General features: G+C 37.1%; 3 protein-coding genes across 5 annotated transcripts; 2 read left to right on the top strand and 1 right to left on the bottom strand.

Annotated features, from left to right (window-relative positions):
- Nucleotides 1–5,435: 5,435 nt before the first annotated feature.
- On the bottom strand, nt 5,436–6,601 carry LOC131875058 (MFS-type transporter clz9-like). The gene is made up of 3 exons (XM_059219070.1): nt 6,560–6,601; nt 5,879–6,475; nt 5,436–5,714 (listed from the first exon to the last, which is right to left on the bottom strand). The coding sequence occupies exons 1-3, from the start codon at nt 6,599–6,601 to the stop codon at nt 5,436–5,438; spliced, it is 918 nt and encodes a 305-aa protein (XP_059075053.1).
- A 31,746-nt stretch (nt 6,602–38,347) lies between these two features.
- On the top strand, nt 38,348–130,822 carry LOC131065504 (GDSL esterase/lipase At5g62930). 3 transcript variants are annotated; one of them, XM_058000004.2, is made up of 7 exons: nt 38,348–38,647; nt 38,729–38,806; nt 120,755–120,895; nt 129,681–129,787; nt 130,093–130,257; nt 130,349–130,422; nt 130,622–130,822. In XM_058000004.2, the coding sequence occupies exons 1-7, from the start codon at nt 38,549–38,551 to the stop codon at nt 130,705–130,707; spliced, it is 750 nt and encodes a 249-aa protein (XP_057855987.2). In that variant the 5' UTR covers nt 38,348–38,548; the 3' UTR covers nt 130,708–130,822. The 3 variants fall into 3 exon arrangements, with proteins under 3 accessions (XP_057855987.2, XP_057855986.2, XP_057855989.2); XM_058000003.2 differs by having other exon boundaries at nt 38,350–38,647; nt 130,349–130,732; XM_058000006.2 differs by having other exon boundaries at nt 38,354–38,647; nt 129,681–129,757; nt 130,349–130,732.
- Nucleotides 82,821–83,846, top strand: LOC131039956 (uncharacterized). Its single transcript, XM_057972809.2, has 3 exons — nt 82,821–82,987; nt 83,100–83,315; nt 83,418–83,846. Exons 1-3 carry the CDS (start codon nt 82,861–82,863, stop codon nt 83,660–83,662), a joined length of 588 nt encoding a protein of 195 aa, XP_057828792.2. The 5' UTR covers nt 82,821–82,860; the 3' UTR covers nt 83,663–83,846.
- Nucleotides 130,823–144,179: the final 13,357 nt, after the last annotated feature.

The raw sequence follows: 144,179 nt of genomic DNA, 5'->3' as shown, positions 1-144,179 counted from the left end.
CTACCAATCCACCTGAAAATCCTCCCACCACAGGGTATGAAATTGTTCCAACCACGCAGTATGGTCAAGCCATGATCGTTGAAACCTGCAGATATTCACAAGAAGAAATTAGTCAAGTACAAAATGGGAGATTTCCTCCAGAATCGGCCAATGGACCGATGGTACCACCAGGATCTCAGTTTCCGCCAGCATCTGCAAATGGACCTGTAGAGGATTCAGAATACTATTTCCCACCATTAAACGACAGTGTCTTAGTAGAGGGAATAAAGGAAGTGTTCCACTAATCGTCAGGAGGTGCAAACCAAAAAGTTTATCACAGGAATCAGAGAAATCCTGAACCATTAACAACGTCGATTCCTCCAAACAATTTTTCAACTCCGCCGGATCCCCAAGCTAGTAACATTCCAGAGTACCCGCAAAACACCCAAGAATACAGACAAAGAAATATTTCACCTCCCGCGGGAAATGAAATGAAAAGGTTGGCCGCCTTGGTGTTAGATGAACTTAAGAAAGTCAAGGTAAGTTTACCACTCTATGAGTTGCTCAAGGTGTCAGAAATTAAAGATACAGTGATCAATAGTTTGAGTGAACCTAGTGCAACGAGGTCAAGTGTTCAAGCCACTATCAATATGACTCAAGAGGAGGCCGATTCTCAAGAACAACCCAAACAAAACGAGTGCATGGTCCAGACTATAACCTTCCCAGCTAAAAAGGAAGATATGTTAGAAGGAAAAGTATTACTCAAAAGAGGCGAGACCAAGAAAGCTCAGCCTACAGTCAAAGAGAACCACACTACTAACTTGGTTCTTCCCGAAAAGGAAGTCGCAATCAAGAAAGATGTTGTTAAGAGGGATAAATCTACAAGCAAAGCCAGTCACTCGAAAGAGGAGAGCCCAGCAAAGGAAGATCACTCAAAGATCAATCAAGTTAAACATCAAGAACCAAGTGAAGAAAATTCAGTGCCTTCTCAAGGAAAGGACGAACCGGCCCCGTTCCTGCTATCAGTCAGAATATTTGGAAAATTATTGCACAATTGCCTTTATGATTCCGGAGCCTCAAGCAACGTGATGCCCCTGGCTGTTTGTCAAAGACTTGGAATAACTCCCGCACCTACCAGGAGGAAAGTCACTCAGCTTGACAAGACAGAAGTTCCAGTCATGGGAGAATTGAACAACATTCACATGCAATTGGCCGCAGACCCAAGAGTCCAAAATTTTATAGATATATCAGTAGTGGATATTCCAGATTCATATGGAATGCTCCTGAGTCGAGATTGGTCCCGAAAATTGAATGGATATGTATCGACCGATTTCGCACACATGTGGCTACCATGGAGAGGAGTCCCGAACCAGATTAAAATTGATAGCACCCCAAGGTTGAGGTTGATGATAACTGAATATGGGGAAGACAATGAAGTCCTATTTTTAGAGTCCGACCTAGGAACATACAAGCCCAAAGTAGAGGAGATCTTGATGATACAAGATATACAAGATGAAGATACCCAGCAAGAGGTCATGGAGTCAACTGAGATCGTCATTGAAAGCGATCAAGGATCCGACCAAGAGGACGAAGGGATGTTTGAAAACTTCAGAAGGTTCGTACAAAGAAACATCCAGCAAAGTGTGCAACTTGGCAACCTAGCATCCGTCCGAGATTTGCTTCTTCCGAATTGGTGTAGAATCCACAATGCCGTCCACTCAGAATTATCTTGTGCTTTATGCCAGACCGCATTGGAACAGGTAAACAAAAGAGTCCCGCAGACACTAATTATAGAAGAAACTCAAGATTCAGAGAATGAGAGTTTTACAGAGACCGAGAGTTCTGTAGAAGATGAAGTTCCGTCCGATACACCAAATGAGAGTCACGAAAGTCCCGAAACAGACAATCAAGAAAATCAAATATGGACGTTAAGATTCGACGGATCTAAGTCCAAACAAGGATCCGGAGCTGGATATGAATTAATTAGTCCTTGTCCGGATTCTTTGTCTTTCTGCAAGTCTTTGTGTTTTTGAGCACAACACGATGTGTTCTTGAACACAATTACATGCCAAAAGGGAATCATAATCCTCTGTTCAAGCTCCGTTGTTCTTTTTTTTGCTCACTGTTGTGACAAGACGGGTTTATATTTCTTGCATCGTTGTTTGTATGGATGGCTTCTAATCGATGTCGAACTGAATTTTGTTTGAGGGTTTGAGGGTTCGAGGGTTTGAATTGATATATGTTGGAATTATTACAATGCTTTGCAGAGTTCAATGGTTTTTGGTTGGAAGGGTTTCATTGATTGAATGTTCAAGGGTTTCAAGATACTTTTGTTGTTCTTCTTTCAATGAACTCATTAATGGTCGTCATGTTTCAATATTTGTCATGTTTCAATATTTTTCATGTTTCAATAGTTTCAATGTTGTCAAGTTTCAATAGTTTCAATACTTGTCATGTTTCAGTAGTTTCAATAGTTATTATGCTTGAATAGTTTCAATGTTTTGATGTCCCCAATACTTTAAATTATTCAATGGTGCAAATAATTGAATTTTTTGAATGTTTCAATGGTGCAACTGTTTCAATTTGTCGAATGTTGGAATTTTTGAGGGTTTCTCGGTTTCAATGGTTCAAGTGAATATTTGAATATTCAAATGTTTGAGTCTTTGTGAGTTTCAGGGTTTGTGAGTTTGAGGGTTTGAATGCTCTCAATGGTTCGAAGGGTTTCATTGTCTCAATTTTTAACAAATTTCAATTCATTGCTTCAATGTGTGAATGGTTACATGTCTAAGGGTTTACACTCAAATAAATGAAGTTTATTTGGTTGATTGCGAGTTAGTTGTGAAGATAGTTTTATTGTTCTTCTTTCAATGAACTCATTTTAATGGTTGTCATGTTTCAATAGTTTCAATACTTGACATGTTTCAATAGTTTCAATGTTTTGATGTCCCCAATGCTTTAAATTAAATTTTGAATGTTCACAAATGAATTACTTTAATTGTCATGCTTCATTATAACTAGTATTGTTTCTTTCAAATAATGCATAAACAGTAAATTAGAAACCCTCAAACCCTTAGACATGAATAGTGGCATGTATGTGTAATGTATGTGCAAATGTGTACGCACATGTGTATGTATGTGCAAATGTGTATACACGTGTATGTTTACACATGTCTATGCACATGTCTATGTACATGTATGAATCTACATGACTTACAACTCAAATTTGAAGACATTCACTATATAGACATGTACATTTATGTATGTATGTACATGTATATACATATGTACATGTACATGTATATACATATTTGCATGTACATGTATATACATTGGTGTGAGGATCCAGTATGTGTGCATCCTAACTTTGGGGACAACGTGCCATGCCACATGGACTGAGAACAACTTTGACCTCTGCCCAAGTACTTCGTTGACCTGGCTACAACAAGGTCACTGCGTGCTTTGATCTCCATTCACATGTAATGCGATGATTGGGCCAATATGTCAACAATTGGAACACGAAGCCTCCAACCTTGCAGAAATTGTACAAGAACCCACAAACCTTACTCAATTTGAAATAGTTCTTAGGTGGATTGAACAATTAAGTTCAAACAACTTTGATCCTCTATGTGTTGCATTCACAAAAAACACCTTTATCTTGTTTTACACTTCTCCTACTCCCAAACAATGAGGACATGCCATTGTTTCAAAACCTTTGTACTCTTCAATTATGTTGCACCAAAACATTCATATTGAATGGTTTGTGCATCACAATTCAAAAGTATTAAGATTTTCAAACATTTGTGTGTCCTCGTTGGAGTCCCTGAATGCATGGAAGGTGAGGTGAGGCATAGTTAATGGCACTGCAAGGAAATTTTCAAAGTGGTCGGAGGGAGAGCTTGGTGGATTGGGTGGGTCATGTAGAAAAATGGCACAATTTCGACACCTCACACCAATGGCAAGATTTTTGAGGTGTTCAATTGGCAAGGCTTCGAATTGGGCACCCAACTCAATTGTGCTAAATTGATACATCAAAACTATTGCCATAAACAACATTCAATAGACGAAAACTGTAGCATGCAGTTTTTCACACCTTTTCTCAATCATCCCATTACATGTGAATTGTACCAACCTATCAAACTTCCCTTTCCAACCCGAAACCATTGGACATTGCAAACCATTCAAGCATTGAATATAAACGTAACATATGAAAGCATTTGAGACATTCAAGCATTGGAGCGCTTGAACTAAGCAAACCAATTAAGCATTGAATGTACATGTAACCATTGAAAGCATTTGAGTTATTCAAACATTGAAACCATTGAAACCCTATAACCCTCGAACAATTGAAACCATTGACACATAATAAAGTATTCAAATTGGCAGAAACAATCAATCATCCCATTACTTGTATGTCACCAATCAATTTGTCTACCAATGTCTCTATTACATCAATCCCCACACATTGTGTGTAAGTATCAATCAAAATTGAACAAGAACTATTATCCAAAATGTCTTCTTAAACTTCAATTGAAAAAACGAGGCAAAAAAATTCTTGGCCCTAACCCTGATGGCCTCGGTGCTGCAATGGGTACCATATTCTCATCAACATCAATTGACTCACTGGTACTCAATTCAAGTGGCATTGGGCTGCAATATTCGGGGCTTGCACCATATGATGGCCCCCCTGCAATATATTTCAAAGTACCAGGAAAAGTAGGCGATGAGGAAGTAGGTGAATAATTCATGTCTATTGAAAAGTTGAGCAACATTGCGTTAATTAGATTCTACATAACAGGGTGTCGATCGAGCAAAGGCATGGACAAACTTGACTCACTGTTCAGCAACTTCTTTCTTGCCAACTCATGGACCTTCTTTGATATTTCCTTGTCCTCGGCCTTGTGTTCCTTCCTTGCATTATCTCCCTGCATTTTTTCAGCCTTTTCCTTCTTCTCTAATTCCTTTAGCCTTTCCTTTATTTGTCGCAAGATCGCCTTCTCCTTTCTCAACCGTGCATTAGTTTCTTTGGCCAACAAACTTGTTGCCTTGTTTGCTTTTATCTGTTCTCTCTTTCTTTGTTTCCCCTCTTCTATTTCTCTACTCCTCATCTCTGCAAACTCGACACCCTCGACGAACTCATCAGAAGTTATCAACTGCCCTTCCCGTGCCAAATGGATGTCAGTTGAAGCCCCCCTACCACTTCTCTAGTTCACAATGTGAACCGACAGCTTTAAGAATCGTGAAAATGTATTTTGTTGTTGTGATCGAGGCATCTCACTTACTTGTGACATCAAGCTCTCCTCTTCCACATTACAATCTTGTGTTACTTCTTGCGTCAAACCTGCATAGTTTCCATTGTTAGAGTCACCACAATCTGCATAGTAATGCACCATTTCGAAATGACACCTTATGGTGGTGAAGGCAAGCTAGATGTCCCCCGTTCGTCTTCGCCTTCCAACTCAACACCGAGATTCGTCGCCCCTTCCACCACCTAGATGGTGCAATTCGCTCAAATGGAAGGCCAAGACTCTCATCCAAAGTGTCAACTGCAGCTTCATCGATGTTGGTGTCTTCCTGTTCCATGTCAACTTGTGCAGTTGAATCCGTTTGACGAATGGTTGCAATGTTTTCCGCAACCACTTCTGGGCAGATGCATCTTCCCCATCATTAATGTGGAATGTGGTGTTGGGTTGCATTTCTTGGGTGAGGGCATCGGGATTGAGGGGTATATCCCCGTCCTTTTGAATCCCACAACAATGTTTGAAACAGTCAATGCCTTGGCCAAAGACGTGCTGCTCAATTATGCTAGTTCACCCCTCCTTATTTCTAGATTGGGGAAACTTGCTATCCATGCGGCTCTTTTCGATTTGAAGTATGTTTTGAATGGAGAGAATAAACTCACATCAAGTGGCTGAAATTTGTGAGATGTGTGAGCTGGCAATGTCGGCAAGTTTATGCCCAACATCCTTGCCTCCTGGATGGTTGGCAATGCAACATGGTTGTTGTGGCTGTCAAATATCAACAAGCACCTATTCGTTGGTGATACACCCCTAGGGACAAAGCGCTCGAAGTGGTGCAACCAATTCATAAATAGTTCCTTGGTCATCCATGCATGTTGTTGTGCTGCCATGCAAGCACCAAGTTCGCATTTAGCTATGTAGTTCTGTAACTGCCTCTTGCCTTTGAACATGTAGAACCCTATAATTCTTTGTCCAGAAGCATTAACGCAACAAAGAATTGTGATCCACTCACGGCTCTTTGGAACTATATAAGACACATTCTGGCTTCCTTTCATCGCAAGCACCTTCATTGCCCCATTTATGTCGGTCATAACTCTTGTTTCATCACAGTTCCAAATGCGGGTAGGACCATATGGAATAGCAATATATGTTTTTGACAATGTCTCGTAAAAAGCAGAAACAATTGCTGGTCTAAGACACAGTGTCCAGTCTTTGTTGAGGCCTTCAGCCGTCCGCAAGCTGAGTTCATGATGTCTAGCCTTGAATCCAGACTACCATGAGTTGCCAAGCATGCCATCCTTGAAAGGGGTTGGTCTACCCTCACAAATCTAAGAGACAACTGCCTTCAAGTTTATGATTTCAAGGCCATGACCATAGCCAGCCATCTCTTAGCACCACTGCACAATCTCCTCTTCTTCTTGATACGTGAGGATGGTTGGTGGACCTTTCTTGGATGTAGTGGTTAGACCACCCAACCATTTTGACAATGCTGCAGTTGAGATGCCTCACTTCCTTGATGCACCCTGTATGGACATGTTGTTGTCCTCAACATCTTGGAGTGCACCTTCCATGTCTATTGGCGACCACAAATTCTGTTGCATTGTTACTTTTCTTGAAGTTGAAGGTGGACTAGGTTCGTCCACTATGGTCGAGATAGGACGATCATTTGGATCGTCTGTTGCCAGGGGTATAGGGTATGCCTAGGTCTGAACAGGAGGCAGGGCTTCTGCTTCAACATTGAAAGTCTCACCCCTTTTTTGTGAACGCAGCTTTGTGCATGTTGATCTCTTTGAAGCATGAGAAGGCATCTTGTCTGCACAGAACAACATGAACATGAATGTTAGCCATGGAAACAGTGTTTAAGAAATATAGGCCACCATGACTGATATGAATAAGTTAAATGTTATCCATTCAATCTTTTATGAAGATTAATATCAGCTATACTCTTTTGAATTTGAATACTCTAAGATCGAACCAACTAACCATGTCATTTTGTACATCGATGAGTGTTGATTAGTGCCAATAGTGATGCTTGAGATGGAATCAATGTTCAATTACAAATTGAATGACACAAGGTGCAACAGGTCAGTGAAGCTTGAACAATAGGACTATGGTTCCCTTTTACGAAACTCAAAATTTCAACAATTTTTTTATTGTTTTGTGTATTGGACACTTGTTTTATTGTTTTTTGTATTGGACACCTATTTCGGCATGGATTCATGGTCAAAACCTTCTGGGTCTTCTAGATGTGGGGGTGTAGCTAGACTGTGTTCTTTCCAAAGAATTACTTGATTGTATAGATGGGAAGGGGTGATTGGCTTACAATTAGGTTGGATGTGTATTTTGGTAAAAATCCACGATGGGATTTGTTCATCCACTACTGTACGAAGCAGGCATTGCCAGGATAGGTTTTGAGAGCATTCTCGGACCTGAGGACAATAGTTTTCTAAGAAAAATCTATTGATGTAGTTGGTTTGCCACGATTGGAGGCTGAGTTTGAATAATTTTGAAAAGAAACAAGATCTTGTGGGGAAGACAAGATCATCACAAGGGTATGGACAAAGAAAGAATTGGTCAACATGATGACCATGCCTGGCTAACCACTATTGTTGTGCTCAGATTCAAGGATATGGGATGTTAACAGGTCATTCTGTGGGTGCAATAGCAGAGTGTGAGGTGGGAAAGTTTTACGAAGATAGTTCAAGATTTCATAATCAACATCGTCTGGAGATAGGGTTTCAACAAGACCTTCACTTGTTAGAATCTCGTGGACCTTGAGATAGTTTTGCCTCTCATATTGATAATTTTTTACAATCTGGTAGCGTTGATCCGTGTTTGACATTTCCACGCTCTGTTGTATCCATGTGCATTGTCTAGAATGTATCATTGTCAATCTGCATCATGCTATATATTACAAACTTTGCATGTGACCTCAAAACATTATTTTAATTTGTATATACATACATGCACATTATCATATGTATAAACATACATGTAGAGTAACTAGCATGAATTTCTACATTTTCTTTGAATTCAAAGATTAGATTGGTATGGAATTGCTAAACACTTGTACATGTCTGTGAATGCAAATATTGAATTGGTCTGCAATTGCATAGTAAGTCGTATGCCATTCTACAGATTGACAGACATATATATATGTATGAATAGTGATGCATGCAGTCACACACACACACACACACAGATATATGTAAATACTCTCTCTCTCACACACACACACGCATACTCACAGACACATATATACACAAATTTGTTTCAATATATAAATCTATGCATATATATCTGACTTTATATATAATCACATATGTGTGTGTATATATATATATACTCATTTGTGTATATATAAATATGTGTAGATGTGTGTGTGTGTGTGTGTGTGTGTGTGTGTGTCTGTGTGTGTGTGTCTGTGTGTGCATATATATAAATGTGTGTGTGTGTGTTCTTAAAGGTATTAATACATAATTGGAGCCCATATATATGTGGACCCCATAGAAAGGTATTCATATGTATATACAACCATATATATGTGGACCCCATATGTTGATAGGAGGGAGCCAACTCAGCTATATACATGGCAAAGGGTGAAAGCTGGCAGCCACCTCGTATAGAATTGTGCATGTATTAATTGTATACGCATGACAATTGCAAAGGGACACAATTATTAATTGCTCAATAAATGAAACAAGATGGAGGGAGAGAATAAATCTGGAGGCAATTATTAAAAAACATGTAAGCCAAAGCAGTGAATTTTCTATTTAATGTGTTGGTAGGATATAGTTTTAGTTAGTTAAAAAAACATTCCCTGCATAAATCCATAAGGTTTCTTCATCTATGCACCCAACATGTGTAGTGTTTGCAGAAGACATGGAAGCCACCTTCACCCTCTACACAATGAAACAACAGTTGGCCTTTAGGGGCAAGATCACCGATAAAAGCTTAAAGGTTGTATTCAAGTTTAGGGATGACAAATTTCTTTGGTACTTGAAACTGTTTTTGTGTGACTGTTTCATGAACACAGATCACCAGTACCGGACGAATGTGGACATCGTGGCCATGGTGGCGGCTTGGGCTTGGCAGATTGGGAAAAGTTCAAAGAAAGTTAAATTGTTGTTGAAAGAAATTGTGGATGATGAATGGCTGCTCAATCTCAATCAACTTGTCCTAACGATTGTTCCAAGGCTTGGGTTTGAATTGTGTAAGCGAGAACTGGGTTGTGGGTGTTCTACTTTTTTCCCCTTCCTTCGATGGGAAGTGGGGACGGACCGCAAGGCAAGGTTTGCACACTCGGATGGACGATGCTGGAGATGTGGCTCATTGAGAGGAATAAGGTAGATGAAGGAACGTCGGGTGGTGTAGGTGAGGTGGGAGGTGAGGGAACTTCAGGAGGTGCAGGTGAGGTAGAAGGCGAGGGAACGTCGGGAGGTGCAAATGAGGCAACAGGAGAGGGAATGTTGGGAAGTGCAATTGAGGCGGGAGGTGCAGATGACACTGGTTATTGGTACAACATACCAAAGGTTCCTAAGGAGTCCGACGACGACGAAGACTACATCCCCTCGCCCAAGCAAAAGAAGTGAATGCGGGACTAAATGAATACATGTGTGTATGTGTGACACATTTTTGGTAAGCATTATATTTCTCAATGTTTTTAATTTAAAAGTAACATAATATGTAAATTTTAGTGGGAATGGTTTTTAGGAATGCCTGTCAATACTTAGGAATGGTTTTTGGGAATGCTTGGGAATGGTTTCTAGGAATGCTTGGGAATGCTTCGAAATGTTTCGAACTAAATGTTACAGTTTATATAGTTCGTAAAGGAGAAAATGTGAAATAACAGTGTGATGTAGAAAAATATGTATGGTAACAAGAACAATACCTGTGTGCTTTTGTTGAATCTGGTCGACTGGTGTGCGTGTTTGCCACTCCGTGTTTTTGATTTTTTTTTTCTCTTGCACTGTATTTCTTTCAAATCTTGCTCTTGCAATGAGATGAGAATTTCTATTTTATACATGGATTGCATGGTTTCCCCCTTTTTAATGTGTTGTTTCGAATTTGAAATTTGAATTTGCATTGTTTGTCCATTGAATTTGCAAAAGTAATTCATTTAAGCCTGATTTGATTGTCTTTGGCTGGAATTTGGTGACATTAAACGTTTTTTGTCGTCGTTGCAGGTGGGAGTTGGCGTGAAGAGACGACTAAACACGCTAGAAAGCGACATGAAGGATACGGGACGGGTTATACACAAGTGATAGAGTGTTGGAAACTGTGCAAGGGGAAGGAGGTGTCGCGGCGACGTGGATCCAAACCATCCAAAATTTGATGTGTGAAGGGTCGTGGTTGGGTCCACGCGTGTCATGTTGGCAATATTAATGTTTACGTTATGCTTGTTTTATTGGCGGCTGAGGCCGCATAAGAAAAACTTGGTCATGTTTAAAAAATTTACAATGACTTTAATTTTGTTAGAGGGGCCCACCCTTTGGCATGGTGGCACGTGAAAGTGCCCACGTTGACATATGTTTATTTCGTAAATGCATGTTTTAATATTTCCAAATGTTATGCAATGTTTTATGTTTTTTTGGTAATGGAAACATGTATGGCCCGAAAGATGTTATGTTTAATGTGAATATTTATGCAATTTTTTCGTTATGTTTTTGGTGCGCGGTTGCGCAAGTTTTGTTGGGTAGGGTGGTCATGTGTGGGGCCCACAGTGTGCATGTTCTATATCACCTTCTGGACCCCGCGCACATATTGGCTCCTCTCCCCTATTGATATTTAATTTTATGGAATTAAATATTTAAGCATATTTATTCCATATTGTACATTTGAATTTTACGATTTTAGAGAGATTAGATTTCCAGTCTAAATTAAATATTTAAGCAATATTTAATTCATATTGTATTTGAATATTTCATGGCATATGATTTTTCTCCTTCAACTCTCTTATCATGATGATGAATCACGAAATGTGATTCGAAACGTTGACGCAAAAAAGTTCTACATAGTTGAAAGCAAAAGCAAATGATATAAATAACAATCATTTTTTCAAATTGAACTTAATTAACCAAATATAGCACCAACTTAAATGCAATGAACACAAGGACACGATATATATGTGGAAACCCTAAAAAGGGAGAAAACCACAACAATAAAACTGTTTTACATGAACAATAGTTTCTTTATAACTTGTTGAGGCACCAACCCCTCATTCATTTTTTATCACAAGTGTTACAACTTCTTTTTGAATCTAAAACAATTCTTACTTAAGTCTACTAAAATTCTGATCACCAATCTTCTATAAAGAGATTATTATCTCTTCCTTCAAAATTTGCACATCATCTCCTTCTCAGTAATATGTTCCTCTCTTGGTGTATGCACTATACTTTCCACCCTTTTACACATGACACACACACTATTATTTCATTTCTAGTTTCTACATATACATTTCATTTTAATAGTCGTGACTTATTTAATTGACATGTCTTTTTGTTATATTTTTGTTTAATAAACAAGTTACATCAAATCGCAGCCCTTGGAGAATAATGTCATTTTAACAACTTATATTGACTTTCAAATACAATCATACCTTCTCTTAACAACCATGGTTATCTCTATTAATCTCTTTTTTTATCACTAATCGCACCTTTTTAGTATTGACTAAATCACAACCCTTTGATCACTTTTTACCTTTGTATCTTTATACATACTTAAATATGTTTTTGATTGATTCCTTGAAGGATGATCCCTTTGCCTGACATGATGATGCAATCACAATTCCTTATTCATTTTTACTTGGGTGATCTTTATGTAGGAGTATTTTGATAACTATTTGCATCCATGATACTTCATAAGAACAAATCATTGTAGATTGTGATTGATGACATATGAAAATGCAGTATATCAATCTTTCTTTCTTTGAAATGTTGTCCAATGATTAATTCAGTCACTTGACTGTTCAAACAGAAGTTTGATCACTTCCATTCATTGTTGTGTGTCGGTAATGGTTTGTTGATGCATATTACATGGATCATTGCTTATAATTTATTCCTTTTGCATACTTCAACTTCTATTCATTACCAATGTTTCTTCGTCGTTGTTATGTTTGATATATTAACCTGTCACAAAAGGATCTTTGTTTATTGTCATCCATACTCAAAACATTAATGACAATATACATTAATGACAATATCTCCCCTTGAGTTCAATGCTTTATCTTTCCTTAGTTCAATGCACTTCCTCTTGCTAGTCTTCTTCCCCTTTGGCATCTATGGAAAAGGGTGTGATAATGAAAAACTCCCCCTTACTTCTTAGAAGGATAGGGTAGTACCCCTAATTTTTGTCTAAGAAACTCAAAGGTTTCTTTGGGTAGTGGTTTTGTGAATATATTTGCTACTTGTTCTTTGGTAGTCACATATTCCATCTTCACCTGTTGTTTTGTAACTTGTTCTCTCAAGAAATGACCTATTTGATGGGAATGTGTTTTGCCCTTGAGTGCATCACAAATTTTTTTGAGACATTGATGCCACTTGTGTTATAAACAATATGGATATCAAGTGATCATATTCCAGTTTGATGTTATTCAAAGTTTGAGACATCCAAAGTACTTGAGTACAACATGAGGTTGTTGCTAATATGTACTATGCTTCGGCGATAGATAGGGAGATTGAAGCTTGTTTCTTACTCAACCATGAAAAAAGACTATTGCCTAGAAAGAATGCATTTCCACTTGTGCTTTTCTTTTCATCTACACTACCTGCCCAATCAACATTTGCATATGCTTTTAAAGTGAAGTGTTTACTTCTAGGATACCATAGGCCAAAGTCCAAAGTTACTTTCAAGTACTTGAAGATTATTTTTACTTGTCTGGACATGTGTTTCCTTGGCGACTACCTAAAATCTTGCTACAATTCCAAACGTTTGTATAATGTTTGGTCTTAAGGTTGTCAAATAAAGAAAGCTTCCTATCATTGAGCGGTGATTTGCTTCAAGAAACTCGTTGTCTTTACCTAATTTACACCATGCGACCATGGGTGTACATATAGGATTGCATTCTTCCATCCTAAACCTTTTTAACATTTCCTTGGCATATTTTGTTTGTGAAATAAAGATTCCATCATTAAGTTGAGAGACTTGTAACCCTAAGAAAAATGATAGTTCACCTAACAAGGATATTTCAAATTCTTGTTGCATTTTTTGAGTAAAAACTTGACACATCTCCTTTGTGCTTCCTCCAAAAATGATATCATCTACCGTATATCACAACAATCAATTGGTTTTCATCTTCAATCTTGAAGTAGATAGTTTTGTCCACTGTACCTCTCTTGAATCCTTGCTCTTGCAAGTACTTGTCCAATATAAAGTACCAACCTCTAGGTGCTTGTTTTAATCCATAAAGAGCCTTCTTAAGTTTGCATATGTAATCTTTGTTTTCTGACAGATTGAATCCTTCTGCTTGTTCAATATAAACTTCGTCTTCTAGATGTCCATTCAAAAATGTCGATTTAACATCCATTTGGTACACTTTGAAGTTTTTGTAGCAAACATATGCTAGGAACATTCATATAGCCTCTAGTCATGCAATTGGAGCAAACATTTCTTCAAAATCAACTCCTTCCACTTGCTCATATCCTTTGCATACCAATCTTGCTTTATTTTTTTATCAATTGACCATCTTCATTCAATTTATTTTTGAACACTCATTTGGTGCCTATCACATTCTTGTCCTTGGGTCTTGGGACAAGTTCCCAAGTTTTATTTTTTTCTATTTCGTTTAATTCTTCTTCCATGACTCTTATTCAATGTGTGTCCTAGCTAGCTTCCTTGAAATCTTTAGGTTCTTTCATGGAAAGTAAATCCATGTGATTTGGTGTGGTTGACAATCTTATCCTTGTTTGAATCTTTGTATTCATGTGACCAATAACTAGTTCTTCTAGATGATTTCTTTGAACAAATTTTGAAGGTGTCTTGGGTGCCTTCGTTGGTGTAGTAGTCTTCTCATTTTCAATTTTCTTTTTATCTTCCTCTTTGTTTCTTTTTTCCTCCTCATGATCAATCTCTTGATCTACTTCTTTATGATTAAGGTTATCATCAACATGAACATTTTTGCTTTCAATCACCTTGTGTAGTCGATTATAATAAAACACCCGAATGATCTGAAATTAAAGTTGCCCATGGAACCACCATTTTGCAGACAGATAAATTGTGCCCAAATGCCCTTCTTTCTGGTTAGCACCAGGGCCGCAGTAGTACCATCCACTTCGTCTTCTCTTTTTGGGTCGCCATTCAAAGAGGGAGAAATTTTATATTTGAAAATAACCTTAGCTAAGATAATGCGTCACCATTTATTCCACTGTTTCTCAGTGTTTGCGCTCAGACGGAGCATAAAACATGGCAGACTGGGTGGGTCACAATAATCGAATGGCCCTTAAACTAGATTTAAGTCACATTTTCTATTCGAGCTTGTCGGTTGTGTAAATTTTATATCGAGATCGACGAGAACATATTATATTGTTACAAATGATTCAAACGACTGGCAGAAAGTAAAGGGAAGAAAAATCAAGGATAGAATGGTGTAGATGAGTTTGACAGTTTTGAACGAATGTAGACCATTATTGTCCCCGTTTTACCTCTATTAGACCCATCTTCCTCAGCCGACATATATTGTACACTATAGATCTATGAAGGTGTCAATTTTTATTTTGTTAGTATTGATATTTAATTTTATATAATTAAATATTTAAGCAATATTTGATCAATATTGTATTTGAATATTACAATTTTAGAGATATTATATTTCCAGAGTCATATGGTTTCTCTCCTTCATCTCTCTCATCATGATGATAAATCACACAATGTGATTCGAAATGTTGATGCAAAAAAGTTCTACATAGTTGAAGCGAGAAGCAAAAGGACACAATATATACGTGGAAACCCTAAATATGAAGAAAACCACAACAATAAAATTGTTTTATATGAACAATAGGTTCTTTATAACTTGTAGAGGCACCAACCCCTCATTCAATTAGAGGCACCAACCCCACATTCATTTTTTATCACAAGTGTTACAACTTCCTTTTGAATCTGAAACAATTCTTACTTAAGTCTACTAAAAGTCTAACCACCAATCTACTACAAAGATATTATAATCTCCTCCTTCAAAATCTCCACATTATCTCCTTCTTAGTAATATGCTCCTCTCTTGATGTATGCACTATACTTTCTCAAGACGTATAAATCTAACCACCTAATTAAATAAATATTCAATGTTTATTTAATCCATTAAATCAATTCCTCTATTAATTAAATTATATTTAATTAATTCTCCCCCCACATTTTTCTATTGATTAAATAAATTATTCAATCTATTTAATTAAATCCAATTAACCACATTCCAACCTTTAATTAAATAAATCATTTTTATTTAATTAAATCCCCCCTTTCTTATTTAATTAAAATCTCTCCTATTTGCCAACCCGTTAATGGGTCCCTGAGGGCTAATCCCACTTTAGAAAAAGAGGAGGTTACATGAGAGCCGCCAAGCAAGGAATGGATAAAAATAAATTTCGATGGGGCATCTAGGGGAAACCTGGGAACCTCAGGAGTGGGGGTAGTTGCGAGAAATGACAAAGGGGCCATCCTCTTCAAAGGAGCTCATCGATTGCAGGATGGAACAAACAATGAAGCAGAGGTACAAGTGACACTTATGGCAACTGAGTTGGCCTTAAACATGAAAATCCAAAGGCTGCATCTGGAAGGAGACTCCCAGGTGGTCATCAACGCAATTGCTAAGGGCAATACTCCATCATGGAAATTATCTCATTGGGTGGCGATCATCCGAGAGAAACTCAACATCTTTGAGGAATTTCGGGTTTCCCACGTCAAGCGAGGTGCCAATGCAGTGGCATACCTACTTTCCAACATTGGATGTGACATGACAAGCCAAATGACCAAGTGGTGGAAGGGAGACAACAGAGTGTGGAAGTGGACTTAAATGCAGTCCTAGAAGCATGAAGCAATCAACATGCACGCAAGGAAGCCCGAAATGATAGTACATCCTTTTGAAGAACGCCACAATTAATGAGGCAGTTGCCGAGTGAAGAGTACCTGTTAGTGATGATGGTAGAGTGCAGCAAATCTGTTGTGAAATCTCTTTCCTTTTATGACATTGATCCTGCTTTTATTACCCGTCTCAAATGACGGTGGAGGAACTTAACTCCTTTGGTTTGTGAGCGGGGTATTGAGTCTGTTTTTAATTTGATTGATAAATGGTTTCATGTCATTCACATTGTAGAGTTTGGCGTTAATAACTTGTGTAGGTCCAATGGAGGCAAATTTCACTTTGCGAACTGAGAAGAAATTGGTCCCATTTCTGGGGACTATGTCAGATAAAAGAATGCAGGGGCTCTTTAGGTACAAAGAGAAGAAACTGTGGAGTGCGGTGCACCTGATGCTAGGAGAGGAGGTGTCGCACATCCACTTTTGCTATCAGACAAATATGGAGGTGTATTCCCTGATTATGGCATGGGCATGCTAGTTCGAGCCAGAGGTAGAGAAAATAAAGCTCACTTTGATAAAATTGATAGACGGGGAATACTTAATCAACCTTGACTTTATTTTGGAGTGGGTTGTCCCTTAGACAGGCATTTGCATTAGGGAGGGAGACGTCGAGGAGGAGCTATTGTTGTTTGTTCGAGGGCTAGAAAACTGCATTAAGGAACAATGTCGTGAGCGAGATCACATTGGTTAGGAAGCCATTAAGCTCCGTGTTAAGCTAATCAAAATAGATGAAGTATTGAAGGCTCTCAAGGTGGTGGCACATATGGAGGTTGGGAGAGATCTGCGAGATAGATTTGAGGAAGGGCAGGCGGTCCAACTGCTAGCGAGTCTGGAAGGTGACCCCGATTTTGGATGCTTGGAATGCATCCCGAAGATGAAGAGTGAAGTTGCAAAGGGAAAAGCACTGGCAGATATCACGGATGAGGAGAAGGTGAACCAGAGCGATAGCAAGTGAGCGGCCATGGGGCCATGGTGTTGTTTACTTTTACTCCCACTTCTATTTTTGAATATACTATTTAGGCATGTTTGTAATAATTTATTGCAGAGATGCATAGAACTGGGTTTATTTCTTTGTTTTTAGCTTCAAATTCTTTCCATAGTAGGTCAGGACTGTGAATTTTTGGGGCCGATGTTTATATCTTTGCGTGGCCTGGATGATTGTATATCCTTTTTTCTAAATCAATATACTACAAAATTACCGATCAAAAAAAAAAATCTCCTATTTAAATAAATCAAATTTATTTAAATATCCTCCCACTTTTATCCTCCTAGAAAATCCACTTGCATATCTAAATTCTTCTAAACCATCCTAATTAGCCTAATTACCTCTTAAACATTTACACATTCCTTAAGAGAATGTCACTTCTCAAAAACCCTCAAAGTCTTCATAAACCATTAAAGGCTTTATGTCTTCAACAAATTAAAAGTCTTCATAACCATTAATGGTTAATTCAAACTTGACCCTTGGTTAGAGACTTTCTCTCTAGCTCAACCCTTCTTTATTAACCCATGGGTCTCTTCAAGAATTCATTGCTTTGACCATGGTTATCCATTAACTCTTGCACAAGAGTTTATCTTTTGGACAAAAGGATTATCTAATAACTCAACCCTAACCTTACCCCCTAGGGTGACCACCATGTCTTCTCAGGCATTTAATGCCTCTTCTCTCTCCTCTCAGACCATCTCATGTTGACAATTGTCACCATTTCATTGGTGAAAATTGTAAACATGGATTGCAGATCATTCAATCTTAGCCCTTGTTAAGATTACTCAATATTAACCATCCAATTGCTCATTTCTTCTATAAATAGGCCTCATTTCTCTCATTAATGAGATCCAAGTTTCATGTATCCAAATTATAGTCTACTTTCATCAAGCATTTGCCTCTCTTTGATAATTAGCATTTTAATCATTTAGGAGCATATTAACATAGCCTTTTAATCATGAATCATGTTAGCATAGCTTGTTAGTTTCTTTATCATATAATTATCTTCATCATAGCATAACTAATCATATCTAAGTAAGCTTATCATATCATATAGATCTTAGGTGCATCTTGCATATAGATCATTTTCATCCATTATCACTCGTTCTTAGAGTTGTCATTCCAAAAGTTAGTTGCTCAATGATTTAAGAGAAACCATTGACTTGAGGAATCCTATGAGATAGAGAACTATGAGACACACTTTGGAAGATTGGCTTGTTAACTAGTTTAGCTTAGTTAGTCTTTATATCCAAAATTTTCATTAGTATGTTAGTTCCTAGTTTCAAATTGAATGACTGATTACACTAAAATATCACATACATTTTTTGCGCCCATCGTGGGGCTCGTCCCCAAATTTGAAATCATTTTCCTTGTAGGTTGAAGACAAGAATTACACTGGAATATCAAAATAGCACATCTGTGGAATTTTCTAGCGCATACACAACATTCTTCAACGCATTTGACTCACTGTTCGGTGCATACAAATTCCTAGTTTCAAATTGATTGACTGATTACACTAAAATATTGCATACATTTTTGGCGCCCACCGTGGGGCCCATCCCAAAATTTGAAATCGTTTTCCTTGTAGATTGAATACAAAAATAACACTAGAATACCAAAATAGCACATCTGTGCGATTCTCTAGCGCATACACAACATTCTTCAACGCATTTGACTCACTGTTCAGTGCATACAAAGGACACTTTAGCGCATACAAGCACCAACCTAATGCTTATTTTGTTCTAAGTTTTTAGCGCATACCAGTATCAATCTATCGCGTAAATTTTGCAGAATAGCACTTAGGTGCTATCTTTTAGCACATATATTTCTTTATTTAGCACATAATAGGGAGCTAAATCTAATTTGTAAAACAAAAAGAAAAAAAAATAGGCTTGTGAGCCCACCATATCAACTGATTTTCTGGAACAGGTTTTACAAGTTTTCACATTTGTTTTGCAGGTACTCGAGGACTTAGATTAGTTTTTTTAACTTCTTTTTGTTAAAATTTTCATTTTTGCAAAAGGATAAAAGGAACATCATTTTCATTTGGAGCCCTAAAAAGAACCTCATTTTTATTTGGAGCTTTAAAAAGAGCTTCACTTTCAATTTTGCAAAAGGTAAAAAGAACAAGCAAACAAAAATTTTATTTCGCAAACTAGATCACACTTATTTTGGTGTTGCTAAAAAGAACAAAAACAAATTTCCTTTTTGCAACAAAGGGGGTAAAAAGAACAATCCATTGTGATTTTCGCTTTAAAGATAACAAAGAACAATCCACTTCAAGGTTGAAAGTTTTCTTTCATGTTAAATCGTCGTTATCATTTTGGCGATTTTTTTTGTTGACAAGGATTTACTTTCAAAGTTCAAGATTTGTTATCTTTTCACAATTGCTATCTTGGATAAAATAAACACCATGGCTTTTGGAACAAAATTCCCAATTAGCATTTAGACAACATCGCAATATTGGTTGAAAAGAAAGAGTGTCTTTTGTGAATTGAAGGTGATAGGTATATGCTCTCGCCTTCATTGGTTGATCAAAAGGCCAAACTCACCATTTTACTTGTTTTCTTTCATTTTCACAATAAGATAAAACCTTTAGTAGGTCTGCCCTCCTGAGGAGCCTTTAGGCTTAATCCATTAAGGTCAATGAGAGGGTAACGATCTAAGTGGGGAATGACTAACACCAAATATTCCAACTCACTATAATAAAATGTGGATATGATGAAAATCATGTTCAACGGTTTTGCTCAATGATTAGCCTTCCCTCAGTATTCGTGAGATACGAAAAGCATTTGTTCTAAAGGTTGGGAAGCCTCCCAAGGGAGTTTATCATTGAAGACCGAACAAAAGCCCTGCTTAAAGCTTCAGAATTGGAAACCTCACTGAGTTCATTAGTCAAACATTTATAATATCATAAGACAAGGATGGGGAAGAATCCACCCCCAAGACACACACCATATATCTCCCAGGAAAACGATCCAATTGAGAAGTGATTCTCGTTGGTTCAACTTCTGGCAAAAGGCAAAAAAATGGGCACACCCTAGGGTGTGACAGGGTTGTTCGAGTTGATGGAGTATTAAGTGTGGGCTATGGTATTATTAATGAACCTTAAGATTAAAGATTTTGTTTGATGTATATTTCTTGTTCCAACCAGTGAAAACAAACAGGGATTCAAAAAGATCCTATTGAACATACACTCATTGTTTAGACTAAACAAACTATCCTTTTACTTGATACCATGTTTTCAAATCATTTTCAGAGGATCATCCATCAAAACAAACAAATTTTTTCATAAAAGCGCAAGTCAAAATAAAAAAAATTCAACTTCAGGGCATCTTAGCGCATAAACAGTTCAGATTAGTGCATTGAATCATCATTGTAGCACATACTATTTACTAGTTAGCGCTTGAGAAGTAAAAAGTAGCGCATCTAGAACAAACAATAGTGCACAAGTCCCAAAACAATTTTCAAAATTTCAACAATAAAAAAAAACACTAGTTAGCGCATAGGCAGCAAAACTTAGCGCTTTTGAAGGACATCTTAGTGCATTGGAAGATTAGAATAGTGCATTTAACTCATAATCTAGCGCATACCCTACATGTTTTAGCACATTGTCAGTAAATTTGTTCTAGACAGATAACATATTATCAACTTTTTTGAAAAATTGGCATCATTTTTAGATACCCTTTTAGCTCTTCTTTCAGATCCAAGTATCATAGACAATATTTTCTTCAAGAAAAATTAGAGGATATCAACTAGTGCTCTGGGTTTCAAATTTGAACCAAAATCAACATCAAATACTTAGCTAGATTATCAAGTTGGTCAAAACAATCTAGTTTCTAAATCGGGATATATCATCCTTCATTGGGAAACTTCATCACATCTTTTAACATACTTATTCATATCAATAGGGGAATACCAAGACCCTCTATTCGACTTAGTAAGCTTGGATATCAAAAGGAAGTATTTATTCTCAAACCAACCTATCCAAAAATAGGAACTTTGATCACTCGTATGACCACTCCTCAACATTTAAAGAAAAAGAATCTTCGTCAGAAAATTGATTTGAAAAGCAAAGAGCCTATTCAAAAGAATATCTTGGAGAAAAAAGAAGTTTCTCTACATAAACTGCAAAATTTTGCTGAAATATCGCACATTCCTACATCATTTTCGTATCTATCTACACGGTTAAGGAACTGAGTTTGACAAGGAATCCTGGAAAATACACGCTTTCTCATAAAGGTTGGCACTATCACAACATCTCAACAAATGAGGATAGATAAATTTGGCTTATCTACCTGAAGATCCAATCACTTATTAAAACACATTTTACAAAGATAATTTGCATGCCAATTTTAACTCGAGCTCAAAAGCGTAGAAAAAAGAACTACAATCACAACTAATCATGGGATCTAGAAGAACAAACCCCTTCTTTGATGCTAGTGAGGACGAAATAACTAAGGACCTAATTCAAGAGGCCCAAGAAAACCCTGGTTTCCAGAAACTCATGCAAAAACTTATAGAATTCAACAAGGAAAAATACTTTCTAATGAGCGGATTTTGATATGGACCAGTTAACACAACAAAACCATGAAACAAGAGAAGAGCCAAGAGCACACAACTATAATACCAACAGCAATGATGAGGAACCAAGAAACAATGATAACGAGCCTTTGGGTGCATTAACACAACAAATTCAAGCTCTTCAACAACAAATGCAAGACATGCAACAAGGAACAACAAAAATATATTCCTTGGAGAATATTTGTCACTACCATTTTGATAGAAGCTTGAATATGATACCATTTCCACCCAGTTGTGAAATTCCCAAATATGACAAGTATAATGGTACAATTGACCCCCAAGATCATGTAAGGGAATTTTGCGCCATGAGTTTGGAATTCACACATAATGACACCTATATGATGAGATTGTTTCCAAGAATTCTAGGTGGACAAACTATGGAATGACTCTCAAAACTCACACCGACTCTAAAATCATTTGAAAAGATGGTAAACAAATTTGTAGCGCAATACTCTTACAATATCCAAAATGAGATAACCATGCTTGATCTTTGCAATACCAAACAGAGAAACAATGAACCACTCATGACATTCCTACAAAGATGGAAAAGATTGATTTCTGGGTACCCCCGCACAATACCTGAAAAGGGAAGGATGGATATCTTTATGGATAATCTTAGTAGCTAAATGAGTTATCGACTCCAATTGCAATGTCCACCTAGTTTTTTAGAAATTGATCGATAATGGTATCAAAATAGAAGAAACCTTGATCAAAAGGGGGATATTGAAATTATCTAAGGAAGGTACCAATTTTTCAAACATCTAGAACAACATCAACAATAACACCAATAAAAACACAGACAAGTCCAAATTCTGGACGAGAAACAATAATATCGTCAATGACGGTGTGGTCGATGCCCATACTGTAGAACCAAAACAACCAGTGTTGAACTTATCAGGTACTACACCAACCAAAAATCAAGGAAACAATAACACAAAAGTGACTCCTACACTATATCAAAGGAAATTCACACCTTTGGGACAATCTCTTGAATCAACATTCAAAGAGATTTTGGCAAACAAACTTATCACATTGTCAAATATGAGAGATTTTGAACCACAAGTCAAACCACCATGGTGGAATGATGTGCATCATTGTGAGTATCATCAAAGCAAGGGTCATTGAACAAATGATTGCCTAATATCGAAGAATCTGGTTCAAGATCTATTAGACAAAGGTGACATAACAGTAGACGGACATAAAACCAATGATGATCATGAAGCATTCAAGAATCCCCTTCCTAATTATGACAAGGGAGAATCATCGTCCTCAAAAAACAAGGGGGACCATATAAATAATGTGTACAACAATGTCATCAATCACATATTGGTATGTAACAATCAAGTCAATGTCATTAAGATCAAAGACAAGCAAGAGAAAGTCTTGGTAAATGTGACTACACGAGCCCAATCCAAGTATGTATTGAAAGGAAACACTTCCAAAGTGTCCACTCATTTGAAAAATCAATACAACTTGGTAGATCAATTACAGAAAACACCAGCCCAAATATCAATACTAGAGCTTCTCAAAATCTTACCAGCACACAAAGATATCCTGGAGAGAGCTCTTGTAGACACTACAGTTCCAAACAATTTGGATATTGATCGATTCCAAGTCATGGTGGGGTATTTAACTGTACCTCATAATCTATCATTTTTTGAACATGATGATGTCTCTTTGAGTCATCTGCATAATACTCCGCTCCATATTGAGGTTTTGGTCTATAAGCATCGGGTAAAACGTGTACTAATAGATGGAGGAGCCGGCCTAAATATTTGTACTTTAAAACTTGTCCATGCATTGGGATTCTCAGAAAAAGCTATTGATCCAAAGAAAAAGATAACCATAAAAGTATATAATGACGAAGAAAGATCATCAAAAGGATTAGTGGTACTACCCATTCAAGTAGGACTAATTCAAAGGGACACTCTCTGTCAAGTCTTGGACATAGACTTGTCTTATGACATACTCTTGGGTCATCCTTGGATCCATGAAATGCAGGCAGTACCATCTATATACCATGAGTGCCTAAAATTCCCATACAATGGGTAGGAAATTTCCATCTTAACAAACACTAATCCTTTTCAGTACTGCAACAATCTCAAAGAAACTCAGAATGTTCTTATACCACACAACAAGGAAGCTCTCGCTTCCACACCATCAAACAGTAAAGACCAACTCAAATCTCTATCCATGTATTTTGAGAAAAATATGAAGTTAAAAGACAAAGGCAAGGGAGAATAATCTTTTGAACCATCCTCATGTCTATCAAAATTGCCACTTTCACAAAGGTCTCATGGACAAGCATCAGCATCCAAGCAAAAATCTTCACAACCCATCAAAGTCTTTGATGGTATGTTTATTCAAGTAGGAACACTTATAGATGAAACATAAGATAAGAATGTCTTCAACTGGTTATACAAGGATGAAGAGGACACAGGAGCAACAATGTTAAGTGTCACAATCCCAACAGAGAAATATGGCAACAGATTTAAAATCATGCAAAGAATGGGGTACATAAGAAATGGTGGACTATCGACAAAATAAAAGAAGGTATTATAGAACCCATACATCTTCCTCCTCAAAGTGTTAAAGAAAAATTAGGACACGGATTTGGTCAGGACATTCCAATCCGTGTGCAACACATAAATCAACAACATCAACAAAAAGAATTTGCATGTCTACATAATCAACAACAAGAATCAACGCAACGATAACAACTAAAACAATAAATGATACAACAACAAGAATAAGAAGTGACAACATGAAAGTGGAAAGAGGAGGAATATGATCAACAAAATGAGGATTTTTCTATCAAGAAAGAGGAAGCTACTCAAAACTTCTATGAACAAATCCATAAGTTGCAAGCCATGTCTGAAACAAACTCAAATGAATGGGAATGTGATTCTTGTTCTAAAGTAACCAAGGACATTGATATAGATGTAGTTCATACCTATACACCAATACTCTACGAAGGAGAAGGCTCAAGGTCAGGTTCATTTGAATTTGGACCACAACATATCTATGATGGTAGTGAGAATGAGTAGATCTAATACAAAACAGGCAATCCTGAGGAGAGTACAATCATAGGCCTTGATCTGATTAATAAATTTAACAATGTTTCTATCATTACCCTTACAAAATTAGACCTTAATCCACCTAACGATTCCTTACCCCTCGTATATCTTGAACTCATAGACTGGGAACAACCTGAACAACTCATTATACCTATCTTCCCAGATGATGACACTATTGTCCATTACCTCTATTCAGTAAACCTTGAAACATGCTCCACCTGTGGAACTCAATGATATCTTCAACCAAGAGACTGCCAAGTCTTTCAGTCGCCAAAAAAATAAAACACAAAAAGATCTAATGGTGAAAACCATCTAATGGCAATATTAGATCGTAAAAAAGTAAAAATAAAGGACGTACCCAACAGTGAAAACCTCTTTGGGACGCTGACAAATGAAAGAATTGATACTCTTCCTGAGAACTATTAGGAGAGATCACTAATATTGAGTGAGCCAACACAATCAATCAAATTGACACTATAGAAATAACAAAGACTTTACACCTGGCTGCATCCTTAACAGATCAAGATAAACCAAGATTTACAAAGTTTTTCGAAGAAAAGTAATTCAAATTTGCCTGGTCATATGCAGATATGCTGAGAGTAGATCCAAATTTAATCATGCATCATTTATCCAAAGCTCCAGGAGCTAAGCATGTCAAACAAAAGTTGAGAAAAATGAATCCACATGTGGCACTGCTAGTTAAAGCAGAACTAAAGAAACTACTGGATGCTAGTTTTATCCGGCCAATCGACTATGCAGAGTGGATCTCTAACATAGTACCTATTTCAAAACCTGACAAAAGTACCAGGATATGCACTGACTTCAGAGATCTGAACAAGGCTTGCCCTAAGGATGATTTTCCTTTACCCAACATCAACATAATTGTAGATTTAACAATAGGACATGCCACGCTATCACTTATGGACAGTTTATCAAGCTATAATAAAATCAAAATAGCACCGAAAGACCAAGATAAAACAACATTTACATGTCCATGGGGTACCTACTACTGGAATGTCGTGCCTTTTGGCTTAAAGAATGCAGGAGCAACCTATCAAAGAGAAATGACCATAATCTTTCATGATATAATGCACTTTCATGGAAAAATATGTAGATGACCTATTAGCCAAATAATTCACAAGCGAAGGACATCTGGAGATTCTTGACAAAATATTTTAGAGGCTAGAACAATTTAATGTGCGACTAAACCCAAAAAATATGTGTGTTCGATGTAACATCTAGAAAACTATTGGGATATATAGTATCAGAAAAGGGCATCGAGGTGGATCCCGCAAAAGTACAAGCAATCATGAAGGTGCCACCTCCTAGAAATATTAGTCAGTTGAGATCTCTACAGGGACGACTATAATCCATCAGAAGATTCATCGCTCAACTAGCCGACAAGTGCCTCCCTTTCACTAACCTACTCCACAAGAATATAAAAAATCACATTTCATTATTAGTTGCATTTATCAAGATTCATCATTTACATTTAGCTTGCATTTCAACAACATTCATTTACATCATATAAGTACATTTGTTAGGTAATTATCATTATATTACATTTAATTGCATTACATCGCAAAATCATAGGCATGAAACATAACGCATCATCATATAGGCATATATCACCTTCAAAACATATAGATCACATCATCAACAAATCACCTATCAAATAGAAAGCACACACCACATTAACATCATCTGCATCCATAAACATAGAATCATGTAGACATGCATATAAAACATCTAAAATCATTTATAAAATCATCATTTTCATGTATTAGCATATAGATTAGATCTTGTATATATCAGAAAGACAATGTAAGATCATCATCAAATCAGTCACAACATCATATGCATTCATGAACATGAATAATCACGCATAGACATCTATAAGCATACAAATAAAAAAAGTAGGACATCCATAAGCATCATCATCTAAAAAACACATCATCATGTATAAGCATCACATGTGGAACCAAGGAAAATCGTTGTAGCATCTCATTTAAAACTCAAATCAAGGTCAAGTACACAAATGATATCATATTTGTATATAAGATACATAAAAAGAATGATCTATATCACAAATGGTACAATTAGGCATGACTATCTCCAGATGCTAATGGTCTCGCAACATTTGTGTCACCACCAGATGTCCCTGCCCTAGGATCTCTATCGGGTGGGTCTCGTCGTAATGGCCCTATCACACCCCTGCTCTTAGTCCTAGTGTGACTCTATCTTGATCTAGTAGCGACCACATCTGCGTAGCTCGGTGCTCTCTTCTCTCAAGGGACCAGATCCTCATATAATTGCATGTAGTACTCGACCTCTTTGGTCGAGTACTAGATCTCTCTCAAAGTATCTCTGAGCGGGGCTCCTATTACTACTCTGTCTAAACTGTCGATCAAGGCCTTTACTTGACCCTGCCGCTCTAATGCTATGTCCCTCTATGTCTACAACTGGGCAATATGTCTCTGTTGGTGTGCCACCTGTGCCTATAACCACTGCACAAAGACCTGTAATGCCTTGATTTGTGCATCCTGTTGCTGCAAGGGCACCTGAACCTGAGTAGGAGCCTGAGAAAAGGTACATGTTGCCCTTGTCCATGTAACCTGTGGAGGGAAGATCTTTGATCTCCTCTTTTATACTTCTCTCCCTGTATCCCGACTAACCCTCACAACAACTGCACCACCTACAACACCACCCCCACCACCACCACACTCCTCCTCCTCCTCATCATCATCCCTATGCCTTTTCCCTCCATAACCCTGTGGTTTGTCCTCATCCTCATCCTCATCATCAAAGGTTGGCATTGGCTCAATTGCGTCAGACAACCATGGCACTATGTGTGATATCCAAAACTATGAATACTCAGCTGTCATACCAGCATCAATAACTCCCACAACATAATCCCAGTCCGAACACCCAGGATTAGATACTCAGTCACAACTGCATCACTCAAGATGGTAGGACCTCACTCCAACACATCTTGCTGGCGACGAGTGTATAAACATGATCCCTACGGTATACCCTGTTGTCGACCATACTATCGGTATACCCGACTATGTAAGAACCTCTCAATAATGAAAGGTGTCCGACCAATCAAATACTGTGACACAAAAGTATAGGGTATCTCTTATGTGTCCTCAGTCCAGGCCTCACAATCCAGATACGACCTCTAGATGACCGTATCCAAATCATCTAATACACAACACCGATACTCTAGTTTGCCTAGCTTATGCTGGACAACAACACTTGTATATCCATATACATAGGGGTGGCCGACTAGTATGTCTCTATCTACTAGTGACCGAGTAACCGCTATGTGCTCCCAGGCCCACACCTATAGCAATGTCACCCCTGTTGGTAAACTCATGTACTCTACATACACCACCTGATGGAGCTCTTTATATATATGAGCTAGCATGCATGACCCCCTGGCAAATCTTCTACCCTTTGTCACCATGTACTCCAGAACTAATCCCCATCCCACTACCAGTCCCTTTGACCTATGGTCGGGACATAAGACTCCTCCAATGAAACCTGCGAGGACAAAAGGCAATGGTGCATACCTATTAGCTATCTCTTGCCGAGCGATGTCGTACTCACTAATATGATCATCTTGGAACACTCATTTTAAAGCCTTGGTGCCTCCCTCCTCATATGCTCATACGGTAGCAAATCTCCAATAATAGGAATCCGCAAAATCTTGTACACATCCTCAGGCGTCACCGTCATCTCCCATGTCGCCAGATGGAAGATGTTGGTGTCGCTATGTCACCGCTTTGCTAACGCTATCAATAGACCTCGATTAATCATATACCGAGGCATGTTAAGAAGAGAGGATAATCCACACCTCTTGATGATATCTCAATTATCTTGTGACATCTAAGGGATCAGTCTCTGTCTTTAGGAATCGCTCTTGAGATTGAAGGACACCTAACCTCTCCTACATATTGAAACCATATCATCACATCATATCAACCATCAGTCAAAAACATTTCCAACATCTTAATCACATTAAAGCAATAAAACAACACAATATTAGAATCCAACAATCAAATCTCACTCTGATACCATATTACAATAAAAAAGCACCATATCAAGATCTAATAGACCCATATCCAAAATCGATCAAAATTCAATCATCAATTAATCAAAAATCAATCATTGATCAAATCAAATCTACCGATAACGATAATCTCAATCACATCAAAGAAATCAAAACACACAATATCAACATCAACCAATCAATTCTTAAAATTAGACCCATAACGAAAAAAGAAAACCGTATCAAAATCATATCAAGCTCCAATCCATATCAAGATCAAAGAGAACCATATCGAAATCCATCTCGAAAATCAAACTATCAAGCAATCCATATCAAAGACCCATAACAAGATCCATATCAGACCCATATCAAGAAATCAAATCAATCAGCCCCGTATTGACACCAATCAAATTAACATGAATCATATCAAAGTCAAAAATCAACCCAACGAAGCATATTTTCATATTAAAACTTGGACATGCTAAAACAAATGTCAAATGTGCCAAGCTGCCCCTTATGCGCTAATCTTCCAAGCATATGTCCTAAAGTTCAAGGCAAAAGCACTACATTACATTTATGCGCTAATCTTCAACACCAAAGCGCTAAACTGCAGATCTAATGCACTAAATCAACAACATGTGTTAATCTACTTGTCAAATGTGCTAACCTACCTTGTGTATGTGCCAATTTTTAGCCTATGCACTAACCTAGTATACATATGCGCTACCCTATCACACATATGCGCTAATCCAGTGCCCTAATATCCTATGCGTTAAAACTCGTTGCGTGTGCGCTAACCTATGAACCCTATGCACTACAATGTAGAAATTGGGGCAAAAACCGTGAAAACATGACAAAAAGCAACAAAATCATACAAAAATGCGTGGATTTTGGTCACTTACCAGTGGTCCATATTCGGCGGGTTTTTGGTACTACCTAACACGCTTGAATCAGTGAGTATGGTACTAGATCGACATCTTCTCATCAGAGCTCAAATTCACCAATCACAAGAAAACAAGTGTGCAAATGACTCTTCTTTTTCACCTTTTTACCTTTTTAAGGGGGTAAAAGGGAGGGTTAATAAGTGAGAATGTATTTTCCACTTTTTCATGATTATTAACCTAACCAATATCAAAAAAAATTTTGCGAGATGAATCAATCTGCGAATATCCAACAATTTTACATCATCAACGTCATCAACGTAATAAAAAAATTGAAAAAATAAAAAATTGACGAAAATTTCTCTAATATCGAAGAATCCCTCGATTCATCTCTTGAGGGGGCATCATCGCATTATCATCACATCAAAACAACATTTGGGGCAAAAATCACAATTTTTATCAATATCAGACGATTTTTCTTTTAACTAATGTGCGCACACACATCACTTCAAAGAGGAGCAAAATGTAGACATATAAGTTTGGCCACCTAATTAAATAAATATTCAATTTTTATTTAATCCATTAAATCAATTCCTCTATTAATTAAATTATATTTAATTAAATCTTCCCCCACATTTTTCTATTGATTAAATAAATTATTTAATTTATTTAATTAAATCCAATTAACCACATTCTAACCTTTAATTAAATAAATCATTTTTATTTTATTAAATCCCCCTTTCCCATTTAATTAAATTTACATTTAATTAAAATCTCTATCTTATTTAAATAAATCAAATTTATTTAAATATCCTCCCACTTGCATCCTGCTAACAAATCCACTTGCATATCTAAATTCTTCTAAAACATCGTAATTAGCCTGATTACCTCTTAAACATTTGCACTTTCCTGAAGAGAAGGTCGCTTCTCAAAAACCCTCAAAGTCTTCATAAACCATTTAAGGCTTTATGTCCTCAACAAGTTAACCACAAAAGTCTCCATAACCATTAATAATTAACTCAAACTTGACCCTTGGTTAGAGACTTTCTCTCTAACTTAACCCTTCCTTAACCCATGGGTCTCTTTGAGCATTCATTGCTTTGATCACGGTTATCCATTAACTCCTGCACAAGAGTTTATCCTTTGGACAAAAGGATTATCCAATAACTCAACCCTAACCTTGCACCCTAGGGTGACCACCATGTCTTCTCAGGCATTTAATGCCTCTTTATTATTATTATTATTATTATTATTATTATTATTATTATTATTATTATTATTATTATTATTATTATTATTATTATATGAAGAGATTATTTTTATCATTTTTAGAAATTGCATATGAAAAAGAGCTCATAAGAATCACATTGGACAACTCCACACCCAAAGTCACATTAATAAAATACAACATTTTCTCTCTAATTCTTTGTTCCTCTTGTGTGTTTTGCCTACCTTCCTTCCTTGCCTTATTTTCCTCTCCTCAAATGCATGAAGGAAACATCAACTGTAAATATGAGATTTTACTTCATAGTTTTTCACTCCACCTAGTGGCTTGTTAACTATCTAATGGGACTATCCACATATGACAAGCCATGCATAGGAACCATAATAATAATTTGGAGCAACTGCTTTTTCCATTTGTAAAATTGCCTACCATTTTGTAGTCCACATTTTTGTGTTACACTTGAAGCATTTGGAAATCCAGTTTTTGTTTCAAGTACATATTTATTTCAAGTATAATGCACTTTCCTTTTATGCTTCAATTTGTTAGCAAATTTTCTTCCTTTATACATATTTTTAGCATTTTATTTTATGAAATTATATAAAAAATGTGATGTTATGTCTTTTAAAAAATTTGATTGCCATTTTCAACTATTTTTTTGTCTTTTCTTTATTTATTTTTTAACAAGTGGATGTTTTAATGTCCAAAAACATGCAAAAAGTAGTTTTAACTTGAATCTATTGTTTCTTTATAGAGATTGTTACACTTATATTTATTTTTTATTTTTTTTGCTCGGTAATAATTATAATTTTATTGATATCTAAAAAAGTTCATACATCGAAACCATCCATCAGATCCCAAAAAACAGTTCCTACCAAAAAGGCAATACTGCCAAATTTACAATCTACCCAAAAACCCACCCAAAATGCCTTTTGAAAAGGCCCAAAAACCAACCATCCACTTACAACACAAACCCCGGAAAAAACATAGTCTAGATCATAAGAGCAAAAAAAACATGACATCACAAGAGAAAACAAAAAGGCTACCACTCACTAGTCTTTCCTCAAACGCTTGTTCCTCACCACCCCTTTATCTTGGTCTTTTGCCACCTTTGGCAATCTTGGCCACAACACCCGCCTTGGTTCACTCTCGGCTACTACCTTAACCTGTGCAATCAACTCATCTAACTCCCTTATTTCCACCGCCATCTTAAGTGCATCCCAACCACGCCTTGCTTCCTCTCTACGATGAACTTTACACATACCCCTCACCCACCGAAGAAACAGATAGAGGCCTGCATTACCACCATTTACGTCTACCACCAATCCTTCCCATGCATCAAAACCTACACCTGGTTCAGTCTATTCTAAAAGGGAGTCCATCCCTACCAGAAAGTCATCGTGCACAATTGTCTGCATTACTCTTCTCACCGTTGTCGTGGTTTCTCCCAAGTCCAAGCCCCACACTACAATGAGCGAGAAAATATCCATCTTTGTTTTGTATATGGATTTGAGCATACTAAAAGCGCCTCCCACCACAATTGCGGCACTACGAGCCAATAATTCATATGAGAACTTAAACATTCTCTGCAGTTGTCCCATGGTGATCTCCTCATAAAAACAAAAAATCCTCCTCCTACTTCGTAGCAAAAAAGTGGCTTCCATCCTCGTCGCTCACTACCCTGCACCACTTCTCAATTCTGTTTTAAAAATCTTCCAAGAAACCCTACAAAGTTATCGGTTTCCTTCACAATCAAGCCATAAGCGAACTAAGGACAATGTTAAATGCAAACTTGAGTAATTTAAAAGCCATCATTCATAACCTTCCTCGCAAAACACAATCACCACCCCTTCGTAACACTCCTCTATTAGTCATACATGAATAACTGCAATGCCATTAATGCCCAACTCCCGTATCATCATCAAAAAATATAAACCTAAAATCCTCCATTCTAAATTTGTCAACTGCTTCAAATGCAAGAGTCCAGTTAGAAAGTATATCAGCCTCAACATTCCCTAATCACTTCACATGAATTAATTGAAAATCCTCAAAATATTTAAGTTCTTCAATGATATTATAAATCCAACCTTGCATATGCCATGCCTCAATCCCCTCCACTATTAATGCCAAAATAATAATTAAAGAATTGCCTTCTAAATGCATTTTTTAGCACTTAATTGTTTACACATCCTAACTTCTAGCAAAGTCACTGAAGCTTCAACCACAGTATTTGTGCCTTCATCCAATTTCTGAGCCCCTAACGTTAGGACCTCACCTTTCCAATCTCTCACTATGACTCCTGCCCTCGATGGTCCCAGATTGCCTTTCAAGGCTCCATCAAAATTCACTTTCCACCATCCCTCCATGGGTCTCTCTCACTCTACTTTTGAGAATCCTTTGTTGGTTTGAACCCACCTATGCCCCTTAATGAGCCACTTATATTTATTATTTTAGTCATATATATATATATATATATATATATAATTTTATTAATGAATTTATAATCATTTTAATTTTTTTTAAAAATAATTATATAGATCAAGTTTTATGATTTGTCATTTAATGAGGTTATACACGTTGAGTAGAAATAGTTTATTATTCTAATAAGATTATTGTCATTGATCCAAAGATTTACCAAAGGTATATCGACCATAGTAGGTGTCAACCTATGTCAACATATTTGTTGATGTGTTAGTTATAAATTGGTCCATGCATCTTGACATGCATATTCTCATATATTGCAAGATTTAAATATCATATCTCTATCTCCCTATCTCTCTCCTTATATCTCTTCATCTCTCACCATCTCCCTTCCTATCTCATATCCATCTCTCTATCTCTATCTCTAACTCTTTATCACTCTATATCACAATCTCTCTCTTTCCATCTATCCTCCTATCCCACTATATCTATTTGTTGCTCTAGCTCTATCTCTCCATTTCTTTCTTCCATCTCTCCTTCTATCTCTATCTCATTATCTCTCCATCTCCATTTTCTCTTATATCTCCCCCTTTCTTTATATATCACTTCTTATATCTATCTTTATCTTTCTATATGTCCCTCTCTCCCTCTCTCCCTCTATATATTTATCTCTTCCATCTATATCTATCCCTCTCCTCTCTATCTTTCTCTCTCCATCTCCTCTCCATATTCCTCTCCTCCATCTCAATCTCAATCTCCATCTCCATGTTCCTCTCTATCTCTATCTTGTTACCCCTTTATATATCCCACTATATCCCTCTCTCCTTATTGCAAACATAACACGATTCTATTGGTAATGGAGCTTGATAATGTTCTTAATTGAAATGTTTTATTTCAATCATGTTTGGATCCATGTAAGTGGATATATAATTGATTTTAAGCTATCACTTATTTATTTGAGACTTTTGTTAAATGACCTACCAATTTGTTTCATGCATTACAGAAATGTATGCAAAAAATAGAGCAATTTTTTTAATTTAAATTAGCCTTCCATAAATATTCGACATACCCATTGCACACCAAGGTGCAATTGCTAGTTTAGTAGCACTTGCCGTTAGGCATAGTACTATTGTAATGATTTTATTATTTATGTGTTAATTGGTGATTAAAACAAACTTTGTGAGCCAATTACAATTTAAGTATGTTTTTTATTTTTTATAAATTCTATTTTTTCTATAGTTTAAATGTAATATTTTTAAGTTTATAATTTATAAAAAATATTTTATGATCATATGATTGGTTCATAACATTTACCTATTATACACAAAATTTTTCAGAATTTTAAACAAAAAGAATTTATTTTCGGAACTTTTTTTGCTAATTTACTTCTTTCTTGCCACTTTTGTGCCACTACAATTTTATGTATCCATCGATGATTATAACAAATGAAAACACGATCCAAAAATAATGGATGTGGCCTAGTATTCACGCTTATTTCATCTCCACATATTGATATATTGCTATGCCTAAAAGGAATGTAATATTTTCGAAATCGTAAACAAATCTCATTCCAAGAGGCCCACAAATTTTCATTTTATACTTTTAATTTCAAAACTAGTTCATTCATCTCATTTAAAAGCTATTTATTTATGCAGATTTCCTTTATTTGTGTAAAGAGATTTCAATTAGAAAAATTTCATGCATTTGTTGAAATTCTTTTTATTTTTTATTTATATAATTATGATTATAAAAAATAAATTCTATTATTTTTTAAATTTAATTAAGATTATAATTATAATTAATTAAAGTACATTTAATTAATTTAATTTTTTTTTGATCGATAATATTTATAATTTTATTAAAATTAGCTAAAACAGTACAATAGGAAAAACCATCATTCACCCAAAAAACCACCCTCAGTTCACCAAACAACCCTACCAAAAACATGTTGTTCTTCAAACCAGAAACTCATAAACCCTACCCCACAACTACTGTAGAAAAAAAGTCCAATTACATCAATCCAAAATTGGCATAAACTATTCAAGACAAAATTAACTGAAAGCAACTAAACCAACAATAACGAAAGGAAAATTGGTACCAAGAGGTACCCTTGTCTGCCATATTTCATCTTTCAATCTTCAGTCAGCTACATTCGGTGCAATTGAAGCGCCCCCCAACCTGTTAATTCCGCCAACTGCACCGATACCCAGATCGTTTTGCCTTGCTAACTCCATTAAAAGACGCCTGGTAATCGATCGCCTCCTCCACACCTCGTCCACCATCCTGCCTTCCTCTCTCACCTGCCTGATAATTTCTTCCAACTCCATTATTTGAACATAAATTATCAGTCCCCCACCCTCTCCTCGCGTCATCTCGAAACCTGGCTTTAACCTCCTCACGACATCGCAGGAAGGGAATCTTCATGTGTCTACCCCAGAGCTCTGCATTTTCCTCTGGTATACCTTCAGAAATATTGAAACACCAACCCAGGAATACCCACTCCAACAAAGACTCCATGTTTAGAAGGTAGTCTCTCGGGACTATCATCGTCATCATCTTTCTGACCTCCTTGCAAAAATAGCCCAAGTCAAGACCCTAAGCCATGATTAAAGAGTAAATGTCCACCCTTGAACAATATCTGTGGCCAATGACCGCCACCTCCTCGCCAAGAACCAGTTGAATATCTTTCAAAAATAAGGGATCTCTTGCCAAAAACATGTTTTCAAGTCTCTTCACAGGAACATGACCCTAGAATGCAGGCATCAACTTAGAAGATTTAAGGGTGAAATTAGCTTCCATGTTGGAAGCCTCACCAAACCGTCGAGCTCTGTGAAAGATTCGTAATCCCCCAACCAAACATGCTTAAATACCACATTGAATGAGCGTAAATTCCATTTTTAGCTATTAAAGAGGCACACACCACAACCGCCGCCATTGCAGAAGCATTTGACATTAATTGCTTGTAAAGCACGATCCAATCTCAACTTATTAAATTAGATGCAAGCCACATGTCACACATATTAAGTATGCGATAGTACTGTCCTTGGTAGGCCGTCTTAACTCCATATAACGTTGTTATCATTACCATCCCACCACCTCACCTCACCCTTGGACACTCACAAGCCACGTTAGACACACCGCCAACAACAACATTTCCACTTCTCCTTACATGGGAAACACAAAAGTCTTGATTTTAAAATTTTTTTTGCATAGATAATGGTGATGAACTTATTCAATTTCCAGCATGGGGTGTCTCTTTTCATAAGAGCATTAACCACCACTTGGGAATCCCCTCCAAGTGGACTTTCAAAGCCTTCATATTCACTGCCAAATCAGTAGCTAACAAAACCGCTTGCACATCGGCTTCATTATTAGTTCCATCTTGTAATCTTTTTGCACCTTTGAAGAGAACCTTCTCTTCATCATCGCAAGCCACACACCCCGCTCCTGAGATGCTTGGATTCCCCCTCGAAGCCCCATCAAAATTAATCTTAACCCAACCCCGCGCAGGTTTTGACCAACTCACCTCTTCAATACCAAGATCATTGCACAAAGGATTAACCCTAGGGAACCCATGAACGGGTAAAATTTAATTTATTTTAATTAGAAATAGGATAAAAATTATAAAAAATATTTTATCTATATAATAATTTACTTTTAATGTTTATGTACATAAGATATAACATAATTTTAATTTATTGATTATTAGTTTAAAATTTTAATCATTATCATATATAAGTCACTTTGCTGTTGCATTTGTTGAAATGTTAATTAGTATATATGACATTTGCACACCAAAGATCACAAAGTCTTCATCTATACACTATAGTGTACAACCTCCACATAACACAATTCAAATATAGTTGTTAATGTGTTATTCACCAAACATTTTATAATTATACCCACATTAATGTTGCACTAAGACAAGCCCTCTTGTCACACAACAATGATCTAAACTGGTCCAAACTTTGCATGTACCATGACAGAGTTTATAATATACATAAAAAATACAACTTGTTCATCTAATAGTAAACCCACTGGATCCTTGCACCATATAAACACTATAGGACTTCTATGATTTGTAAAATAATTACTAATATATAACTACTCCCTAACAAAATGACATTACCAAAAAAGATATTTATCTAAAAATTTATAATTTATCATAGTCCAACACTATATTAGTTATAATTAATAATTTTTTAAAAATAATTATAACAAAAATTACTAGGGGAAAGGACCCAGTAGTCGTGCACCCTAACTTCGCGCTTCTCAAAATCCTACTTGGAAATTTCAAATCACTCCGATTTTTTAACAGCAGCTTACTTGGCAAGTCCCCTGCTAATAACTAAGGTTTCAGAGCCACGTCATCAAATATGATGCCACATCAGCATGCTTTTTGCCAAGGTGTCCAAAACAGCCCCCCAAAAAAGTGAGACCAATAGGCGTGCAAAAAAGACCCCAATAGTTGTGCAGCTGACATGGCATCACCTGATTGGTTACTTTTTACAATATTAGTACATTTCTTAACAACTATTGGTACATTTCCTAACAACTGTTGGTACATTTCCTAACAAAAATTGATATTTTTTGTTTCAAACAATAGGTTTTATTTGTTCAATTTTTGGAACAAAAGGTATCAACAACCCTCACAACAATTGGTACATGCTCAACTACTGGGTCCTTTCCCCTATTTCAACTACAAATAAATACAACAAATATTCGCCACTTTGTGACACTTTTATTTTTTATCCGGAAACTCCGTCTAAACCCAAAGATCGCCCGCTCCACTATGAACGGCTCTCGTCTATCATTATATTGGGAAGAATTCGAACATTTAGGTGCAACATTTAAAAAGCTACTTAATTTCAAAGAATGTTTTAATATAGCTGCATGCCCGCAGAAACTAACGATACTTTTACCAACATTGCATGCTCAGACCTCTTTCCCTATGAAAGGGCAATATACTTTCAAACGAATTCCAACTGAACACTGCCAAGTTAGTCTTTAATAAGTCAACCCAGATCAGTAGATAGAGACAATGAGGCCCCAGTTTGTATTGTTTGGTGATTCAATTACAGCGCGCTCATTTGGAGACGGAGGATGGGGTGCATCCCTTGTTCAACGATACTCTCGCAAGGTAATGTAAACTTCTGCATCGAATTGCATTTGAATGAACAAACGAACGAAGGTCACGGTATTTATGATGTTTGATTCACAGGCTGATGTTGTTCTGCGAGGTTATGGTGGTTACAACACACGATGGGCCTTGTTCCTGCTCCCTCACATCTTCCCTCTGGTAAGAATCATGTCCTATTTGCAGTTAATACTCCTGCCACATTTTACATATCAGAAGTGAGTAAATTAGAAATGGCACCAAGCTCGAGTTCTTTTCTGTCAATGGGAATTGTTTCACAGAATTAGATTGATTGGATGGTTTCTTTCTGTTTAAGCAAATGGTAAAGAAATTCATTGTTTTGCTTACTTGAAGACCTGGGCTAGGATGGAGAAAGGGTCATTGTGGGTCGATAGGTCTCCAAATCCTTTTAACTGAAATTTAGGGGAAATGATCAGAGGACTTTCGTGAGATGGATGAAACCCACTCCCAAGTGTCTAAATGATCTCCTAAGTTTTTAAAATGATATGAGATTTCCACAATTATGGGTCTCGAAGGAGATTCGAAGCATTGAAAAAAATAAAAAATAAAAAAGTGTCAGTCAGTTGTATGAGTATCCAGGTAGAATGGCCCTTGATGAACTATCTACTTTTAAATCACTCAAAAACAAGTAAAAAAAGGAAAGCGACATTCAAAAATGTTTTGAATTCTAAACAAAGCCCTAAGCACACGTCTAGAATGCTATTATATTGCCTTGAATTAGCTGGTTAGTGCTAATAATTTCTTTTATAATTATGCATAAATTGATTATTTTCAGTTAGGTTTAATATCTACAAGTGCGATTAAAATTCCCTTTCTACATAGTGGTGTTTGTGCTGTTTATTAATTTACAAGCTGTTTCATATGGTTGCATATCCCTATAATGGGATTTCTTTTCTTTGATTGGTACATTTCAATATTCAATGTTTGTATATATAAGTATTTAACATGTTGTTTGGCACTTTCAACATGGATTTCCAATATGAAAGCCTTAGTAATTTACTACTTGACCTCATCCCGTTTGACATTTCCCTATAACGGGATTCATTCTTACAAATTCTCTCATTTTGTGTGTGTGTTGGGCATGTCTAATGGATAATTCCACAAGGGTAAAATTGCCAGAAAGAGGTGGTTTGTGAGGCATTCTCTTGTACCAAAAGCATTTCCAATTTGCAAGTAGGATTTGGGGTGCAATTTTTTAGAATATTCATAATGCATCGTATTGGAATAGAATGCACTATAACTATAAAATAATCTATAGTAGAAACATTGTTGTCCTCATTTTTGTTTTCAAAAATGAAGGACCACTACAGTGAAATTTTTATGAAAAAATTGAAATTTTTACTCTATGGCACGCTTCCCGAGGCAGAATTTCGACTAATCCTTGGACTGGCTTGATCCTCAGTCCATTCTCGAACTACGTTTCGAATTTCGTCCAATTCTGGGTTCGTTTGCTATGCCTTTCCTTCAATTTCGGGTTTTAAAACTCAGACTGCAGGTGGAGAATTTTCTTCAAACTGCAAGTTTTAATGATATTCATTGTTGTGGTCTTTGTAGGGGAATTTTTGATCAATTACATGTGCATTTTTATTTCAAATATGTCACTTGTAATTTATTTTAAGTTTCCCCTTTAATGTTTTTATCTTTTTGTTGTTTTTTGGTCATTTTTAGTTAAAATAGGGGTTTTTTGGCTCAACTGCAAGTAAACTTGCAGTTTGTTCAAAAAGCCCCTACTTTAATGATTTTCACATGTAATAGGGATTTTAAATCCCCATTACATATGTGCAAGTGTTTTTAACTTGTTGTAGGGATTTTATTTCCCCCTTACAAGTATTTTTAAACTTGCAGTTTGTCTTTTAAAACCCGATTTTGGCATAAAAGTGCATTTTTGACAATTTTAAACTTGTCATTTGTCCAAAAAAACCCGATTTTGGCTTAATGAGTGAAAAAGTGAAAAATTAAACTTGTCATTTGTCTTTTAAAACCCGATTTTAGCATGAAAGAGGGAAAAGTGAAAAATCGAACTTGTTGTTTTCTATCCAAAACCCGATTTGCTTCATTTTGAACAAATCGAACTTGTCTTTTGCTCCCAAAAACCCGAAATGCAAGGGAAAAACGATTTTTGACCATTTCAAGGCGAAATTTGTGGAGAAATCGTTGGATGAAGGAGGCGTTTTGGTTTGCATCCTATCTTCATGCTTTGTTGGACATCTCTCACGCCATTTGGAGGATACATTTGCTGGTTTTTGCCCTAAATCAGCAACCACGTTCTTCTTTAATGCCACGTTTTGAGGAGTTAAATCTTTAACAATTTGCACATTCCTAAATCGTTTTGCTCTTTCCTACTAAGGCGTGGAGGGTGAGAGAATTTTCGCATCATTTGATGATTCATTGATGGTGCATTGAATATCACGTTTTTTGCAAAAACGTGATTTCCTTTGGCTGCGTTTTTAACTTTTGGCGTTATTGCCTCTTCACCTTTGGTGTTATTGCTCCAGCAAATACCTTAATCGTTTTGCTCCAATAAACTTGAAATGAACACTTTCATTGGCATTTTGCTCCTCCAAGTTTAAGATTGCTGCCATATTTGGGGGCATTTTCACAAAAACGTGATAAGGGTTTGATAGTCCGGTTTTGCTTCTTCATCTCAAGAAGTATTGCATTGTTGGAGAAGCATTTTGCATTTCTAAGAAAGGCATGTTCTCCTTCCCTTCTTCTCTTCATTTTATTATTTTCTTCATTTTTCGTTTTTAGTTGCATTTTTGGCATGTGTTGTTCTTCCCCTTGAAAATTGGTTTTCGTGAAAGAAATCTTCCCCTTTGAAATGCAATTGTTGAATCACATTGTTCTTCCTAAAAATCCATCTTAAACTTGTATTCGGGATTTTTAATCTCGATTACAAGTTCGCTGGAAATTCTTGTTCTTCCCCTACGGTTAAGGAATTTAATCATTTTTGGTTAAAATTCCAAGCTTGAAAAGTGTGAAATACCCCTCTCTTGCAAATTCGGGTTTTAAAAACCGGATTACATGTTGAAAAGATCTTCCCATTTTCATGAAAATGACTATCCCGGATATTCCCGTTTCTATCCATTCACGTTCCCTATATCCGTACTTTCCATTCCCATCATTTCCCGCAAGTCAAAATCCCATTTTTCATCCATTTCTCCATTTTCGAATTTACAAGTGTACTTGTATTCGGGTTTTAAAATCCCGATTGCATGTATGTACTTTTCAACTTGTATACTTGCGAAAATTCCCCCAAGATCCGAAATTGGTCAAAGTCAAGATTTTCCCATTTCTACATATCTTCCCTCTTCCTCTCACAAAACCGTGAAATTCAGAGATCAAAGTTTTTCCCATTTGAAAAAGAAAGAATGATATTTGCAGCTGATTATGATGTGGCCTTAACTCTTTTAAGTCTTCATCACAACATTCCAGGTTCACAATCAATGTCAGATTTGTCGGCATCGCCAACTCCAAAGAAAATGAAATACAAATATGACAAATACCAGAATGAGGTTACCCCTTCCCAGGTATCTTCTCCATTGGATCGCATCAGGGACACAAAAATAGGGCACGTTGATATGGCAGAATTCATTCACAGGGTAGAAGATCCACAGGATAACAACTTGCAGCGGCTGTTGGATAGCCATATCCACCATGCATCTTCTTTCCCAGTAGCTGCCCTAGAACCTGAGTTTGTCCTTGCATGCGCCCATCATTTTGACAGAGAGTCAAGAGTCATCAAAAATGATGATGGTGAAGCTATAATTCGTCTTGATGCGGATACAATCGAGAAGGTCTTCAAAATACCTCCTGCACCTGTTTATATGGAAATCACCAAAGAAAGTGCAGCAGAGTATTATGTGAAAAGGGAAAAAGATTGCAAGCGACACATCAATAGATGGATTCAAGAGCCACGTCCTTCCTTCTCAAGATGGGCAAAGTTGTACCGTTGTGATTTCAAGTGGGAGATAGGAGACACCATCACTCTTCTCAGCAGAATGTTGGGCCTTGAGCACTCCAATGTCTTTGAGCCATGGATGTATCAATTCATCATGTTCATACGACAGTCGCATCACATTTTATGGGGTGAAATCATCAGCGATGCTTTGTGCGAACAACTTGCAGCAGTTCCTACCACTATGACCTTCTTCATGAATTCTTATTTGGTATATTTAGCAGCGTCACTTAGACACTTTCCAGGTCTTTCTACCAAGGGTGATCGCTCGCTTATACCAGTTTGGGAATATTATGACCAGTTGCCATTGAAACCTAGCAGGCTACATTTTAGAAGAGTCCAAGATGCATTCTTCGGATATTTCATGTGTCAGTTTGATAGAGATCTCAGAAATAAAAGAGTATCAGATGAGGCATGGGTCAAGGTGTCTGAATATGGGTGTTTATTCCTGCAATTTCCCACCTTCACCTACATGAGGATTGGGTGCTATGATGGACAGCCATACATGCTTCCAAGATACCCAACCGATAAGATAATTCTTATGGAGTTGGGAAGACAGATTATGGCTGTTCATACTCTTCAGTCTGCTAGACACAAGGTTGGAATGGGGATCTCCAGCACAAATCCATTGAAAATTGGTCGATACTCCCTTGTCACATTTGTGAAGGCTAAGGCCATGGAGGTTGAATTGCAGGAAATCAAGCTTAAGAGGTTCAAACCTAGAGCTGATTTTGATTATAGAGGTATGAAGGAGAAGATCAAGAAATCCTTTGTGCATGTTCATCGCATTGAAGACATCTGGGCAGATCTCCGCACAGAAGCCGAAGTTCTGAAGATGGATTATTGCAGGCTCACTGTTGAGCAAATTGTTGACTTGAACTTGGCGGATATCCCACGAGGGATGATCGATGACGGGCATATACTTGATCCTGAATACACTTCACGAAGGGTTGAGGAAGCTCCACTTCCTTTGATCCAATGGTCACACAAGGAGTGCGTCTCCATCCTTGACAGATTTCAGCCTATCTTGGCCAACACTAACGCATGGCTGAAAAGTAATGCTGTTAGACTTATCAAAATCAAGGTTGGTAAAGAAGATGATTCTACAGGGCCTCTTGGACGGAAGTCTGAGATTCAGATTGATAATAAGGAGGGTGCTTCATCTTCAAGCACAAGGATCAAGTTACGAGTTAGTCGTGCAGTAGTGCTTCCGCCTGAGGAGACAACTACTCGTGGGAAGGAGAAATCACGGTTCCATGTTCAGGTGATTGATCTGGATAATCCAGAAGAGGGGCAGCAATCTGATGATGCGCCTAAGTCTCCAGTTTTAGACACGCCTCACAAGGTCATTCCTCCAGTTTCCATTGAGACGCCTCTTTCTCCTCCTGATTTGCTTATTGATGAGTCTCCTCAGAATGCAGTTCCCATTTCAGCATACGAGCCTTCTCCTGATCAACAACGAGAAAGTGTGTTGGAAGTTCCTGAAGATAATCCCACTTGCATTTAGTTATCAGAAATTGATACTTCCACTTCTGGTTTTGAAGAATTCATGAGGCAATCTTCATGCCCATTGGTAACTGAGCAAACCGTGGTCGCTATTCAAACAGATATTCCTCCCAGGGTGACCACGGTAATTCAAATAGAAACTGCTTCTCCTTTGCCTACAGCTACTACTGGAAGTCAGTTGATGACTTTGCCTCCATGACTTAGTTCTTTCACCCCGAAAAGAAAGAAGCAAGAGATCTCACCGGATGCCTTTGACTACCAGCAACTCAAACAGTCCAGATCCAAAGTTGCTAAGAAGGCGAGGACTATTTCTAGGGTAACTATTGATAGCAACAAGATGAAAGTAGCTGAAATTGTGGAACCTATTGCAGATAAACCACTTGATGAAATGTCAGCTGCTGATTATAAGGTTACAAGGGTAGAATTGGGCAAGCAAACACATGAGGTCATTAAACATGATGCTCAGTTTTTTGTTGCTTCACTAGTGCAAAGGTGTGACGATCTTCTTGCAAAGAAAGACAAGCTAGAAGAAGAAAACCGACAGCTCATGGCAGCCATCCATAAAATCACAAAACTTGCTGCTGAAGGGAGTAACTCCATAGGTTCTTCCGGTTCCCAAGAATCGATTCGTGGAGTGGAAAGGGCTGCTCAAAAAGTACGAGCACTGGATTCCTGGATTGATCAGCTTCATGATCAATGTATGCAAGTGGTAAAAGACACTTTTCAAATAATGTCTAAGCTAGAAACCATTGAGGAGAAATTGGATCAGACTTCTAACACTTTCAAAAAGAATCTGGAAAGTGTTGAGAAAAGTCTGGCAATCTGGCGTACTATGCCCCAACAACAGCTGAGTATTTTGCAGGATCACGCCATCATCTCTTCCAGGGTCATGTACTTGGAATTTGAGGAACTTATGGAAAACAAAACCCTTGTTCTTAAATCCCTCATTGAGGAGATCAGTGATGCAAGGAGATTCCGGGATGAAGTCTATCAAGGTATTGTCTCACATTGTGAAAGGGCCTCTTGCAATATAGTAAGTCAGGATGGAGAGCTGATTCCAGAAGAAGAAGTTCTTGCTGATTTACAGATGAGGATTCATAATGAATGGAGGAGTGAACAATTCTCGGCATCTTCAATTCAAACATTGATGAAACACCAAGCCTTTCTGCATGAGATCCAGTCTATCCTGGATAAAGACAATTCTGCCCTCCTCCGTTGTCACGACACTATTGTGAAGACTATGGTTGTTGCTAAGAACACCCATGAACCGAATCCCGAGGAACTACAAGTGAGCATTAGGAAATTTCAAGGATTCATGTCTTCACAAAAGGCAACTTAAGTGTTTTTCAACACTTAGTTGAATTTTCTCTCTTTTGTAATCTTTAGTTGTAATTTCGTTTTGACAAGTTACATGTAAAAGTAATTTTTGTAAAATACAAGTTACACATTACTTGTACTTTTGTAATTACATGTAAGGCAACTACAAGTTATGTCCGATTAGGACTGTAGTTGGAATAAGTCTTAGTTAGTTAGAGTAACTCTTAGTTAATTAATGAAGTCTCAGTTATTTATTGAAGGAGTCTTGGTGGTTGAGAGAATCTCTCAAGTTAGTTAGGATCCTCCCACCTTTTTCTCAAGGCTCCTCTTCTATAAATACTTGAGAGGTCCATTGTAAATATATCTTTTGGAAAGCAAGCAAAAACTCTGCCAAATTTACAGCAAGAAGTCTTTGAGCTTATGTATGTGGATTGAAAGTTTTGGAAGAATAATAAAGAAGGATTACTCAAGTTTTGAGTCTTTGAACTACATGTTTGAGTTTGAATCTTTTTATTTCTTCTATGCAAAGTGTTTCTAAAGGAGCTTAGTCCAATCTGATTTGAAGTCTTTGAGCTGCAAGTAGAGAAGATTAATTAAAATAGGAAACCCTCTTGAAGGAGCAGCAAGTCTTTGAGCTTGCGTCTATTCTTGAGGAAAAATTACTGTTTGATAAGAAATAGCATCAAGTCTTTGAGCTTGCATTAGTTCTTGTCTTTGTGTTAAAAGAATAGATTATTTCAGTCTTTGAGCTGTTATCTTTTATTCGTTGTAAAATTTAGTATAGCAAAAGGTAGATAGGACTTCCAATAGTAAAGTCTTTGAACTTGATATTGCTGTCCTGTCCCGAAGGAAGTGACGGAAGTCTTTGCGCTTTCAGGAAACTTCATTTCCTTTCTCTCATTTCACTTGAAAGTAGTTACTGTTGTTCATATTCAATCGCTATCCTTTTCTGTGAAGAGAAAATGATATTGTCTTTCTTGAAGAAAGAAGAAAGACTGCTGTCCCATCCCATTTTATTTTCCAAGTTGTAGTTAGATAGGGGGAGCCTTCCCTTAATTAGGAGAGTTTTTACTCGTGTGCTGTGGTTGAAACCACAATTTTGTATATTTCCCCAAGTGTACAAAATTTTCAACCAACAAACATTATTATTGTTATCAATATATTAGTTTGCAAGTGGTTGCTTGGTTGGTTAATATTCAACTAATCTCTCTTTAGTCTTTTGTATCTATCGTTTTCTTCTCAATAATGGAATTGCTCATTCTTTGCCTTGAATTCAATTCAAGTCCTTTAGTTGGTGTGTTAGTATGCTACCTCTTTTTGGTGCGAACATTGCAAACAGTTTCAGTGCCATTCCCTATGAGATTTTATAGCTTTCATGATGCACATTTAGTTTCCATCTCTTTAATTTGATGGATTGTAATGTCCCCTAATGGAACCCTCTTATATTCTGACCTAGAATCTCAATTTTTGTGCATAGCGATTACAATAGAGTGACACTATTGTCAACTAAGCTTGGTCTGGAGCCTGCACAACAGATTAGTCAACATTTCCATTATGTCTTGATAGATTATATATTCAGCATTCTTATATATTGCATAGTTATATGAAGGATTCAACAACCCTTTCTCTCCCTACACCAGTTCCCATTATGGAGCTCAAGGAGAATCACACAAGGCGCCTCGAGTCTATCTCTCTCCAACAAGCCCAAGAGCACCAAGGACCTCATCAACTTGGCCCATACTCGGGGTTGGCATACCTGCTGGATCTTAGTGCTCTCGCTTCCTTGTATTCTCCCTCCATAATTGGATGGTGAGATTGGAAGGTATTACAAACTCCATCATATAATTTACTTAATCATCATATGAACAGTTAGTGATAGAAATGCATTATTAAACTGTCATTATGCAATATTACACTATTAGTATTATATTATATTAAATTAATAGCATGATTTTAATAGCATTATATTATATTAACAGGATTAAATTATATTATGTTAAGTTGTGAACAGCCTAATACTATATATTAAATATATCTAAATACTAATATTATAAGCCACATAACCTTTATTTAAAATATTATATTGCACAATATTGACACCAAGCATCATCATTGCAGATTAAGGAAGTTCTTTATTATAGCCTGAATTAATATAGTTGTAAACCCATACCACGTAGGTCTGATAAATTTCAAATGCTGAGGAGATGCTGAAGAGTTCTCCCCTTCAATGCTGATTGATTAATATCCATATATCTATCCCCCACGATGCTTTATATGAGTAAGGGGGGACTGGCGACTCCAGGAAGAGTCACCGCCATTCAAAGGGAGGTGACCCTTTTCCAATTAATAAATAAATATCCATTAATTGACAATAATTTAATTGCTACATTTATGTTATATTCATTGATTAGGAAAAAATATGATGATCAAGGATGGGTATGACATGGATAATAGGGATTAAATTATGAAGTTTTGTTGTTTTTCACGTTTTCTCTTTCCCCTTTATAGTCCGTTCTTTTAAATTTAGTGATCTTTGTAACATGTTATATCTTTCTATTTATCACTATCTATCCCTGTAACATAGGTTTTATATCACCCTTATGCTGAAGACATTGGTGGGAATTGTTGCAAAGAATGACTTAAAATATTTTGACAATACCATTAAAATCTATGGGATTTCAATCAGTTTTATTGAAGTCAATAGTCTAAGGCAAATCATTGATAGAATTGTATGTGGAGCTTGTCCATATTGACATTTATCTTACTTAACTAGTTTAGTTTTGACCTTTTCACAAGGATGCAGAAAATGCTCTGGGAAACTGCACCTAAGGCATTATAGAATCCTTTCTAGAACTCTTTGATTTGGTTGAGATCATGACTCCTTTATGGGTAGATTGAGCAAGTCTCGTTCAAAAACAAGAACTTAGATAAACATTAGTATCTCTCTAAGTATTTAGATATTTAATTTTTGTGGGATTTTTTAGTACATGTGAGTATCTTTAATACTCAAGTCCTCCTTGGTTTAGAAGGTTGTAGTGACAGTGTCTTTGACTACTTTTAGTCTCTTGTTATCTATTTTTCTCACGTCAGTAGTTTAATGAGGCTTCTAAGCTTTTGAATCATCCCTTATGCACTTTTTGTAGCCGCCACATATATGAGAGCAAAAGGTTAAGGGGAAACAACCCCAAATGTCTACTCGAAGGTTCAAAAGGGGAGCATGAAAAAGTTGTTTTAGAAGCAAAAGAAATTGATCCAATTAGCTATATTTGTTGGTTGACCAAAACATTAATCCCTTGAGTGCTTCTTGACCATATGAACAAGGGTGATAAGGCAAAGAGGAAGGTTTTGTCTATAGGGACCTTGACTTGGCACATGCTCAATGAGGACAATTGTAGGTAACGTGGAGTGGGGCTCCAAATGACTATGAGTTGAAGGCATCTTGAGGGAAAACCAAGTTTGGTTTGTTTTATAGATGCTTATCATCTCTAGTAGGCATTTTTGCAATTGTTAGTTGAGGTGACTTTTTGTTTAGGGGAAAGGAGGAGGAGGAGATAGCTCGTGCTAGGGAAGGTGAAAAGTCACCTCCATAGCTAGCGATTTCTTCTTCCTTGTAATGTTTCCTTGTTTGCTTTGGTACATAGTGGTGTTTTTGGACGTGTTCTATTTTACTTGGCTTGGTCATGCACTTGATTGAGTTAATTTCCTTCTAAAGGGAGGTCAAATATGGAGGCTGTGGTACTTTCCTGCTGCCACTGCAATTCTTGGAGAAGGTTTGGGGGCTGGTGTAGGCCCTAATGGTAAATGTTGTATTGTAGGGAAATTTTACAAGAATGCTTTGGTATTTGATGAGTGTGCTGTTTTTCTAGAAGGGGCTATTTTTGTTGAAGATGGAAGAGGTTGGCAAGGAAGTGATGGATACAGTAATCTCCCTGTGTCTACTTTGAAAATCATGTCAAATGTTGAAATAATTAGTACCATTGAAAATGAAGAGCAAAGACTTAAGAATGTTGGTGTCTTTATTGTTTGCTTCAACAAGGATTTTATGGCATCACACTAATTTTTTGATGACTAGGTCTTGTTTGTTTGGGGTAAGAAACATGGAGTGTATGTGAATTTGTGTATAATGATAAAAAGGGATTGCCTGTCATTTGTTTAAAAAATAATGGAATGCAGAAGAGGGTTGTTGCAATTGTTTTTTGGAACGTCGGTAAATCAAAATTTGAGCACTTCCATGGGATCCTGTTATGCAACTTGAAAAGGTTACCTTTTATTCCTCCCCTTGATGGATTGGTTTGTGCTATTCCCACAAACATTTGGTTTCTTCTACCCCAACTTCTCAAGCTCTTGAAGTAAGTTGTTGAAGATAGAAGATGCCAAATCATCTCTGCCTCATATGAATGCAAGGGTGCTTATTTCACTGAATATATCCAAGGAGTGTCTTGATAATATTGTAAAATAATTGGGCTGGGTGTTTCCTGTTCCTATTTGTTTTGTTAAAAAGATTGGGCATATTAGATTAAACTGCCCTAGCCTTCAAAGCAAGAAAACTCTATTAGAAAAGCAGACAATGTTAATAAAGAGGTTGAAAACAATAAAAACAAGACTGGTTCTTCAGCTATTGTTTCGATTGATGTTAGTGGCAAAGGTCGGGATAGTTGTAAAGCTGTTAGTGGGGCTATGGTTTTATTTGAGTCCAATAATAATAATGCTGGAATCCCAATGAATGATTCTGGTTCAAGATTAGTTTTGAATTTTTTGATAGATGAATCTATAAAAAGGAAAAGTTCTCCCAATCCTTCCAGAGTGGGCCTTAGCCAAAGTGCCCCTAATTTGACTAGTTACTGGTAAGTGTTGCGATTAACATCTTGCTTAAAGACCTAATTGTTTTGTTGATGATATAGGTTGTGAAGAGTCTAATCTGATGATATATGAAGATGAGATTCCTTATGAATCCAACCCTTGCGTGTGCTACTGATGGTTCTATAAGGTGGGTAAAGCTTCCCCCTAGTTTTGAAATCTAAGTAGAGGAAAGGCCTCACCTCCCCTCCTCATGTAGTAAGTCCTTATTGTTTGATGGTTGCAATAAGAGGGGCGTAGGCCTATAAAGAAGATTCTCCATTAGACCCTTTTGTAAATCCATTAAGACGTAGATGTTTTGTTTCTGCAAGAAGTTAAATCAATTGAATTCTCATTGGATTGTTCTTTCAAATTTATTTTTCTTGATTCTATCTCCTTTGCTTCTGATCACTTTAAAGTGAAAGAGGCACTATTGTTTTGATGAATAAGTAGTTGGCAGGATGGGTAATTGGTAATGGTTTTTCTTTGTGTTTTAGAGGTGTTTGGGTAATATTGTTTGTGAATGGTCAAGAGTTTGGGTTTTGTTTTATCTATGCCCTAACTGAGTACAAAAAAGGGCTAATTGTAATGTTGCCCTTTTGGGATTGCCCTAAAATCGCAAATTCCATTAAAATAAGAAATGTAATATAGTTAGGGATCCTACCTTTACCAATAAAACATCTTTATCAAGATAAATCTGGTTGAGATCCTGCAACCATGTTAAATTAAAATATCTGAAATATAATTCTACGAGATCAATTATTTCTATTAGGGTTATTAATCACACATATGAGTATAATTATCATCATAATTCATTAGATAAGTCATGTCACCTCTATATTCATCACAATAGGTTTGAATGCGGGAGCATGATAGTTGGCCCGAAGCAATCCTCACACTAAACCCAAGAGCAGATATATCATACCCCTTGGCCCCAAGTGGTAGGCACATTGGACACCCATCATGGGGTGGTCTACCTAGTGGGATGCTTGTCTATCCCCTCCCTATTGATGTCACCACATATATATTCATTTTTAGTATTCAGTCACAATAGGGTTTGAATGAGGAAGCATGATAAGTTGTGTTGATGTGTGTTTTTTGACATCCTACTACACAGAATAAAATATCGAGTATTCTATCCTCTCTTGAACAAAATCTCCTCAAATGCTAAACTTCGTGATCAAACAAGGTGACTCCAAAGCTCCTATAGTCCAGTCTTGACTTTATATGGGGATAGACTCAATGGTTGATGTGATTGTTGGTAATCCAAGGGGACTTATCTTTTGCTTGAACTTTGTTGGAACTTGAATATCGGAATTATCAATCTTGTGATGCTTTTCTTCTAACTTGAACTTAAATAAAAAAAAGGATAAAAGAGAAAGGGTTTAGAGAATCCATGCTGACTCACAACTCCTAAGGACAGTGATAATAATGAATGATGCTTTGATAGACAAATCCTTCATGAAACTACTTTTTACTTAACCAGAGATAACTTGGACATGCTGATGTGGCACAACTTGAGTGTGTTCAATGATGACTGGATTCCACCTCAGCAATTTCATCATCACTCAACAAAGCATTGAGATAACATTATTCATCATTGCCTTCAAATTCTTCAATCTTTTAAACTCCACAAGCCGTGGATCTTAGCAAGTTAGGGAAAAAATCACCTTAGGCCGGGGATTTGAAGGAGTGAAGGAAGAACTCTACCTTGGCCATGGGGTTTGAGAGAGTCAAGGAAAATTTCCTTACTTCCACTTTGAGTCGACCACTTCACTGCTTTCACCAAGTGTAAAATGACTTGTTCATAGGGTTAACTTGGTGTTTCTCCCTCTTTCATCACCTCTTAGACCTTGATTGATCTTCATCAAGCACTTCATCCCATTAGTTTGATCATCTCTCCCTGATCTTTCTTTGCTTCTATGTTCTAACTTGAAGATATCCATCTGCCTGCTTGACTGCTCATCACACTTAAGACTCATACTTTGACCTGAGCTGATGGTTGCACCTCAAAGCCTTATTTAATGCAGACCTTGGCTCCTACCTATCACTTGACTCTCACCTATCACTTAAGCACTTAGAGCTGAGTGGACCCCAAATCAATCCAAAGGGAGACTTGACTGCGGATAGGCTGCCCGATGTGAACACATCCCGACGGCAGGGCATTGCATCCCCTCACAAGCAAGAGGTTAAAGACTAAAGAAACTACTGCCAAGCTAGATGACTAAGCTACAACAACCAACCTATGGGCAAAAAAGTGAGGGTCCCCATTTGCAATGGGGCGATGTGTGAAAATGTATCAACAAGTGGTTGTAAAGAAGATAGCAAAGGAGTGTGGTTTACTTGGTCTAATATGCAAAAAGGGAACACGAGGGTGTTCTGAAGGGTGGATGGGTTTGATTCTGACAAAGGTTTTCTTAATTTCCTTCTTTATTCTAATAGAAAGGTGGTGAATATTACCCTTGTTGTATTATCTGATCATCACCCTATTGATTGTTCCTTTTCTCTTGCTCGCTCTGATCTGCAATCTCAATCTTCTTTTCAAGTGTTTTTCAGACTAAATGTCTTTCTATTAGGAGTAGTTCTCGTGTTTCTGGTATTCAATGTTTGTGGAATATTTGTATTGTCGATGATAAGTATAGATTTTGTATTTTAAATTGGTGTGTTGCTGTTAACTTTGTTCAGAATTTTTGTGTGTGGCAATGTGGATAATGGGGAAAGATTTTGCCGGGAAGAGAGCTTCCCTTGTTAGGGGTTTTCAGGTGAGCCATTTTAAATCTGAAGAGGAGGTGCAAGTTGATTGTTGTAATCCCTGGTTGTAGGATGAAGGTGGCTGGTCTTGAACACAAAATAAGATATGATAATGTGCATAAAGCAAAAGGTGCTAAAGTCAGATCTAGATTGAATTGGTTGAAATTGGGGGATAAAAGTTCAAAATTTTGCTTAAACTTTTTAAGAGTCAAGTCTACCAGGGAGGAGATTTCGGATATTAATCTTAATGGAGAATTGATTGAGGATGAGTTAAGATTAGAAATGCATTATGCGCTTCTACAAAGAGCTGTTTGCTTCAGGGGTTTAAGATTCTATGGGTCTAATTTCTACGCATTAAAAAGGATATTAATTTATTTTTTCTTAAGAGGAAACAAAAAAAGTAAATGGATGAAATGGTTGCATTTAGCAAGATACTAACATAACACTACTTGTCACCAATTGGCAAAGATGAACTTGTTGATGTGTTTTTTACGCATATGCAAACACAAAATAAAATACCCAAAAGTATCTTATCCTCTCTTGAACAAAGCTTCTCAAATGCTGAAGATTGGCTTAAGGATCACTTGAGACAACTCCAAGGTTTTGGTATGTTAGGTCTTGACTTGTGGATAAGCACAGTTGGTTGATGTGATTGCTGGTATCACAAAGGGACTTACGTTGAATTGTTGAATTCTTGAATCGCTGGAACTTGATCATCTGATGTTGCAATCTCATGATGCTCTTTTGATCCTAAACTAACTTGAGTTTGAAAAAATGGCAAAAGATGAAGGGTCAAGAGAGTCTATTCTAATCTTAAGAATGCAAGAAGATAGGTGAATGATTAGATGGAATCTACTGGGCAAGGTCTCACCATCAACTTGAACAATTTGACACAAGCTCAGTGCAATCTTCTAAGGACATTTCAAAGATGTTCAAGTCATTACCATCAAACATTGCTCACCATTGAAGTTAATGCATAAACAATGGACGCATAACAATTTGAATTTAAGCTCATATCACTCCAGTTGACCATGCAAGGCACAATTACAATCACCAAGAGGCTAGTGGTATGGACTAAACGGATTCCGCATAAATGCATTCAACAAATTCCTCTATTCAAACTAATCAACATGAAAACAAAATGAGAAGTAGAACCATGAGGCTTGTTGAAATAACAAATTTCACCACAACTTCAATGAAAAGAGTATCTCATTTACAAGTCATAACAACAATTCTTCCTTCTCCTAATCTACCCTAACTTTTAATCTATCTCCTATTCTTTTCCTACTGCTATTTACTATTTGTTACCTATTAACCTTTACAAATGAGAGATTTGACCCTTTTATATTGCTCTCAATACAATTCAATGACTCAAATCAATTTAAGATCAATGGCTGAGATCTTACAATGAAAATCCTAATTAGTGTTTGTTACAACAAACTCAATTTGGCCAATGAAATGATTTCGACACTTTGGCATAACCAATAGATAATAAGGGTAGGTACTTCGAAGTTTGTGCCATCACGGGTGAGTCAGGTACATTGCATCTAGACATGCTGATGTGGAACTGTTACCTATTTTTTCGCTTCTAGCTTAAAAATAGGTTAAGTTATGCTTGTTTTACAAATGGAACAAAGATACATATTACTTTTGCTATTTTGCACTCCAAATGCCCAACAGGAGTCTAAAAGAATTACATTATCAGATTGCAGATTGCATTCATACAGATGCATATGATACAGGAGAGAGTGCAAATATTTATGACAAGAAAAAGTAGTCTTTATTGACAATATAAATAAATAATGTCTCACACAAGCCGTGCAACTAACCGCTATAATGCACATGAAAAACACATGATACATTTATAGGTGCTATGAAAATAAAATGCACAAGTAATGAAGGGTGACTCGTCATTGCCTGAATGACCAGTCCGGCTTGAGCTACCTGTTGACGTATTTTTTATGACTACGTCGAGCACAAAATAAAACTGCCTAACGGTCACTTCACTCTCTCTTGATCAAAATACGATTGCATGCTAAGATTGCAAGAAGTTCAAACAATCGACTCCAATGTTCCTTTATGCTACGGACGTGACTCAGTTGGTTGATGTGATTGCTGGTAATCCAAGGGGCCTTACGTTTGCATCATTCTTTCACTTCTTTGTTGTGGCTGGAACTCCATCATCGGATATGACAATTTTGCGATGCTGCTGCTTCGAACGGACTAAAATGAACTGAAAGTAAAAGGGAAAGGGTTTAGAAGGATCTAAATCTACTCCTAAGGGCAGTGATAACAATGAATAGTGCTTTGGTGGACAAATTCCAAATAAACCAAGCTCTGCTTCGCCAAGATCAACTACAACTCCGCAAGAACTGGTGGAGTCTTCTGGGGATGCTAGAGGATTTTCAAATCGAGAAACTACATTTGAATACCCAAAAATGACGCAATCCAAACGACCATCTACAATTGAACTTAGCACAAATTTAGGGGGTTCAGGCTAACTTTACACTGCAACTTACAATCAACAATATGCAAAAAGTATGAACCATGAAAATTCATCAAACACCATTACATTCTCCATTGAAATCAAAGCACTATACTACTTCTAGTCTAAGTGAGGAAGGTGAAACCATGCAAGCTTAAAAAAAATAACTGAAGTGGACACCATCAGAGAACAATGTTTCATTGTTATTATCTCAAAACTTATCGCAACAATTTCATACAAAGCTCCCTCCTTTACAAATGAGGGGGGTCACCCCTTTATATAGGCCTCAGGCCATGATTACATGCAAACCCTAATTAAGGTTTTCCCTAAAAGATTCTCCACTCAAGATGCAACAAGGTGGGAATCTCCAATTAATAACCCATCATGCCCATATACAATTAATTACAATCCTGCCAGATTTGGCACCCATAAAGCATTAATTAATCATTACATTCAAAAAGTGCCCACTATGCAATGAATGTACCCTCATGCAAAAATTGCCCATGATGCCATAAATGCACCATCATCTCTTGAACGTGATGGCTGCATGCAGAAAGAATCTGCCATAATGCCATAAATGTGACGGCTGCATGCAAAGAGCTGCTTCATTAATTCAGTGTGCATTGACTCGACTGCCACTTGGCGAGAAAACCTTGGAGAGAAAAAACTTCAGGAGAGAAGAACCTAATCCCTGAAGAATTTTCTTGAAGTTTCTCGAACTTTCCTTGCTTTGGATGATATTTTTTTATGATTTTCCACCATCTCCTATTTTTTAGGAACTTTCCTAAAATTTAGGACTCGGGTCCAGGAGAGAGAATTCTCTCATGATTCCAAATCTGTAAAACTTTTGAAATTTGGATGTGATTTGGTGTCTAAAAATAGGATTTTTCAAAATTATTCCCGAGGGGATTTCCTGCATTTCCATTCCTCCTTGAGCCTCGAAATTCTCCTTTGCGGAAATTTCCATCCCGAACTCTCAAACTTAGGCGTGGAATGTGGAATTCAGCTTGGTGAAGGAATTTCATTATTTCCATGCCTTAGAAAATTTTCAACTTCCTAATTGGGCTTGGAATTTTGACTTTGATAGAGGAAATTCATCCTTCCCATGTCCTTCTTGATACTTGGATTTTCGCACGCCTCAGAGAAATTTTCAGTTTTCCAACTTAGGCGTGGAATTCACTCTTCATGGTGGAATTCATCATTTCATCCTTGATTTTTTTTTTCTGACTTAGCCATTTCAACATCCTTTCCTTGGCCAAGGCGCTGATCCCTCCATTCCCTGGAATCTTGAATTTTCTCCATCTTCCATGCCTTATGTTTTTTGGCGCCTTAATGAACCCTTGGGTGCAAATTCTCCATGGAGGAGGAATTCATGAGTTTGAGCATTCTTCCATGCCTTCATGGATTTGGCGCCCCATCCTGTGCTTGGGCGCTATTTTTCTTGGGTCATGGTTTCATTGTTCTTTCATTTTGTTTCATCTCTCTTGTTTGGCGCCTTGATCATGGCTTGGGCGCAATTTCACCTGAGGAAGGAATTCGCAACTTTTCCTTCCCTCCTTGACCTCTTTACTTCAGCCCCCCGCCTAAGTGTTGGGTGGAATTTTGCACTGGAGGAGGAATTTTGTCAATTTGTGAATCGTCCATGAGACATCCATTTTGGCGCCTATCCTTGGGCTGGGGCGGAATTTTGCTGTGGAGTAGGAATTCATCAATTTGTGAATCCTCCATGAGACCTCTGTTTTGGCGCTCTGCTGAGTGCTTGGGCGGATTTTGGCCATGAAGGAGGAATTTGATGTTTTCTACCAATTCAGGACATGTATATATATGAAATATAACATTTAAGTATAAGCCACTTATACTTTAAGTTATATTTCATAAATATTGTCAGGATGTTTGAGAGTGGTTTCAGGTCCCTAGGAATCATAATGCAAATTCTGGATTTTGGAAGATCTTTCAAATTTTTAGACTTAGTCAAATTTCAGGCCCTTTTCGGATCAGGATGACATTGGTGGATTGATGTGAATATCCAGACTTGGATGATTTTGCATGCTTTCCTCTTCTGGAATTGGAGTTCCAAACTTAACCATTTTTTTTGATCCAACTTGTTTGCCTTCTGACTCTTTTGGATTTAGAAATGGTCTTCAAGAACGTTCAGTCTTCAACGTCTTCAGAGATATTCAACTTTCAGTGTTTTCCTGTGAAGATCTTGCCAAAAATAGATTTTCCCAAATAGTAAGTGTTTCAAAATGTCAAGGTTTGGGCAAAATAGGTCAGAAAAGCACTTACTAAAAGTAGAAACTTAACTAAAATAGAAATTACTAAAAATAGTAAGTTTGATTTTTGGCAAAATTAGACCAATCCGGGAGGCAGTGAAACTTACTAAAAATAGTAAGCGCTCGGAATTCACTCAAATTTTACTGGGAGGTTCCGTGAAAGGTCCTGATTCTAGTTCTAAGTTCAGTTTTTCCAAAACCCTAACAGAAACCCCTAAAATCTAGGACTAAAGGAAGAAACCCTAAAATTGACGAAACGAGTCCTAGACTTAACCAAATTTGCTCAAACAAAAAGCAAACTTAATCAATATGACCTCCAAACACTTGCAAAGCAAAGAGACTGACGAGACTGCTACGAAAAAGACCCAAAAAACAAAGCCAAAAGATTGGAAGCGTCTAAAGAGTAGGGGGTCTCCATTTGCAATGGGGCGATGTGTGAAAACATCACAACACTACCCTGCATCGTTTTTAGTCTCCCCGCTTGCCTTGCATCCAGCTATTGCTCCCTTGCTGGTCCGCATGCCTGCATCTAGAAGTGAAAATGTTATTAGAGCAATGTCGAGTCATCAAACACTACTTATACATGCATCTATAAACATACATATGGCCTTCGCATACATAATAGGAGCTAGCTTGTCATGGGCCTCCAAGAAAGCAAGATTATCAAACACACTTATCACATGCCCATTTTTATCTAATGTGTGTGTTATGTGCAGATGCAGGTTTAATTATAATCATGTTCGTTAGATTTCAGCATGTGAGTTAAAATGTGGCTCCCACAAGGGTTGAGCCCAGCATGCTATTGCAGATAGGTGTTGGGTACATAGCAGTCCTAGGACAGGTGCAGTGAATCCAAGACATGGGAAACAGTTTCGTAAGCTTAATAACAGTCATTACGGTCAAAATCATAGCCATGCTTGTCTCAGTCAAACAAAAAATCAGAGTAAGCTGTTAACACTATGAACAGCATGATCCTAATGCAAATACAGAGTAATGCATGTGTGTTTGCAGCCCATAAGGATTTGAGACAGTCATAGGTTTCCCTGCCACAACAGTGTTTGTGCAATCAACACAAGGCAGCCATGTTCATAGGAGCTTTGTTCACAGTCATGTATTTATAATTATGCCAGAAGTGACAGCAATGTGTCTTTCCACAATGACTCTTACATTGAGGGACTTTTACATCTGGAAGTCACATATAGAGAGCTGAGAAATGAGAGGGAGACATTACAAATTACAAATTACAAATATCACTGTGATGGAACAGTTCAAGAACCATCTAACCCTCAAAGTTGCTGAAACCAAAGTGGATGAATTTTACTAAAGCTCATGAAAGAGATAGGAGCCACATTCTGAACTTAGAGCTGGGACTAAAGAAATTTTCAGAAAATACTTAGGACATTTGTAGGAGGACAGAGAGGTAAAGGCTGCAAGCTAAATAAGTGAAAGATATTTATTTCCTGGGAAAAACAGTTCAAATTCTTTGGTCTCAAGTGATCAGCAGGATCATTTACCCAAGAATAGAGGGTCAACCATGACGAATGGCAGAGAAGCAACCTTCCTTCAATAGTTATCAATCATAGATCAGCCATAGCAGCATGTGGAATTGTTGACGTGTATTTTGTACACCATCATACACAGAATAAAATACCTAAAGGCATCTTATCCTCTCTTGAATAAAGTCTCTAACTGCTGAAGATTCGCATGAAGGATCAGTTAGGATGACTCCAATGTTCTGGTTAGTAGGGTCTCTACGTGTGGATAAGCACCAGCGGTATGATGTGATTTGCTGTGTCCTCAAGGGGCCTTACACTCCGAAAGTCTTACTAAACTAAAGAAGCTTTTCAAAAATAACAAAAGGATAGGGTTTGCAAGAGGTCTAATCTAATCTAACCCTAAGAATGACTTCATGTGGACAAGACTTGGCAAGATTCTACCAACTTCAATTTCGCCATAAAATAACAACTCAATTGAAATTGATGCGATCTTCTAAGGTAACAAATGATTTTCAATGCATCAAAGATCAAAGACACTACCACAAAGGTACATATCCAAGATACAATAATTATTGAAGGTTAAGTGATTCAAATATCTCCAGTCGACCACGCAAGGCGTTCCTACAATCAGCAAGAAGCTAGTGGTTTGGATTACGAATCCTACCAAAGATCGAGTCTCACACTATGTCCTTCAAATTAACACACTACTTTGATTGAGCATGATTCAAATGAATTGAACAACCATGAAGATAACCAAGAAAGTTGCAACAAAACACCATAACTTCAATATTTCATTGATTTCAAAGTCATCATGTACAACAATTGTTTGAATTCCTTTCCTCAAACTCAATCTTGCTACAAAAGTAAAATTGCTTCTAACTCTAATCTCTCTAATACATCAAACTTTCTTTCTAATCTCTTAACTATCTCTATTACAAATGAAATGAAAATGAGGGTATAAATAGCATCCTCAATTACAATGAATGGTCCAGATTGAAAGCAGATCAACGGTCAAGATCATGACACCTAAACCCTAATTAGGGTTTGTTACAAAAGTTCCCCTTTTATTGCACAACATTAAATGCATAGCCAATTATAAATTTGGCACGAAAATCTAGGAGACATAGACCAATGACAATTAGGGTGCCATGTCATCTATAACAACCTCTCATCCAGAATCTTATTCCCTTTCCAATGCTCCTTTTTAGCATATGCAATGAATCTTAATACGATTCCCTCGATCTCAGCAATTGGAATCTCAGGAAGATTCTTCATTCTTTCTTCCAAGTGGATGACCTGATCAAATGCATCTAGAAGAGCTGCGTCCCATGTAAGTTCAAGTTCCTTAGTCTTTTCAATCAGGAGCATGGTAGCAAACATCTGGTCCTGTTGCTCATCTGTGATATTGATGTCCTTGCAAAAGATGACCTTAATCCTATCCTCCAATTCCTGCAAATCCACATCTGTCTCAACTTCGATCCTCCTGCCAAGAATGGTACGAAGTACCTCAAATACTCTGTCCTGGATCGGATTGATCACCTCCTCAACATGACTGCATCTAGTACTAATGTCCTCGAAGAGAACTTCCTTTATCTGGAGTAAGGTTGACCACTGAAGTAAATTGTGAGGTCCTCCATCCATAATCTTTTCCTGCGCTAAGACCTTCCTCGATGTTTGTCTAATTACTTTCAAGACAGGAATGATAACATCCTTGGTATGAGCAAAAGCGGCCACCGTTATCATCAAATTGTGGATGATCTCAAGAACCTGAATAGCCCTATGAATAGTCTTCATCATCCTTGTTGCAAATTCTAAGGCAACTGTATGAGATTTATCCATCCAAGTACTCATACGCTGGACCATACTCCTGAATCTCTCTGCCTCACCAATTGATTGAAGGGGAAGTGCCTGTATAGGTGATCTTGCTGGATCCTGACGTCCTAAAGGCTGATTGAGATGGCTGAAATATGTTCTCCATGCACCGACCTCTCTCTCGAGCTTTCTACTCTTCTCCATTTCTTCTCTAAGCTTGTCCTTCAATGCCTCAAAGGAATCTGTGGCATCATCTAGTGTCTGCTCGGCTGTGGATGGACCTAGCTCAAATGTCTCTACATCATATTCCTCTGCTAGGATCTCACCTTCATACTTGTCTATTGCCGGTGTAGCTATCTGCAATTTTCTGGATCCAGTCTCATCTCTAATCATCTTGGACATCTTGGTAGCCTTTCTCTTCTCTGTCACTTCTTGGGAATGTCCAACAAGGCTCTCTAAATCAATCACATTGTCTTCGTCCTCGATCACAATTACTTTCGTCAATCTTTCCTTCAACCAATCTGGGATGGCTGATCTTGTCTCTCTAACCTGTATCTCCTTATGCAATATTTCTTCTTCTCTGTGAGGAGATGTTACCTCGTCATTGTTCTTGTCTTCATGTAACTCATAATCTTGGAGGGATCCACTTGGCGACCCTTGAGGTACCTGTCCTTCTTTATCATTCTGAACCATCGACTCCATAGACTCCTCCACTTCAAGTGTCCTTTTCTCTTGTCGAGAAGATGTACCGGATGAACGACCTCGGCTGGCCTCTTGTTTCTTCTTGGAAGATTCTCTCTTTCCAGGTCTCTCTTTCCTCTTCGAGCCTCTTGGATGGAGATCGCCTTCACTTGCACTTCGAAGGTTGCCTTCATTTGCATTTCTGGGATTAGGAGTACCTTCGCTCACACTAGCTCCACCTTCGGCTGGTTTCTCTTCCAAAGTGAAAGTCATAGCTATGCCTTGCTCTCTCAACTTCTGATGCTGCACATCAACCCATCTGCGAGTACAAGACAAGATTGGAGCCATCAAAGCATCTAAATCCACGACCTCGGGCTCATTCCAATCTAACCTTACTGATTTGCTTTCTCGATCATAGGATGACTGGAGATGTCTGCCACTGTCCTGTGCTTGGTCGGCCACTCTGTAAATCTTGCATTTCCTGATGAAATCCAAAGGCAATCTAGAATGCATCTTTCTTTTTACTTCAAGATCATCCAAGAGATTCATCATAAAATCTTCAATCTGAAACTCATGCTTAAACTTCCTACCGACTGTCTCCTCTATATATCCATGTGGATCAAAGCTTTCTCTCAAGGCAAAGGATTAAAAAGAATACAAAGCTAACTCCTTCTCTGCGTCATCCATGGCTAAAGCATTAGGACATACCTCAACTGAATTGCCCAATATGATAGGTACCGGAACTCCATTTCCGTGTCTGTGTCTGAATGCCTTCGCATAAGCTGCCAACTGTCTTGTTACCTCAAGTAACACAATTCTGTCTGTCGGATATCTTGGCAACATGTATGGAGGTGAAGGACATCCATGAACTCTGATATAAGTAAACTTCGGGAATTGGATAAACCAAGCACTGTACCTCTTTATTAGTTCCTGTGCATCCTGAGATAATCTGTTGTGAATCCCACCTTGCAACATCCTTGTGATGTTCATCGTGAAGGTATCATTAACTAACTTGTAGTTGCTTCCTGGCGGATGATGCAAGTGGACATAGGAATCACAAACTCTGACCTCGCCGGGTCCTCTTCCAATCACTCCTCTGTGAGGTAGTCCTGCGTACTCGAAGCTCCTGATCAAGGCATAGATGACGTATGAACTCATGTGGAAGGACTTGGTAGCTTTGAGTCTCCTCAACTGTACGTCCAAGCAATGGCTAATCATTCTAGCCCAATGAATTGTTCCTTTACCCTGAACTATCACCTGGATGAAGTAGAACATCCACTTTTCAAAGTAAAAAGCTTGAGGGGCTCCTGTGACTCGGTTGAGCATTGTAATCAAATCTCTGTACTCCTCCTGGAAATCGATCCTGTGTGGTGTGTTCTGTACCTTGCTCAGGCGAGGACGACTCTTGAGTAACCAGTTCTTGTTAATGATGCTTAGGCAAGCATCTGGATCATCTTCATACATTGACCTGGCTCCTTCTATGCTCTTGTAGACCATATCTCTGTGCTCTGGAAGATGGAAAGCCTCACTTATAGCTTCCTCTGAAAGATAAGCTAAAGTGTTTCCTTCCTTGGACACGATCGTTCTGGATTGAGGATCATAATGACGAGCACACTCGATCATCAACTCATGGCACTGTACTGCTGGAGGGAAGCCGGCCGCCTTAATGATGCCACTTTCAATTATCCTCCAGGCGACAGGTGATGGCTTGCCAATGTAAGGGACATCTCGAAACTTCTTCATGCTGAAGTTGCCCAAATTAGTATCTCCAATGTTGCTCCATTTAGACACGATCTTGGTCTCCACTTCTTCGGTCTTTTGATCTTCCTTCATGAGAGCTGGACGACTGGTGGATGCTCCCGCCCTAAGGGTCGCCATACCTACACAACATTTCACAATAAGTAACTGGATATTGCAATGCATAACATAGATTAGATTAATTTTAGGAAACTTCATGATAAGTCTTTGAGTTATCATTTCCTAAAAACGATTGAGCAATTGGAATTCAAAATTTCAAAATTCAAAATTTAAGCTATGACGATCAACAATTCAAAATAAAAACAATAAAACCATATCGCCATACCTCACTTGAGAGCTAACTCTAGAATGCAAAATAGAGGAATTCGCCTAGGCAAAAATTAACGTTAGAAGCCTTCAACGTGATCTTCAAACAAACGTCCTTATCAACTTCGCCACCCTTGGAGTCTTTGACGTGATCTTCAATGTCCTTGGCAAGTTCGCTCAAATGGAAACTAAGGTTCGCACGTACTCTCCTTTGGTAATGTTTCGCACCACCTTGCTTGAAATGAAATTCGCACCACCTTGAATACAATTCGCACTTCCTTTGTCTTCCTCAAATCGCATATGAAATGATAAAATGATAATGTGAAAATGAAATCTTTCACCTCCCTTTTATAAGCGCTCACCTCTCACAATTACCTTAGGCCGACTTTGTAAAAAATAAGGTAATTAAAACGATTTTTAAATAAATAATAAAGGCCGACCTTTCAATCCAAGCGCTCCATTTGATTTTTAATTAATTAATAATTAATTATTAAATGCCTTTGTTTTTTAATTTAACAAATTCGATTTTTTACAAGGCAAAAATAATTAATTAATATCTTGCGCAAATTTTTAAATGCTAATTTAATTGAATTTTCAAACTTTATCGATTTTTAGCATTTAAATAAATTCAAAAATGTTTGAGCGCCCAAAATTTGAAAATGGAAAAGTGCAAACCTCATCGCCCTGGTCCCTGACTGAGGGACAGGAGCGAAATTTCAATTTGGTCTTGATTCTTGCGCTTTTGACGTTCAAAATCTTCATCCTTACATTGAAACTGGCGTTTTTGCAAGGGATTTCGAACTTGGCTAACTTGTTTGTGTGAACGAGTGCCTTTTATGACCATTATCGCCCTGGTCCCTTGAAGAGGGACAGGAGCGATCCGTATGTTCTTACTTGAAATTCTTCGTTCTTGATTTTAACTCCTCGTTCATTTCCTTCGAAACGACGTTTTAAACCCTTTGCAACTTTGTTTTGACATGATCTTCGAAGGATAACAAGTGTTTTAGCAAATATCGCCCTGGTCCCTTGGTGAGGGACAGGAGCGATCCTGGTGTTTCTCTCCTTGATCTCGCTTCTTTAATCACCAATCCTCTTTATATGGCAAGCAATGACATAGTTTCTCCATTCCACGCTTGTTTCACTTGACTTCCACAAGGCATATAGATGTTTAGAGGATTATCGCCCTGGTCCCTTGGTGAGGGACAGGAGCGATCTCCATGTTCTAGTCAAAACTTGTCATCTTTCAACCTTTGCTCTTCGTTCATTGCTTCCTAAATGATGTCCTTTATCTTGTGCGTCCTTGTTTTGACATGCTTTTTGAAGGAAAATGACTGATTTAATGAAAATCGCTCTGGTCCTTGCCTGAAGGACAGGAGCGATATAGCTTCCTTGGCTCAATTGATAGTTGTTTGACGTTTGAAACCTTTGTATATCACCTTCTTAAGATGCCTTAGACCCTTTACCACCTCGCATGATCTTGACTTAACGTGATTTTGGAAGGATTTGGCCAATATGATAAATATCGCTCTGGTCCCTGCCTGAGGGACAGGAGCGATCTTCAATGTCTTGTGCTCATGCTTGCTTTAAACAACTTGCCATTGCTTTCATCGTGTAAAATGAAGTCCTTTGGTCCTTCTTGGCCACTTGATACGCGATCAACTTTCAAAATTTAAGCCCTCATGAAAATTTCGCTCTGGTCCCTGCCTGAGGGACAGGAGCGAACTAGGGTATTTAGTGCAAAATCTTCATCATACTAACTTGCAATTATCTTCAAAGTGCAAAACAATATCCTTTACTCTCTTTCAAACATTCAAAATGTGAATAGCAACCCAAATTTAGCCTCATTTGAATACTTTCGCTCTGGTCCCTGCCTGAGGGACAAGAGCGAACTGGGTGTCTTGGTGTAATTCCTTCAACATTGGCGACCTTGGGTACTTCGTTCTTCATTGAGATGCCTTAAAACGTCCTCACCACCTTGTACTTCGTCTTGGAGTGTCTTGAACTTGGAGGAAAGGCAATATAACCATCATATCGCCCTGGTCCCTGACTGAGGGACAGGAGCGATCTTGCTCTTGTAGGCTTCATCTCACTTTGCTAACCTCAAAAATTATCTTCAATGGTCTTGTAATGCTCCGTTTTATTCACCTTTGGCTTGGAAATCATTCAAATTTGGCAAGAAATTCGTCTAAGGCAAAGATCGCTCTGGTCCCTGACTGAGGGACAGGAGCGAACTTAGGCATTTGGGTCCTTTGTAGATGTTTTGTAATCTTCAATTTGTCTTCAATGGGTTCAATTCACCTCCTTTCTTGCCTTCAAACATAAAACTTGCTTGATCTTTGCCTAAGACATGCCTTATGAAGAATTTCGCTCTGGTCCCTAGGAGAGGGACGGGAGCTACAATGGATTTCGCCCTGGTCCCTGACTGAGGGACAGGAGCGATTTTGGCATTTTGGCCATTTTTCTTCATGTTTGTGCCTTCAAATTATATTCAACTGGTAAAATGCATCTCCTTGGACCTTTTCAAATCGTCAAGTTGTTAAAATCCTGTAAGGACAAAGCAATATTTGATTTTGAGCTCCGGTCCTTCACTGAGGGACAGGAGCGATTTTGACTCCTGAGGCGTTTCCGTGTTCACGAAATTCTTCAATTTATATTCAACGGAAAGATCACGACTTTCCTTACCACTTCCACTTGAAAAATCATCTTGATCCTGCAGAGACAGTAAGATTTTTGAAAACGAGCTTCGGTCCTTCATTGAGGGACAAGAGCGATTTTGCTCCTACAGGCCAAAATATCATGATTTCACAAGTTTAATCACTTCACAATGCAAAAACAAATCATTTCCAATGCCCGGGATCAAATATCAAAAAACTCAAAATTTGGTCAAAATCACTCAATTGGACAAAATTCGCAATTTCATCATCAACACTTATAGACAAATTAAGACTCTGCACTCAAAATTCCAATTGAAAATAGACCATTCTGGCGAATTCATTCCATTCAAAATTGCATCCTACAAAAGGAAGCTTAAAAAGCTCTCAAGACTGACTGGACTCTGGCCTGAAAAGACAATAACGGAAACCCTAAGGCTTGACCCTAAATCCAGACAACTGACGAACTACCAAAACCCTAAAAAGCAAAGCGAAAGGCGAGCAAAAACGAGCAAAAAGAGGGGGTCCCCATTTTAAATGGGGCGATGTGTGAAATGGTCACAACATCTGGCGACACCACTGAGAAATGTTGAAAAACATTTGGGAATCAATCTTTCTAGAAGAAAACTCAGAAAACCTCCCTCAACAAAACCAGGAGTTAAGAAACACTTACAAGAAGAGACCATCATATTAAGACAAAGTATCAAGTCCATAGTTACCCATGTGTGTGCAAATGCGTTAATTCCCCTCAACAAGACAATCATGATCTTTAGGTTCCCCTGTGATAAGCTACGTAGTTCGTCTAGACTCCAAAAGCATCCTGGATAGAGCCTCGTTGCCAGTCAGACGTCCATAGTCACGACGAGGTTATCGCCGCAAGCTCACGAACATTGCTCCATTGCCAGCCAGGCGTCTATAGACCCGATGGAGTTACTCGTAAATTCCCTTTAGCCAATTTGATATTTCCTTTTAGCTCATCTTCTTTCTTTTTCTTTTTCATTTTTTCATTCTTTCATCTTTTCTTCTTGATACTACTTTTCAGTTCCGTCAATTCTTTGGCTCGTGAGTAGTAAAACTCACTAGGGTTTGAGGATTGCGGTGGCGCTGAAGTCAGACTTTAGATTTTTCACTGATCACAGCTTCGCCTGGAAACCATAATGACTCGGAGATTATAAGTGTGTAAAAATATAATAACTGGAGGACAAAAATACGTGAGTTCAATAAGCTAATCTTACTTCAATGCAAATACGTCCTGACTCAAAGCTTTATTAAAAGAAACTCCCTTTGTAATTCCAAAAGACCTCATGATTGCCCAAATGCAACCAACAACCTAGCGGGAAGTTAGAGCGTTACATAACAAAATCACCCAATTAAAAATGGATACCCCTCAGGACAAAACAACTAACCTAAAACAAAACACCCAAACTAAGAAAACGAAAACAAAACAAAAGGCAAACCAAAGCGAAAAGAAAAACAAACAAACGGAAAACAACGAAAGCAAACTAAACTAGCTATGTACAAGGGAAGGCCTTGGGCATCTTAGGACTGGAAATAATGTTTGAGATACCTCCCATTGACAGGCAACGGGATGTCTTCTCCAGTTAAAGTTTGCAACCTAAATGCGTTTTCTCCCAATATCTCTGAATTTTGATAAGGACCTTTCCAAAGCTTATCAAACTTATCATGCTCTCCTCTTTTTTCATGTGCTTTGTCCCAATACAGGACAAGATCTGAGATCCGGAATGCCTTGACTCTAGCTTGTCGATCGAACCATCTTTTCACCACTCCTTGGTGTTTTGCAAAATTCTCCAATGCTTGATCTCTCTTTTCTTCCAGGTTCATTAACTGCGTCAGTCGGGCTTGTACTGCATCAGTGTCCTCCATGTACTCCTGAATAAATCTCAAAGTCGGGATCCTGAGTTGCATGGGAAAGACCGGATCTTGGCCATAAACCAAAAAATAAGGTGAAATGCCTAATGCGTTCTTGGTCCTGATTCTGTCTGCCCATAAGGCGAATCTTAACTGGGTATGCCATTCTCTCGAACTTCTCTCTAGCAATTTCTTGATAACACTGAGTAAATTCTTGTTGGTAGACTCAGCTAACCCATTACCCTGAGGATAATAATTTGATGAGAACTTAAGGGTTATTCCATACTCAAAAGCCCAATTCGAGAATCTCAATGAAGTGAATGCTGATCCATTGTCGCAAACCAACGCGTAAGGACATCCAAACCTTGTGATTATGTTGTCCTCCAAAAATTTGATTACAACTTCAGTGGTGCAAACTTTGAGTGCTTGTGCCTCCGACCATCTGGTACAATAATCTGTAGCTGTGATGATGTACTTGTGTTGTGCTGAGGAGGCGGGGTTGATAACACCAATAAAATCCATTCCCCATTTGGCAAATGGTCTGGCCTCAATCACTGGATTCAGTGGCATGGCCGGATTGTTTTCTCTAAAAGCTGCGACTTGGCATGTGTGGCAAGTCCTGATATGATTGAATGTATCTTTGAAAAGCGTAGGCCAGTAATATCCTGCTCTTAGGATCTGGTGAGCTGTAGCGAGGATGGCTCCATGTCCGGTTCCAAACTTGGAATGGAAATGTTCAATTATCTGTTTTGCTTCATCTTTGCCAACACACCTCAGGTATACTCCTTCATGATTTCTGCGATATAAAACAGATCCTTGAAGCACGTAGTGTTGACACTTCATTCTTAATGCTCTCTTCTGTGTGGGTGTCATGCGAGCAGGACATCTGTGATTAAGCAAGTATGTCACAATATCTTTGTACCATTCGTCAGGGGTGACATCCTCCAATTCATAGATTTGCTGGACTAATCCTGGTCCGTCAATTGCCAATGTCTGCGCCAAAGCTTGTCCTCGAACAAGTTTCATGGGCTGGATTTCAATATCAAATTCTTGGATAATGGCGACCCACTTTCCTCTTCTTTCTCCTAGTTCATTCTGCATGAGAAGAGTCTTGACTGCTGCATCAGGCACTATTGCATAAATTTTGGCCCTTAGTAGGTAATGTTTGAATTTCTTAACGGCCTTTACTAATGCGTATGCTTGTTTTTCAATGTTAGGATATCTGAGTTCTGCATCCTTCAGTGGGGTGCTCATGAATGCAATTGGATTTTCATCTCTTTCTTCACTTCTCTGGGTCAGAATAGCGGCACAAGTGTAGTCAGAAGCGAAGGAATATAAATAGAAGGGCTTGAGATAATCTGGACTGATCAAAACTGGTGCTTCTGTGATTGCGGTCTTTATTTCCTCAAACGCCCTTTTGGCTTGTGGAGTCCATTCAATCTTTGCGTCCTTCTTTAACATTTCATTCAAGGGTCTGACAATCTCGGCAAATCCGGTAATGAACTTTCGGACAAAGTTGATTTTGCCAAAAAATGACTTGAGTTCCTTTTTGCTTGCTGGCAAATTGATAGTGGATATAGCTTTTACCCTTTCAGGATCGATGGATATTCCTTTTTCTGAAATGACATGTCCTAAAAGCTTTCCTTCTGTTACTCCAAATATACATTTCTTCGGATTGAGAGAGACACCATATCTTCTGCACCTTTGGAAGACTCTTCTTAAGTCGTCCACGTGATCTTCTCTTTGCCTGGAGAAAATTGTGATATCATCCATATATATGATAATGCATTTACCAATTAAGTCCCTGAAAGCGATATCCATAGCTCTCTGAAATGTGGCCCCGGCATTTATAAGTCCAAAAGGCATTCTCTTGTATGCAAATGTTCCCCATTTGGTGGTGAAAGCGGTCTTTAGTCGATCTTCAGGTTCGACTAGAATTTGATTGTATCCTGAATATCCATCTAGAAAGGACATCATCTGCAATCCATTGACAATCTGCAACACTTCATCTAATGATGGTAGTGGATAATTATCTTTCTCTGATGCTCGGTTGAGATTTCTGAAATCAACACACAATCTGATCTCTCCATTTTTCTTTCTGACAGGTACCAGGTTGGCGACCCACGTCGAGTGTCTTACTGGAAAGATGATCTTGGTTGAGAGCAGTTTCTTAACTTCTTGGTATATCAAGGGTTCCAATAAAGGATTAACCGGTCTTTGTCTCTGCCTGAATGGCTTGCTTCCTGGCTTCAACGGGATTGTGTGAGTAATAATTGCAGTGTCATAGGTCTTGAGATCTTCATAACTCCATGCAATGACATCTGGGAAGTCTCTCATGTTTTTCAGGATTCCATCTTTTTCAGTCGCTGTACAGGACTTTCCAATGAATACATTCTTAGCTTGTATATCATCACCTAGATTGATTGTGTCGCACATGTTTCCCTCCATGCTGTGGTTCTTCTTTTCTTTCAATTTGTCAGGATCAAAAATTCTTTCTAATTCTACCATTCCTTTTGGAATAGTGTTTGTCTTTAAATTCAGGACACCTTCAGCATCGAATTCTGCTTCACCTACTTCATCTTCATCAATGATTTGTGTTAAGAAGACGTCTGTGTTGGTTAAGAAGTCTAGAATATGCTTGTCGTCTTCGAAAACCTGAAGATTGGTGATGTTGTCTGGGACTGAAGGAACTGATATTAACTCGACTGTGAACTTCTTCAATCCTTCCATTGCTAATGGTATCAATGAACTAGCGGCCTGTGCAAGTGAATTCGCTACTTGATTCTGATGTCTATAAATCGAATTGATATTGAAAGCTTCAAAACTCTCAATGAGATCCCAGACCCGATTTCTGTATCTGGTCAATCTTTTATCATGGCAAACATACTGCTTCCTGATTTGTCTTATAGCTATTTCCGAATCTCCATATACTTGTAGTATTTTCGCCCCCTTTCCAATGGCTAATAATAGTCCATGAATCAAGGATTCATATTCAGCTACATTGTTGGTGCAAGGGAACTGCAATCTGTGAGCGGCAAGGTAGGTTTCTCCTGTTGGGCTAATCAATTCGTAACCAGCTCCAGATCCTTGTTTAGATTTAGATCCGTCGAACCTTAATGTCCATATTGCATCTTCTTGGTTTTCTATCTCTGGACTTTCCTGACTTTCAGTTGATGTATCGGACAAAGTTTCATCTTCCACAGAACTCTCGGTCTCTGAATCTTGAATCTCTTCCATATTTAGTGTCTGCGGGGCTCTTTTGTATACTTGTTCTAATGCAGTCTGGCATAAAGCACAAGATAGTTCCGAGTGGACGGCATTGTGAATTCTACACCAATTTGGAAGAAGCAAATCTCGGACGGATGCTAAGTTGCCAAGTTGCACACTTTGCTATATGTTTCTATGTACGAACCTCCTGAAATTTTCAAACATTCCTTCATCTTCTTGGTCGGATCCTTGATCACTTTCAATGACCATCTCTGTAGACTCTATCACTTCTTGCTGGCTATCTTCATCTTGTATGTTTTGTATCATCAGGACTTCCTCTACCTTAGGCTTGTACGTCCCTAGGTCGGATTCTAAAAACAGGACTTCATTGTCTTCCCCATATTCAGTTATCATCAATCTCAACCTTGGAGTGCTATCGATCTTGATTTGATTCGGGACTCCTCTCCATGGTAACCACATGTGTGCGAAATCAGTCGATACATATCCATTCAATTTTCGTGACCAATCTCGACTTAGGAGCATCCCATATGAATCTGGAATATCCACTACTGAAATATCTATGAAATTTTGAACTCTCGGGTCCGCGGCCAATTGCATATGAATGTTGTTCAATTCGCCCATGACTGGAACTTCTGTCTTGTCCAACTGAGTGACCTTTCTCTTGGTAGGAGCGGGAGTTATACCTAGTCTTTGACAGACAGCCAGGGGCATCACGTTACTGGAAGCTCCTGAATCATAAAGGCAATTGTGTAGTAATTTTCCAAATATTCTAACTGATAGCAGGAACGGTGCCGGTTCATCTTTTCCTTGGGAAGGGACTGAGGACTCCTCACTTTGATGTTTGACTTCATTGATCTTTGAATGATCGTCTTTTGCTAGGCTCTCCTCTTTTGAGTAATAGGCTTTGTTTGTGGATTTTCCTTTCTTGACCACATCTTTCTTAATCGCTACTTCCTTTTCTGGAAGAGTCTGGCTAGTGGCGAGGCCTTCTTTGACGGTAGGCTGAGTTTTCTTAGTCTCGCCCCTTTTGAGTAATACTTTTCCTTCCAACATGTCTTCCTTTTTGGCTGGGAAGGTTATGGTCTGGACCATGCATTCATTTTGTTCGGATTGTCCTTGGTCAGTGGCTTCCTCTTGGGTCACGTTGATAGTGGCTTGAACATTTGACCTAGCTGTACTAGACTCACTTAGGCTATTGATCACTGCTTCTTTGATTTCTGACACCTTGAGCAACTCATAGAGTGGTAGACTTACTTTGACTTTCTTAAGTTCATCCAACACCAACGCGGCCAATTTTTTCATTTCATTGCCTGCAGGGGGTGCAATATTCCTTTGTCTGTATTCTTGTGTGTTCTGCGGGTACTCCGGATTATTGCTGGCTTGGGGATCCGGCGGAGTAGAGAAATTGTTCGGAGGAATTGATGTAGTCAAGGGCTCTTGAGTCCTTTGATTTCTGTGATAAACTCTTTGGTTCACACCTCCCAAAGATTGGTGAAATACTTCTTTTATTCCTTCAACTAGGACACTGTTGTTCAATGGTGGAAAATAATATTCTGAATCTTCAATGGGTCCATTTGCAGATGCAGGTGGGAACTGGGATCCTGGTGGTACCATTGGTCCATTTGCAGATTCTGGTGGAAATCTCCCATTTTGTGTTCGACTAATTTCTTCTTGTGAATACTTGCAGGTTTCAACAATCATGGCTTGATCGTACTGCGTGGTTGGGACCATTTCGTATCCTGTCGTGGGCGGATTTTCAGGTGGATCAGTGCTGTGCATCTCTTGTTGGAAAATATCAGCCGCGATCTTGAATTCAGGACACTGCAGCTCAGAATGTTGGTTCGTATTGTGGAGTCTGCACCAACTGGACAAGGCTGCCTTTGCTAAAAACACTTTACTTGTAGAAGGATTTTCTTGATTCTGCGAATTTGGAGGATTATCTAGAGGCGTCACCACATTTCCATTGTTGGGAGCCGTATTCCATTGTCTCCTCTGGAAGCCTTGGTTGTTATTTCCTTGATAGTTATTTCTGAACCCTTGATTGTTGTTTCCCTGGAAATTTTGATTGTGATTGATCCTTTGCATGCTTTGGAGTTGATTATTCTGGTTCCTCAGGTGAGTCACTTCAGTTGATAACTTCTTGACTTGTTCAATCAATTCTTTCATTTCGTCCTTTTCTTCTTGTGTCCTTGATGAACTCGTAGCATTTTGCAGGTACATAGGTTGTGCGGGTGGAGCTTGAGAAATTGGAGCTCCAAGGTGAAGGACCAACTGATTTGCCGGCTGTACGCTCGGATATGTTGCTTGCGGAATTGGATTCATGACTGGAGTTTGGTTGGCCAATGCCGTACCAACTGCTTGCATCTGGTTTGGTGCTGCGACAGGTCCCATGTGCAGTAGTGGCCCAGTGATATTCTGTCCCATGTGCTTACTAACTTCAATAGCCTTTGCGTACGCCGCATTTAGATCATTCGGGGTTGGATGCGTCCTCACAAACATAGCAGTGAGATGATCTAAAGCTCCATAGTAAATTTCCCTTGGATCTGCAATGAGATAAGGAGGACGTAGCCTTGTGTATGCGCGGTGAAATCTGTTGTTGAAAGAAGTGATAGGTTCATGTTCTCTCCTTCGGACCTCAACAAATTGTCTATACAACTCCGCTGGTGTAGTTGGGATACCGAATTTGGCAATGAATGCATCTTTCATCGCGTCCCAAGTCCTAATGGACCCTGTAGGCAAGTGGATGAACCAAAAGTATGCCTCTTCTCCCAATGAGTAGGGAAAAAGCCTGCATGCCACATCTCCATATTCAATTTGTCTGTTACGAAGAAGGTCTTCGAACATCTTGATATGATCTTCTGCCGTGCGATGGAAATCACTGACATTGAACTTATAACAGAAATGTTCTGGATTCTTCGGCATATCATGATAAACTGCAAATTCCAACGGTGATGGATTGTTGACTAGCCAAGTCGCACCATTAAGTACATGAGGAGGAGGAGGAGGGGGCGGAGCCCATTGAGCCATCGTACTCTTTGAAGCTTGAGAGTTTGAAACTGAACTTGATGAACTAGCTTGGCCTTTTGTTTGAGAAATTGCCTGGATACTGGATTGGATCGCTGCTTGTACTTGTTCTTGAAGAACTTGTGATGACTCAGGGGATTCTTCCAATCTTAGTTCGAATTCTTTGGGAGTGTCCTCTCTTTTGACTCGCTTCGCTTTTGAAGTAAACTGAAGTCCGCCTAGATTCTTGATGCCTGGTGTCGACCTCAATAACCTTTGATGTTTCTCGGGCGAGAAAGAACCAATGCGATCCAGCGTGAAGTCTTGCGAATATTTATTGTGGATTCCTTTGATTGCGAAGTTCTCTAGCTATGACCCTTTGATGTTCTTCGGCTCTATCTTCTTCTTGTTCCAAGATGATTCTCACTCTGTTATACTCAACTTGACTTCTCCTTACGTTCCACGCTACTTGACTCAATCCTGAAACGATATCTTCTTGAGTGTTGCCTATCTGCAAATTTGGTTGCACTACTTGATTCAATCCTTCATGTGGCAACACCATCGTACTTCATGATCATGTTTGCAATGTACTCTTCTTCAAAATTTTTTGACTTCGGATACTCAGCGCCCTCCTTCTAGCGCCAATTCTATTGACGTGTATTTTGTACACCATCATACACAGAATAAAATACCTAAAGGCATCTTATCCTCTCTTGAATAAAGTCTCTAACTGCTGAAGATTCGCATGAAGGATCAGTTAGGATGACTCCAATGTTCTGGTTAGTAGGGTCTCTACGTGTGGATAAGCACCAGCGGTATGATGTGATTTGCTGTGTCCTCAAGGGGCCTTACACTCCGAAAGTCTTACTAAACTAAAGAAGCTTTTCAAAAATAACAAAAGGATAGGGTTTGCAAGAGGTCTAATCTAATCTAACCCTAAGAATGACTTCATGTGGACAAGACTTGGCAAGATTCTACCAACTTCAATTTCGCCATAAAATAACAACTCAATTGAAATTGATGCGATCTTCTAAGGTAACAAATGATTTTCAATGCATCAAAGATCAAAGACACTACCACGAAGGTACATATCCAAGATACAATAATGATTGAAGGTTAAGTGATTCAAATATCTCCAGTCGACCACGCAAGGCGTTCCTACAATCAGCAAGAAGCTAGTGGTTTGGATTACGAATCCTACCAAAGATCGAGTCTCACACTATGTCCTTCAAATTAACACACTACTTTGATTGAGCATGATTCAAATGAATTGAACAACCATGAAGATAACCAAGAAAGTTGCAACAAAACACCATAACTTCAATATTTCATTGATTTCAAAGTCATCATGTACAACAATTGTTTGAATTCCTTTCCTCAAACTCAATCTTGCTACAAAAGTAAAATTGCTTCTAACTCTAATCTCTCTAATACATCAAACTTTCTTTCCAATCTCTTAACTATCTCTAAGTCTTTGAGCTCGCATTATTTCTTGTCTTCGTGTTAAAAGAATAGATTATTCCAGTCTTTGAGCTGTTATCTTTTATTCGTTGTAAATTTTAGTATAGCAAAGGGTAGATAGGACTTCCAATAGTCAAGTCTTTGAGCTTGATATTGCTGTCCCGTCCTGAAGGAAGTGACGGAAGTCTTTGTGCTTTCAGGAAACTTCATTTCCTTTCTCTCATTTCACTTGAAAGTAATTATTGTTGTTCATATTCAATCGCTATCCTTTTCTGTGAAGAGAAAAGGATATTGTCTTTCTTAAAAAAGAAGGAAGACTGCTGTCCCATCCTGTTTTTATTTCAGTTTTAGTTAGATAGGGGGAGCCTTCCCTTAATTAGGAGAGTTTTTACTCGTGTGCTGTGGTTGAAATCACAATTTTGTATATTTCCCCTAAGTGTACAAAATTTTCAACCAACAGTTTTTTGGCGACTCTGCTGGGGACACGGATGCATTCGGAAGCCTCACGCTTTCGTTTGAAGATTAGTGTCTTGCTGGTAAAAAAAAGAAAAAAAAGGAAATAACTTTTGTTGGGTTTCCTGCTGATCGAACGAGATTTGAAGTACTTTGTTGTTTGTGTCTTAAAAGATCTCTGATATAAATTTGTTTGGCCATCCGAGGCACCAACAGTTTTTTGGCGACTCTGCTGGGGACACGGACGCATTCGGGAGCCTCACGCTTTCGTTTGAAGACTAGTGTCCTACCGTTTTGAAAGAAGATCTTGGAAATTCCTTCATTTCTTTAAGCTGGAAAGTTCGCGTGTTTACGTTCGTCGGAAGAAAGGTGAACATTTAGAAGAAATATCTGTTGCTGAAAGAGCTAGATCCTTTTTGCTCGCTAGTACATCTTCCCTTTCACGAACCACAAGTTATCCTCCTTCAAGGAAGAAGAAATCCATCCGAAGTGAAAATTCTTCCTTCTTTTTCAAACCACTAATACCTTCATTACCTAATATGGCTAATCCACCTCCACTTCCTCCTCCCGGTCCATGGGGAGTAGCTTTTGGTCCTTTGGCATTGACCCCACCTCTTCATCCGCTTCCACAAGGTTCACGCAAAAATCTTCCCAAATTTTATGGCGATGGAAAGCAACACCCAGATGAACATGTCAAGTCCTTTTATATGGCATGTGGTGTTCTTGCGGTTGAACATCAAGATGTTGCTGTTCGGTTGTTCATAGAGACTCTTCAAGGTATTGCAGCCGACTGGTTTTTCAATCTTACGGCTGGTTCAATTGTTTCCTGGAACTCGTTGAGAGACAAGTTCGAGGAACGTTTTAAGCCTGCAGAAGATGAGCACGCCTTATTGGCCCAGTTGACACAAATGAAGAAGGATACGCATGAAAGCATGCGTGAATTCATTGCTAAATTTAACAAATTAGCAAATAGAATTCCTGTTAATTCTAAGCCTACTCCTGAAAACCTCAAGTGTTTTTTCATCAACACTCAATTGCCCGAGGTCAGTTTCTTCTTAAGACGAGCATCTCCTGCTGATTTAGAAGTTGCTCAATCAATGGCTACTGAAATTGAGGACGATTTGATCTTAGCTGGTAAGATCAAGAAGGATTCTAATCGGTCCAAAGGAGTTTCGCACCAGGATAGTTCATTTTCTGGTTCTACCGATCCAATGGTACAGAAATTGGCAAATGAACTTCTTGCTTTGAAGAAGCAAGTGTCTCAGAATTCCTACCCCGCACCGTACAAGGATATCCCAAGAAGGACATATCCTAATGCTGCTGCCAGTTATGCTGCCAAAAATCAACCCAAGTTGCCTCCCCCTTCGGAGAAACTTGCGCTTGAGCCTCCTTCTTCAAAGGCAGCAATTGGTTATTACGAGACTGATCAAAATGAGTCTTCTTATTTTGATTATCAGTCCGATGAAGTTGCTCTTCCTCAACAAGAAGAAGAAGAAGTGACTGGCGACTCTACTATACGTTACATGCACTATGATGACTCTGTTGCTACCGACAGGACTCATAGCCAAGCATTTGCTGTAACGACAAGATCCCAGACCCGGTTGGCCTAGCAAGAAGAAGCTGCAAAGATCGCAAGTGATTTACAACCACCTGTTGTTATTGCTCAAAGAGGAACACCGCTGCCTTATATTTCAAAGGATGCAGCAAAAAACCAAGTAAGTAACAAAAGTCCTCCTCTTGCTTCATCTGTTGACCCCAAGCCTAGTATGCCCAACCCCAAAACATTCTCGAACAATGTTAATCCTTTTCCAGCCGGTTCATTTCAAGCCTTTGATATTATTGACCATGCTAGGAAGACTAAGATTCAAATGTCCGAAGTTGAGTATTTGCAAGCTAATCCTGATCAATTTGATAGATTAGCTGATTTTGTTAAAAGCAAGGAGACTCGTCCTATACTTGAAAACACTATCCCACAAGAACCCAAGAAGTTGCCTAATCATTTGGTAACCATTCCATCTACCACCCAGGGAAAAATAGAACCTTTTTACATTTCCTTGTTGATCAATGGTTTTCAATTAAGCAATTGTGTCTTGGATTCTGGTGCTTCTGATAACGTCATGCCCGCGAAAGTTGCTCAAGCTTTGGGGCTGACTTTGACCAAAACTTTTGGTCATTGTTATTCCATGGAGAACAAGCAAGTGCCCCTTATTGGACAAATCAAGGACGCACAATTTGCATTTGCTGCTTTTCCGGATAATAAGATAAAGATGACTGTCTTGGTGGCTGACGTTCCTGCATCATACGGAATGTTGCTTGGCCGTAATTTTTGTAAAGATGTTGGAGGTGAACTCAACATGGATATGACAGAAGCAAGAATACCTGTCAAAGGTGTTGTGCAGAAGTTAATTCCTGAAAGAGAGACCAAGTACACGGTTGTCAAATCCAATGACCCTCATGCTCAGATTCTTTTTGAATCTTCAGGTTTTGGGAATTATTACCTCCATGTTGATGAAATTTCAGAATTTGCTGAAGATTATCCTTCTAGCAGCTCTGATATTTCATTACTTTCGGCAAATGAAAGTTTTGTTGATATTGATCAGGACCAAACATCAAAAGATGGGTCATCCAGTTCATATGTTATGGTTGAAGAGGTCGCATCTTCAGTTGCTGATGAAAGTATTCCATCACCTCCTCAACAAGAAGAGCTTCATTCTTCGTCTGTTCAAGAGGAAAGTTCATCCTCTCCTATGGAAGAAGATAACTTTTCTTTTCACAATGCACTCATCTCGGAGGAAGGCAGCTCTAATCATTCCAATGAAAACAACAGTTCAAATGATGTATGGACTCTTGAATTTGATGGCAGCTGTGCTACGAATGGATCCGGAGCTGGTGTAGTTCTTATATCTCCCAAGGGAGAGATCTTCCCTTACTCTTTCAAATTACAATTTGCTAATACCAACAATACGGCTGAATATGAGTCGCTCTTGTTGGGAATGAGTGTTGCATTGAAAAGAGGAATCAGAAACCTTCATGCCCAAGGCGATGCAGAATTAATTGTTTGTCAAGTGAGAAACATATATCAAACTAAGAATGACAGGCTCAAGCATTATCGCAATTTGGTATGGGAGAATATTGAAGAGTTTGATTCTTTCAATATCTAAGTTGTTCCTCGTGAATACAATGATAGAGCTGATTCTCTTGCTGTTTCAGCTACTTCATTAATTCCACATCTTGACTTTGGTCAAGATAAATACATCATTGAGATAATCTGCAGACCTAGTGTGCCTGATAATTGGGATCATTGGTAGATCTTCAATGATGATAAGCAGATTAATAATTTCTTGCAAGCTGAGGATGGTTTCAACCAGCGAAACAATGATCGGGAAAAAATCGCGATCGATCGCGATTAATCGGGAATCGCAGAGGGTCGCGTTTTTTTCCCCGAAAAAATCGCGAAATACGCGTTGACCGCGGGTCAACGATTTTTTCCCATTTAAACACGATTAAGCCCGATTAATCGGCAGATATTAATCGGAAAAAATAAAAATCGCAATTATTTGCACGAAAACCCTAAAAACACGAAAAAGGTGCAAAAGTTTCGGAAAAAAATCTACAAATGGACGCCGCCTCCCTATTGTTTTTCGTCCAAAGTTTGCAGGTGGGAAATTTGAAGTCCGTTCGTAATTAATCGGGCTTCCGATTTTCCGAGATTGATTGTCCGAGAAGGAGATCACCAAGCCGGACTGTTTCTTACAGTTTAGCGCAGAGGGATCACCAAGCCACAAGCCATCACTGCATTCATCGAGCCTTCCAGGTATTTACAGTTAAATTTTTGTTTTACAAATTTTGTTTTTATAGATTTTATTTAATATTATGTTCGTTTTATTTAATTTCTTAGTTTAAACTTTATTTAATTTCTTAGTTTGTTTTAACAGTATATTAAATTTAACTGTTAAATATACTGTTAAATTTAACAGTTAAATTTAATATACTGTTTTATTAAATTTAACAGTTAAATATATTTAACAATATATTAAAATTTAAATATACTGTTTAATAATTTAACTGTTAAATTTATTATACAATATACAGTATATTTAATAGTTAAATATTAACTATTAAATATATTGTATATTGTATAATAAATTTAACAGTTAAAGTTAAACTATATAATAAATATAGTTTAATTTAATTTATTAGTTTGTTTTATAGAATTATATTTAACAGTATATTAAATTTAACTTTTAAATTTAATATACTGTTACATTAAACTTAACTGTTACGTATATTAACATGCTGTTAAAATTTAACTGTTAAATTTATTAGTATATATTTAACAGTATGTCAAATTTAACTGTATATATTTAACAGTATATTAAATTTAATATACTGTTAAATATATACAGTTAAATTTAATATACTGTATAAATTTATTAGTATATATTTTCAGTATATTAAATTTATTTACTGTATATATTTAACAGTATATTAAATTTAACTGTATATATTTATATACAGTTAAATTTAATATACTGTTAAATATATACAGTTAAATTTAGTATATATTTAACAGTATTTTAAATTTAACTGTATATATTTAACAGTATATTAAATTTAATATACTGTATAAATTTATTAGTATAAATTTTCAGTATATTAAATTTAGTAACTGTATATATTTAGCAGTATATTAAATTTAACTGTATATCCCTCAAAAGTTTAAGATTGAGTGTAATGTTTTTACAGATCTGATTCTTGATAATGCCGCGTCAAAAAGACTTTGCATGGACACATTGCACAGCAGTTCCGGGTAGCACGAAGGTCAAGTGCAATTGGTGTCTAGAAGAGATCAGTGGTGGAATTTATCGTTTCAAATGGCATTTGTCCAAAGAACGAGAAAATAACACCGTGATATGCAAGGCATGCCCTGCAGATGTCTCGTATCAGGCAAAGCAATCTCTTGACGGGATTGCTGAGAGTAAGGCCAAAAAGGCAAGAATTGGGGTTGAACTAGGTTCTAGTTCTGCAGATCCCAGGACGAACCATTTGGGTGAGGAGGATGGTGAAGATGGGAGTTTCAGGGAATCTGGGTCGACACATAATTCTATAGCACGTGGACCAAACACAGGTGGAGGAAACACTAATGCTTTCTTCCAACCTCGTACCACAGCAGGATCACAAACCACTTTGGAGAGTACAGGATGGAGGAAAACTGTCACTGAACAAGCAAAGAAGGCAATTGCTAATTATTGGTACTCCTCTCACACGGCATTCCATGCTTCCAGAAATCCATATTGGCAACCCATGATAGATGCTATTGCAGCTGTAGGTCCTGGGTTTCAAGCCCCATCTTGTGAATCATTAAGGGTTGGTATGCTGAAAGATGCAGTAGAGGATGTTCAAGATGTTGTTAAACAACATCGATTGCAGTGGGCTAGAACTGGTTGCAGCATCATGTCAGATGGTTGGACAGATAGAAGGAACCGAACTCTCATTAACTTCCTTGTCTCTTGTGAGATTGGCACTGTTTTTTTGAAATCTGTGGATGCATCTAATATGATGAAATCCACAAATGCATTGTTTGAGATGTATGACGTGGTAGTTACAGATGTAGGGCCACAAAATGTGGTTCAATTTATCACAGACAATGCTGCTGCTTGTGTTGCTGCAGGGAGACTTATGACAGATAAATATCCTTCCATGTTTTTTACACCATGTGCAGCACATTGCCTTGATCTAACCCTAGAGGACATTGGAAAAATTGAATGGGTTAAGGCGGCGTTTCAGAAAGCTCACAAGGTTACCAAATTTATTTATAATCACACAAGGGTTTTGGCTATAATGCGCTCTTTCACAGGAGGCAAGGAGCTAGTTCGACCAGGAGTGACAAGATTTGCAACATATTTCCTTGCATTACAAACATTATGTGAACAAAAAGGTAATTTGAGGCGAATGTTTGTTTCAGCTGAGTGGATGGAGTCTGGTTTCACAACTCAAGCAAATGGCATAGCAGTGGCAGAGTATATGTATTCTACCACATTTTGGGAATCTATTGAACAAATTGTAGAATTTTCAGAGCCTTTAGTAAAAATCTTGAGACTAGTGGATGGAGATAAACCCCCCATGGGATATGTGTATGAGGCCATGGATAGGGCCAAGGAGGTGATAAAGAGTAAGCTGGAAAATAATAGGGATAAGTATATGCCGTTGTGGGACATAATTGATAGGAGATGGGATGGACAAATGCACACTCCTCTCCATGCTGCAGGATATTTTCTCAATCCTTTGTTATTCTATAAGACCGACTTCCTAGAAATTGATGCTGAGATCAAACAAGGCTTCTTCAAGTGCATGGAAAAAATGTTTCCTGACTTGGAAAAATTTGATGCGGCTACGATAGAGCTGGAAATGTACAAGCATGCTAAGGGCTTTCTCTCTTCTAGGGCTGCTATACAAAGCAGAAAGACAATTCAACCAGGTAGACTCTATAAACTTTTGACAATCTCTTTATTTTGTCAACCACTAAGTTTGTTAAGATTATAAGATATTCTTAGTCTTACAATATCATCTCCATATAATGTGTTTTTCAGCTGCATGGTGGGCTTCTTTTGGAGATGAAATACCAAATTTAAGGTGGATGGTGGTGCGTATTTTGAGCCAACCATGTAGCTCATCAGCTTGTGAGCGTAATTGGAGTGTGTTTGAACACATACCTTCTAAGAAACGCAACCGCCTATCACAACAACGGCTGAATGACTTGGTATTTGTTCATCACAACCTCCGCTTGAAGATAAGGAAAGCTCAAGGTGAGAATATTAATATATAGTTGCAGTTTTTTGAATTGTATTCACTATTCATTGATTTTTCATTTGTAAGGGAAACACTAATTTCTACATGGGCAAAATCAGGAACTATTGAGGAATGCTTGCCAATTGACCTCGATGAGATATATCCAGAGTGCGAGTTGATTGCTGCTGATGATGCTGATGATGATGATGATGATGTTGATGATGATTATGTTGTTGCTGATCGTCCGCTTGTGTCTGAAGATTTTGATATCATGAGGCAAGCCAACTTTCGTCCTGAATGGGTTGAAGGAATTAGGACAGGCTCTTGCCCAGGAGCTTCATCATCAGGGCCTCCTGCCCTCTAGCATGTCATTGCCTACATTTGAGATTTTGGAATTTTGTACTTAATTTACAGGTTGACTTTGTTCAAAGTCACAAACTATATTGTAATTGACATTTTGACATCTATCACCATCTAGATATTATTTATGGTGTAGTATATTTTGTGGAACGTAATCAGTGATATGAATATAAGCAACGAAAATCTATTTCCTGCAATTCATGTTTTCAACGAAAAGTATTTGGAAATACCCTAAAATATATTAAAAAAGTAGTTTTTGATTGTTTTTCTGCAATTTTTTATTTTTTTTTGTATATCCGATTTTTTCCCGATTTTTTCCCTATTTTTTCCCGATTTTTTGAAAAAATCTTATACTTTTGTTTTGCCGATTAATTCCCCAAACGATTATTGTTTCTATGGTTTCAACAACTTGTATTTTGAAGGAAGTAATTCTCCTTCTTCTTCGTCTTCAGATCCGGTGTTTGATACATCATCTGAATCAGATGAAAATATCCTTCAGCTGAAAGGAAATAAAATCCCCAAGGGATTGGTTTCTCTTGAAAAACTTTTCGATCAACATGATCGTTATATCAAGAGACGACAACAAGAGAGTACTGATTCTCTTATGGGATATGAGAAATACAATATTGGATCTGACGGAGATCCAAAGTTTGTCAATATTGGCAATAACTACACTTTAGAAGAGAGAGATCAGTTTATTCAGCTTTTGCGTCAATACCATGATGTCTTGGCGTACTCATATGATGATCTAAAGTCCTTCCAACCCAAGGAAGTGCAGCATGACATTCCTCTCAAGCTTGGTGCGGAACCTTTCAGACAAAAGCAACGCCAATATAATCCAAAGATTTCAGGTACCATTCTTTCTGAAGTTCAAAAGATGCTTGATGCTCGGATTATCTTTTCCATCCATCATTCAACATGGTTGGCAAACATAGTACCGGTGCGTAAGAAGAATGGAGAAATACGTATCTGTGTGGACTTTAGGAATCTTAATCAGCTATCACTTAAAGACAATTATCCATTGCCAATCATGGATCAAGTCCTTCAAATAGTGACAGGCTCCAAGATGCTATCTATGCTCGATGGATTTTCAGGATACAATCAGATTGAGGTTAATGAACTTGATCAATACAAGACTGCATTCACCACTCCATGGGGTACGTTTGCATACCGCAGAATGCCTTTCGGTTTGATCAATGCAGGAGCTACTTTCCAGCGAGCTATGGACTTAGCTTTCCGTGGTATTGTGGGGAGGTATATTGTAGTATATCTTGATGATCTTACTGTTTTTTCTAAAGATCGTGAGAATCATCTTTTTCATCTACAAGATGTACTTGAAAGATGTCGCAAGCATGGCATCTCTCTTAATCCCAAGAAGTCAATTTTTGGGGTGACGGAAGGAAAACTACTTGGTCACATTGTTTCCAAGGAGGGCATAAAGGTTGATCCTGAAATGGTTAGATCTATTCAGAATCTCCCTTTGCCGTCCAACAAGACTGCTGTTCATTCTTTTTTTGGTAAGGTTAATTTTCTGTGAAGATTCATTCCTGACTTTGGGGAGAACACTCGTCATATTGTGGACATGATGAAAGGAAAGTCTTCTTTCCATTGGAATTCTGAAGGAAGAGCGACATTCAATGAAATCAAAGATGCAATTGCTCATGCACCTGTGTTGGTTTGTCCCAACTACACTAAGGAGTTCATTATGTATAGCTATGCTTCCGAGCATACTTTGTCGGCTATTTTGATGCAGAAAAATTCAGAAGGAATTGAATCTCCTATCGCTTTCATGAGTTGTCCTTTGAAGTCTCATGAACTCAAGTATTCCTCTATTGAAAAGAATGCTTATGCGGTGGTAAAAGCAGTTAAGAACTTCCGTTTTTACATATTGAATTCTCATACCATTGTGTTAGTTCCTGATACATCAGTCAAATCTATCTTAACACAACAAGAGTTTGGTACAAAAAGAGGAAATTGGATTGCTAGAATCCAAGAATATGACTTGGAGATCAGGCCTACAAAGCTCGTTCGAGGAAGAGGACTCTGTCAGTTGATGGCGGAAGGTATTCCAGAGGAGCGAGAATTGAATGATTCAGAAGATCTTCCCAAGGTGCTGTTTGTTAGTACTACTGATGAATGGTACTCTAATATAGCATTTTTCTTGACCTATGGCGAATGTCCACAACATTTGACATTCAAGGAAAAGAGAAGTATCAAGTTGAAAGCTGCAAACTTCGTATTATGGGATGCTGGTTTGTATAAGAAAGCCATTGATGGTACTTTCCTCCGTTGTGTTGACAAAGCGCAACAAACTAAATTGCTGGAATCTTTTCATGACAAGGCTTGTCGAGGACATTTTTTTGCGCCAGTGACCGCTCATAAAATTTTGAGAGCAAAATATTATTGGCCTACACTCTTTCAAGATGCTTTTCGGTGGGTACGTAAGTGTGTACATTGTCAGCAGTTTGTAGGTAAACCAAAGCTTGCAGCATTACCATTGAAGCCGGTTATTGTTGAAGAACCTTTCCGGCAATGGGGCATTGATTTCATTGGTGTGATCAATCCCTCCTCAAGTGCAGGTCATTCCTATGTCCTTACAGCTACTGATTATTTCACCAAGTGGGTGGAAGCCATACCAGTAAAGAACGCTACTTCTGAGGTAGTATGCAGATTCCTCAAGGAGAATATTATTTCCAGGTTTGGTGTTCCTTTCAAGATTGTGACTGATAATGCGGCTACTTTCCTTCCTCAGAAATTTCACAATTTTGCTTTGAGTATAATATTTTGTTAACTCATTCATCTGATTATTATCCCCAAGGTAATGGTCAAGCGGAATCTAGTAACAAGAATTTGATTACTATTATTCGCAAGCTTGTGGAGGAAAATCAAAGGTCCTGGCATAAGGCTCTTTTTGATGCTTTATGGGCAGACAGGATTACACCCAAAAGGGCTATTGGTATGTCTCCATTTCAGCTCCTTTATGGGATTAATGCAGAAATACCCATCACTTTGGAACTTCCTGCTCTCAAGTTATCTAAAGCAATTGAGGATCAAACTTATGAGGATGCTTTAGATAAAAGGATCATGTATCTTTCCCAACTGGAAGAACAAAGAACACAAGTGGTAGACCGAATTGCTCAGCATCAGCTACAAGTTAAAATTCTTTTTGACAAGAAAGCAAAACAAAAAGGATTCCAAGTTGGTGATCGTGTTTTGCTTTGGGATAAGCGAAGGGAACCGAAAGGCTTACATGGCAAATTTGATTCTCTTTGGCGAGGACCCTTCACCATTCACCGTATTGCTGGAGAAGATAGTTTTATCTTGTCTTATCATGATGGAACTCCATTTGTACTGCCATATAATGGTCAGCATTTGAAGCATTACTTTGAATGAAGGTTCGAGGTAACTTTTTGTAAATAATGTCTTTCTCTTGTTTGTTTTTTGCCTTTTGTTTGTTTGTTTTTTGCTTTGTTTGACTCTGTGACCCAATGGATAAGAGGAAGGCACTTAGAGTTCTGGATTCTTTTCTCTCATAATCTTGAAGGATAAATGAAAGAATTCCCCAGTCAGAGCCTGTTGTTGTCCTCATTTTTGTTTCCAAAAATGAAGGACCACTACGATGGAATTTTTATGAAAAAATAAAAATTATTACTCTATGGCATGCTTCCCGAGGCAGAATTTTGACTAATCCTTGGACTGGCTTAATCCTCAGTCCATTCTCGAACTACGTTTCAAATTTCGTCCAATTCTGGGTTTGTTTGCTATGCCTTTCCTTCAATTTCGGGTTTTAAAACCCAGACTGCAGGTGGAGAATTTTCTTCAAACTGCAAGTTTTAATGATATTCATTGTTGTGGTCTTTGTAGGGGAATTTTTGATCACTTACATGTGCATTTTTTATTTCAAATATGTCACTTGTAATTTATTTTAAGTTTCCCATTTAATGTTTTTATCTTTTTGTTGTTTTTTGGTCATTTTTAGTTAAAATAGGGGTTTTTTAGCTCAACTGCAAGTAAACTTGCAGTTTGTTCAAAAAACCCCTACTTTAATGGTTTTCACATGTAATAGGGATTTTAAATCCCCATTACATGTGTGCAAGTGTTTAATACTTGTTGTAGGGATTTTATTTCCCCCTTACAAGTATTTTTAAACTTGCAGTTTGTCTTTTAAAACCCGATTTTAACATAAAAGTTCATTTTTGACAATTTTAAACTTGTCATTTGTCCAAAAAAACCCGATTTTGGCTTAATGAGTGAAAAAGTGAGATTTTAAACTTGTCATTTGTCTTTTAAAACCCGATTTTAAGCATGAAAGAGGGAAAAAGTGAAAATCGAACTTGTTTTATATCCAAAACCCGATTTGCTTCCTTTTGAAGAAAACGAACTTGCCTTTGGCTCTTCAAAACCCGAAATGCAAGAGAAAAACGATTTTAGACCTTTTCAAGGCGAAATTTGTGGAGGAATCGTTGGATGAAGGAGGCGTTTTGGGTTTGCATCCTATCTTCATGCATTGTTGGACATCTCTCATGCCATTTGAAGGATACATTCGCTGGTTTTTACCCTAAATCAGCAACCACGCTATTTATTAATGCCACGTTTTTAGGAGTTAAATCTATAACAATTTGCACACTCCTAAATCGTTTTGCTCTTTTCTACTAAGGCGTGGAGTATGGGATTGGTTTCAAGACATTTAATAATCCATTGAATGTGTATTGAATACCACGTTTTTTGCAAAAACGTGATTCTCTTTGGCTGCGTTTTAAACCTTTGGCATTGTTACCTCTTCAAATACCTTTGGTGTTATTGCTTTAGCAAATACCTTGATCGTTTTGCTTCAACAAACTTGAAATGAACACTTTCATTGGCATTTTGCTCCTCCAAGTTTAAGATTGCTGCCATTTTTGGGGGCATTTTCACAAAAACGTGATAAGGGTTTAATAGTCCAGTTTTGCTTCTTCATCTCAAGAAGTATTGCATTGTTGGAGAAGCATTTTGATTTTCTAATCAAGGTATGTTCTTCCTTTCTTCTCTTCTTTTTATTATTTTCATGTTTTCTTCATTTTTCGTTATTTGTTACATTCTTCGCATGTGTTGTTCTTCCCTTAAAATTGGTTTTCATGAAAGAAATCTTCCCTTTGAAATGCAATTGTTAAATTGCATTATTCTTCTCAAAATTCCATCTTAGCTTGTATTCGGGATTTTTAATCTCGATTACAAGTTTGCTGGAAATTCTTGTTCTTCCCCTACGGTTAAGGAATTTAATCATTTTTGGTTAAATTTCCAAGCTTGAAAAGTGTGAAATACCCCTCTCTTGCAAATTCGGGTTTTGAAAACCGGATTACATGTTGAAAAGATCTTCCCATTTTCATGAAAATGACTATCCCGGATATTCCCATTTCTATCCATTCACGTTCCCCATATCCGTACTTTCCATTTCCATCATTTCCCGCAAGTCAAAATCCCGTTTTTCATCCGTTTCTCCATTTTCGAATTTACAAGTATACTTGTATTCGGGTTTTAAAATCCCGATTGCATGTATGTACTTTCCAACTTGTATACTTGCGAAAATTCCCCCAAGATCCGAAATTGGTCAAAGTCAAGATTTTCCCATTTCTACATGTCTTCCCTCTTCTTCTCACAAAACCGTGAAATTCAGAGATCAAAGTTTTACCCATTTGAAAAAGAAAGAATGATATTTGCAGCTGATTATGATGTGGCTTTAACCCTTTTAAGTCTTCATCACAGCATTCCAGGTTCGCAATCAATGTCAGATTTGCCGGCATCGCCAACTCCAAAGAAAATGAAATACAAATATGACAAATACCAGAATGAGGTTGCACCTTCCCAGGTATCTTCTCCATTGGATCGCATCAGGGACACAGAAATAGGGCACGTTGATATGGCAGAATTCATTCACAGGGTAGAAGATCCACAGGATAACAACTTGCAGCGGCTGTTGGACAGCCATATCCATCATGCGTCTTCTTTCCCAGTGGCTGCCCTAGAACCTGAATTTGTTCTTGCATGCGCCCATCATTTTGACAAAGAGTCAAGAGTCATAAAAAATGATGATGGTGAAGCCATAATTCGTCTTGATGTGGATACAATCGAGAAGGTCTTCAAAATACCTCCTGCACCTGTTTATATGGAAATCACCAAAGAAAGTGCAACAGAGTATTATGTGAAAAGAGAAAAAGATTGCAAGCGCCACATCAATAGGTGGATTCATGAGCCACGTCCTTCCTTCTCAAGATGGGCAAAGTTGTAACGTTGTGATTTCAAGTGGGAGATAGGAGACACCATCACTCTTCTCAGCAGAATGTTAGGCCTTGAGCACTCTAATGTCTTTGAGCCATGGATGTATCAATTCATCATGTTCATACGACAGTCGCATCACATTTCATGGGGTGAAATCATCAGCGATGCTTTGTGCGAACAACTTGCAGCGGTTCCTACCACTATGACCTTCTTTATGAATTCTTATTTGGTATATTTAGCAACATCACTTAGACACTTTCCAGGTCTTTCTACCAAGGGTGATCGCTCGCTCATACCAGTTTGAGAATATTATGACCAGCTGCCTTTGACACCTAGCAGACTACATTTCAGAAGAGTCCAAGACGCATTCTTTGGATATTTTATGTGTCAGTTTGACATGGATCTCAGAAATAAACGAGTATCAGATGAGGCATGGGTCAAGGTATCTGAGTATGGGTGTTTATTCCTGCAATTTCCCACCTTCACCTACATGAGGATTGGGTGCTATGATGGACAACCATACATGCTTCCAAGATACCCGACCGATAGGATAATTCTTATGGAGTTGGGAAGACAGATTATGGCTGTTCATACTCTTCAGTCTGCTAGACACAAGGTTGGAATGGGGATCTCCAGCACAAATCCATTGAAAATTGGTCGATACTCCCTTGTCACATCTGTGAAGGCTAAGGCCATGGAGGTTGAATTGCAGGAAATCAAGCTTAAGAGGTTCAAACCTAGAGCTGATTTTGATTATAGAGGTATGAAGGAAAAGATCAAGAAATCCTTTGTGCATGTTCATCGCATTGAAGACATCTGGGCAGATCTCCGCACAGAAGCTGAAGTTCTGAAGATGGATTACTGCAGGCTCACTGTTGAGCAAATTGTTGACTTGAACTTGGCAGATATCCCACAAGGGATGATTGATGACGGGCGTATACTTGATCCTAAATACACTTCACGGAGGGTTGAGGAAGCTCCACTTCCTTTGATCCAATGGTCACATAAAGAGTGCGTCTCCATTCTTGACAGATTTCAGCCTATCTTGGCCAACACTAACGCATGGTTGAAAAGCAATGCTGTTAGACTTATCAAAATCAAGGTTGGTAAAGAAGATGATTCTACAGGGCCTCTTGGACGGAAGTCTGAGATTCAAATTGATAATAAGGAGGGTGCTTCATCTTCAAGCACAAGGATCAAATTACGAGTTAGTCGTGCAGTAGTGCTTCCACCTGAAGAGACAACTACTCGTGGGAAGGAGAAATCACGGTTCCATGTTCAGGTGGTCGATCTGGATAATCCGGAAGGGGGGCACCAATCTGATGATGCGCCTAAGTCTCCAGTTCTAGACACGCCTCACGAGGTCATTCCTCCAGTTTCCATTGAGATGCCTCTTTCTCCTCCTGATTTGCTCATTGATGAGTCTCCTCAGAATGCAGTTCCCATTTCGGCATACGAGCCTTCTCCTGATCAACAGCGAGAAAGTGTGTTGAAAGTTCCTGAAGATATTCCCATTTGCATTCAGTTATCAGAAATTGACACTTCCACTTCTGGTTTTGAAGAATTCATGAGGCAATCTTCATGTCCGTTGGTAACTGAGCAAAACATAGTCGCTATTCAAACAGATATTCCTCCCAGGGTGACCACGGTGATTCAAACAGAAACTGCTTCTGCTTTGCCTACAGCTGCTACAGGAAGTGAGTTGATGACTTTGCCTCCATGGCTTAGTTCTTTCACCTCGAAAAGAAAGAAGCAAGAGATCTCACCTGATGCCTTTGACTACCAGCAACTCAAACAGTCCAGATCCAAAGTTGCTAAGAAGGCGAAGACTATTTCCAGGGTAACTGTTGATAGCAACAAGATGAAAGTAGCTGAAATTGTGGAACCTATTGCAGATAAACCACTTGATGAAATGTCAGCTGCTGATTATAAGGTTACAAACGTAGAATTGGGCAAGCAAACACATGAGGTTATTAAACATGATGCTCAGTTTTCTGTTGCTTCACTAGTGCAAAGATGTGACAATCTTCTTGCAAAGAAAAACAAGCTAGAAGAAGAAAATCGACAGCTCATGGCAGCCATCCATAAAATCACAAAACCTGCTGCCGAAGGCAGTAACTCTATAGGTTCTTCTGGTTCCCAAGAATCGATTCGTGGAGTGGAAAGAGCTGCTCAGAAAGTACAAGCACTGGATTCCTGGGTTGATTAGCTTCATGATCAATGCATGCAAGTGATAAAAGACATTTTTCAAATAATGTCTAAGCTGGAAACCATTGAGGAGAAATTGGATCAGACTTCTAACACTTTCAAAAAGAATCTGGAAAGTGTTGAGAAAAGTCTGGCAATCTGGCGTACCATGCCCCAACAACAGCTCAGTATCCTGCAGGATCATGCCATCATTTCTTCCAGGGTCATGTACTTGGAATTCGAGGAACTCATGGAAAAGAAAACTCTTGTTCTTAAATCCCTCATCGAAGAGATCAGTGATGCAAGGAGATTCCGGGATGAAGTTTATCAAGGTATTGTCTCACATTGTGAAAGGGCCTCTTGCAATATAGTAAGTCAGGATGGAGAGCTAATTCCAGAAGAAGAGGTTCTTGCGGATTTACAGATGAGGATTCACGGTGAATGGAGGAGTGAACAATTCTCAGCAGTTTCAATTCAAACATTGATGAAACACCAAGCCTTTTTGCATGAGATTCGGTCCATCTTGGATAAAGACAATTCCGCGCTTCTCCGTTGCCACGACACTATTGTGAAGACTATGGTAGTTGCTAAGAACACTCATGAACCGAATCCCGAGGAACTACAAGCGAGCATCCGGAAGTTTCAAGGATTCATGTCTTCACAAAATTCAACTTAAGTGTTTCTCAGCACTTAGTTGAATTTTCTCTCTTTTTTTAATTTCTTAGTTGTAATTTTGTTTTAACAAGATACATGTAAAAGTAGTTTATGTAAAATGCAAGTTACACATTACTTGTACTTTTGTAATTACATGTAAGGTAACTACAAGTTGTGTCCGATTAGGACTGTAGTATGAATAAGTCTTAGTTAGTTAGAATAACTCTTAGTTAATTAATGAAGTCTCAGTTATTTATTAAAAGAGTCTTGGTGGTTGAGAGAATCTCTCAAATTAGTTGGGATCCTTCCACCTTTTTCTCAAGCCTCCTATTCTATAAATACTTGAGAGGTCCATTGTAATTGATATCTTTTGGAAAGCAAGCAAAAACTCTGCCAAATTTACAGCAAGAAGTCTTTGAGCTTATGAATGTGAATTGAAGGTTTTGGAAGAATAATAAAGAAGGATTACTCAAGTTTTGAGTCTTTGAGCTACATGTTTGCGTTTGAATCTTTTTATTTCTTCTATGCAAAGTGTTTCTAAAGGAGCTTAGTCCAATCTGATTTGAAGTCTTTGAGCTGCAAGTAGAGAAGATTAATTAGAATAGGAAACTCTCTTGAAGGAGCAGCAAGTCTTTGAGCTTGCGTCCATTCTTGAAAAAAAAATTATTGTTTGATAAGAAATAGCAGCAAGTCTTTGAGCTCGCATTATTTCTTGTCTTCGTGTTAAAAGAATAGATTATCCCAGTCTTTGAGCTGTTATGTTTTATTCGTTGTAAATTTTAGTATAGCAAAGGGTAGATAGGACTTCCAATAGTCAAGTCTTTGAGCTTGATATTGCTGTCCCGTCCCGAAGGAAGTGACGGAAGTCTTTGCGCTTTCAGGAAACTTCATTTCCTTTCTCTCATTTCACTTGAAAGTAATTACTGCTGTTCATATTCAATCGCTATCCTTTTCTGTGAAGAGAAAAGGATATTGTCTTTCTTAAAAAAGAAGGAAGACTGCTGTCCCATCCTGTTTTTATTTCAGTTTTAGTTAGATAGGGGGAGCCTTCCCTTAATTAGGAGAGTTTTTACTCGTGTGCTGTGGTTGAAATCACAATTTTGTATATTTCCCCTAAGTGTACAAAATTTTCAACCAACAGAAGGGATATTTCTTGATACTCAACATTATCAAGCTTCCACGATGATGACGATGATCTTCTAACTTTGATTAACTCTTTTGAAAGTATCCTCTTGAATGCTTCAATCATGGAAGTACAAAGTAACATCTTGGTTTTGAAGTATTGATGTTGCCTTGGAATGGATTCTTGATGGCACAACTGCTTCTGTCCTTTGGAATTCCTTCTCTGTGACTCTCTGGTGCTATGAGAGTTGAGATTCCTCTTGGGCATTCTATGCTTGTAAATTAAGTTTTCTTCCTTGCATGGTGATGTAGATCTTACAATCTTTCTCCTTCCGCTTTGCAATCACCATCCTCTCTTATTTGCAAAACAAAACAAACATGATATCAAATACATAATATATAACTTTGATAGTTCTTCTTAACTTGATATATCCCTTGATTTTATGTTTTGCAGGTTTGATAAGAAGATTTAGAGAGAATTCACCTTCATGAAGGAGCACTTGAAGTTGCTTTTCGCTCCTAGAGAGGATCTTTAGAAGTTCACTCTACCCTCTGATGTTTATGAAGTTACCCTTGTTCTTGAACTTGCTCTCCTTCATTTTCTTTCATTATATGAGCTCAACTTTAAAGCTTTTAGTCATTAATTGATGACCACATGACGAACTACCTTTAGGAGAGGCCTCTATAGGAATTTCGCTCTGGGAGTGGAGCACATGAAGTTTGGCTTGACTTTGCTTCCCATGAAGTGATCTTTGAACTTCTACCTTCATCTTCTTAACTCAAAATGACTCTTTCCAAACACCAAATCAGTTCAAGGTAGTGGTCTTGTAATCAGTCTTGCAAATTCGCCTTCAATTAGGAATACATGGAGTAGAGTTCACTCACTTGAAATTCGTTCTTGAAGCTAAAATTTGTGAAATTTGCTCATATACTTCAAATTGTGAAGTTCGCTCATCCTCTTAAGTTCACTCATCTCCCTTTAATCGTGATGTTCACTCATATACCTCAATTTTTGAAGTTCGCTCATCTAGGCTAATTTGTGAAGTTCTTTCATGACATATACTCTTAGGTGCTTGGACATTGAATTCGCTCACCCTCCTTTAATCATGAAGTTTACTCATGTGCTTCAATTTGTGAAGTTCGCCCATCTCCCTTCATTCTTGAAGTTCGCTCATATAACTCACTTTGTGAAGTTCACTCATGTACCTTCAAATATGAAGTTCGCTCATGTATCATGAATCTTGAAGTAGCCCTTTAACTCACTTTTCATTATTCAAATTCAAAGTTGTTCTCTGTTAAGACATCAAATTAGCATAAGGAAATGATCTATTGGCTGTTTGGCATCTTATTTTGAGTAAATAAAACAAATTTGCTCTGAAGAGCACATAGTTATACTGAGAGGGGGGGGGGTGTGAATCAGTATAACAACAATCTCTTACCAATTTAAACCTTTTCAGCTTCAATCATAAGTATATAACTTATCTCATATACATATTCATTGCATCCAAATATTCATATGAGATCTAACAAATAAGAACACAAGTAGAACGCAAGATATATCCGTGGAAACCCTTACGGGAGATAACCACAGTAAATCAATGCTTTTATATATTTCTTCTTTTACAAAGTTTCTAGAGGCACCAACCCCTAACACTGTTTGTGAGCACCAACCCACTGGAAGCACCAACTCCCAAATCTGAATTCGTGAGCACCAACCCACTGGAAGCACCAACTCCCAAATCTGAATTCGTGAGCACCAACCCACTGGAAGCACTAACTCCCCAATCCAGAATTAGTGAGCACCAACCCACTGGATATAAATCTGATTTTCCACCTTTACAATGTTGCTGTACCAACTGATGATGGACACTATAATCTCTTTCTTTATTCTCCTCTTTCTTCTTTAAATCTACACACACTTTTTCAAATCTGTACATACATATATATATCTGCTCAGAAATCTGTAAGAGTATCTTTTATAATGCTGATCACAGTTTTATTACAAAGAGATCACACTCTCTGTCTTAAAAAACTGAACCTTAACTCCTCTGCAAGTCTGCTCAATAGAAATCTATTTGCCTTTTAATATTCTGCTCTCACTCTCTGGTGTATGCATTTTATTTTCTTTTATCATATTACACACACAACTCTCTAGGCATCATATTCCCACACTTCATATTTCTCCACACACCCGAGAACTACTTTATTTTCTGAGTTATAATATCAGAATTATTCTCTCACTCACAATACTCTATTTTATATGTCCTATAAGTCTTCTCCAAAATGCTTCATAAGTCTGCTAAACACTGCTTCATAAAGTCTTCACAAATATACTCAGAGAATATTCACAAATCTGTATATGGAGTCTTCATAAATCTCTTTTATATCTTTCTTCTTAGATCTACAATAATCTTTATAAATCTGAACATATTCCTCTTTACATCTGCATATACATATTCATATGTTTTCTTGTGTGTATGATTGATCTTCACACGCACACTCACACTCTCATAAAATATATTCTTTTATTTTTATTTCCTTACACTCAACACTACTTTCCTTTTCAGATTATTATATCAGCATTTCTTTATCTCAACATTCACACGTACCACATAATATACACATGTTATTCCATTACAAATACTCTCAGTCTGAAAATTATTTCCAGAATTATTTATTCAGCGTACACTTCCACACTTACTGCAGCATACAGTCTCCACATAAAGATCTTCTTTTATTTTTAACATTTCACAATACCCAGCGACACTTGTGTCTGATTATATTTTCTGAATAACACACCTGTACGCAGCACTCTTAACTTACTTTTTCTCGCCAAACAAAAGTATTATATATATCTTCATACTTCTATAAAGAAAGACGTCTCCCTTCAAGTAGTTACAACCTTAAATCGCACCACTTCAAAATAGATTACTTCATATAATGGGACATATCTTTTGATCATCAAAGAGATGCGTCTTAAATCAACCCGTGGTGATTAAGAATCAAACCGTTGATGTACTCTTTTCATAAGTCGTGGCATTGACTAATCCACGTATTCTCATAATTACCTTTCCTTTTTCAATCCTAATTGCAGCTTTTTGTCTTTAGAGTAAGACAAATTAAAGTTGCTGACTTGTTTTTTTAATAAGACAAAATTTTTGTCTTATATGTCTTGCCTTTTTCTTTACGAAAGTGACCGCTGGCTATAGTCTTTAAATAAGACAAAAATAATATTTTTTTTTTTTTAATAAAAGTGGATCATTCCACTAAACTTTTTCATTAATATTTTTTTTTAGACAAAAATAATTTTTACTCTTTCTGATTTTTTCCTCTTTTTTTTATTTTTATTATTACTCCAAGTTTTTGAATAAGACCAATTTTTCCAGCTTTTTGACAAAATTTCTCAGCTTTTTGAATTAGACAAGTTTTGTCTTATATGCCTTAAATATGGATTGCTGTGCTTCCAACCTCTGATCGCTGTCTTTCAAGACTCTCTTAATCTGATCACTGTCATAGTGTTTTGTTTAAAATAGATCGCTACCCTTGCCAAGTGTAAAAACGAGAACATACTGTAAACTGTAACCATGCTGTCATTGTATAATAAGACTGGAACTGTATTCACTTTATGATCAGACTGTAAGTTTTTTATTTTTATCAGACAGACTATATTGATCAACGAATTCAACCTTTCAGTGTATGAGATCAGACTGAACTGTAAAGTATCAATCAACATGTGATGTAAAGCATAGTAATCCAGACTTAGTATGTTATATACTATTGTTCTTTGATAGTGTTTATCACTGCTTTGTTATACTTCACTTCTTATACATTAATTGCTTTTTTAGGCTATACACATCAATCACTGCTCATTAGATATCTGGAATGAATTGCTACACATAAAATTCACCTGCGTTTAATCCTTTCCATTGCTGCTCCATTGTCTTTAATTTCTGTCTTAAGTCACTGTTCTCTTATATTAAAAATAAAGTTGCAGCTTACAGTGATAATGGGAGTTTCTTTTGAAAATAATTGCAGCTCTTTATTCTCTTTCCCAATCGCTGTCTCCTTGTCACTAGTTGCTGCATTATATCCTTTTCATTAATTTCTGCTAATACATTTATTACTTTCTTTTACTAAGATTTCCATCAATGAAATCGTTGTTCTCCTTATTGTCTATTCTCTGCTCTTAATTTCTCTCTTAATGACAAACACTGATTCTTCTTCTTTTCTTTGGTTGCTGCACCGTAGTCTCATATCTTTCTTACTGAGTATTCATAGTGACTAATGGTTTTGGTTTATTCATCTTACATAGAATGCTACAACTGTACAAAAACTGATATACAACCTCTGTATAATGATGTCCATGCATGACTATTATCTGTAATCTGAACAAAAGAATTCTCTCTGAACTTTGACATCAATGACAACATTTGACATCAATGACAACATTATCTTTGCTCCTTTGACATCAATGACAACGTTTCCATCACGCTCTTCTCCTTCAACTCATGAAGTTCGCTCATCTCCCTTGAATCTTGAAGTTCACTCATCTCCTTGAGAACATGAAGTTCGCTCTTAAGTTCTTGAAGATGAAATTCGCTCATCCTCTTGAATTCTTGAAGTTCAACATGAAGTTCTTGACGACTTGGAGATGAAGTGAATTTCAAATGAGCTCCACTTCAATCCTTTTGTTGCTTCATTGATTCAACCCTTACACTTACACATACACTCAACAAGGTTCTTAGGGAATATTCGCTCATCTACCTCCAAACATGAAGTTCGCTCATGTGGTTGAGTTCATGAAGTAAATTTTTTTTGCTCCACTTCTTTAAGACATGAAGGCGCTTCTCCTAGGCTTGAAGATGAAGTGAATTTCAAACTAAAACAAACTTTCCTCTAGTCACTTCATTGTATGATCAGCTCAATCCTTAGGTTTCTCAAGTTTTTATCTACAAAAAAACATGTCAAATTTACCTCATGGGGGCTTAAAAGGGAAATTCGCTCCAAAAGTGATAGTGATGATGTCATGTCCCCTCCTTGATCGTTATTTATAATCTAAATGAAACAATTATTATTATAAACTAATATAATCAACAAATAATTATTTGAAATTATTAATATTTAATTATTAAATATTATTATCAATATTTATTAATATTTAATTATTAAATATTATTATTATTCACAAATTAATATTGAAAATTATTATACAAAAATTAATTAGTAATATGTGAATCACATTTTATTATTAATAGAATTTAATATTGTTAATACAATTAATATTACTAATGCAATTTAATATTGATACTATTAATATAATTTAATACTGTTAATACAACTTGCTTGCGCAATCTACATCAGCAACAATGCAACGATCCTAGCATAATATTGAATAAATTAAGGAAATGGTAAGAGTTGAGTATACTTTAATTAATGTTGTTATTAATCCTTGGAGAGGTGTGGTCACCTTAATGATTAGTTAGAGGCATAAAGCATGTAATCAAAGACGTGCCACAATTTTATTTGTAAACTATAGATTAGTAGAGGATAAGAGAAACGATTGGTCAAAGTGAAACATGAATGGGCAACGGTCAGATAGAGGGAGACGACACTCCACAACAGCCAGCCAATGAAAGAACATGACTATCCAAGAAGAAGGGGATATAAGGAGGCCATCTCAGTAATCCAAGGAGATCATCGAACAGGAAGGAATATAATCAGAACTCTTACACGTAGGAATACATTGGTCCCACCGTCAAATAATCATTTTGCCCACGATTTAAATTAACATATGCAATGTTGATCAAGCCGCCACATGTGGTATCCATGTGTCAATATTTATATAGTTTTGGCCCAGATAGAAAGGCACCGTCCAAGAGCACTTGATGATTTCAACGTCTGCTTCTACAATAATATTAATCGCACAAATAGCAAATATTGTTCAGCGATAAAAGGAGATTAACGTCAATGACATTGGCATTAATAAGAACAACGATTATATTAACTTAGCAATGATAAAGGCTTAGTGTATGGACGGTAACCAAGATAGAGATTCACAAAAGCTTATGCTATGTTAATAAAACAAACGGCTATATTAATAATAGTGGTGACTTGTAAACAGGCAGCGGACTACGGGGAAAAGAAAGAAGGTAATCAGGTTGCAAGGTAAGGATTCCTCCCTATTAAATAACAGGTATAATTTATGATAGGTTTGTATTATTAATATTGATAGGTGGCATTAAGGGTAAAAGCTCATTAATACCTGTTAATATTAGTTAATGAACATTGGGTACTGGGTAAAGTCCATTGTTTGGTAATGTTCATGGTGGTCTAGTGAATATTAATATACATCTTAACGTATAGTACTCACTAGTCATAAAGATAGGTATATATATATCGGTGCTTATAAAAATGAAATTATTATCAATTCAGATCAGAACTAATATTAATGTCACAGGCAGGACAGGCTTATTTCCGATGGCATGCATGGTGGTGTGATTAATATTTATGTTTAGTAGATGAATCCCAATAATTTCTTTATGCAGAATAATATTAACAGTCTGAAATATGTATTATAGGAATACATAAGTTCATGAAAGTGGCAGACCAGATCTGACATGCGTCAGATCTGTCTCCCACTACCAGCCACTGAATATATCCATCACTAGTAATATGTTAGGCAGCAGTGGTAATAATAATAGGTTATTAGGAAATATTAAAATCATGGTCAACATATATATATATATATACATATATATATCACTAAGGAATAATATAAAAGTTATTAATAAGGATATTTATACAATAACAGATATTAATACAACAAATATAATTAATGTAATATCTTTTAGAAACTACTCTGTAGTAACATATAATAATCCATTAAACTAGTAATAAAAATTATGTAAATGATTTATAGACGAACTGGAATAAGATTAAATTATCTAGTACTTGATAGACTAAAGAAAGAATATCACAGATCTGCTTCATGTTAAGATAGCCTTGACTCTTAATTAAGATAGTTTAAGTCATCAATACTTTGAAATAGATTAATTATGGTTCAAATCGGCCTAAACCTAGAAAGGGACATTACAGAGGAAGTATGCTCTTGAGGGTATGCACATGAAGCAAAGGTTCTAACTTACTCATTTCACACCTCACACAAGGTTATCCACTTGACTCCTGATCTTTTCACCACCTATACCCCTCTGATTTAAAGGCTAATAGCTAAGGACTCAAAAACTACCCTAGAAAGTAGGAAAAAAGTGGGGGTCCCCATTTGCAATGGGGCAATGTGTGAATACCTCACAACGTAACCCTTTTAAGTCATTTTATGGCAAGTTTCTTCCAGCAATTTACATCATACAACAAATGTTTGTAAACTAATTTTTTATGGTTAGTTTGTATTGCTGAATTTCAACAATGTAACTTTTTTATTTTCACTAATACAAATCCTTTTGCTTATCTAGGTGTTGAGGTTGCAGTTTTGACAATTGAGTTGATGCTGGGGTATAGTAGGTGTACCTGATCATGGGTTAAACATAAGTTTCTATTTTAGGGAAGGTCGAAGTTGGTTAGCCAAAGAAGAATTGACATTGGCAATGGTTAGTACTATGATAGTAACTCTAATCTAGATATTTTTGAGTAAGATTACCATGCTTAGGGAAGAGAGTAAAGACCTATTTTCTTAAATGTGCTCCCAATTAGTAGATTATTATTACTGAATTTACTTCCAAAAAGTTTGGAAAATGACTTCATTTGTTGATCAATAACACTTCCAATGACTTCAATTTTTTTCATTATCTCTAATTTCCATGGAGTTCCAATGATAGAGGTGGGGGGATACCTTGGATAGGTTTTAGGTGGAGTTGAAGGGTGTAACCCCACCATCAACTCCCAAATGAAGGCCTTTGATATCACCAGATCTTCATGGAGCATGCCATTTTTCATATTTTATCACTGTGTTTTCTCCAATAGTATTTTCGTTATTTTTGACCAAATCTTCATTTGTTAGATAACTAATGATCTTGTTGTCATTGTATGACATCCTTGGTCCATTAGTGAGAACCGATCAGAGATATGTTTCGTGGACCAGCGTTGCCCTAGTTGATCAAGGACAAAACCAATGGAATCATGAAATGTTAAGTGTTGTCTTGTCAGGAGGCGGGTTCCCAAGCCTTTTCCTTCTTGAACCCGAAATCCCAGAGTTCTCAGTTCCCAAGCCTTTTTTTTCTTGAACTCGAAATCCCAGAATTCCTAGTTCCCAAAGCCTTTTCCTTCTTGAACTTGGAATCCCGAAATCCTGAAATTCCTAGTTCCTAAGCCTTTTCCTTCTTCAACCCAGAATCTCGGAATCCTGGAATTCCCAATTCCCAAGCCTTTTCCTTCTTGAACCCGAAATCTCGAAATCTTGAAATTCCCAATTCCCAAGCCTTTTCCTTCTTGAACCCAGAATCTTGGAATCTTGGAATTCCCATTTCCCAAACCTTTTCCTTCTTGAACCTGGAATCTTGTAATTCCTAGTTCCCAAGCCTTTTTCTTATTGAACTCGGAATCCCAAAATCTTGGTATATTAGTTCCCAAGCCTTTTCCTTCTTCAACCTGGAATCCCGAAATCTTGAAATTCCCAGTTCCCAAGTCTTTTCCTTCTTGAACCTGGAATCACGAAATCTCAAAATTCCCAGTTCCCAAGCTTTTCCTTCTTGAACTTGGAATCCCGGAATTCCCAGTTCCCAAGCCTTTTCCTTCTTGAACTCGGAATCCTGGAATTCCTAGTTCCTAAGCCTTTTTCTTATTGAATCCAGACTCCCAAAATTCCTAGTTCCCAAGCCTTTTCCTTCTTGAACCCAGAATCCCGGAATCCCAAAATTCCCAGTTCCCAAGCCTTTTCCTTCTTGAATCTGGAATCTTAGAACTTCGGGGTTCCCAACTCCTGTCCCCTTGTAGTAGGGTCCGACGTCCGACTTGCGACACTTCTAGTTGACGTGATCAACACAAGGCTTTTAATGCCTCACCAACCCCTGCAACTTGTCTATTCTCATTCATGGAGCTATTGGAGCACTTTTAATGTTTTTTGTAGGATTGCCATCAGGTGGAGTCCAGGGCCATGCTTATTTATGGTTATTTGATGGCCTCCATGTTAGGTCTGCATGCTCTGACTTTGGAATGTCAAGCAATCCATCGTCTAGAAGTACTTTTCTTCTTGGGATTGTTTTGTCAAGGTATGGCTAGGTTGCTTGCATGCACACCATGTCAGGTCTATGCACTTCTCTGCCTTCCTTGACTGACATTCCTCTGTGCACGCCTAGGGTCAAGACTTCCTTTCTGTCTCTCCTCTATGACTAGTTTGTTATATATAGGCTGTTAAGCCTCATTGTAAAGGCTTCTCTCCTTGCTGGCTTGAGCTACCTTATGCTCTTTCACTTCTCTTAAAGGATTGTATATTTTCTTGCATTTCTATAATTGTAAGGTTGGCCATTAGCCTGAGAATGGATTGAAATCACCATTCTTGCCTCTCTTCAACTTTTGCATGTTGTGTATGTTTCCTTACCTTCATTATAAGTGTATGTTTTGTAGTTTTCTCTCATGTATATGTTGTGTTAACTTGTTTCTGAGTGTGACTTGTGGGAAACCTTCTCTCCTTTGACATTTAACAAATTTTAGCCTCCATACATGCGTTTGGGGTCATTCATGCGATTGAAGTTTGTGCATCTCTAGGGTATTTCAATTGGTTCTTTGTGTCATTTCAAGGTGGGGAGAGGAACTTCTCTTAGCTTGGTGCATCACCTCTTTTCATTTTAGCATTTCCTTCCTCTCTTTCCCTCTGCAAGTTGTTAGGATAGGTTTAGAAGTAGAATTTGGAGTGTTGAGTTGATTAAACACTTGCACTTGGATTAAGAAGGAAGCCGACCTTCTTCGGAGATTCAACCCCCTTGAGCAAGGTCCCACACTTCGGGCTTGTTTCCATGTTTCACAAGGTTGCTGGGTTGATAGCTTAGCAAGGATGCAAACTTTTGTGTCAAAAGAAGCTAGGGAATCGGACTAGTCTAAATGATGAAGGTTGCGCAATTGAAGATAGGAATATAGCAATTCTTAAACCTTTTTATTAGTCTTCTCGGTTTTCTTGTAGATGAGTTTTAGGAATCTCCTTATAGGAGTCCGCTAAAAGATGACATCCACCGCCACCCCACCTTTGCCACTTCCTCCACTCTCTACTAAGCTCAAGGTGTCAATGACATATAAATTAAGAAATGTTTGAACACCAACTTTCTAAAGTTAAGATAATAGAGTGTGAATTTGCGTAAATGAAAACAATAACTATATTATTAGTCTATTTTGTCTTTGATACCATGTAAATACATCTTTCTTCCAAGACAACCATTTATACATGCCATCATGTTGTTTTTCTATTCAAAGTTTTGACACAAACCAAATTTGTTATTTTGACATGGAGAAACTATGGAATTTCCTACAATCCCCATGATAGTTGGGGGAGTTATATAAGTACCTAGGCCACCCTAGGTGTTTTGAGGCACCCCCCAACATCCCCTAGTAGGGAGTGTTGTGAAATTTTCACACATCGGGCCATTGCAAATGGGGACCCCCCACTTTTTGCTTTGCTGCTTGGGGTTTCTAGTTAGGTGTCAATCCTTAGTCTTTAACCTTTCAGTGAGAGGAGGTTAGCTCAGGTTGTCAACATGCAAGACAGAGGTTAAGTTACCTGGGTTTGTCATGTTCAGTGTGTCTAGATGAGATCAAGTAACCCAACGATTATTGAAAGCTTAATGGGCAAGATTGTCTAGGTGAGCATGTCATTTGACATTTTGTGCAAACTAGGCTAGATGTTGCGCCCTGGGAAGTGTGACCTCAAGCTTACAAAATTGCTTTCCAATGATGAAATGCATCGAAATAGTGAAGAATGAAGGCAATGGACTTATGGAAGTTTGAAGAAGAAAAATTAGACAAGTCAAAATTCATGGTCCTGATCCTAGCTTGCTCACCAAGATCAATTTGTGCAATTGGACCTAGGATTTGTGCCCTCTCTTTGAGAGTATCTGACAATGCCATCAACTTCCTCATGTGAGTGAATGAGCATATAAAGTGTGCTTTGGGTCTTGGTCAAGTAGATATCATCTTTGTGTCTTGGTAGGCAAGACAAAACTGTGCGAATGGACCCTAAAAGTGTGCCCATGCTAGAGAGGCAAGAATCACAAGATAATCTAAGGCAATGCTAGTAAGGGATCAAGATTGAAGAATTCGGGTGCGAAGACAAAATTCGGCTAATTCAAGATTTTGCTCAAGTCGAGGACCTTGCCTGAGCAACGAATTTGTGCGAATGAAGCAAGAAATGCGCCCAAGCAAGAGAGGCTTTGAGTAAAGGCAACATCAATGTGGACGTTTAAATGAATGATTTATGCAAGTAAAGGAAGAAATAGTGATCATTTTGTGCAAACAAACCCCTATTTTGCACCCAAGTTGTGCAAATGCTTGGTCAAAATGTGCCCTCATTTTGTGCAATTGACCCTCCAAAGTGCTCCTTCTTGTTTGTGCAATTGAAGACCAAAAATGCGCCCTCACTAGCAAGTTGTGCAATTGAAGATAAAAAAGCTGCCTAACATACACCTAGCATGAAGCAAGTAGGATAAACACTTAACATTTTGTGTGAATGAAAGACGAGAAAATGAAGACATGTGCAAACGAGGGGTCAATTTGCACCCTTGCTTAAGCATTTGTGCAATTGAAGATAGAAATTGGGCCATCCCTTGTGTAAATAAACATGAAGAATCCGCTCACCAAGGGGAACCTGTGCAATTGCATGCTCATTTTGCGCCCTAGCAATTAATCAACTTGTGCAAACAGAGTTGTAAAATGCGCCTTGGCAAGATCAAGGCAATGTGTGCAAACTAGCATGAGAAGTGTACTATACATTCAAGCTTGCTTACCAAGATAGAATTGTGCAAATGGGGCTTGAAAATACGCCGAGGCAAGAAAGAGAATAAGTGCTGATTAACTCATCAATTTATGCAAACGAACCTTAAATTTGTGCCTTGTCTTGAGGCTTGTGCGATTGAACTTGAAATTGTGCCCACCTTTGTGCATATGGAGCATGAAAATGTGCCCAAGCGAGGAGGTCAACTCAAGCATAATGTAACGTGTTGGAGATCATGAGATGAAGCGTGTGAAGTTGAATTTGAACCTAGACCTAAATGCAACATAAATGTCACACTTGAGTTTGTGATCAATTTTAAATTTGTTTTTTTGATTTGTAGTGTTTTGATTCAAGCTTATCTTTTTTGCAGGTTTGATTGCACGTGGATATGAAGGGATGCACAAGGATGCAAAACAAGTGTAAAAGGACTTCATCAAGGGCTATCAATGCGAGTAGCACCAAGTGGTCAAACTGGAGCTAGCATTGAGGGAACAACATTACAAAGTCATACAAGCAAGATGATAGACTTCACAACTTCAGCTAAACAATTGCAACAGGATGAGGCTCTCAACATCTTAGAAGATAAAAGGATTTGCTTGAGCAAGGCAAGCCAAACAATCAAAGCTAGAGGGTCGACTTGATCGTGACGATGCCATCATCATCTCACCAAGCTTAGAGATGTTGAGTATCAAGAGATATTGCTCAACTACATATGCACATGATGAGGTATCAAGTCTACAGTGCAAACTGGTGGCATCCTTGTCATCATTGACCAATCAAAGGATTCCACGTCAACATGTCTAGTTGCAATGTACTTGACTCATTCAATGGAGGCACAAAATTCAAGATACCTAACCTCATTTTCTATTGGTTCACATTCAATGTGGAACATATGTGAAATCAAATGTAATTTTCTCATTGGCTGAGAAAGAGTTTGTTGTAACAAACCTTAATTAGGGTTTTCATCTTGTAATCTCGACCTTTGTTTGTGAATCATTGTAAAGAGCTATATATATAAGGCTCAGTTTTCTCATTTGTAAAGGTTAATAGAGAATAGTTAGTAGTCAGAGAGTAGAAGTAGAGTAGGAGGAGGAAAACTTGAAGTTGTTGCAAATATTTGTTGGAATAAATACTTGATTTCATTGAAGTTATGGCGGATCATGGTGTTATTTCTAGTTGTTGCATGGTTTTTTGCTTACCTCTCATGGTTTAGATAAAGTTCATTGATTGCAAAGGATAAATGTATGGATGTTGATAAATTCCTTCGATCAAACTTTTTGTAGCTTGCTGATTGTATGCTATAGTGCAAAGTTAACTTGAACCTCACAGTTGTACTTAGTTCAATTATGGATGCTTATTCAAGTTGCGCTGTGTATGGGTATTTGAATGAGTATTCATGATATGAAAACCTTTCTCATCCTTAGAAGATTGCACTAGTTTTGCAGATTTGTTCCTAGCATGGCAAAGCAAAGCCCAACCTAAGGAATATGCCCGTTCAAACATCATCCCTTGCTATCATTGATCTTAGGAATAGATTAGCCTCTCTAAACCCTTTTCTTTTGTCTTTTCTTTGTTAGTTGAAATAGATCCAACGTTCTAGCAGCATTCAAGTATCAACGTAAGTCCCCTTGTGATTCCAACAATATCACATCAAACCATTGAGCTTATCCACAAATCAAGACCTGACATTTGGAACCTTGGAGTCACCTCGTATGATCACGAAGTTTAGCATAAGAGGAGATTTTGTTCAAGAGAGGATGAGATACCTTGGTATTTTGTTCTGTGTATGAAGTGCATAAAAAACACATCAACAGGGAGGAATGGCCCTCTCAAGTCCCTTGCTTTTGTGGGGCATTCTAGAAACATCCCATCCCTATTGGTGCTAGTGGTGGGGTGGCAAGGGGACGATTGCTCCACATCCTTGAGTATGTAAGGGGTCATGCATCCTCATGGAAGATTGTATTATCTTCTCATTTTTTAGATGATCTTCCTTTGATAAATTGGTGTGGTGAATGAAAAAGTTAGCTTCTACAAATGAAATCTTCCTTGAGAGTTCACCTCATCCAATACACTTAGATAAGTCAATATTTATAATGCTATATTGTTTCGTAAACCAAAGAGTAGAAATAGCTAAATAAAGCACTTAGGGGAAATATAGTGTTGAAAATAACTAGAAATAGAAAAATAAAAATGATTTTTTAATTACAAAGATGAAAGATATAGACGTCGAGGAACCTGTGGTTGAATTCTTAGTCTGTTGGCCAAGGACACTAGTGTGTCGCATGGATTTTCATGTGTAGCATTGTCTAAAAGAGAAATCAGAAGAGGAGGGAGAAGAGAGGGGTTAATGAGCTGTTTCAAATAATTCTAAGCCATTTCCATTGACTTGGAAGGTGATAAGTGGGAAAAAATGCCCGGAAATGCCTTTAATGGCATTGTCACAAGACACTAGCTCTACACGCGAATGTCCATGCTAAGTGCTAGTGTCTAGGCAACTTATGTTAAAAAATGGTGGGAAATGAGATAAACACAAGGCTAATACAAAAGTGATACAAAAAGGTGACCATTGAAAAAGAGGCTTGAGTACCTTGAGAAGGAAAAAGGCTAATGCAAGGGCTGAAATGAGTAACAATATTTTTAAGTTAATGGACACCAAAGTAGATCCAGAACATTGGTGAAATTGCAAGAGTATGCAATTTACCACACTACAATTAGGAAAAAGTTGGGTGGTTTAGAATATGCATACATGCTCTATGTATGTCTAATATGCATACATGCTCTATTTATGCATGTCCTTGAGATGACTTGGTCTCCAAAACATAGGTTTTGATGGGTTCGTGCATCCACATGGAGCATTATATTAGCTTCCCTATCTTTTAGACAATCTTTGGAAAAAAGTTTGGGTGGTTTCAAAAAATACCCATCCATGTCTCTATGTATGTCTCTATATATTCATATGCATACATGCTTGTGGGCATGCACATATATAGAAATATAAAGGCAAATGCTTTCGTGTTGTGTGTGTATTTGGTTATGCATTTAGCTCATGTGTGTGTTGATGTGTTTTTTGTGACACCTCAAACACAGAATAAAATACCAAGTATTCTATCCTCTCTCGAATAGTGAAACCTCATTTGCTAAACAATATGATGAAATAAGGCAACTCCAAGGTTTACAATGCGAACATTGTGACTTTATGATGTTGGATAGACTCAGTGATTTGATGTGATATTGCTGGTTAACACAAAGGGACTTACGTTTTGCTGGAACGTGGAAACTAACTGAACTTGGAAAATAAAAGACTAAAGGGATATAAGGTTAGAGAAATCTAAGCTAAGACCTATGAACAATGATGATAACGGATAGTGGTAAGATAGATGGATTCCATAATCAAGCTTTGCTTTGCCATGAGGAAAAAACTACACAAAATTGATGCAATCTCCAAAGGTAATGAAGGATTTTCATATTGTAAAACATTCATCCAAATACCCAATACTGGCGCAATCCAAATGAACATCTACAATTGAACTAATGCTAAATTAGGTTCAGATTGACCATACAGTACAATTTGCAATCAACAAACTACAAATGTTATGAACCAGAATTCCATCAAACATCTTCACATTTGTACAGTACAATCAATGAACTTCAACTAACTTTGAGAAGTAACAAGAAACCATGCAAAATGTAAAAACACCACACAAAGATCCACCATAACTTCAATGAAAGTAATGTATTGATTTCAACATAGTCTTGGCAACAATCTCGAGCTTCCTCCTCCCTACTCTACTACTACTGCTTCTCTATTCTTGCTACTATTAACCTTTACAAATGAGAAGGCTGAGCCTTATATAGACGTCTCAATTACATATGAATGGCTAGGACTGATTTGAAATCAACAATTGAGATAATTTAAAGTAAACTCTAATTAAGGTTAGTTACAACTAACACCTCATTGACCAATGAGAAAATTACAACATTTTGGACGCATGGCCTTCCCTTGAATGTGGACCAATCAGAGATGAGGTAAGGAATAATTAATAATATTTGATGTAGTGCCACATGTCACTTGCTCCTTTTGGAATGAGTTAGGTTCAATGCACTTGGACATCATCATTGGATTGTTTGATGATGATTGGGTGCCACCTTAGCATAGATATCTCTTGATGCTCAACATTATTGAACCTTTTGACTGATTGTGATGGTTCATATTATCAAATTGCATCACCTCAATGAAGTTTCTAACTTTGATTAACTCTTTTGAACTATCTACTTTCCTAGATCACATTTCACCTTCACGTTTGGGAATTCTTTGTCTTGATATATTTTGCAATGCATTCTCATGTTTGGGAATCCATCTTATAATGTCGTTATTTTACCTTTTATTCTCCGCTTCGAAACATCTCTTTGCCTTGGTGAAATTTTCTATTGTATTGCACTGTAATGTCCCCTACTAGGTTTAGACATGTTTTAACTTTTAACCATAATCAATCTATTTCCATATACTTATGACTCAAACTAAATATATTAGGAGACATTTCCCCTTAACATGAATCCAATCAGTGATATTCCATTGCTCAATCAATTAACTATTAATAAATAAATGGTTCATCTATCATACATCCATAATTCTTATGAGCTCTTTCTGATTTGCGATTTAATATTGTTATTTGTCTAATTAAGACATTATATATATATATATATATATACACATATACATATATATATATATATATATGTATATAATCTTATTAATATTACAACATTATATATATATTAATAATATAACCAATTATGAATGTATTTGTTAATTACATTTTAGATACTTTATTGATACTACCACTGCTTTAAACATTGGTTTTTACTATATTTAGGTGCTGGTAAAAGGGCAGACAGATCTGACGCATAGCAGATCTGGTCTGCCACTGTTATGGAATTAAGTATTACTGTTATACAATATTGCAGTCTTGGTTAATATTTTTATCAAATTCTGTATACAAACATTATCGGGCTACATATATGAAGCTTACCTATTAAACATATACCCTATGCATACCACCCGAAACAAGGATGTTACTGCCTGTGACTTAATAACAGTTCTGATTTGATCTGATCTGATTTGATAGATGTTGTAAGATAATGTTCCTCTCTTCTCTTTAAATATTTATATATTTTATATTTTTAGTTGTATGTAATTCCTCCTATCCTTTTCGTATTTGAAACTTCTTTATACCTTTATCTCTTAAAGGTCACGCCCTTCGAAGAATCACCTTATTGAAGAGTCATGTCTTGCGTTGTCCCTAATGGATAATGGCGATTCTTGGTATTTGTTAATTCTTATCGATGTTAACATGATTGCCGAACATTGCACCATATTATATATTTTCTTGGACTCATCGATATTTATTAATCTAGTCGATTGTGTATGGGTAATATGATAGATCGATAGCATGCAGTGATGATCAATTGGTAGTCTTTGATACTTAGTCTATCCTTTGGATGCATAGGTAATATATCCATATCGTTGTTTGTTAATTGATACATGGGTTAATGCAATATTCAATCTTTCATTTCCAGAGATGATGAGAGTAGGTTAATCACATGTTTTATAATTTATACTATATAAATTATGTTTACAATATGATATTAATTTATTTTTTTATTCAAATATTTCAAGAACATTATTAGTAATAAATTTTAATAAATATTAATTAAATAATAATATTTAATAAATAAATAAATTTCAAATAATCATTCGATGGTAATTTTCATATTAATTAATAATAATAATTGTTTTATTTAGGATATATATATATATATACACTAATGGAAGGGACATGACAGTCCGCCCTTCCGGAAATTGCTTGTCCTCAAGCAATCGACAATTTTCCCAATCGAGTCATCTCCTAATAAAACATAAGATATACATACATGAAGTACACACACAATACATGCAAAGTAATGAGGCATGAAGCCTGAATATATTTAGTACACATGAAGCATGAGACATTAAGAGGATGGCATGAAGTAATACACACGAAGTCATTCAAAGCTTGAAGTATACATGGAAATCTCAAAGCATAGACAAAAGTAATACATGTAGCAATATCCACATGTACATGTAAGATATGGAGCGTACATGTCATATGGAGGTGCTTAGTCATTCAAAGCTTGAAGTATACATGGAAATCTCGAAGCATAGACAAAAGTAATACCTGTAGCAATATCCACATGTACATGTAAGATATGGAGCATACATGTCATATGGAGGTGCAAAGCATATATATGAAGCATACATAGAGTAAGCACTCTCAATACATTAAGCATACACATGAATACATAAGAAATGAGACATACATACGAATACACATAAGGTGTAAATCCGAAGCATATAAGGCAAGAAGCATCTACATAAAACATGGAGTATACACATGAATATACACAAGGTGTGAAGCAGATGTGTAATACAAGTGAATACAATTAAGGCATGCACATACAAGTGAAATACATGTAACCGATACATGATACATACACTTAGAGAACGCACACGAGATAAGCATTCCGTGAACACATCAGTCTTGAAGTAACTATGTTTAAGATATGAAGCATTTGAGAAAGGCATATAAAATACACATAGAATAACATATTGAAAACATTTCATGATGTGAAGCATTTTCAGGATGTACAACATACATTACGAAGGTGTGTGTGACACAGTCATGCTGAAAATGTAACAAACAAGGAGCAATCACATAATTATACATTCATTACAAATATACACGTACACATATAAAACATACATGGGAGCAAACATATTGAAGACACAACAAATACATAAATATCCACAAATCATGAAGTGTATATACATTTAAGAGAAATATACATTAAGTACATGAATACCCTTAAAGCATGAAGCAATTCACTTAAATACCTATCAGACATGTAGCGCAAATCCATAAGTATATACCTGAAATATGAAATAGCACACATGTAAACATAAGGTAATATACATAAGGTGCAAAGCATAGATGTAAGGCATGGAGCATTCACGTAAAACACCAAGTAATATATAGGACATGTAAGGCTTGAAGCAATATACACGGATATACGTAAAACATGAAGCAAGGCACATAAGGCAGGAAGTAGCTACATAAAGCATGAATAATACATATGAATACACGAAAAATCTTGAATCATGAAGTATACAGAGGAATGCATGTAAGGCATGAATCATGCACATAAGTACATTTAAGACTAAGTCATACATGTGGAAAACATATTAGGCAGAAAACCAACATGTTGTTTATGAAGCATGGATAACAAATACACATGAAGTATATGCATAGGGAATGAGTCACTCACGTATCATACATGTAAACAATGAAGTAGTACACAAGCATACATGAGAAACGCACATATGGAATGGACATGCTGAAGACACATCAGTCATGAGGCATACATAAAGACAAGGCATACATGCTGAAAAACATATTAGACATGAAGCAATTTTTGAATACACACAGTATATATATACCAAGAATACAAGGAACATACATTAGAAAGGTGCATGATGTAATTATACCGAAAACATGACAGCATTAAGAAATCCTGTAATGTCCCCAAGTAAGTTTAACCATTTAAGACATCATAATTCCAACATTCTCAAAGCAAATAGAAATAGAAATAGAAATTAACATCACGATGGAGTTCAACTTAAAAACCTTACTAATAATTTAAGTTTGGAAAGGATTATGATCTTGAATAGGACGCTTTGATACCTCAGCGTGACGACTCCCTCAGGGTTTTGGATCCAAGCCCAGGCCTAATTCTGGGACGACACCCTCAAGGTCTTACATGGGTCGCTGATCTCTACCCATCTTGGGATAGACGCCTGATGGTTTTACACAGGCCTTTCCCTATTCATTCATACAACCTTCCGACTACATTCATATTAAGGATTAACAATTTGTTTGTCTTGTTTAATTGTTCTATCTTGTTCATTTGCTAGTTACGGATAAGAGTTGGTATCATCAAGAATAAATAGTTTTGGATTCCTAACCATAAGATATATGAATTCCAATGACTTCTTCATAAGTCGTGACTCTAATAAGAAACACATCTTTATGTAGAGGCGTCTTCTATCGGTGATTAGTTATTAATGTAATTGGTGAGAGTAAATTACATTAGCAACTTTATGTATAAACAACAATTTCCGTGATAAACATGTGATCATCGATTATTTAAAGGATGGGAAAGCAGACAGATCTGACATGTGTCAGATGTTGTCTGCCACTATATTGTTATTTATTGTTTATTAATGTTTTATTAGTCTTATTAGTTTTTGTTGCCTTGTCAATATTACATTATGATTACCATGTAAATAAGAATATTAATATTATGTAATATTTAATGAGTATGTATTATTAATGTAAATGTGTGTAATACTCTATTTATTATGTTTATGAAACTGATTACATAATACTATAGAGTTTCAGTCATAAACTCATATAATTAAATAACTGATACGTAAGTATATTCAGATATCAATCACTATTATGGGGACATCACAGTCCTCCCCATTCAAAATTGCTTGTCCTCAAGCAATTTACAATCATTTATCAATAAAAACAGAAAGTATATATATGAACATACAAGGCATACCCGAAGTATACACATGAATGTACGAAAACGCAAAGCATACACAAAGTATACACATGAATACACATATTGTCAGATTTCTTCTTAGTGACTAGAATGATTCATTGATTCATCTTTACCCTGTAGGATGGCAGGATCATAGCTCTGATACCATTTGTAATGTCCCCTACTAGGTTTAGACATGTTTTAACCATAATCAATCTATTTCCATATACTTATGACTCAAACTAAATATATTAGGAGACATTTCCCTTTAACATGAATCAGTGATATTCCATTGCTCAATCAATTAACTATTAAGAAATAAATGGTTCATCTATCATACATCCATAATTCTTATGAGCTCTTTCTGATTTACAATCTAATATCGTTATTTGTCTAATTAACACATTATATATATATATATAATCTTATTAATATTACAACATTACTCTCTCTCTCTCTCTCTATATATATATATATTAATAATATAACCAATTATGAGTGTATTTGTTAATTACATTTTAGATACTTTATTGATACTACCACTGCTTTAAACATTGGTTTTTACTATATTTAGGTGCTGGTAAAAGGGCAGACAGATCTGACGCATAGCAGATCTGGTCTGCCACTGTTATGGAATTAAGTATTACTATTATACAATATTTCAGTCTTGGTTAATATTGTTATCAAATTCTATATACAAATTATTGAGCTACATATATGAAGCTTACCTATTAAACACATACCCTATGCATACCACCCGAAACAAGGATGTTACTGCCTGTAACTCAATAACAGTTCCGATCTGATCTGATCTGATCTGATTTGATAGATCTTGTCAGATAATGTCCTTCTCTTCTCTTTAAATATTTATATATTTTATATTTTTAGTTGTATGTAATTCCTCCTCCTATCCTTTTCGTATTTGAAACTTCTTTATACCTTTATCTCTTAAAGGTCACGCCCTTTGAAGAATCACCTTGTTGAAGAGTCATGTCTTGCGTTGTCCCTAATGGATAATGGCAATTCTTGGTATTTGTGAATTCTTATCAATGTTAACATGATCGCAGAACATTGCACCATATTATATATTTTCTTGGATTCATCGATATGTATTAATCAAGTCGATTGTGTATGGGTAATATGATAGATCTATAGCATGCAGTGATGATCAATTGGTAGTCTTTGATACTTAGTCAATCCTTTGGATGCATTGGTAATATATCCATATTGTTGTTTGTTAATTGATACATGGGTTAATGCAATATTCAATCTTTCGTATCCAGAGATGATGAGAGTAGGTTAATCGCATGTTTTATAATTTATTCTATATAAATTATGTTTACAATATGATATTAATTTATTTTTTTATTTGAATATTTCAAGAACATTATTAATAATAAATTTTAATAAATATTAATTAAATAGTAATATTTAATAAATAAATAAATTTCAAATAATCATTTGATGGTAATTTTCATATTAAATAATAATAATAATTGTTTTATTTAGGATATATATATACACATACTAATGGAAGGGACATGACATTGCACCTTGATGTCCTCTTGAAATGTGAAACGTGTCTTTGATGTCCTTGATCCCCTTGTAGTACTTGTTTCTTGATGCTGTGATGACTTTATCTTGCACTGTGAAACGTGGATCCTTTGATCTTGGATTTCCAAAGGAAATCCAAAGTCAATGTAGAGTCTTCCTTGTAGATCAAACCCTCAAATATCTTGATGTCTTTCTCAAGTTAATAAGGTGTTCCTCTTCTTTGCATCATTCACTTTCTCTTGAAATTGTTGATCTTGTTATCCTTGCAAATGTTGTTATCCAAGTTGCATCTTCATCCTCTTTCAACTTGAACCTTGATTCCTTGATGTTGTCGTTGTTGTAGAGTCCTTGCATCCTTGAGGTTGTGAAGTCCATCTTACATGCTCCCTTGCATGACTTGAAACTTGCCTCCTTCCTTCACCTTCATTCCTTTTTGCAACCATACCTGAAAAAGAAAGAAATACGTTGGATTATGATAGCAAATGAAACCCTAAGTTAAGGGAATGCAAGAAATTGATATGAAAATGAAAATTAGAATCTTGCATTCTTAACTCGTGATAATAAACCCAATGACAAACTTGTAAAATAACACCCATAATAACATTAATTCATAAAAATTGGTCCACCAAAGCCCCCCAAAATATGGAATTAGCACTTTTACTTGGCAAATTCTGGAAATGAAGTTTAAAACTGGAACAAAGGCTCAAATTAGTGAGAAAGTTCGCTCAATTGTTGAATGTGAATTGCCTAACTCCTTCGAATTCGCCTAATTAGGTCTTGGGTTTGATTTTTTCTTGAAAATTCACCTCCAAACTGCTGGACTTCCTCTTAATTCAATTATGAAATCCACTTCAAATTTTGCTTTGAATTCAATCTAACTCTTCTTGGATCTCGCTTGAGAAATGAATAGCATTTGATGTGGAAAGAGCTTGCATTGACTTTTCATTTATATGCATTTCAAGGATAATATATTTCTCCTTTAATGAGTCGGCCATATTTGGGATTGTTTATTGCTTTTTATTTTTCAAATTCAAATAATTTCCTCCATTTGAGGTTGGCCCTTTTGACAAGACTTGAGCGCTTGCATTGATTGCTTTACACACGTTCTGATGGAGTATTTATCCTGGTTGGTCCCCCATGTTTTCACCATTGAAAGGGTATGTAAGCAAGGTGGGGCGCACTTCATTCAACACATTTCTCATTGCATTTAATATTAATTGCTCTTCTCTGCTGTGTGAATTAGACCTGCACTTTAAGTTTGCTCCTTTATGGCTCATTTTCATATGGAAGAGGGACAGATGCAAAGTGGTTATAGGGGGTAAGAGGGACTAAGGACTGAGTGCATTTGAGCTGTACTCAAGGACTAAACGAGGCGGTATTTGATGGTGCAAGGGGACAATGCAAGTCAGCTATTTCATGTGCATAGGGACTAGTCCTTGAGTGGGTTTTCTAGGTGTGACGGACAATATGCAAGGCATGATTTCTTGGGTGTGAAGGCCTAAATGCTGAGCGGGCTTTCATGCTTGCTATGGACTATGAAGGGCACTTCTTAGGAGATGTAAAGGACTAAACTAAAGCGCAATTTCTTGGCTAAATAGGGAAAAATGAAGCTGGGTAGGATTCTTGGTGAGGAAGGACAAGATGATAGGCAGAATTCCTAGGTGTAAAGGGACAAGTTCATCTTAATGTTGGGCGCAATTTCAAGGATATCAAAGACAATGCAAAGCGGATGTGAGGAGTCCCCAAGGACAAGGCTCACCTTCAAGATGTAAAAGGACTAGGCAAAGCAAGGGCGCTAATTCGTGATGAAGAGGACTAGTGAAGGGCGGTTTTCCATGATGAACAAGGACTAGGAGGGCACACTTAAGACTTTGATCAAGGACAAGGAGGGCGCAAATCCTTGCTAGAGAAGGACAAGATGCTAAGCGCCTGGGTGAATTGATCAAACATAAGCGCTCAGGAGATGTTAAGGAACTTCGACAAAACACCTAATGAAACATCTGATTGGAGAGTGAAAAATCCATGTTTGAGCTTTGAATTCCATATTTCAACAAGGATTGCACTTGACTTTTGAATTTCATCCAAGGAATTTCACAAAACGTCCTCTATTATCTTGTCAAGGTCGGAAAAAAGGAATTTGACAAGGAATTTTCCTTGTTTTGACATATTTTTCGTTTTTTTCCATGTTTTTCAACACTTTATCATTTTTCAAACGTCAATCATCTTGACAACTTTCTTGACAACTTTTTGCAACATTTCTCGCACTTTTGACAACATTGACAACATTGACAATTTTGACAAATTTTCAATTTTTTTTCTCTATAACATCTTGCATTTTCAATGTAATGTCCCCACTTCGAAAGAGAATTTAATAATAAATGATAATAATAAAATTAAAACATTAAAAATTAAATTAAAATATAAAATAATATAATTAAATATGATTAATTAAAAATTAATTAAGTTAATGAAAATTCAAAAGACATGAAAGAAAAAGTTGTGACTCCCTCAACAATGAGATATAAAAGGGAGAAGCGAACCTAATTTGAGAGGGGATAATTTGGAAATGAGAAGTGCAGATCTGATTTAAATAATAGGTGGAGATCTGATTACGAAAGGCTATGTCCCTTCCAAAGGGTAGAAATAATGAAGAGTTGCACTCTTTCAAAGGGTGCTAATGGTGAAAGGGCATGTCTCTTGCCAAAGGGCATACATGATGAAGAGGTGTGACCTCTCCCTCAAATTGATAGATATAAAGGTAAGGAATCAAAAGCATCTAGTGACATCACCATTGATCAGATCAGATCAGATCAGAATTGTTATCAAGTTACAGGCAGTAACATCCTTGTTCTTGGTGGTATGCATGGGGATGTGCTTAATATGTATGCTTAGTATATGAAGCCTGATAAAGTTGTTATGCAGAATCTAGTAATAATATTGTTATAAATTGCAATATGTATGACAGTCATACTTAATATCATATATATTCATAATACATGAGAAGTTAGTGTACTTATAGTCTAAATCATGTTAGTACTGTCAGTATTTAAGAAGACGGGGATGAGATGTTCTAAAGAGGGGCAGTCTAAATCCAAGCAATAGGTTAAGTCCCAAGATAGGGTGGGGATCAGCGACCCATAAGCCTTGAGGGTATAGACCCAAGATAGGTAAGGGCTTGGATCTGTAAACTTTGAGGGAACTTATTTTAGTTGGTCTCCAAGCGCTTTGGTAACATACGTAAACCTTTCTCCCTTAAAACTGAAGTAGTAGTAGGGTCTAATATCTATATTAATAATGATATTAATCATCTAATGATGAAAATAGATAAGCACCTGCTAATAACTAGTTGAAGAATATCAATGATTGGTTCTCATGATTAGTCTCTCAATCAATTTTAGTATATTGAAATAGGTAAATTATGTTAATCAGGTAGGGGACATTACAAATGGTATCAGAGCCTTGATCTTGCCATCCTGCAGGGTAAGGCTAAAATAATGAATGCATTCGAGCCAATAAGAAGGGTCTAACAATGAGAATATTCACATGTATACTCCGTGTTTTTCACGTGTATGCTCCGTGTTTTGATTCATATTGGTAGATGACTTAGTTTGAGAAAGTTAAAATCGACGTTGCTTGAGGACAAGCAAATTTGGGAGGGGTGGACTGTAATGTGCCCAGTTCGAAATAGAATTTAATAATAAATGATAATAATAAAATTAAAACATTAAAAATTAAATTAAAATATAAAATAATATAATTAAATATGATTAATTAAAAATTAATTAAGTTAATGAAAAGTCAAAAGACATGAAAGGAAAAGTTACATTCAACCTCAATCCTCGTTCCTGATGTTTGTTCACGAATTCCTGACGTTGTCACACCCTAAGGAAAAGACATTGCACTCCTAAGACATTCCAAAGGTCACTCAACACTCACCCTATCTTGGATTGACAAGACATAAACCCTTCTCACAAGCAAAGGCTAAAGGACCAAAACTATTGCCAAGCTAAGACAAAACACTAATCTAACAAGCAAAAAAGTGGGGGTCTCCATTTGCAATGGGGCGTGTATGTTTGCAACATAACTGATAACAGTGTGCAAACTTTGTATACAATAGAATTTATCTTTCCATAGCATCACTCCACAAGTCATCAAAATCTGATGGGTAATATTGGGAGATATTTCTTGTCATTATCATGTTTATTTTGTCATGATTAATAAGTGGAGAGATTTTCGTGTTGCAATTGCCTCAATTGCCATATCTTGCAATACTTATGAGAAAATGTTGTTTGCTGTAGTGTGATCTTGTGACCTCTTTGATTTGCGGAAAACGTTGAATGAATGTGTGGGTTGTTTGATAGGATGTCTTATTATTTCTCCTCTATGCAGATGTGGATGCTTTATCCTGGGTGACATTTCAAAAGCTAGCATGAAAAATTCCTATGGTAATCAACCTGGCAAAAAATAATCTTGGCATGACTTACTTACCTAGCTCAACCGAACATCCAGCTTCTGTGCCTTATTTCTCATATTTTAGCATCTTGAACATGTACAACTTGGAAATTTGGGAATTTTGATGCAATCAGAGAATGAATTTCATCTTAAATTTAAAATTTATGTTCATCATGGTAAATGATGATAGAATTTCAGAAGGAATCCATATTGATATTCTTGTAAATAAAAAAATGAAGATTATGTTATGTTTTATATTCTGCTGCTTTTTTGTAATGTAATTGTTTTCCTTTTGTGCAGGAGTCTTTGAAGCAACCATCAGTGGTAACAGTTTTTTTTGGAGCTAATGATGCAGCTCTCCTAGGGAGGAGCAATGAGCGGCAACATGTGCCTCTTACAGAGTACATGGCGAATCTTCACCAAATCATAACTCATTTGAAGGTTGAAGTAGATTTGAGCAGAGTGTCTTAGAATTTAAGTTTAAAAGGATTGTTAGTGGTTCGCATCTCTTTCAAATTTTAATTTTACCTTATATTTTTTGGTCTGAAAGCATGTAAATGCATGATGGTTGGAGTTACTGCTCAACTATGTAGCTAATTGAATGATATGTTACAATAATCTTTAGCTTATTGCAGGAGTGAAATTATTCAAAGGAAGCCACGAATCAATTTACTCTATTTCTTATATCACAAATGAAGTTCTTAATCCAATTAGGTACATGAATGTCTGGCATCACAGGACTCAGCAGAATGCATTTTGTACTGGAAGAAATGCATGTCACTTATCTTGACGTAAAAGATGAGAAGTTGATTTCACTTTCAATGGAACTTGAGAATATTATGATAGTTTACAGGAAATTCTCCATAGATTTTAGAATTATTGTAGGTGGGTGTTAAAAGCCCGTTAAAAGCCCAGCTGTAGCTGGCTGTGCTGGTGCAAACCCTTATTAGAAACTTTAGGTTCTAAAAACTACAAAATGATAAATACGAATGTTCTGAAACCTTATGAATTTTGTCCGCTTTAAAGCCCATATCTGAAACTCAAAATTTGAACTTGAGAACTTTTAAACTACCATACAAATTTGGAAATTGGAAACTGCTGCAAACTAGAAATTTGAAAATGCAAATGATAAAGTTGAAAATTACTGGTGAAAAATAGAATTATGATTGTTTTTTTCCAGTGTTCCACGGAAACGTGTTTCTCCCTCTCAGGCCCAAGTCCCCCCGTCCCCGAAACCCGTCCCCAAAACTTTTTCTCTTTGTCCCCTCGTTCCTGAAGCCCGTCCCCACGTCCCCGCGTCTCCTCGTTCCCAACATCCGTGGAACACTGTTTTTTTCTTCTATTTCTTTTTTCCTGGAGGCTGGAAAAAGATTCCCTTAATGGCTTATTAACTTTATGCATGTGGGATAATGATATAATCACTTCTTGCAGACATTATATCTTAGCAATCCATTCGTTGAATTTGTACATGTTGACCAAAATGTGGATTGGTGAACTCACTGTGTTGAAGGATGAGTGGGCTCATCAGTCCCAAAAGGGTTTAGCTACATAAAAAAATGGGCTGGGTGCACTAACATTCTATAAAAACATATTGTATTAGAGCATCTTGAAATTGAAAAAAGATTTGTGCTTTACAAAACAACATGCAATGAACTACAAACCTATGGAACATGGTCATCAGCAAATCTCCAAGAAAAACATCTCCATGGACCATTAGATGGGCTCAGATTGGCAAGGTAGAATTCAAATGATTGCCTGTTCTTCAAGCAGTTCTCATACTGTCTCCCTATAGGTAGAAAATCACATACAACATATACAATAAGATCTTCTATGAAAAGTAATGCATGCAAAATTTAGATATCCTCTGGTGAAATATTCGACAATTGTTCTCCCAAAATCCAAGGAAGGATGAACATTATATATTTCTGATTATCTAACTTAGCTTTAGCTATGAAAACATAGTGGAAACTGCATACAAGGTGAGGTCTTCCGTGATCAAGGATACAAATATAAAAATATAATGTATAGACTCAATGCAATTTTGCTCCACTCTAGCAAAATTCAGTAAACGAGGGTCTTCAAACATGTTAATAAAGGTGTCTATCCTCCAGGACCACCTCAATTAGCAACTTGGAAGGGGTACCAAGATAAACTTCTGGACAAGCAAATGGAATGGCTATGATGAGCCTCCCTCAGCAATTTGCTCACTGCAAAGGCATAACAGAACTTGCTGATTACCACATTACAAATCAGCTAGGACTTACTGAGTGGAATTACATTCTTATTTAAATTTTGAAGAACTTTTGTCAAATATGATTTTAAGCTTTGAAAAAGGAGTTCTTTAACAATCCTTCTCACCACAAACATGTAATATAAAGATTAAATAAATAATGGAATGTTCACAGTTAGAATGAAAATCAGCAAACAAGCTACTTCTTCAATGATATGGTATGAAATCTGGAATGACATGATTTGTTCAGTTAGCTTCTCTATTTCTTATTTCAGCAATATTTTTGTAGTCTTGGACAATGAACAATATAAGTGCACGTGGTACATGATAATCCAACAACCAATTCCAATCGCCAATTATAAGTAATCAAATAATTAGATTCCATAATCAACATCTAAGCTGTTTGGTTCTGGTGTGGGAATGGAATGGGTTTGGGGTTTGGGTATGCTAGTACAACAATTTGTTTTTTTCCTCAAGTACAGGTGTACATACATACATACATACATACATACACTTGAATATACAAAATATAATATACTATGATACTTGATAGTGATAAAGATAATCAATAATTCAATGTTATGTCGTGAGTCATATATATCCGATCAGTACAAAATTTAGAAATAGTAAATATTTAAAGTAAATAGAATAATTTTTTTTGTATCTTATTCTCTAGAGAAAGCATCTAGATATATGTCCTTGGTTCAACTTCATTTGAACTATAAGTAACCGTAGTGTCGGAGCTTCCTCATTACCTAAAGTTTACATGATCACATACACAAGTATACATCGATTCGGCTTGTGTCTCAGTGACATCCACACCAACATCCTGGGTGTCTGCTCATTCTCTATTCTCCTCTGCCATGGGTATTGTCTCTGCCTCTTTATCCAAAACAATTGTGAATTTACCTCGTCTAGTGTGATGAGTGATACTGTCATGCACCAACCTAAAACCCTAGTTGCAGCATTTAAAAACCCTAGTTGCTGCTTTATATAATCAAGTATAGATGAATAAATGAATGCATGGGCCGACCCTAGGGAGGAGAAGACAATATAGAATGAATAAAACAAAGTATAAACAAAATATATATTGCCACATAATAGGGCCAACCCAAGGTGAATCACAGCTTTAACAAATAGATTTGCATGAGGGCCAACATATTTGGCATTTAAAAACAAATTAAAATCTTGTTGTGTTAAAGCCGACCAAGATTAAAAAAAGATTAGTTTTCAGCAACTTATTTAATAGGGAGCCAACCAAGATTAGTTAAGCATTCCCAAGCAGCGCCTTATGAAAAGAGACATCCCTCGCAAAATGGAGAGGTATGACTCCCTCTCATTCGTAGGTATAAGGAGTGCAATTCATTTGTGGAGATCATCAACTGGAAATGATTTCAGATCGTAACAATTCAGAGTCACAGACAGTAACATCCTTGTCCTTTGTGGTATGCAATGAATAATGATTTAACATATATACGCCTAATATAAGCAGCAGACTAACCATTCAGCAAGGCATTGAAGAGAATCAGATCTGATATTGATAACAGATTCAGGCATACAGCAATTGATATTATAACTGTAATTTGATTGTGGTTTAGGGCAAAAATTAGGGCATTCACAAAAAGGGGACTTTACAAAGTCAGAGCACAAAATGTGTCTATGGCTAAGGCCTAGGTTGTAATGAACATAAACTAGATCGCCAACCTCTGCACTGACAATCTGTTGCACTTCTTGGAGTGTATTTGATCAAACATATTCCAATTGTGCTCACAACTTGAAGTATTGCATAATGCATGGTTAACTCAATACTTGAACTACAGTTCTCTGAAGATTTAGTATCTTAACACCATATATTTCCCACCATACATTTGAGATGAGAAAAAGAAAACATGTTTATCTCATTGTTCAACTTTAAGTTTCAATACTTAATAATAATATAAAAAGCTGAATTTTTTTAATTCTTAAACTTGAATTATGCCTGTAATAGATTTTTACTTGGCTGCAGTATCAACCGAGTTGCCTTGCATATATCACGTGCAAAGAGATTTCCTTATGCAAGTCTAAATATCTCAATCTCAATGACTATTTGTGCTTCAGTTCTAGAATCAAACATCATCCGCTCTATGACTATGCAGGGAGCCCACTTAGAACCTCTTCATCCCCCTTGAAATCAGGGCAGATTCGGAATGCCAAATTGAGGAAATCAGCAGCTGCACGTAGAGGCTTGTAAAGCTCAAGGTGCCATCGCCTATCGATGATTTCCCAAATGGAGTGATACTTTTATCAACTCTTGCTTAAATAGATCTAATGGCCTCCTTGGCCCTATCCATGCCCTTATATATGTAGCCCATTGTGGGCTTTTCCCCATCAACAACTCGTAGGAGAAGCACTAAGGACTCTATAAATTGCATATATTGTGAAACACTTAACATAAGTGTAAACAAAAATAAGCAAATAAAAGAAAAATAATAAAATATGAATAAAAATATAATGTAGAATTAGATTTACTTGTACAATCTCCGCAGTTGGTACCCAAAAGCTTTTCTCATCAAAAATCCATTTTTCCACATGGATGAGCCAACTTCTACCTTGTGAATTGTTTTATTAGGTTGAGGACATGTGTTATTGTATATGAATTTACAAATATTTTTTGCTATCTCCACACATGCTTTGATCCATGGAATCTTGCCAAGATCCTCCTATATGAGGTCAAAGGCAATGAGCAAAACAAGGAGTCCAAGACATTACGGGTGCCTATACATCTGTAGCTACCTACAACATAATTTGCTACATTATCTGTAACCACTTGCATCCCATTCTCCTCACCCACCTCAGCCATGACTCCGTCCAAAGCTTCACAAAGGAGTTCAATGTTTTTGTTGTTTCTCATTGCATCAATAGATTTGATGAATACTGTGTCACTTGAGAAAGAAACAAAAGCAATGAATCAATAAAGCATTAATTGAAAATCTTAATCACTAAATCAATGCATTTGATGAAGTACAATCACTTGAGGAAAGAAACAAGAAAACTTAGCAATGTTCTATTTCTTCTATCCATCCAACTATCAGTCATGATGGTGCAACACTTCTCCCTCCAAATATCTCATTGCTCCTCCATTGTGGTTTTCACATCAGCCACCTTTTGTGACAAAATGGAACCCTTTATCTCCTCATCATTAGGGAGCTTTGAAACCCGTCGTGCAAATAATAATGGCATCAACCATGTTTTGCCAATAAGGAAACCTAACACAAATAAATTAAATAACATAGGTATTATAAAATGGAGAGTTTAAAATTTGAATTTGATATACCTCTAAATATAAAAATTCATGAGACAGAATTGAGCTATATATTTTAAAACAAACCAACAAAAAGAATTACTTGGTTGTGTGGAATGGAATGGTGCAGTAGAACCAAAAGTTTCCAATTGCACTTTTAGCTGCATCATATATATCTATATTCCAACCCATTCATAAAAAAATTTGCCGTCCGGGAAACTCAATATGCATTCATAATTGAAAATTCATTTTCAATATGCCAGCACTTGTTTGCATGTAGTTCATTGTTTCTTTCTGGTTGGAGGATATTTTGATAGTTTTCCATTACTATTATGACCTACAACCACTTCTTTATGCACTACAAAGTTTTGGGTGTTTGTGAAATTCATTTCCAAGCTGTTATTCATATTTCTCAGTGCTTTTGGCTATGAGTCAGACCTGTTTACCTTTCATATCAGTGAAAAGTCCAATATTGCAGACCTGGAAACATGTTTTTACACACTACCTAGTTTTACGTGTTTATGAAATTTATTACCAGGCTGCTGTTCATTATTTCTAAGTGCTTTTGGAAGTGATTGAGACATGTTTACCTGTCATATGAGTGAAAATTCAGTTTTACAGACCTATAATAAAATTAAAAATGTTTTTTTTGAGCATTCGAGTCTCTTTTATTTATTTAAATGTGTTGGGAAAAGGGGGACGGCTGGCCGTCCCCGGGACGGTTAGGGGATGTCACAGACGTCCCCAACCATATTGGGGATGGGGGGACGTTCCCTTTGAGAGTCACTGTCGTCCCCAAGTTTCTGGGGTGTTTCCCACAGATTTTGCAATTTTGGGGATTGTGGGGGGACGTCCCCTGGCCATCCCCAAGTCCCTAAAACGTCCCTGGTATGGGGGATGGGGAATTTTAGTTCAGGGACGCGTCCCCGGGTAACGTAGCATAAACTGTTTCCACACATAACCTAGTTGAATATGTTTAATTGGGTTGTCTGCTTGGTCCTAAAGCACAAAGTGTCTTGGGGTTAAGGAGTGCATCTGTGAATTTGTAGATTGATACTTTTTCCTTTAGCATCCAGATTCTTTGTTGAGTTTCTTCCATGCTGGAAGAGAAACTATTTTTTGTTTTTACCAAGGCTGTTGGATCTAGCGATGATTCTTTTTGCATGATCTGCAATATATCCTCACAAGTCATCCTCGCATGTTTTTGGAGTCTGAAGAGCAACCACAAATCTGATGGAGTGATTTATATTGGGTGAATAGGGGATGTGTGGTGATTGGTTCTAAGGGGCTAGATCCTGATCCCTATCAGCAGTTGGATGATTGGAACTAGAAATTAGCTGATTTGGATGGCTAGTTTGTGAGGATTAGATCTTGCTTCTTAATTGTTGAGATTTTCAATATTGTGCGTTTATGAGTTAAATATCGCTTGGCATTTATTGAAAGTTTTGTAGCACAATGATGTTATGTTAGACATTGTAGCTTTGAATGCGACTTAGTGTAGCTTATTAATTCTTGTGCATGTCTGTTGAGGTAGATTAAATTGCTTTTAACGAGTTTGTAAGTTTTGTATTGTATGTTTACTCGAACTTGGAGATTGTGGCTTTATATTGTTTTTTTTATTTAATCCAGAGTTTGCATATTTGGACTCTGTAAACCAAGTTTTTTTTAACTAGGCAAAACTTGACAACTTAAAAAATACTTAAATATCTGTAAAAAAAGTATAAATTTATGCAAAATATAGGTTAAAAATGTATCAAATGAGTTTAGTAGGGGTTTGGAGGTAGGTCTCTGACCAGTGGGGTTGAGGGGTAACACCCCTTCCCTTGCAGGGGTATAAGGCCACAATACACAAACCTTCATAGTGCATGCTATTTTCATAATTGTGTAAAAATTATATTTTTTCCACATCCTAAGCACACTTGTATGTCTACTGTGCATGGCCAAGTATTTTTGTGAGTACTTGCCACCTTTCTGCCTTGTGACTTGCCAAAAACGCGGCCGCTAGATTGTGTGTTAACATCAAGAGTACTTGCTCAGGGAAAAAATCTGTGAGTTATTGGTGACTCAGCATGTCTGTATGCTATGATTCAATCTACCACAGCATTTATTTCCTTGTGGTTTAAGGTTATTCAAGCTTTATGTGTATTTGCACTGTTCAGTCTGTGCATTTAGTTGAACAGCATATGATTTAGTTGTAAGGTTTTTCTTTTGGTCAGAACACTGTAAATCTTGTCTTGAGTTGAAGTGTGTCGGCTTTTTGCCCTAGGTGAATTGGAAAAGATAGGTTCTAGTTTTGTTGGCTATTTGTGAAATGCCAAAAATTTAAAAAACATTGTATATATTGTAAATAGCAAGTACAGGAAAAACAGTGAATTGCAAATTAGCAGCGATCATTCCAGATTAGCAGAGACTTCTGTAGCAGTTAACAGCAATATTTGACAGCTGGTTTGGTAGACAGAGCAGCAGCAATTTCATTAGACAGTTAAATTCTGCTTAACAGCGATATCAACAGCAAGATAAATTCTACAGCTGTCATTTTAGCAGCAACTTTTGGAATGAGCAGTGACTCTAAAGTCTAAAAAACAGCACGATGACTTTTATTGACAGGACAATAGGGTACTAGGCCAGTTATATTCTTTGATATCTAAAGCAAAGGGAGTCAGACAAGAGATTGCTGATATGGAAGTATGATGGGAAGCAGTGACTCCCTTCTTATGAGGAAATGGCAGAAAACTGAATCATGAGTTTTGATGATGAAAATGCTTGCCGATAAATGTCTGAACCTCACTGATTTACTGAAAAGATAACAAGAGTTTAAGAATTAACTTAAAAAGCCTAATTCTTGATATGACCAAAAGCTTGAAGAAATTTCACTTCAGTCATATCTTGTAATGTTGATTTCACTTGGACCTTCTGAAGAGCAAATTTGCTGTGACAGGATTGTGACTGCTCTGTTGCAAAACAATTTACGCCAAAAGATTTCATGGAGAATCCTGTATTGAAGAAAGAATCAGGATGATTGATAAGTCAAATAGTGAACACCTGAAATAAAACACTTTGCTAATATCTTGAAATAATGATGGAGAGACTCCCTTCTTATGGCTCGTTCAGGAATGGAAGTGGCATAGAACCCTTTTTTTGGAATACATATAACTCTACATAGATATATATACAAGTGTAAATATACATATTTGTATACTTCTCTGTGTGCTTAAGCATGCAAATGTATGCGTATGTACAAATAACTATATTTATGTAAATCTTTTCATGTGTATACACATACAAACATGTCTAGGTTACATATGTTTATACACAATATATGCATACAAAACTGTATTTAAGTATTGTTTTGTGTGTCCTATTTCTTGCACAGCTGCCACGGTGATTTTAACGATTGAGCAATAAAATAAGTGAGATTTGGGAATAATAATTGTGAAATACTGAAATGGTTTTGCTTTGATGCTCTCCATTTGATTTACATAATATTATAATAGACGATTAATAACATCTATTGTTAAGCTTTAAAGAGTACTCCTCTCATTTTATAGCATACAAAACAATTTAATTAGTTCTCAAGGTTTTCATTTAACTTATTAATCACCATATAAATACCTACAGTTTTTCGAGGATAGCTCTATTATCACTTAAAACTACTATCCTATTGTTTGGAAAAATGGCAATATTATATGCTAATTTCCGTTTTATTCTTGATGCAGAAATGTTCATCTTCGATGCTGATAATGCTAATCACTCCTCCCCCTGTTGATGAAAAGGGGCGCAAGCAGTATGCAAGGTCACTTGTTTTGGCTCATCCTAGACTTTTGTATGTCTCTGCTTGATTTCTGGGAATTTAGAGAAAAACTGGGGCTAGGATGGGAATAACTCCCTAAGATGACCATAGATTCAACATTTCTTGCCACGCTGATCTCGACTTTGGATTAGAGCCTACTATAGACTTTTACGGAGAGTTAGTTGTCTATGAGGCCTATAATTTCGGTTAGTGACTCATGAAACAAGTACAAAAGGTTATTTGCATTGCCTCTAGTATCGTGTTTAAATATCTGGTGCAATATTATTAGTGTAAATTTATTGATGTATTCATAATAATGTTTCCTTTCATTTCTGCAGAGCTACTTATGGCGAAAATGCTGTTGATTTACCAGAACGAACTAATGAAGTTGCAGGAGCCTATGCAAAATCTTGCCTAGAAGTTGCAAGTGAGGCTAGCATTCCAGTAGTTGACTTATGGTCAAGAATGCAAGAGACCCCAGAATGGCAACACAAATATTTGAGGTATACAAACATGCAGTAACTTATGTATTTCAATGGACCAAAAATATGCTCCTTGTTATTGACATCCTTTATTCTGCTTTTTTGTCCACAGTGATGGTTTACACCTTACCCCAGATGGCAATGCTATCGTCTTCGAAGAGGTTCTCAAAATACTCAATGCAAGAGGTTTGAATTTTAGTGACATTCCAGATGATTTTCCACATCATTCTATTATCGATGCCAGGGATCCACAAAAAGCATTCCATGGCAGAGAATGATAGACCATTCTTGTTGCACACTCGGGAAAATATATATCAATTGCTTTGATTTATTTTTATGTTGTTGTTAGTGTCGATCTATTTACTTATCTGATTGGAACTTGCAGCATATATGGCGAATAGCAAAAAAGAGTTTATTGATTGCCAACGACTGTTATGTATTCTCCAACCACTATTACTTGTTCATGGCTAATCTTACTTGTCAGGTTTGATAATTATGTTGTAGATAGACTTCTTTGCTGTCTGTCAGTTTGTATTTTAAGCTTGAAATTTGATGGGTGGAATTGTATGCATCCTTGGTTGACTTCTTTCAGGCTATTTATCATGGTGCACTTATATTAGGTGGTTTTAGCATCTAAACCAGCAACTTAGTTCTTATTATATATAAATTTTCTCGTTATAAAAAAAAAACTCATTACTGAAACATGATTAAACATTCTACCTTATTCAAATTTCACAATTTAGATAATGATTAAATCATATAATCATGCAAGTCATAAAAAATATTTACAAAAAACGTGAAATTTTAGCAATCCTTTCAATCACGCATCCATTGGAATTTTATAAGTACTGGTTCTGAAATTACTCTTGATTCAAATGTGGGTTACCTAGGTTAAATACAACATTAATCTTACTCATATCAAGTACAATGACTAGGTATAGTAAGAAGGGATGGCTTAGTGTGACATCTCCCATACATCTAGCTAGGTGGAGAAATTCCCTATACCTCCATACTCAATACACACATCAAGCATATGATAGCCAAAACACAATATAACTCCCCAAGTGGGGTAGAACATCATGAAACATAAAAGCAAACATTCATACATACATGTGTGTAAACTATTGAAATAAGAAAAGACAATGCAAACATAAACATGGACATAATAAATCTCATAAAATGCACTTATAACTTGGTGCCACTACAAAATGATAAGACAAGAACATCTCAAATCAAAATAGTCAAGCATTGATACATGAATCCAAGTCCAAAATAAAGCTATCATAATGAAAACACTAGAGGCATTACACCCTACTCCACTAGAAGTAGGCTTGCTCCTGGAAGCTTGCAAAAAGATGGGGATAAAGAACTATTAGCTGCATTACATGCTCTCATGTCATTGAAGTTTCTTCAACTAGGTCCCATTGGACCTTTTATCTACTCCACCTCCCAACCTTGAAGTGCTAGTCTCTAATGTCAAGACAATATGCGCAAGCTCGAGAGAAAGTTGCTTGCCCTTGTCCACCTACAAGGAACCCCAATCAAGAACATGGCCCACATTTGAGATATATAGCATGAGAACTTAAATGTGGAACACATCATGAATGATCATAGGTTGGATGGTAGGCAATAGGACCAATCCTTTCAAGAATATCGAAAGTTGCAACCAAGTGTGATGCGAGGCTAGAGCCTTTCCCATAGTGAATAGGGCTGTTACAAGGTTGCACTCTCAAGAATAGGAAGTCACATATGGAGAAGTGACGATCCAATCTCTCACGATCGACATACTTCTTTTAAAAATCATAGGTAGTTTACAAGTGCTCTCTAATCCAAGCCACTTGTTGCTCCATGTCTTGAAGAATCTCGGGGTCCATGATCACACAATCATCTAATTTATCCTAACTCGATGGGAACTGACAAGGTTGAAAACGATGCCATGCCAAGAGATCTATGGTTTTATAGGCAAATTCCCTCAGGTACAAATAGTCCTCCCATCTAGATTGTTAGTCCATAGCATACATGCGAAGCAAGTGCTTATAGCACCTGGTTCACTCTCCACATCTATCCTTTTGTCTCAGTATGGTAGGCATGATTGAAATTAAGTTGGGCACACATAGCATGTTGTAAGGAGATCTACAACATATATGTGAACATTGGATCATGATAAAAATGATCCAATAAGGTACCTCATGTAAGCATACAACATCTTTCATGAATAGGTGCCATGTATGCAATGTTATACAAAGATCTCATATGAAAAAATGAGCAACCTTGAATAACCTATACACCATCACCATGATAGCATTTGGTGATGAGAGGAAATAGGTAACTCAACACTAAAATCTAGAGAAATTGTATCCCATTTCCACTCGAGAATGGTGTGAGACTGTAAGAGACCTACTAGATGTTGATGCTTGACCTTAACCCATTGGCACTCTAGGCATTTAGCCATAAAATTGGCAACATCATGCCTTATCCTTGCAACCCTTTGATAGTGGCTATGCCATCATGTAGAGTCCATGCAAACTCAAGTGCCATTTGGGTATTAAACTCTCCCAACTTGTGAAAATAGTCCAATCATCTTGCATTTACTAACTCATCCCTACAGTGGTGGGCATTATCAACCAGGATGTGAACTGAAGGTTCTTTCCTTATAGGATCTCCATCGATCTTTTAATTGCAAATGCTTGTTCCCTAAAAAATCATCTCTAAATTCCTTCCCTTGGGCACTTTCTTGCCCAACTTTCCTTCTATTCCACCAAACTTCAATCCTTGTCTAAAATTGGTATCTAGTGTTCACTGCTAATTCTTTTGAAATACTTGACTTTGATAAAGAAAAGAAAATGGCATAATACGAGAAGGGTTTTTGACAAGACGAAATTTAAAAATGAAACTCAATATTAATGGGGAGAGGAATACTTATGTTGGTAGATTTGCATATCTTGTTGTATTTCACTAGAGACATTCAAAATAAAGCAGACAATAGAAGAAAAAAAATCGGCATGAAAAATAATGATTTGCATGAAAGACTTGGCAAGACTTCGCCTCGCCCCCTCCCCCCAACTTAAGGTAAGCTAAGTGTGTGCACGTGCTCAATGGAAGGGTCCATTGGATTAATTGGGGAGAGCACAAAAAATATGTAGTAATAAATCATTTAATAATACTATCAATCCTTACCATAAATGTGAAGTTCTTGCAAAAAGTAGAAAATTGCTAGATTAAACAATGATGCATATACAAGATATGAATGATAGTACCTATAGTGGGTTACTTCGAAAGGACATGAAGCTTGCAAAATGCATACATATTCATCCAAAATCACATTGAATAATGATGAGGTGGGAGAGAAAGTGACTTTTGAAATCTGCCGACGTGAAGTAGATGACATGGGAAGAAGAAGAAGAATAAATTTTAACGTCCATGAGACTAACAAAAGCCTATGTGAAAAACCATCAGATCAAATCGGCTTCCACAATTCCAATCTCTTCCTATGTAGGGTGATGATGAGCGCCCCCAACTTCTCCACTAACCCCTCATTAAATAAATTATACCAAGAGCCAACTGTCAAGATATTCGCATAACTGTCCCTGCTGTCCTTATATGCATCACATTCCAAAATGAAATGTTTTTCAGTTTCCACCTCTCCGGAGGTGCAAAAAATACACTCTTTCTTCCCACACTTCTTTTGGCCTTTTCCAATGCCAAGTTTCTAAATGAAGTTGATGAGAGTTAGTTCTAAGTTGAGCAATGAGAATTTTAGCTTTCCATGGAATATTAGCACCAATGTACACTTTTTGATGAAGGTCAAAAGCGGGATTGAACTCATTGATATAATACTGCTTCTTTCTCCCTAGTCCTTTACCTTAAATGCACTTACAAAACTTATCCATCACAAAAGTCTTAATCCCCTTGCTGGTCGTGGGACAAGCATTCAAATATATATTCCATTTACTCATCCAAGTTTTGTTTTGCCGCATCCAAGTCTTCTTTCTTTTGCACAAAACATCGCTGAAAACAATATTAGGCCATCTGCTTTCTTTCATTTGTTGAATTCTTTTTAAGTACCTTACTAGATGAATCATAACCATTGCTTCAATTGGGACAGCCCCAGTTTCAGCTAGCATGATATCATAAGGGACCGTGCTTTTGATTTTGAACTTGCTTGTAATCAAACGTTTTTGAATTTGCTCATTTTGCCTCCATTGTAAATCTGAAGTACCACTGGCCCACAATTCACAACCATAAAGAACCACATAAAGCACAAGAAGCCCAAAAGGAGTTTGGGTGGTGTCCCAATCCCACAACTCTACTTCTCTACATCTATTTTGAATAGCATAAAATGCTTTCCAACCTCCCAAAGTCCTCTTCTTTCTACAACAATCCCAACTCAAGTTTTTGCCAAAGTCAATTCCAAGATATTTGTAATCAGTGACTTCTTCAAAGATTTTATCTTCAATGTATAACTTAAGCTAGTTTTGTTTTCTTCTGTTAGAGAAAATCATGATTTTAGTTTTGTTGATATTGACTTGCATCCCAACCACTTTGCAGAATCTTTCAAGAACATAAAGGTGCTCTTGAAGGCCAACAACAAATTTAGCAATCAAAATGAGATCGCTCGCATAGAGGAGAAGCCTAATCACATGCTCTCCCAAGTAAATACCATCGCCATCTTGCGAATTCAGCCACTCTTCAAGCTTGTCAATGTATAAACCAAAGAGGGTTGGGGATAGGGGGCACCCTTGTTTGACCCCAAAATCACTCCTAAAGCACTTAGAGATGCCAGTTGAGGTCCTGATTTTAACTTTGACCTCTTCATAAAGCCTATGGACAACCGCTCTAAGATGCAAAAGAATCCCAAGCTCCTCCATCCTGTGCCAAAGCTTATTTCTAGGGATGGAATATTGAAAAAGGTAATATGTAATATGAGTTGAAGAGGTTGTTGTGGCAAAAAAGTGAAGACATGTGACACGTGGATGATGGCTGACTACAATATAGGTTCTAAGTGTTTAGTTGAAGGAAACAAGGCCCTCTAAAATGTTTATGACATCTACAGGCCACTGAAAAATGGTGAATGATCTACTTTATTGTGGATGTGAAATGTTCTGATGAGAATGAGAACTTTATTATACTTTCGATTATTAACTTTATGCTAAAACATCAATTCCTCCCAATTGTAGAATATTAGGAGCAAAAGATATTGATGTTGAATTCACGTGTTGCTAGAGGAACTGTTCCTTGCTAAGAGGCTTGCAATACAATTTGAATCGATGACCGTTGACCAATAGTGAAAATTTCATCGGGTCATTGGTTTGTAACTGCACTGCACCATTAGGAAATATTTCAACAATCTCAAAAGGCCCTAACCATTGGGTTTGTAATTTGTCTTGGTGGTCCTTATAGCGTGAGTCATATAGCAGAGCCCAATCTCCCTGGTTGAACTTCTTTTTTTTAATACATTTGTCATGTCATTTGACTCTCTGAAGTTGCACTAATTCCATTCTTTGTAGTGCTTCCTGTTTGAATTCATCAAGAGCATTCAGATGTCCAATTTTTTCCTATTGAGCTTGTGTGAAATCAATGCCAAGCTGTACGATTGTTCTCAATGTCTTATGTTCAAATTTAATAGGCATAACAATTTTAACTCTATACACCAACTCAAATGGTGTAAATCCTGTAGCAGTCTGCCATGTGGTCCTATAAGGTCATATTGCCTCCCTATAATCTAGAGGCCCAATCTTTTTCATGAATTGCCATTGTTTTAGTAAGGATTGCTTCTAATTCCCTGTTAGTGACCTCCACTTGACGATTTGTTTGAGGGTGATATGGGTAGCTTTTTTGTTCCCGAGCTTATAAGAATTCATGAGTGCTTCTATCAGTGTGGACATAAATTGGTGACCTTGGTCTATGACAATTTCTCTAGGAATCCCATACCTTGTGAAGATCTCCTTATACAACATTTCGGCCACTTCATTATCTTTGCATGCTTCATTGCTCACACCTCCACCTGTTTATTTTAGTCTATACATACCAAAATATATTCCTTGTTATTTGAGGGTGGAATGATAGGCCCTATAAAGTCCAAATCCCATTTGTCAAACAGTGCTAAGACCATATGTGGCTGCAAAGGCATTTCATCTGACTTGGTTGGCCCACCCATTTGCTAGAACGTATCACACTGTCTGGTATATTTGATTGAATCTTTATGAATAAAAGGCCAATAGCAACTAGTATTAAGAATTTTTAGAGTTGTTCTTTTGGCTACAAAATGACTTCCACAAGGCTCATCATGACATGCATGAAGAATGTCATGTATTTCATCTTCTCCGAGGCAACATCTCATAACATTGTTTGGAATAGTACAAAAGAGGTAGCCTGCAATCCATGAGTAAGAGAAACTCTTCTCCACAAGTTGATGCTGGTCTCTAGGAGAAAAATAAGAAGGCATCTTTCTAGAGACCAAATAGTTGGCAATGTCTGCATACAAGGGGTCATGAGTTTGAACGGCAAATAAATGCTCATCAGGTAAAGATTCATTGATTAGAGGATGTGAATTTGCATTTGTAAGTCTAGACAAGAAATGTACAACTACATTTACTTTGCCAAGTTTTTCCACTATCGTAATATCAAATTCTTGCAACAAAAGTAACCATCTTACTAACTTGCCTGTTACAACTGGTTTGTTCATTAAATACCTTACTATTGCATGATCAGTGTGGACAAAAACTTGGTATCCCATTATGTAGTGTTTGAACTTGTTTATAGCGTAGATGACTGCTAACATTTCCTTCTTAGTGACATAATTAAGTTTAGTTGTTTTCAAGTTCTTACTAACATAATAGATTGCATATGCTATTATCCCTTCTTTCTATTTGAGCATTACTCCAATAGCATGATCTGAGACATCCATGTGTATATGAAATGAGAGACTCCACTTTGGTCCTCTGGGAATGGGGGCCTCTGTTAGGACATCCTTCAATTTCTGAAAAGCTTGTTGTCAAGCGTCAATCCATTCAATCTCAACATCTTTAGTTAGAATAACAAAAAGTGGCGATGCAATTTTACTAAATCCTTAATGAACCTTCTATAGTAACTGACATGACATAGAAAGCTCTTAACATCCTTTTGCTTCGAAGCCGCTGGTAGATTGTTAATGATCTTTATTTTTCGTAGGATCAACTTGTATACCCTTCTGAGAAACATGATGATCAAGCACCACTCCCTCTTGCATCATCATGTAGCATTTCTAATTACTTAATGAGAGGTTATGATCCCTGCTTCTTTTAAGCACCTTAGTCAAATTAGACAAAGTGTCGTCATAACTATCATCATAGTTGGTAATGTTGTCCATACAAACTTCCATACAATAATGTGTAAGATTTGAGAAAATGTTAAGAATCTCTCTTTGGAAGTTGGCAGGTGTGTTACAAAGGCCAAAAGGTAGGATAACATATGCATACGTACCCCAAGGATAGGTGAATATAGTCTTGTCTTGATCTTCTAGTGTTATTCCAATATGGTTATAGCGACTGAAATCATCCAGGAATGAGAAATACTTCTTCTTGGCCAATGAATCCAAAACTTGGTCAATGAATGGAAGAGGAAAGTGATACTTCCTTGTTGCAAAGTTGAGTTCCTTGTAGTCCACACATATTAGATCCATTTACCACCCTTTTTTGGTTCTATAACAAGTGGTGAAACCCATTGGTTGGTAGAGATAGGATATATAAATCTTGCATTTAGTAACTTTTGCAATTCAGTCTTGACTATCTCTTTAGCCACTGGATTCATACTTATTTGTTTGATTGGCCTGCAACCTTCTTTTACGTATATTCTTTGAGTACAGAGGTTTGGATCAAGTCCTTTCATATCATTATAATCCCAAACAAAACCATCTTTATGTTCTTGTAGCAAAGAAACTAATTGCTTTTGGTGCTGCTGATTTAGCCTATTGTTAATATTAAGGTACTTTTCAGGAGTAATCTCCACCTGAAAGGTGAGGAGATTCAATGAAGCAATCTTTAAACATGTTATCCCAAAGTCCTCAGTATGGGGCAACAATTGATGAAGCAATTGTGCAATTGACAAGTAGCTGTTAGATGAAGTTGTAGAGAGCAATGAATACATAGAACAAGAAGTGCATGACAAGCATGATAGTGTTTCCTCATGTCTATTGTAATCATTTTGGATTATTTGATCGAGAACTGTATCCTTATCTTGTCCTTACAACATTGGATCTCTCTCTATTACCATGAGTGTTTATAGGCCGTCTCCCTCTTTGTCTCCAAGGTCTAGCCACATGGTCTAATCAATCTCTTGGTGAGGTTGCTTTGGAGGGTATAAGACTAATTTTTTTTGTGACATTCCCATTTGAAATAATCATTTCCATAGATTTGCATCCTATAGAAGCATCTATTGTTGCAAGCCAGGGCCTCCCAAGAATGAGCGGATACCCCCCAAGGTTAGCTTTTAACTTTGCTAGATTTGTGTGAATGTTGTCATTGATGTCAAATCTCGTGATCCGGTTAGGACCAGATGTAGCATTTTGAGGGGCAGTGGAAGTTAGGTATGTATGTGATATTGAACAACGAGGCATGTATGGTTTACATGAGTAATATTCAGAAGATCCTTTGCTCTGGAATCTAGAATTTGGCTAGTCATGGTTGAGTTTTTCCTTTTGTATCAAGTGTTGGTATTAGTTGTGACAGTTGAATTGCTATCTGAATGTTCGTATTGCAATATGGTTTATGAATTCTATGGTCTGGAATCTGTGGCATTCGTATCTTGAAGATGGAAGTCATTATGCTTGGAATTTGTGTTTGGGGGTCTATGTCTATAGGTCCAACAGAGCTTTGTTTTGCTCCAGTAATTGAAGTGCGTGTTTTGGTAATTAAAAAGGAAGTGTGTAGAAGATTAGTGAAGGCCAACTTGGTTACCTTGTTTTAGTCAAGGCAAATTTGAGTAGTGTGTTGATTCAAGCAATTCATTATCGTATAAACCTTTTGTGCTTGATCGGATATATATAGCGTGTTGATTCGAGCACATGCATTATCGTATAAACCTTTTGTTGTTGACCGACATATTATCTTGGTGTATGTGCTTACTGATATATAGATAGATAGATAGATAGAGAGATAGATAGAGAGAGAGAGAGAGAGAGAGAGAGAGAGAGAGAGAGAGAGAGAGAGAGAGAGAGAGAGAGAGAGAGAGAGAGAGAGAGAGAGAGGTGCAAGTGCAGTTATAGTGTTGCAGTAATCCCTTACCGAATTAGCTACAAGCAGCTGAATTGACAGATTGAAGACAGTGTTGCAGCAATCCCTTATTGGATCAACTGCAAGTAGTTGAATTGACAAATTGAAGACAGTGTTGCAGTAATCCCTTACGATATCTGCTGCAAGCAATTGTGTTGACAGGTTGGAGAAAGTGTTGCGGAGATCCTTTATTGAATATGCTACAAGTTGTTGTTTTGATATCTGAGATTATTTTGTAACTGACCTCATGCATTTGGAGATGCAATTATCTTCAATTCACTTATTTCTATTACAGTGAGCATTTTGGCAGTAAGCCATGTTGTAATCCGACAACAAGCCATACTATTATCAGGTAGTGAGTCACCCTTTTGTAAGCACCATATAACTAGTTATATCAGCTTGAGGGTTAACCCTCTCCATGGTTTTTCTCATTTGGGTTTCCCACATATAAAAATCTGTTGTCTATCTTGTGATTATGTTTAAAATTTATTCTGTATTTGCTGTTTCATGTTGATGGGATTAATTACTAAAGTAAAATCAGTGAAAAGTTTTTATTGTTGTGGAAATACTGATTCATCCCACCTCTCAGTATTCCGAACCATTCAACCATTCAACTATTGGTATCAGAGCTTGGTCCCTTGTTTGCTAGCTTAACTGCTTGAGGGAGATCCTTGTTGGTTGAATCATGGCGCCAATGAAGATGCCCAAATAATATCATCTGGATGAAGAATTAAAGACAACCCTTGAAGATCTAGAAAGTGTGGAATCAAGGAATGAAGAGCTAATTTTTTTTGTTAAGGTACCAAATGAATGTGTGCAGAAGCTGAGAGATTAAATCCAAAAGTTCAAAGCAAGGCATAGAGAAGTTAGCAAGGAATTGAAGCAAACAAGTGAGATTATTGTGAATCTAAAATTATAGATAGAAGAGAGTAGGAAAGTGTTGGCAAGAGACACTGCACAAACGGTTCGGTGTTGTCATTGATAGCAACCCAATTCAGTGGTCCCATCCGTAGTGATCAATTTTCTTATACCTGAAATCAAATTTTAGATTGGTCCTAGTTCGGTGAGCTAGAATAGGATATCCGACACAGTACCATATTTTGGTTGGCGTTTCATTTTTATTGAATATTTTGTGTTGCGGAGCTAAAGGATGTTCGTTAGATGTTTGGAGTACCTTATTACAAAATCTTAGCCTCCGGTGTTGATTTCTTGAGTGAGTTGGAAGATCCGGTGCACAGGTTTTTGAGTTGAATAGTGTGGTATGACCATTTTGAATAGTTGATCTTTGTGCAGAATTGGTGGAGTAATTTTGGTGATTGTTTTTGTGATCAAGGATGTTTAGCCAACATTTGGGAAGCGTGTGGACAATTCTTTTTGGTTCGCATATGCATTGGAGTTTGGATTGAGCCGACTATGTATGCATGTTTCATTATTAGGATAAGTGTTCTTGTAGCCGACATGTAGAAGACCTAATTTCGTGTTGCAGATATAAAAGACTGATGGATATGGTCATTTTAGATATGATGGATGTGTGGAAAGTGGTTGTGATCGATTGTGCACAGTTTCATGTGCTCAAGTGAAGGATTTGTGCTCCGAAATAAAGTAGAATAGTGGAACAAAGCAGTATAGCAGAGCAATGAAAGATTTCATATTTTGTGCTTTACCGAAACTGTACCTTGGCATTTGTAGATGCTATTTTTCAGTTTAGACATGCCAATTATCTCTTGTAAAAGATATTGTAAGACATTGTTTGCTTAGGATTGTAGCCCTTGATATTTTGAGTAGTGAGCTCTAGGCAGTGTGCCTGAATGCATGTGCATTCCCAATATAATATTTTTATACTTCTGCAAAGTATATTTATATTGTGGGTCTCATCTCTACTGTGGTATTTCCCTTAACCAGGTTTTCCACGTATAAAATCTGGTGTTATGGCGTTGTTGTTGATTACTTTATGTTTTTGCATCTTTCTTTTGTTCATTTGCATTAAGTGGCTAAAAGAACAAGTTAATAAGGTTAAAAATTGCAAAATACTAATTCACCCCCCTTTCCCTCTTCCCCCCCTCCTCTCAGTGTTCCCTGATTCCGATAATTGGTATCAAAGCCTAGTTCCTCAGAAGAAGCCTAACAGGTTGAGGAGGATCCGGGAAGGCGAATCAATGGATTGCGGTAGTTTTCAACATCACCTTATTGCAACACTTGAGGATCTTTATCAATTCCAGGCTGAGGTCCGACAGATGAAAGAAAATCTTATGGATGTTGAAAACTTCATTCAGTCATTGAAAGATTAGTTGAACAAGTCAAGAGAGAAGAGAAAGGAACTTGTTGATAAACTAAATGAGAAAGAAAGCCAAAGCATTGATGACCAAGCCTTGAAAGAGAAGACAGAAGAATGTGAGAAACTTGTTAGAGATATTGTAGTTCAGAAGAATGAGATGGAATCTATTGTGATGAAGTTGACAAAGGAGATTGAGGAAAGGAAAAAGAATGAGGAGAATCTTGCTCAGTTATTGAAAGACAAATTTGATGAATGTTGCAAACTTGATTGTGAGAATGACCAACTGAAGCTTGACCTACAAGAATCCAAACAACATGAGGAAGAGCTTGGAAAACAAATCCTTCGTCATAGATATTATCTTGAAGCTACAAATGAGTACAAGGAGAAGTTCTACACCAGCTCAACCAAACTTAATGAGATGCTTGAAAGTTCGATGAGTGAAGATGACAAGCGAGGACTTGGATTAGAGAAAGGTGAAAGCTCCAGATCTAGTCAAAGCAATCCTAAGTCTCAACATCAGAAGAACAAAGCTAAAAGGTCTTCGGTAAGGAAAGGTGACTGCTTTGTTTGCAATAAATTTGGTCGCATGGCTAGTTAATGCAGAAATAGAGTGAATCAAAATAATCGACCTTTCTCCAGTCAATATTTTAAATGCAACAAGTATGGCCATAAGTCAAATGAATGCAAAGGTATGATGAATAACTTTCCAAATAGAAGGAATATAAGATGTTATGCATGTGGTAGGTTTGGACATATTGCTAACCAATACAGATCAAGAGGAAATCAAGGAAATTTTAGGCCTAGACAAGGAAATATGGTTTGCTACAATTGCAACAAATCCGGTCACATTGCAAGGTTTTGCAGAAGCAAAAATGTGAATAGAAATTGTCCAATAGACAAGAATAAGAGTGTGCAGGTAGATGAAAAGGGGAAAACAAAAGTGGAAGAGATCAAAGATCAGATGAAGATGACATGGGTGAAGAAGAACGATTCAAATACAAGAAATGGGTCCACACTTGATTCTGGTGCTGCAAATTCCTCCGAGAATTAGATTGAGGCCTCTGGCCTAAGGAGAGTCTTCATGCAGATCTTTTCTGTAATGCCTCGCTAAGAAATCCTAAAGGATCACACTAAAGCATAGGAATAAAAGCGGAAATAATTTTTTTTAAACATAACATATCATTAAGGTGCATTAAGTTATAACATTGCATTGATTAATTACACAAGCGAAAGACTTAGCCATATTCCTAAAGGGTTTCCAACAAATATTACTTTAAAAAGAAACTAAAAGCATAAGGTTCACTTATCCACTTATGATGCATGTTAACTATCCCTAATACATTGCAATGATATTCATATAAAGAACTAAATTAGACATGGTTAAAATTACATAGTTGCATTTGATTTCATTACATACTAATGATTACATACATCAAGTTTACTACAATAATTCATTCAATAACCCCATATTTACCATTACAAAATTTAACAACTTATAATATCTCAAATACATTGCATTTAATTACAGGATAACATATGAATTAAATAGAATATCATATAATGAATTACATAGTTTACAACATGCCAAGAAGGCATAATAATACATATAATACAACTAAACTCATAAGGTTCTAATAGGTACAATAATGAATCCAAGGAGTACAAAGGAAATCCAACTGGAACAAGGAGATGATCAAGACCAAAGAGCAACTGGAACACTTGCAAAGACAACCCTCGCAAGATGGAAGCGAACATGATACTGATGGAATGTGGTACTACCACCCGATCACGTGGCTAAAAAAGAACGACCCCTCTGTAATAGGAGATAACACTAAGACCCACTAGCAAACAAGGAAAAAATACATGGTCTCACAAAACATCGGATCACTCACAAACAATATACTCGCAAAACATGAGTCCACATCAAAATAAATGGCAATCAACAAGACTATACACTAGTGACCATAAGGGAAGAGTGTCATCACATAGCTTGGTTATCTTGGCAGTCCTCCATAGGTCCCGACCCCCATCATGGGTTATCCTGGTAACCTCTCTCGAACTCCCAACCCCATCCAAGTCTCATGTGGACCCAAAAAATCCTTTCGTGAGGACACGATTGTTGGTTTGCCGTTCCAGGATTTCTTGCTGCATCCTGAGTTTGTACTAGCACTCAACTATGAGCGAGGCATAATTATCTTATTTAGTGTTTCATCTATCAAGCCCCCTAAATATTATTAAGTTATCACTTATTTATGCAAACTTTCGATGGGTTACCCTGCAACCACTTTGGGTGTGACTCCTAATCGAAAACCACTCTCTCATATGACACTTAACCAAAATCACATGAACTCGCAAAACCAAGGTATACACATGAAAGAGTACACGAAGTTCAATACAATAGAAAACCACTTGGCCGAAAT

This window comes from Cryptomeria japonica, chromosome 4, assembly GCF_030272615.1.
Source record: "Cryptomeria japonica chromosome 4, Sugi_1.0, whole genome shotgun sequence".
Taxonomy (NCBI): domain Eukaryota; kingdom Viridiplantae; phylum Streptophyta; class Pinopsida; order Cupressales; family Cupressaceae; genus Cryptomeria; species Cryptomeria japonica.
Note: the sequence above shows the minus strand (reverse complement) of the source record. Positions and strands in the feature narration are given on the sequence as shown.

Coding starts and splice junctions, on each gene's coding strand:
- LOC131065504 (XM_058000003.2), top strand. CDS start 38,549: ATGAGGCCCCAGTTTGTATTGTTTGGTGATTCAATTACAGCGCGCTCA. Junction 38,648..38,728: donor TTCAACGATACTCTCGCAAG/GTAATGTAAACT, acceptor TTTGATTCACAG/GCTGATGTTGTTCTGCGAGG. Junction 38,807..120,754: donor TCCCTCACATCTTCCCTCTG/GTAAGAATCATG, acceptor CCTTTTGTGCAG/GAGTCTTTGAAGCAACCATC.
- LOC131039956 (XM_057972809.2), top strand. CDS start 82,861: ATGGAAAAAATGTTTCCTGACTTGGAAAAATTTGATGCGGCTACGATA. Junction 82,988..83,099: donor CAGAAAGACAATTCAACCAG/GTAGACTCTATA, acceptor TGTGTTTTTCAG/CTGCATGGTGGGCTTCTTTT. Junction 83,316..83,417: donor GAAGATAAGGAAAGCTCAAG/GTGAGAATATTA, acceptor GGGCAAAATCAG/GAACTATTGAGGAATGCTTG.
- LOC131875058 (XM_059219070.1), bottom strand. CDS start 6,601: ATGGCTGGCTATGGTCATGGCCTTGAAATCATAAACTTGAAG. Junction 6,476..6,559: donor TTGAAATCATAAACTTGAAG/GCAGTTGTCTCT, acceptor TCTGGATTCAAG/GCTAGACATCATGAACTCAG. Junction 5,715..5,878: donor ACAAATTTCAGCCACTTGAT/GTGAGTTTATTC, acceptor GGGATTCAAAAG/GACGGGGATATACCCCTCAA.